At 38.7% G+C, this 144,179-nt stretch overlaps 1 protein-coding gene, 2 long non-coding RNA genes and 1 pseudogene across 3 annotated transcripts; 2 read left to right on the top strand and 2 right to left on the bottom strand.

The window, feature by feature from the left end:
- Positions 1–43,989: 43,989 nt before the first annotated feature.
- Positions 43,990–66,107, bottom strand: LOC124105430 (uncharacterized). The gene is made up of 3 exons (XR_006855719.2): positions 65,697–66,107; positions 55,957–56,095; positions 43,990–44,218 (listed from the first exon to the last, which is right to left on the bottom strand). It is a non-coding gene; the product is annotated as an uncharacterized LOC124105430 (long non-coding RNA).
- Positions 66,108–69,138: 3,031 nt separating this feature from the next.
- On the bottom strand, positions 69,139–104,225 carry Ehhadh (enoyl-CoA hydratase and 3-hydroxyacyl CoA dehydrogenase). Its single transcript, XM_046462586.2, has 7 exons — positions 104,092–104,225; positions 94,204–94,307; positions 88,618–88,790; positions 85,276–85,387; positions 81,122–81,226; positions 72,469–72,810; positions 69,139–71,856 (listed from the first exon to the last, which is right to left on the bottom strand). The coding sequence occupies exons 1-7, from the start codon at positions 104,163–104,165 to the stop codon at positions 70,595–70,597; spliced, it is 2,172 nt and encodes a 723-aa protein (XP_046318542.1). The 5' UTR covers positions 104,166–104,225; the 3' UTR covers positions 69,139–70,594.
- LOC124105429 (uncharacterized) lies at positions 104,177–110,717 on the top strand. Its single transcript, XR_006855718.2, has 2 exons — positions 104,177–105,995; positions 110,273–110,717. It is a non-coding gene; the product is annotated as an uncharacterized LOC124105429 (long non-coding RNA).
- A 12,531-nt stretch (positions 110,718–123,248) lies between these two features.
- LOC124105378 (transmembrane protein 101-like) lies at positions 123,249–126,103 on the top strand (annotated as a pseudogene).
- The last annotated feature ends 18,076 nt before the right edge of the window (positions 126,104–144,179 follow it).

The following is a 144,179-nucleotide window of genomic DNA, read 5'->3' as shown; positions in this document are numbered from 1 at the left end:
TGTAGCTCTTGGTCATGTTTGCTCCTAGCACAGTGCCTGGCTCTCAGCAGTCCTAAGAAAGGTCTGTGCCATCTGCCTCCACCTAGCCCACTGCAGGCCACTAATTTTGGTATCACTGGGTGTTCTGCCAAAACCACACAGCCATTTAGACAGTGATTCTCAGCCCTGACTTCACTTTGGCATCCCCTGAGGAGCATATAAAAATACCAGCACCTGGATCCACCCAATTCCAAGTAAGTCAGAATCTCCTGGGGTTGGCCTAAGTATCAGTATTTTTTTCAAAGCTCCCAGATTGAGAACCACTCACTTAGGACATTATTCAGAATCAGCCCTTGGTAAGTTTTAATTAAGAGTAATACTTAGAATCAGATCATCTTTGGCAAATCTCTAAACATTCTTCAGTTCCTTTTTCCTTATTTGTAAAATGGGACTCATAATGCCTATCTTGAGGATAGTTTGAGGAATAATATAGACAATGTATGGAAAGCATTTAGCCTAACAACAGGAACACAGTAGTTATTATGATGAGAATTGGGGAGGATACAACTGGAGTCTGAAAAGTTTTGGAAAGGCCAGAGCCCAGTGCTGCATCCTAAGTTTTAAGCTTTGCTAACTTCAGAGTAAATCTGTTTTTGAGAATGAGTACCCCCCTTTATTGGGTCAATATGCACCAGAGACTCTTCATATATAGCTCTACTTACAACATACAAGCAAGGGTACGATAACCTCATTTTACAAAGGAGGAGTCTCTGGCCCAGAAAGCTCATTATGGATTCCATGTCATATACATGGAACTAGAATTCAAACTCATTTCTGGGGACATGGTATTGGGAAGCTTGGAAGTCCCCTGTATTGATAATAAAGTGGAACAGCTCATGTGCCCAGAGCCTGTTGTAATTGCCTCTTTTCCCAGGACTCTACATTCTCAAATGGTTACAAGACCGTCCACTGGGGTGAAGGAAGAAAATATGAAAAATTCTACTTATACAGATTTTTACCATTACCTTTTAAAATGCCCATAGATATTTGTATCTCATAAGGTATATTAGCGTAACCTGTCTATAAGATTTACAAAGAAGTACATACTTACGGCGTAATAGCTAAGAGCATTTCTCTGCCTGGGTGAAAACCTTGGGCTTGCCTCTGTGTGTCCTTGGAATAGCATCCTTTCTGTGAATGTGCTTTTAAAAGTTTGACTATTACTGTTTTATCTATCCTAATGGAGACACAGAAAAAAAAATTACATCAGATGAAGACCCCTCTCCACATCCCCTCCCTCAAGTCAGCCTCTCTCTAGCCATGGGGTCTAAGGAAGGCTCTGGAATGTGGGAGCTATTTCTCTTTGTGCTGTCCTCTGGCCTGGCTTGCTCAGGAACAGGACACAGAGGGCCTCACAGAGGTTCCCTTGGATAAGAAGGGTACAGACAGAGAAACAAGGCTCAACTCATAGCAACTGTCCACTCCCTCCATGGAAGAAGAAAGGGGTCTGTGTGCTCAGCCACCCCACTGCCAGCAGCCCAGCAAACAGCTGCTGATGCCCTGCATGGAGCTCCACCCCATGTTCAGGCCAAGGCACTGGGAAGTAGGGACATCAGCTGCAGGGAAAGGCAGAGAGACATGCATGGAGCTTTGTTATGTTTCTGGCTTTCCTTTCCTTTGTTGCTTTTTCTAGTGACATTTTCAAAGTCTGTCCCCTCAGGCAGCCCCCAAAGCCCTCAAGTCCAGATGCCTGCTTCTCTGGCTCTTCCAACCCCTTGGATGTTGTCATCTCACATTCCTTCTCCCTTAAGGACCTTTGGGAAGTGCTGACCCCCCCTACCCCAGGATGCTTAACCACTGAGCTCAGCTCTCACTCTGGCTTGCCCTTTTCTTCTCTGAGATAGATTTATAATTTATGCAAATAAATGTACATGATTAGGCAGACGATTATGTAAATGATGCCTTCCCTTTTCTCACCCCAATTCTGGTAACACTAGGAGAAAGTAACAATAATGATTAAAAGAAGAAACACAGAATAAACATGTAAAAGATAAGAAAGCTGGATTTTTTTTTTTTAGTTGTCAATGGACCTTTATTTTTATTTATATGCCTTGCTAAGAATCCAACCCAGTGCCTCACACATGCTAGGCAAGCGCTCCACTGCTGAGCATAACCCCAGCCCCTCGGAGTTTAATCTAGATAGAAAGTGTAGTGATGATTTCATAGCAAGGTTCTGTTTCTATCATAGATAAAATAAGAGGTTACTGACCCCTCAGATTTCTACAAAAGACTCAAATCTGTAGCAAATTATAGAATCCAATATATATAACCACTATATTTTCCCATTGAAATTAATGGCTCTCGGGATCAAGCAAACTAAGTACTGTATTTTATCAAGGCTCTTATTATTTCATTGATATACTATGTGTATTATACACTGAAAAAAATTCTGAGTTTACTAACAGACAAAATGTCTCTATAGAAAGAACCGAAAAATCCAACTGTTAAATTATTATTTATAAACGTCTTGCAATACTTAAGGAATTAATAAAATTGTATTTTTATAAACCATGTAAGATTAAGCAAATGGGTTTTTTAAATTGAAATGATATTATTATGATCACTCTCATAAGTTGAACAAGAGCCACAAATAAATTACGCAAATTCACCTAACTTTTTTTTTTTGATACTAAGGATTGAACCCAGGGGTGCTTAACCACTGAGCTACATTCCCAGCCCTTTTTATTATTATTATTATTATTTAGAGTAAGGGTCTCCCTGAGTTGCTTAGGGCATCCCTAAGTTGCTGTGGATGGCTTTGAACTCACTATGCTCCTGCCTCACCTCCCAAGCAGCTGAGATTACAGGTGTGCACCACCGTGCCCGGCTTCACCTAACTTTTTAAGACTCAGAGAGATTACTGTAATTCAAATACATGATGATCACTGGAAATCTAATAAGGTCAAATGCCATTGCAGCTGAAATTCTAGTTCCAATTTCTACTTATTCATGATTCCTGTTATCTTTTTAAAGTGACCCACATCTACCCAACCACAAGCTCCAGGAACCTTCAGAACATTTTGTCTGAGGTTATTGAAACGAATGTTAGTTTAGAGAATCATTATTGAACATATGAATTATATTCTATTGCTTAACAAGTGGGCCCCCAACATGGAATGTTTAAGAAAACTTCTCAGCAGCACCACCTGGTGGGGAATACAGAAAAAAATCTCATACTATTCTTGGAAGTGATTTATTTCAATAGCTCTTCACTAGGTTTGTTCCGTTTCCCCCACACATGGTCTATATTATGCCATACACATGAGGATCTCTTTGGTAACTGAAAATTTAGTTGTATGAAAAAAATAGGTTTTCTGCAAATTTTCAGATTTTAAAGTTTTCCATATATTCTAATAACAAGTATTCTTCAGTTTTGTATTTTTATGTAATATTATTGTTTCAAAGAGAGAATGTTTGCTTATTATACAAAATTAATAGTCTTTTCATTCTTTGTGATTTCTTTTTTTTAAGAGAGAGTGAGAGAGAGAGAGAGAAGAGGAAAGAGAGAAAGAGAATTTTTAACATTTATTTTTTAGTTTCTCGGCGGACACAACATCTTTGTTTGTATGTGGTGCTGAGGATGGAACCCGGGCCAAATGCATGCCAGGCGAGCGAGCTACCGCTTGAGTCACATCCCCAGCCCTCTTTGTAATTTCTTTACATAAGCCACACATCAGGAAAAACATTATTTGGAATCTATAGTTAGGAATAGGTAGACAAGTAAAAAATTAGGATACTAATAGAAATTTAACTTCTTTATTACCATATGTTAAGCTGTGATAGGGAGTTTTGAGACAGTAGATAGGCAATATTTCTATAGCCTTCCTCTAGAGTTCCTAAGACAGCCTGGGCTAATTCCCAGTATGGGGAACATGAAGTGTGATGTTTTAGAATGGCTAGTCTTAAGATAAGGGGTAAACTAAGGTCTTTATTTTTTCAACGCATTATATTGAGCATCTCCTATGTTCAGGCACTGGTTTCCATTCCAGACACAACAGCAAGTAAAACACTCAAAATGCCTGCTTTCAAAGTCCAGAGTCCTAATGATTGCACGGTGGGGCCTCGCCAAAATTCCTGTATGCAAGTTAGGTTTTGTTGCTGTTTAACAAAATACCCGACAAGACCAACTTAGAGGAGGAAAAGTATATTTCGGGCTCAAGGTTTCAGAGGTTTAGTTCATGGCCTGCTGATTCCATGGCTGAGTCAGGTGAGGAGGAGCATCATGGCAGAAGGGTATGGAGGAAGAGGTAGAGGGCTGGGAGCATGGCTGCCAGAAAGGAGAAGGAGGACAGGGTGGGGAGGGGAGACGGGAAGAGAGGAGGAGAGGGAAAGACACCCTTCCAGGGCATACCACCACTAACCCACCTCCTTCAGCCATGCACCATCTGCCTATGTTACCACCCAGTCAGTCCATTCAAACAGATGGACTGACTATGCGACAGCTGTCATAATCTAATCATTTCACCTCTGAATACTCCTGCATTAGCACAGGAGCTTTTGAGGGACAACTTATCTCCAAGCCATTGAACAATTGTTGAACAATTCAACTTATCTTGAAAGCCTTGCTTTCAAGGAGCTTACATTTGTGGAGAGGGACATAGGGAATAAGTAAATAAACAAATGAATATATAATATGTCAGACAGTAATTGTGCTATGAAAAAAATGCAGAGCTAAGGACCTCCTCCTCTTTATCTTCCTCCTCCTCCTCCTCTTCTTCTCCTCTCTTCCTCCTCTTCTTCCTTCTTCTAATTATGCCTGTGTATCACCCATTTCTAAATAGGGTCCCCAGTAATCTCCATGCGATAAGAAAATTATTGAAGACTACTTTTGTTAAAGCTTTGTGCTGTTATTATAAATGCCTGAAATAATCAACTTAATGAGAAAATCTTCATTTTGGTTCACAGTTTTTGAGGTTTCGGTCCATGATCACAGGCAGCACATCATGGCAGGTACAGCACACAGCACAGCAAAACCACTCCTCTCATGTCTGGGAAAAAAAAGAAGAAAGGAAGACATTGGGTCTCAATATTCCCTTCAAAGGGGTGAACCTAACGACCTTCCTCTTAAAATTTCTATTACTTCCACATAGAACCAAGATAGGCACCAAATCTCTAACATATGGGTCTGTGGGGCCATTCCAGATTTATAGTGCTTCTGAACTGAGGGCTTTAGAAAAGATGGGGCTGTATGTGTGGTCCAGTGCTGTTATCATCCAGGCCTCTAGTTCTCTGGAGCAATGTTATTAAATAGATGGGGTTAACATACCTAAGATCACACCCTCCTACCTGGCTCTATTGCTAATAAAGGTAGCATTTTAGCCCTCATAGTTACTTTTTGTTTTATTTCTCAATTGATTCAGAAGCTGGTTGATGAAGCTATTCATTGGAGGCTCCTTTAAACACATTAAGAATTTTTGCCAAGATGAGGGAATGTTCAGGGAACATTTTGAAACTAGAGAATGTGTTGCTGATACAAATTGTGAATTCCAGAGTACTTGAGGGACAGAACTGGAGAGTTGAGGGAGACAAAGTGAGATGCCAGAGAGAGATGAGAGTCCAGAAGATGAGAGATATCAGGAAGTAGATAATAAAAACATACAAGAACAATGAGAGCAATGCTGGTGCCCAATACAGAACCAACTCGACTCCCCCCATCAGCATTAAGGCACTGACTCTCCTGGCTGCTAGGAGTTCCTGGAAGAAGAAAGGGCCTGAGCTCCTCTAAAGACACTGATTTTAGCTGGAGCTGTGTCCCAGGCCATTGTTCTCCTTAGGGGCAACTCATATCCAAAAGCAAATCAAAGTGGGGATCAAATGCCTAGCCTCAGCCTCAAACCTGCCAATGGGTTCAGTGGAACTTACCTTGAGTCGCATCACAGTTCAATCCTGCTTTCTTCACTTCCTTACAGATGTTGTTCTCCAGAGCATTCACCAGCAGACCATTCACCAGTGGATGTTGGACATGGATATCTCCATCTTGGAGTCTTTCCTGGAGAACTAGATCTATGATAGTTGCTAACAGAAATGGTTCTAGGAAGTAAGCTCTAAATAGAATTTGGTAACTGGTTCACTAACCAGTCAACCAGTAATCACCACTGGTAGTAAGTGGAGTATTCATAGTCCCTGGCATGCTGTAACTATAAAAGTTGAACTATAAAAGTTTTACCAGGGAGAAGTTGGGATGGGATATCAGTAGAAGGTAATGAGGGCAATATGTCAAGCATTTGAAAGGTTTATAGAAAGTTGTAATTACATGGCATCAGATGGCTATTGCTGGGGGCCATTGCTGCACCAGAGAAATATAATAAAAGGTGTGAAGGTGATTAATTACCAATGTAAGAGGAACTGTGAACATCAGATAACTTCTCCAGCAACTTATAAAAGAATCGCCTCGTATAGTCACAGAAGAGATAAAGCAGAGGAATCAGACCCAGGACTTAATTATAAGGGAAATGGAATTCCAGAGAAGGTTGAATGCTCATGGCAAGTTAACTATGTGTAGCTTAGGACCTTAATTAGGAAGACTTGGGGACACTTGGATCAATTAATTTTAAAATCTCAAATTCTGAGATTCCCTGAATGCTTTGGGCCTTTTCAGGTGGCCTGGCCCCATTGCTCAACACTGATGTGCCTCTCCTTGTTCAAAGCTAATTCAAATGGGAAGTTCTATTCCAGGTATGTATGACATATCAAAATGCATTCTACTGTCATGTATAACTAAAAAGAACAAATAATTGTGTTTTTTTAAAGCTAGTTCAGAGGCTTCTGTCTTGCAAAGCAACACATATCTAGCTCAAAAAATATCTCTACCTGCCATCCTGACTACCAGAACAATACTTACAGTTATGTCCCAAAATAATCTTTCAGAGAAGTGCCAAAACTACTAAAGGAGAAAAGGGACGATGCCCTTAAAGAGCTGTATGAAGTAGCCAACATGGATCTGCCCAAAGCCAGGAGAATAGCATGGGACCATACCCTGAAGATGCTAGGTTGAGGGCTCAGAACATAAACCTTGGTAGGTAGAGTTTACAATATGGAAACACTCATTATGATACAGGATTCCATATCTTGTCACTCTAGGAGACATTGTTAAGACACTGCTGGGTTGACTATTGGAAACTTAGAGAAAATGAAGGCACATGCACTTAGTGAAGTAGAAATGCTAGAACTTCCATGAAAGATGGTAGAAGAAAAGAGTATTTGGCTTAGAAAAGTGGCTGGAGGTAAGAATATATGGGTGATGTCAAAAACCTTGGATAGTTGGTCAGAGTGTTAAAGGAGGAAGACTTGAGGATAGAGAGCAATAAGGAGTGGGGAATTGAGAGATGGACCTATGGAAGTGGGCATGAAGGGTGAAAAGTTGTCAAATGTCAGTGACCTCCAGGGAACATCCACCACAAAATATGAATAGACAATTTTGTAGATAGAGTGGGTGGGATAGCTATTGCCAGCATTCACTATCATTTCCCACCTTAGAGCTGTCATGAATGGCCCATGCACACAGTAGGCATGATTGTAGGGAGCTGTGCCTGGAGAACTAGGTCTATGATAGCTGCTAACAGAAATGGTTCTAGGAAGTAAACTCTAAATAGAATTTGGTAACTGGTTCACTAACCAGTCAACCAGTAATCACCACTGGTAGTAATTGGAGTATTCATAGTCCCTGGCATGCTGTAACTATAAAAGTTGAACTATAAAAGTTTTACCAGGGAGAAGTTGGGATGGGATATCAGTAGAAGGTAATGAGGGCAATATGTCAGGCATTTGAAAGGTTTATAGAAAGTTGTAATTACATGCCATCAGATGGCTTGCTGGGGGCCATTACTGCACCAGAGAAATATAATAAAAGGTGTGAAGGTGATCACCAGAAGCGGGCAGGACTACAGGTAAACCATCAGCAAGGCTCTACAGGAAACTTGATTAATGTAATTTACCAGCGTGATGTAATAATAAAATCCCACATACATCAAGTAGAGAATGCACTTTTCTAGAACATAGAATATAAAAGTCAATAGTATGTGAGATTAAGTCTTTTAAACAAATTCCAAAGTTGATCCCACATGGATAGTTTCCCAACATATTTAATCATGCACCTCCAGTGTTGTGGGTTGGGTTCCCTGGAAAGGAGATCTCTTCACATCAACCTCTGTGACAGGAAAGCAGGAGCGAAGAGAGGGAGAAGTTGAGTTGCAATGCAGTACCCATGAAGACTTCAGCTCATGAACTGTCACCGGAAGCTCTAAAGCTATGCCAGCCCTTCTGAGTTGGGGCAAGGAGATCAGGTACAAATAAACCCCACTGTTGAGCAGTCCTTAAATGCCAGCTAACCCCGGAAGAAAGTGTGACTTTGAGCAAGGAAACTTCCAAAGAAGGTCATCTTCTGGCAGAACGTCTAGCAGGAGGGAGGAAAAAATAAAATCTTCCATTCCTGAGAAAGGATCTGGTGACACATTACATAATTTGTAATATGTACCTCTAATTATAGGATGATTATTAATTTACAAATTACATACTTTTACTGATAGATGGATATACATTTATATGATAAAATGTAGTCAAAGGAAGTTTAGAAATGATGAGATGATGAACTAAGCAATCTATTAAAATGTTTTGGTAATAGGTGATGGTTTCATATTGTTAGTTAATATCACAAGACAGTACACTAGGACAAACATGAATTGTAGATAGGAATCAATATTTCTAAAAGTCCAGATAATATCAAAACTTTTTGGATAATTTCTTGCCAGATTGGCTGAATCATTCTACCTTGCAACACAGCTAGCTACATGCTGAGATGAGCAGTGCCAGCTTGGCCACTGCCTCGGGGTTCCCCTTTGTTTGAAATATCTATCTTCAATTGTTCTTTATTTCAAGGAATTTGTTGTGAGGGTTAAGTTACATTAAATAATTTTGTATGGATATCCAGTCACCCCAGCACATATAATTTTTCAATATTTCTTCATATGCTGAAATCAGATGAAGGAGGAGGTGGCCACTCCCCACCTGTCTGTACTTTAGTCTTGCTGTCTTCCCTCAGAACACCTCATTCCTGATATGTGACCTTGCAAGATGCAACGCAGTGAGGGCAACACAAAATATTAGTGAAGATTGGTTTCTTATTTTTAGATGAAAACAAGTAGAAAGAGCAGTTCCAATATTTTTCTGCCTGCACTTCTATGGATCATTTTTCACATTTCCTTGGTTGGTGCCCCCAGATTTGGTATGTCCCCTTTGGTCCTGGCTGAGAGGTATTGCTTTTCCAATTGCTCTTCTTTCCCGTTGTGACATTGTTGACCATCTCTCTGATAATGCACTTTCACTGTGAGTGCTTTTCTCTCTCAGTATGTAGTGGGCAATTTGAGGTTCAAGTATGCCTCAGAGACTGTTTCCTACTAAATGTGGATGCAGTTTTACTCTCAGGTTCATAGTGGACTACTCCACCAACTGCCTACAAGAATTATATGCATAATATGATTTTTTAAAAAATGAGCAATTTAACATCAAGTTGAAAAAAAAACACATTGACAAAAAAAATTTAAAGGAAGAAATTGTTTCATAAGATTAAAGTCTCAAAATGGCCAGTGCATCAGAATTACCTACAGCACCAAGAAAATAAAAACAAAAAGAGTCCTTGCCACTAATTCCTGGATCCCACCTTTATTAGTGTAGATTCAGGTAGGCTACAGCTGAAGACCTACAGTGATATTGACACCCTCTACATCATGATAGGCACTGGATTTTTTCTCACCTAAATAACTGTAGGAAAGCTATTTGGACTCACAGCTGTGCTCCCTGAAGTCTTCAGTGTTCCAAACTTCTTGGTGCTCTCTATTCTGGGGCATAGCCTTTGTCTTCATGGGCCAGTACAACAGGTGAAACTCCAGCCATCACATCTGTGTACCAGGCATGAAGATGGATTAGGGAGCAAAAAAGAAATGGGTAAAGAATACACATCATCTTATTGTTAAGGGAGCTTCCCAAAGCTATCACAGGAGATCCCCAAATTTAGAATGTAGTGTCTAGAATGAAGTCACATGTCCACAATTTAATGTAATAGAAATTGGCACATATATTGTGTATTTTGGACAACTATATGCTCAAATAATGGGATATTTATTACTAGAGAAGAAGTAAAACCCTGGGTAGAAGCCAATGGTCTCTGCCAAAATTTACAAATCAACAGTTCTCCAGGTCTTGGCTGGCTCTGCAAATCCAAGTGCATTTATGATTTGGTTGGAGAGGTTTTGTTATGACCTTCTCCTAAAGACATCATGTTTTGGCTAGAATTAGCAACTTGCTTAGAGAAGATGGAATAACTTCAGTGTAGTGAGAACGTGCACAAGACAGATTCCATCAGCTCTGCTCAGATCATCTTACAAGATGCTCTTGGGACCTCATTCTGACAAGCTATTTAAAATGGGTAAAAGACAACAAATAAACACTATAATGAAAATGTACTGGAATCCTTTGAACAAGAATTGAAAGCTCTGTTCATTCCTTCTCAGGGTGCTAAAGAAGAAATACTAAAAAGAACAAACAAGATGTTTTCCCTTCCTAAAAATGGATCCTGTTGGAAACCCAATCTAAATGGAAATCTTCCCATCACAATGTCAAACAACTTTTGTTTAGAATGAAATCCACAACAACCAATAGGAGAGTTTTGGGCATGAAGGCTCCTCACAGAGTCCTGGACAACCCTGGGTATTGTACAGTGCTGTGGGTTAGCATTCACATTTTTCTTCTGAATGACAACCCATTGGTGTCCAGTAGGACTGGTGTCCCCCGGAGTGGTTTGATACTGCTGTCCTGCCTGGATGCCATGTAACTTGACTGTTAAACTCAAAATATGCATAAACGGACAAGATGAACAGGTGGCACTGACAGTCCCAAGAATAGTCAGAGACCGTTCTTGCAGAAACCTCTCTCTATCCAGAGGCATCAAGTAATCTCATTGATGATTACCAAAAGGGTTCAGATAATCTAGTGAGCCTGCAACATTTCTGATTTCTAGGTATCTATTTTTAAAGACTAGTATAAAACTCCAGAAATTCCAGGACTATAGGTTGCTACCCTAGAAATAACATGCTTCACTTTATCTCTCCCTACACTTGCTTCTGCTGGAAATGAATGAATTGTAGCAACTGCAGTTGCCAAATGCCTTTACTGATTTGAGATGTATCATTAGTCTCATCTTTAAAGCAGGAGTCACAAGTTCAAGGGTGTTTCCAATATACTGTTCTCTATAGAATCGACTACGATTAATTAGAACACATTTTTAAAAATGTCATTCAAGAAGATTTTTTTTTCTCCCTTAAAGATGGCTTTCTCACAGATAGTTTTAAAATGATCAGCGACAACTAAATCAGCCTTTTAAGTCAGTACATTTTCAAGGACAGGACAGGATATCCTGAAAGCCTTCATCATATTAAATACTGCTAAAGGGAGGAGCCAACAAATTAGAATTAGTTTTGCTTCCTCTGGTGTAAAGAATACAGAGGCTGGGGTTGTGGCTCAGTGGTAGAGCATTCGCCTAGCACATGTGAGGCATTGGGTTCGATCCTCAGCACCACATAAAAATAAACAAATAAAATAAAGATATTGTGTCCATTTACAACTAAAAATATATTTTTTTAAAAAAAGAATATATTTGTTCTTCCCATTTTCTATAGTATTGGTCCTTAACTTTTATTGGGTCATAGACACTTTTGAGAACATGATGTAATACATGGGAACTTTTTCAGGGAATGCAATTGGATACATATGCACAAACTATCATAAAATTTCAGGGGCTAATGACTCATAAAATCTGTTCATAGTTCCTCTAGTTTCAAAACCTCAAACTAGAGACTAAAGTAAGGAGAAAATAAGACTTAAGAACTCAAAATCTACTGAAGACTTGAAGAAGAAAATTTGATGTGTTTTTTCTACATTAACTTGAAAACAAGTCAGTTTGGAGACAAAGTTGTTATGTTTAAAAAGCTTTCTCATAAATGCTTTTAATAAAAAAAAACCCAAATTATATAAAATTTAATAGAATATGTCTCAAAATTACTCTAAAATTAAATTGCAATTAAATATAAGTCCTTTGTACTTTTTTAACAACAGAAAATTTATATTTTATTTGTTTGACATTTTTCTACCAGGACTTTTTACCAGTTTGTGTGCGATGGGGGTCTTGCCCAGGTTGCCCTTGAACTCTTGGACTCAAGCAATCCCCCTACTTCAGCCTTCCTTCTAACAGGGACTGCAGGTTGGCACCACCACACCTGGAGGATTAGGACTCCTGATAAATTTGGGTTCACAGGCAAAACTTTTGTGAAACAGTTTATTTTACAACACTCTGAAGGACATCAACTTTAGCACCATTTGTTTATTAATTACTTTATTGAGATATAATTCACATGTAAAACAATTTATCTCTTGAAATTATACAACCCAATGGTTTTATTTTAAGGTTCCTCACAGTTCTACAATCCACAGCACAATACTTTTAGAACATTGTCATCAAACCAAAAAAAAAATTCTGTAACTATTAGTCACCATTTCCTTGTCTACATTCCCCAACAATTCTAACCTTAGGTAACCACTAATCTTCTTTCTGTCTTTATAGATTTGCCTATGAAGGACATTCCATATGAATGTTCATACAATTGGTGGTCTTTTATGACTGGCTCTTTTACTTAGCATAATGTATTAAATGATCATCATTTTGTAGCAGGCATCAGGACTCCATTCTTTTTTATAGCTGCATAACAGTCTACTGTATGGATATACCACATCTTGTTTATCCAGCCATGTGGCAAAGAACTGAGGGTGACCTCAGCCCATAGTGAGGGAGGAACTGAGGCTCTTGGTCCAAAAGCACAAAAGGAATGGAATCCAACCAAGCTAGGAAGATCCTCCCCTAGTTATCCCTGGGATGAGGACAGCTACAGCCAAGGGCTAGAATCCAAATCTGGATTATAGCATTGTATGAAGTCCTACAACCAGGAAGAGATGTATATCAGTGTTAGGGCACTTGCCTAGCAAGCATGAGGCCCTGTGTTCAATCCCCAGCATCACAAAGAAGGAAAAAAAATCTATAGTCAGAGGGCCTGGCTAATCATACCTGATTCCTGACCCACAGAAATTGTTTTACAATTGTTTTATCTTAAGTCACTAAGTTTGAGGGTAAATTGTTATGCACCTACAGACCAACTAGAATGGTGATAATAAAATGACATCAATACCCAGGGTTTATAAGCATGTAAAGAAACTTGAAACCTCATACATTGCTTGTGAAGTTGTAAAACAGTATATCACATTGGAAAACTGTGATAGTTTCTTAAAATTATTGTTCAACTCAGGATTTTTACTCCTAGAAATCTGCCACCCAGAGAAATGGAAGCATCTGTCTCCATAAAATGTGTGTACAAATACTCACAGCAACATTATTCACAGTAGAAGTCGGAAACAACCCAAATGTCCACTGTCACAGTTTGGAAATAAGGTATTCCCTGAAAGCTCATGTTTGAGACAATGCAGAAATATTTAGAGATGAAATGATTAGGTTATGAGAACTGTAACTAATCAGTGGGTTAATCCACTTGATGAATTATTAATTTGAAAGGACTACTGTACTGGTGGTCACTGTAGGCAGGTGGGAAGTAGTCCCTGCGGTGTGACTGTGAGGGTTGTACTTTGTCTCTTGTGCCTCAGGCTTTGTCTGCTTCCCAGCTGTCATATGAGCAGCTTTGCTTCATCGTGCTCTCAGAACTTGATGTTCTGCTTCATCTAGACTCAAAGCAATGTAGCTGGCCCACCATGGACTAAACCTCTGAAACCAGAGCTGTAATAAACCCTTCCTCCTCTAAATGGTTCTTGTTGGCTATTTTTGTCACAGTGATGAAAAGCTGATTCAGATATTCATCAACTGTTGGATGGATTAAAAAAAAAGGTGTGGTATAGCCACACCAGAATACTATTCAGCATTAAAAAAGGAGCAAACTACTGATAAACACTACAACACACGTGAGCCTCCGAACATCATGCTCACTGAAAGAAGCCAAATGCAAGAGATTATATCGGATGGTGCCACTGATATGAAATATCCAGAAAAGGCAAATCTCTAGAGACTGAAGGAGGTTGCCTAGATTTTAGGATGGAATTTAGCTATAATGGGCATGAAAGAACTTTTTGGGAAGTGAGCAAGTTTTAAAATTGATATAAGGAGATGTTTGCAGAACTATAGATAGCAAATTATGCCTCACAGAAGTTCTAAAATTATATCTAGAAATGAAAAATCAAGAGCAGTGCAAGACCTTTCAGAAGAAATAAACTATAACATTTTATAGAAGAACATAAGACCACACCTTAAGGCTGGGGCCCAGTATGTGTGAGGCACTGAGTTCAATTCTCAGCACCACATATAAATAAATGAATAAAATAAAGGTCCATCAACATCTAAAAAAATTTTTAAAAAAGATTACACTTTAATAACTTTAATAAAGAAGGACCTCATGCTCCTGGATACACATATTTAATAGTATAAAATATAAACACTGTCCACATTTACTAAATAGAAACATCTATTCAGAACACTATGATTCTATATTTTATTAAATAATCCAATAGATGATTCAAAAGTTTGCATAAACTAATAAATGTGTAATATATTATGGTTATCAAAACTTCAGCTATTACAAAAACTATTTTCTAAAAGTGCTGCTGTCTCAAGAATAAATCATTGTATGAAAAATGTATGTCTTAGCTTCATACATAGAAAACCTCCCATTACAGAAAGACGTATGACTCTGGCACCATGTGTGAACATGTGTCCCAGGGGATGGAGCATCGTCTGGATGTCATCATGTGCACATGGGCATTATGTAATCTCATCCCTTGCTGTAAGCTATGAGGCAAGACTATTTCCTAATACTTGATTACTTACAGTGTTGAGAAGAATACTTTTCAATGAATGATGTCCCACATGGTAAGAGCAGCATTCAGAAGAGGAGCAAAGACAGTGGTTATTAGCATGAGGGCCCTGCTGACTCTGCTGCTTTGGAGACACATGAACTGTACCCAAGAGACCCACAGATTACTTGCTCAACTGTTCAGTGAGTTAGCCCAGGCCTCAGTGTTGAGGGAGAGACAAGCTCAGCAGAGAAGGATGGGACAACCTACAGTCCACTGCTGGTTCTATTCACTGGTGGCCTAGAAGGGAGGCAAGAGAGGACAGTGGGGAGAGCAGGAAGGGGAGGACACTTGTGTAGAGGGCAAGTGGATGAAGAAAGAGGCACAGCTGTCTGCATTGTGACCTGAACCTATTGCTGGCATAACCCTCTCCATGGAACAGAGCAGATGGATCTGGATGTCCCAGAGCTGGAGCTCTGTCCTGTCACACTGCTGCTGCTCCCACCATGCTTGGGGCTGCCTCTCAAAGCACAGTCACTCTTGAGTCCTTTCAGGAGTTTAAGACATTCAGATGACCTGGGGCCCGCCAAGACTCAGTTAAGATCCTTAAGGGTGGGGCTTAAGACTGAACTCAGGGGCACTCGACCACTGAGCCACATCCCCAGCCCTATTTTGTATTTTATTTAGAGACAGGGTCTCACTGAGTTGCTCAGCGCCTCGCTTTTGCTGAGGCTGGCTTTGAACTCACGATCCTCCTGCCTCAGACTCCTGAGCAGCTGGGATTACAGGTGTGTACCACCATTCCAGGCTGAGCAGGACAATTTTAAAAACAATTTTTAACAGTTGTTTTGAGCTATCCCTCCTGGAGGTCCGAGAGCAGGGGGTGTGTCAGCCACTGCCTCTGGGACAGCTGCAGGGTCTGGCAAGTCTGTCTGAGGCCAGAAATTGGAAAGAATAAAAGGGGAAAAATGAGCAAACCAACCAGAAAAGAAAAGCCTGCTTAATGGAATGAAGCAATTATTTCTGACCCACATCATCCTGTTATCCTGGGATCCTCAGAACCTCTCAGGCTGTGTGTGGGCATCCTGGGAGCTCTCCCAGGCACCTGTCCAGGACAGCCTAGAGCCAGATGAAGCACATCCATGGGACAGGTTTGGTCAGGGCGCAGACAGCCAGCTTTTCCCTGCCTCGTCTCCTGTCTCTCTCTTTCTGTGGCTGTAGTTGAAGGATGCTGTTTTCTTCCACTCTGGGTTTTTTTTTTTTTTTTTTTTGCACAGAACATAGGCAGAACTTCCCCTTTACGTCTACAGGGACCATTGTTGAGTTATTCTACACTTGGTGAACTCAGACCACTGTTGGTTGGAACGTTTCTTCTTTATCCACTTGGTGTTCTTTAACTTTGTTCTCCACTGACTACGTTCATTAACATCAATTTTAGATTTTAGTAAGTCTTCAAATAATGTTATGACACAACTGTAATCAAGAAAATACACTGTCACACACTGGAACTTATCTAATAAAAGGTAAAAGTCAGCAAGCCTACATTAGCTGTGCAGGAGAATGGGGACAATAGGAACTACATAGAGATTCAAGTGTACTAATAACTGAATTCTCTCCATAGTTCATTCACATTAACTTTTTCTAAATTCTTTTTTTTTCTCTTTATTTTGTGGTGCTGGGGATTGAACCCAGGGTGTTCTACCACTGAGTTACATCCCAGCCCTTTCTTTCTTTTTATTTTTTTTAGTTGTCGATGGACCTTTATTTTATTTATTTATGTGCGGTGCAGAGAATTGAACCCAGTGCCTCACACCTGTGAAGCAAGTGCTCTACCACTGAGCTACAACCCCAGCCCATCCTAGTCCTTTTTTATTGTTTATTTTGAGACAGAGTCTCCTTAAGTTGCTGAGGCTAGCCTCAAATTTGCCTTCCTCCTGCTTTAGCCTTCCAGTAGATGGGATTATAGGTGACACCCCTGCACCTGGCCTTAATTTTGTCTTCACTCTATAAAGTCCTCTAAGGTTGAAGTATATTCAAGTTTTGATAAAACATAAGTGAATTATACTTTTGAAGGAAGAAATTAAGGTGATAATTTTCCCTGATCCCTTGTGCTAACCTGATAGGAAAAGATTCTCCTTGCCTAGACTACTGAGACTCACATGCAATTCAGTGAAACCCTTTCCTCAGACACAAAGGGCTGTCTCCTCTCTAACCCTGGTAAGCAGCAGGCTGTGTGCATCCTTGGGGTTCTGCAAAGGACAGAACAGCTGTACGGTCACAGACTTCAGGGCGGGTCACCCACATGGGCATATGTAATACCTCAAGAGGATCCATGTGGACATGCACTGAGCCTTCTAATGAGACAGGGTCATATAAATCAAATAAATGTTCTCAGAGAGTACAAAGAGCAAAAGCAAAGAGAAAGACCAAGGAAACCACTAATTTTTTAAAATTGAACTTGCAGGTGAAATACAATGTACAAAGAACATAATCATTTGCCAGGGGTGAGGGTAGAGCAAGAGATTAAAACACTTCATCAGGGCTGGGGTAGTAGCTCAACAGTAGAGCACTCCCCTAGCATGTGCTAGGTCCTGGGTTCAATCCTCAGCACTACATAAAAGTAAATAAAATAAAATAAAAGAAAGACATTGCATCCAACTATAACTAAGAAATAAATATTTAAAAAAACACTTTATCACTTTACTTTCTATTTCTTGTGGAGCTAGGGATGGAACCCAGGGCCTCACACATGCTATGCAAACACCCTACCACTCAGCTACAACCAAGCTTCGTTGAGAGTTCTTAAAAGATACGAAATCCAAATGAACAAATAGACCAAAGTCTTTGGGCAGAATTAGAGTTGTTAAAAACGATTAACACAGCCCAGCACAGCTATAGGACTAGTGTTTGTTACAGAGACACAGAGCTCAGCTTCCCAAGTTGAGGCTCCCAGTTGCCCATTTCCTGGGCCCATCCCTGCTGGGGAAGGACAGGCTCTGGGTCTTTGAAGAACAGTACTCTCTTTCAGCTTAGACCAGAAGCCTGCACACAGAGCTCAGTTCTTAGCTCGGGAACAAGCAGGCTGCCAGATACATAGAAGTGCAAAGACAGGACATTTTATAAGGCCTTCCCCTTCCCAGGTGAGCCAATGCAATCTGATTTGGCCAAGTAATTCTGCATTCATTAAATCTAATGTGGCACAGCAGTCTGGAAGGCTTCATATAACAAGACTATTAAGATATATGAAGCTAATTAGCTTCCGTAGTCAACTCTCTAAGATTCTGCATTAGGTTTTTAGAGAAACCTACAGTTTTTAACCTCCTACACTCCTTTCCCACCATAAATGGCTTCAAAAGCACCAGAACCATGACCATTGGGAATTCCCTTTCCTATAGATTTTCCTATAGGATGCAAAAGGTAATAAATAATTCTTCTTAATCTTTTCCTTTTTTTTTAGCTCAACATTTCAGTGTGGGAATAGGGTGAATTAATGGAATACGTTTACAAATGGAAAAAGGGAAATTGAAATATGTACATATATCATTTAAACTGAGATACCTTTCACATGCCACAAAAGTCATATGGTTTTTAAACCATGCTTTTCATGACTGACCAATATTTTAAGACTATAGGTAGTACTTGCATGCCACGAGGAAAAAGTCAAAACCAGGAAAAGCCATCTCCATTCCTACCCTTGTGTTCCCTGCCTCAGTGGTTCTCAAAGTGTGGTCTCCAGAACACAACATTAATGTCACCTTGGCATTCCAGAGAGATGCAAATCCACAGGTGGAGCCCTGCAGTTTGGGTTTTAAGCCATCCAAGAGATTCTGACAACAGTCAAGTTAGAGAATGATTGTTCCACGCCAAGACAATTGCGCTAGTTTCATAGAAATATAGATTTGCACACATGTATATTTTTATTTATAATGAATCATATGTATTTAATATTAATTAACGTATTAATATTTTGTGGAAACATACCAAATTTGCCAGCCTGGCAATTTTGTTTTGCCAAATGACCCCTAATAGTCACATTTAAAAACAAAGGAAAAGGGGCTGAGGCTGTAGCTTAGCGGTAAAGTGCTTGTCTTGTATGTGTGAGGCACTGGGTTCAATCCTCAGCACCACATAAAAATACATACAGATACTATGTGTTCATCTACAACTAAATAAATATTTTTTTAAAAAAGAGGAAATCGGGGGAGCATAAAAAGATTATTCATCCATAGTAAATTACCAAGAATAGAAAATAGTAAAATAGGGAAATCATAAAGCCTCAGATGAAAATGAAAGAAAAAAAAATACCTAGGCATTTTGTGAGACAATAAGTGGCAAGTATAGATAAGATTCTCTGAGTTGGTCCTTTGTTGATCAGCCCTATTTCTCTACCTTATATCTCTAGCATTTATCTATGACAATGTAGCACCATGATATCATAGGATTTCAAACATGGCTACTCATTCAAAAATAATAGTAAAAGGCCCTAGAGTTTTCCATAAGATTCTAGTCACTAGCCTTAAAACAAAGAGGGTGAAGGTTCAGGTTGTAATAAGACCAAACCCTGGGAGCCTGACCACCGTAGGGCCTAGAAAGAGGCCTGAAACCAACTAATTTTGTGGAGCACTTTCCTTTTGTCCAAAGACTCCCAAAAGATTTGTTGTGGTCCACATGGCTCAGGCTAAGAATAGAATCCAAGTCTCCTGCAATGATCCTGAACCCATTTCCCTATGAGATAGCACCCCTGCACACTGGCCAGGCCTCCCTTTTTCCATTTGTTCAATTTAATGACTCAGATATTAGGAAAGTATTAATTTAAAAAAATCAAGGCTATTCATTATCTATCACTCCAACACAACATCTGTAAGAAATGTGTTATATCTTCTCACTGTCATTCCTTTTTGGAAGCAGGCATACAGACAGACATTTATGGAATTTTCTATATGGGTGTTTTCTTCCTAAGACTATAAATAAGTGTTTTCTCAGGTTTTTCAATTTTCCTAAAAAAATGGAAGTTTTAATACCTGAATGGAAGCGTTTCATTAAGATTGTTTTGCCCAGTGACCACACACTAATAGCCATATTTAAAAACAAAGAAAAAAAAAAGAGGAAATCAGGGGAGCATAAAAAGAAAGGAAAATAACTTTTAGGTAACTAATGCCCTAAAATTAGTTATGCGAATTGTTTCTAATACTTTACAATGATAAAGATTCAATGACCAAGATAAAGGCTCAAATCTATGTACTTCCATGATTATTCATCCATAGTAAATTACCAAAAATAGAAAATAGTAAGTCAAAAATGTGAATACCTTTGCTCTAATCATGGTAGGATATGTTATAAGCAATGTAATAAGAACTTATTTAAACTTAATCACACCCCGTATTTCCATATTTTTCTTTTCTTTTTTTTGGTTTGCTTTACAAAAAACAGTGACTTTTAAATCACGAATGTTTTTCATTAATCAGGTTTAAAAAGCATTTCAGAGTTAAGTATACACTTACCTTACACCAGCAATACAATTCTCAGTTATTTACCAAAGGGAAACAATAATATAGGTCTACGAAGAATGATGAAGATCCAGAGTGAAAACTACCTAACATCCATCAATGGATAAACAGATAAAGCAATTTGGGTTTCCCATATTATGAAATATATTTTTCATAAAAGTAACCAAATATTAACACATGTGATACAGGATGAATATTGAAAACATTACACTAAGTGACAGAGGCCATCTGCAAATACAATATTTTGTATGCAGGATTTCATCTACATGAAATTCTACAAAACATAAAAAAACCACAATGACAAGAGGCAGGTCTATGGTTGCCTGTGGCCAAGGGAAAGACAAGGGGACTTACCAGAAAGTGTCTTGAGGATATTTTCTTGGGGTGACAGAGCTCTACCTCGGTGTGGCACTGGGGCACACGATTGTGAACTGTTACCAACACTCACCACTCTACACTTGATTTGGATGAATTTATTGTGTGGAAATTACACCTCAGTGAAGCTGAGGGGGCATTCTGAGTTATATTTGAAAACAGCTTGATTCTAGAATCACAAGAGAAGCCAATTAAGATCTACAAAATATAAATAAACACATACAGCTGAAAAAGTATTAAAAAAGCAAAAATGATGTAGAAATGTTTGGGGGAAATTAACACATTGTATGCTAGAAATTGAAAAAAAAAACACAAGCAAAACTGTTTAAGAAGATTTTGGAGAAAACCATCTGTTTTTTTGTTCCTATTTCCTCTCAATTCCTGGGTGCATTCATACATGGGCTATGTAGCTAAAATTATAAAAATACATATAAATGTGTATATGCATATAGATAAAGATAGCTTTTTTGTCGAGGGGCGTTAGGCTCTACCACTGAGCTACATGCCTAGCTGTGAAAATTTATATTTTAAACATTTTTGTATCACAAGAAACTTTGCATATCTCTATATACTCTTCATGATTATAATTTTAAATTGTCAAAAGTCATGACTGTTATATGAATTTCCAAGTTTTAAAGCAGATGATACCTTGATATTTGGATGCCACCAAGTGGACAAAATATGCAGTTTCTGAGATTGAACATCATTTTACGCTTTATAAATGTATTTTGTATTAATAAAAATCAATTTAAAACTCAAATGCGTAAAAACTAAAACCCAATCATTGTGTAGGTGCTGCACTAGACCATGATCCTCATCTATTTCTTAAAGTACCTTGACTCTCAACTCAGAATCTAAGAAAATCAACTGAAGAAAAGAACTTGCTACTGAAATTGAGGTTTCTACAACAACAAAACCACAGGAGTCAATGTCGACCTGGGTATACCTTGAGCCCCAGTGCAAAGAATAATATAAGGACTCCCAATTGTATACAGCCTTTGATCTGAGTCAACCAAATGACTTCTAACAAAATAAGCAGCCCCCTCAGGAAGCTCTGTGGGCAGACCCAGTGAAGACAGCCTGGAGGCAGAGGACAGCAGGGAGTCCACTTTCACTTGGGTGAGAACTTGCCAACTCTTTAGAAGCTACCAGATTCTCCCCCCACAGTTCCTGCCCTCTCCATTGCAAGCCTTACCAGTGCATTGGAACAGTAACTGGCTGGAGCCACACTCACAAGAAAACAAGACTTCAAGAGAGTGTTGGCCTGGATCAGCAAAACAATGACGGTTCCCCAGGAAAACCCTGGAATAACCCTGAGCTTTTGCTGCCACCAAGCGGGAGACCAGCACACACTCCATCCTGCCTGTGGCCCAACACTCCTCCCAATTATTTATTCTGGGATTTTTTTTCTCCCTGGTCCTTGCTCATTTAGAGCTCACAACCTCCACAGACTAAAAAGGAACCGTTAAAAATCAAGCAAATGAGCAAGCAAACTTCAGCCATGCCACAAAAGGAACTCTAAGCACTCCAAGGAATGCAGCAGAAGTTCCAGAGACAGGAACTCCAGAGGCCCACAGCTTACTGTGGGGAGTTACAGAGTCTGGCTTCTACTGATTGCAGTGTGTGTGTGTGTGTGTGTGTGTGTGTGTGCGCTAAGGCATTCTGTCTTTCATTTGTTTCAACTTTAATTCTATTTCACACTTAGAAAAAACTCATGACCAAAAAGAAAAAAAAAAAAGAAAAAATAATCTTCTCCAGAGATTCTGGAGACTGAGGTGGTAGTATCACAAGTTTGAGGTTGGCCTGGGCAATTTAGCAAGATGCTGTCTCAAAATAAAAAAGCACCTATAGTTCAATGACCAGAAGTTACACTTATCCACTCTCCCCATAATACATTCTATCCCATCACCCCTTTTTATGAAAACAGTGGCAAACGACCACAAGTGATTTTTTTTTCACTAAATAATACAATACATATATCATGGGTTTTATACCATATTGGTACATTCATTTTTAAGTCCTGTTGTATACTATCACATGAATGTCCCATAAGATATTTTAAAATTTTTTTCATTAAAATGGACAATATCTTGTTTCCAATCTGTGAAACTATCTTCTTACCTAAAATTCTCCAGACAAACTTGATGGCTGCTTCTACTGGGCTGGAGTTCACAATTTCATCCAGAAGGCCCAGCTTGAATGTTTCACCTGCCAACATGTCTTCCTAAAACAAAACAAAACAAAACAAAACAAATCAAAGAACAACATGAGATTAAAGTGAGAGCCTTGCTCTCTATAAAGCAGGGAAGGCTATCTTTCCAGGATGTAAATATTCATTATTAAGTAAAATAAATAAGGACTTCTGATGGCTGGAATAGAAAGGCCTCTGCAGATATAGCCAGAAAACTTGGATTCAGGCTGCAGCTCTCTATTTTATTGTTTCTGTGACCAGGATCTGTACGAGGACCACAATTTCCTCACCAATCAATGGGAATAATTATATTTACCTCAGTGATTCTGAGTATCAGGTGAAGAAAATACATTTTCTTAATACTTTCTAAATATCTATGGAAGCACTCTATAACTTCTAGATCCATCTCTGTAGAAATAGAAGAGACGACCATTATTGGATAATAATAATAGATATGGTAGTATCCGGACACTTTTCTGGAAGTGCCTTTGAAAACAGGCTTCCAGGCTGGGGTTGTGGCTCAGTGGTAGAGTGCTTGCCTACCATGTATGAGGCACTACGTTCGATCCTAAGAACCACATAATAAATAAATAAATAAATGTATTTAAAAGAAAAAAACAGGCTTCCAGATCCTCTTCTGCAGTGAGGAGGTGGTGTGGAGTAGGTGAGTGGTGTCAGGAGTCAAGGGTTCCATGTGTTAAGTCAATGGGTGACAGATGAGTCAATTAGCCTCATAGTAAGGACCCCAAGGGGACACAAATGGAAGATGGAAACCTGGGTACTAAAAGGATCTCTGGGGCAACACAGAGGGGAACCTGAGCCAACCACAAATGGAATGAAAAGCTGTTTGTTTGTAATGGTTTCTTCTGGCTTGGATTTCACAAAAGAGAGTACTGTTGCTCTTCTTGCAGTGTCAGTCACATCCCAAGCACATTTATTCTGTTTTAAAGAACTAAGAACATAAGATATGGCTCTGCCCGTGCAAACCAAATCCTCAGGTTGTGCTTTAAACTTTTGTTTTCCTGGGCAGCCCTCAGTGTAGGGGACAACCCCTTTTTAACAAGAGTCCAACAAGAGTCCTATGTAGGGCAATGTCAGGAAATCCAAAGGCAACTGAGCAGAAAACAGTCTTTTTCAAGCTGGAGAATCTCATTGCCCCCCTAGTTTTCTTCATTATTCCTTTTCCAAACTTAAAAAACCAAAACAACAAACAAACAAACAAAAACTTCCTGGAATCCTTTCTAGATGTCCTTCTATATTTCCTCTAAATTATGCTGTCTACTAAAAAAGACAGGTGTATGGCTCTAATGGTAGCTTTCTGCTAATTCACTGTGATGACCTTTTCTATGTAAATCAAAAATCTGCCACCTTCCTACTGTTTTTACTTCTTTTCTTCATCATGTTGAAAATAGTGGCATTTCTTGAAGCCATGCTTTGGGAAGAGACCAAACCGGTTCTTTTCTTTTTGTCAAAGAAGCCAGTTTTCTTCCTGATTTTCCTCAACTGCTCTTGCCTTTCACATGTAACAATGAAAACAGGGTCACAGCATTCCTTGACAGTCCCCTATGTGCTGAGTTCTGTAAACCTCAGGATTTAAGACTCATTTCACACCATTAGGACTTTGAGTGTTTCATGCTTCTTTGCTTCCTGTTTTGTCTTTTGCACAATCAACTGTCTCAAGTGCTTTGAATTTCTCTAGTATTTTGGATGGTGAGCCTCGTCTTAAGAATTCTAAATCAGACGCTTAAGATAGTTCACCCTCTTTAACATGTATTTATCATATCATTGTAAATTAAAATAATTTGTCACTTGATTTTTTGGAATAAATCTAATACTTTTAGTTCTTCTACATCTCCTGTCATATTCTAAGGAGTCATAATACCCACCTCATTTAAAAGTACAAAGCCATTTTTTACTGTATATAGAATCATATTCTCAATTTGGCCCATATGCAGTTTTGTATTGTAGTTTTTCTGTTGAAACATACAGATATATTTTAACAATTCTCAAACATTTTAGTCTTTGGGCTCCTTTTTATTCTTAAAAATTATGAAGGAGTCTCAAAAGCTATTATTTAGTAGGTTACATCCACCAATATTTACTACATTAGAAATTAAAACAGAACTTTAAAAATGTTTATGTGTGAATCATTTTATAATAAAAATGATAAACTCATTACAGGTTAACATAAATTTTTATGCAAAATAACTAAATTTTGAAAATTTTAATAACTTGTTCTTTTTATCATCTAGTTGTACTCAGAAAAAAATAGATATGGGAATGATATTTATAGCTAGGAATTTTGGAGTTCTTACCATATCCAGGTGAGTTCTAAGCACACTGTATTAACCTACCTAATCTTTACCATATCACCATATGTACATTATGATAAATCTAAGCAAAAGAAAGTTAAGATGAAAGACCAAAGATCTCATAATTATACTGGTATGGAGCAAATTACACATGTTCTTTCTTCCAACTTTACCTCAACTGAAAGTCCCTTTATATATCTCACAAATCTAATATTTGGAAAATCTAAAGGGGATAAAGGGTTACTGCTACTGGATACTTCTTTTTTGTGAGGAGAGAATTTTCTGACATTGACTGTGGTAATGGCTGTACAACCCTATGAATATACTCCTACACCATGGAACCACATGCGTTCCATGGGTGAATTGTACGGTAGGTGAATTATATCTCAATAAAGCTAATACCAAAGGAAAAAAAATAAATTTAAAAAGGCCACACAACAGCAACCTCAGTCCAGACAAGGGTGAACTTGAGACCTTAAGTGCCTTCCCTGCCATTTAAAAGTAGCCAAAATTCTGCCAGTCATTTCCAGTCACAAGGAGGAATAGGAGGCACCGAAATGCAGACTTCAGGGTAACTAGTTTGTCATGTCAGTAGCTCCAAAATACCTTGGCTATTTGGTGCCTCTCTCATAGGAGGCTCTCCTAATGTCATTTCACCATCCTTTCTCCACTGCTCACCCCTACCTGCTGGCTTATGGCTACTGACCTGTATGTCCACTCATTCTGCTGAAGGTCATGCTGAAAGGGACACAGAAAAGGTACACGTAGGATTTACATGTGTCTTCATAAGTTTTTACAAGAAATTAAAACACGTAAGGAAAAACTTAAAAAATTGATACATGTTGAATACCCTTTATCTGGAATGATTCATGTCAAAAGTATTTCAGATTTCGGATTTGGGAATGCTTAAATATATACCATGAGATATCTTGGGGATGAATTCCAAGTCTAAACCCAAATTCATTTATATTCTGTACACGTCTTGTACACACAGCATGAAGATAATTCCATACAATATTTTGAGTATGCTTGCCTTTTGACTTTCACCTGTTATATGTGGTCAGGTGTGAAATTTTCCACTTGTATCATCATGTCAGCCCTTAAAAATTAAAAATGTGAAGTGTTTTGGATTTCAAGTTAGGAATTCTCAATCCATGCATCTCTATGTTATAAAAATATTCAGCCTTATAAAATGATCCTTTTAAAGAATATTTACAAAAAGAATAACATGATTTCTTACCAGAATCCATGGAGACCAGAGATAGGAATCATATATTTATATATATATATATATATATTTTTTTTTTCAAAGTTCTAAGAGAAAAAAAAAAGTCAACCAAGGATTCTGTCTCTTGTAAAACTATTTTTTGAATATAAAGGTCAAATTTACACATTTCAGGTAAACAAAAACTGAATTTGTTGCTTCAAATTCAGAAGAAATCCTTTAAACTGAAATGAAAGAACATTAGATAAATGATGATTTAATAAACATGAAGAAATGAAGAATAGTGGTAAAGGATAGTTATACAGATAAACATGAAAGATAATACCTGCATACGTTTTTGTTTGCAATTCCTCTTTTTCTTTTCTCATTTAAAAGACCACTTGAAAAAACAATAAGGATAGATCATATTGATGGTCACATTATATAGAAATACAGAATTTCTGGGCTGGGGTTGGCTCAGCAACAGAGCACTCACCTAGCACCTGTGAGGCCCCGAGTTTGATCCTCAGCACCACACATAAATAAATAAAATAAAAGTATTGTGTCCAACTACAATTAAATAAATAAATAAAAGAAATACAGAATTTGTGACAGTAACTGCATAAAGGGGCAGGTAACAGCTACAGGGGAGAAAATGTTTTGTACACTATTAAGTTAATATTAATCTGAGCTAGATTGTCATAAATGAAGATATTAAAATAAATCATCAAGACTACCACCCCTAAGAAAATAGCTAAAAAATATGTAGAAAAAGAAACAAGAAGAGAATTCAGAGGGCACACTAGAAAATATGAATTTAACACAAGTGCAAGCCCTAATGGAGGAACTGAGGAACAAAGACAGAAAACTAGTAGCAAAGTGGCAGAGTTAGTGTAAAGCAGAAAGGGGGTGCATGAGATCAGGAACCATGGAACAAGAATGAGGCACCAAATGGAGGCTTATTGGGAGGTGCTCCTGGGGGAGATTCAGGGTCCGTGAAAGGACGAAGGCTGGGGAAGTCACAGGCAGGAAAGGCAAGCACAAGGCTATAAAGGAAACTAGAGGTAGGAGGGCCTAGGCCATCTAACTTGCAGCTACAGACAGCAGGTTGGCCGAGCCCAGTTTAGGGGGACTGTGCCTACAAGGGGTTGGTCAGGGCTGATTGAGTTGACAGGGCAACTGTTTCTGCAGGTGGGAACCCGTGGTGGTTGGGGTCCCTTGCCATGTCAGCTTCTGATTGGCCATTTCAGGTTTCTACAGCCAGATGGAAAGTCCCCATCCTCAGCCATAGTGAAAGGGGAGGGGGAAGGGAAGAGCTTGCCTACCTAACAATTTTTCCTACCAGTAAATACACTAAATGTAAATGCTATTGAACTCTTCAAATAAAAGGCAGGGGTGGAGCAGGGAATGTGGCGCTTCCCTAAGATGCACGAGGCCCAGCGCTGCAAAAATGTCAAACAGTGAAACAAAATGAACAAAAAAATAAGGCCGAGTCAGGCAGAATAAATAATATTTAATATTGGGATACATATTGAAAGCACATGAAAGAGAAAGTAAAAGAAACAGAGACAGACCTCAGTAGATCAGCAATGTTTTATTAAGCAGCACAGTGGCACATTTTCAAAAGAGAAAATGGCAACTGGTCACAATAAGGGTGTGAGTTTTATGGGGTTTAGTGAGACTTACTCATAGCAGAGTGTGTCCCTGGGCAGTCAGGGAAACAGATGTAGAATGGGAAATTGTGAAAGTTCAGAGCCCTTTGTTCTTCTTCTCTCCCTGGGGGTGGTTGTTTCCAAATCCTTCAGATATGATAGTGATAACGTGGTGATGAAAATCAATCAGGGCCGAGTTCCGTTTCCCCAGATGTGAAGATTGAACACTCAAGAAATGCCAAGAGAAGCGTAGAAAGCAACTTTTACTTTAAGGATAGAACAGAGATAGACTTCTCCACAGAGAAGGGGCCCCAGAGATGGATATCCAAAGAAGTGGGGGTGTCCTGTCCCTTTTATACGTTTTAGATTTCCTTTTCTCCTGCTCTCCTTCTCCCCTTATCTGACCTCTCTCCTCTCCCATTCTGCATAGGTGACCAGTGGCCAAAAGGTGGATTCCAGAGCTGAATGAGGCTGCTTAGGGGTAGGGAAGAGACCAGCCTAAGAGGCATTAAGTAACAACTCTAACTCCCTGCTGGGAGGAACAATTCCTGGGGCAGGTTATCTTAGCATCAAGTTGGAGGAGGCAGGGAAGGGCTTTGGAGATGTCAGCATTTGATTTCTTTCCTTTCCAACCAGCCCCCATCTTCCTGATCAGACCCAATTATTTATTATCTACATTAACTGCCTTTTATCCCCCAGTTTCAATATTAGTATAAAAGTAGAGTATAAATTAAAGATGATTAAATCCTACTTTATTTTAAAAAGATGCCCAAAGAGGAAAAACTGCAAGTAAAATTACATAGTTAAAAGACCAGTAGAAAGTAACAAAGAATGGAGATCCCCTTTAATTAGTGTAACCCTGGGAGGTCCTAAGGTTAAGGGAAGTAAAGAGACAGTCAGAAGCTCAGAGGGGCCTATTTACCAAATAGAATGTAAATGTTTCAGCCCCTCCAACAATTGCTTAACCCTACAGGACAGCTCAGCACCAGTGCTGGAGATACCCAGGACTTGTTAACCAGAGAGCTAACCATTCAAAGTGCCCACCTCTGATGCTCATGACACTCGCAAAGTCCAAGGACCACACCACACACAGGAATCCTACTGGAGGGAGTTATTGTCAGAGAATGGAGCAAACTGACAAGGCTGTCCCTCCGAGGAGAGCAGCAGCCTGTCAGCACTCACAGGGCAGCTTTATAGCCCACAAGGGGAATTTCACAAGCATGCTTAGGGGTTATGTCATGGGCTGGGGTGGGGTCGACCCTTTAACAGGTACATGTTCTTATGCGAGGTTAAGCAGCAGTGCCTCAGGATATCAGATAAAATGGCTCTTAAATTGAAACCTGGGAATCCCTGAATAAAATGACTCCTAAATCGAAACTTAGGAATCCCTAGATAAAAATGGCTCCCGACTTAAAATGGCGGATCTGATGTCAATATTGATCTGATGCCAATATTCTTCCCTTTTTTGTTTTTATAGATATAAGGTCCTTGCTTAGCATCTGGACAGCCATCTTAAGTACAGCCGCCATTTTAAGGAAAAAGTTTCACTTTCCCGCCCAAGGGCATTTCTGAGAAAGGTTCACTACTCCCTCATACCAACCCAACCCCTAACTGCCTGTATTAGGACCCACCTGCTCTGATTCCTGAGCCTCCCCCATAAAAGTCCCAGAACTCAAGCCTGTTTTGCCTCTCTCTCCTATAGAGAGATGGCCTTTATTTGTCAGCTCTGACAAATAAGCTCTCGTGTGGATCTCTGCCTGGTCTCCCTCTTTCATTTCTCACTTAACCATCTCTTGTTCCTTGCTTTCCCTTCATTTCATCCCAAAACCCAGGATCAGGATCCCCAGTGTGCCCATCCCCCTCTTCAAGGGTCACTGAGCGTCCCTGGGCCCCATCTGGATTCTATCGTGGGACCAGACCCTCCATTCTGCCGAATGTCCTCTCTGCATTCATCACCGGACATTTCAGGTTCAGGACCTCTGTCTCCAGTCGACCTAAATGACCTACGGGCCCCAGGAAGTTAGGGTCCCAGGAAGTAACTGTTGATCATCCAGCACTCCCAGGGTTACCATGTGATTGGGGGGCACCCCCAGCCCCAGGTTTCACAGCTACAGCTGATTGTTGAACAAGTCTATAGGTGGTCTTTTATTTGGGTCCTGGGTTTTGGAAAAAAAACACCAAGCATGATTGGGAGTTGTTCCTGGTGAGACTACCTCTTGACCTTGGGTTAATCTCTAGGGACTTCTGCCCCTTCTATAGGCTTCTGCCCCTACTAGTAGTCCCAGCTGAGCACCCAAGTGCCTCTACCAGCTCCTGCCCCAACGCTTACCCAGAGGTGGTCATTACTTACCCTGAGTGCAACCGTCCTCTAGACTAAGTGATACTAGAGACTGGGGGACGCCCCACCTCTAAACTCACCTCCTACGTCTCACCATGGACGGCTCCTCATCCATTCCCTCCCATAGCCCCCTAGGCTGCCTCCTGGCTAACCTAGAGTCTCTCTCTCTCTAACCCCAAACCTAATCCCCCAAAACTTATCTGCTTGTGCAATCAGATCTGGCCTCAATATCCTTTGGATAACAACTCTAAATGGCTGCTTAATGGCACTCTAGATCCCAATATTATCAGGGATCTTTTCAACTATTGTGAGCGTTTGGGAAAATGGAAAGAGATCATACATATCGGCCTTCTCCTCTCTATGTTCCAAGCCCTCTCTGCAACTCTTGCTCTCCTGCACAAGTCCTCTTAGTTTTCACCTCCCCTATACCTGCTTCCAAAGGGACAGAAGATCCTACCCAGGACTCCTTCTCCTTCAACCCAGCAGATGAGCCCCGACCATACCACAATTCTCTTTCTAATGAAGCCTCCGCAGCAACTTTCCCCTTGACCACTCTGTCCTTCTCTCCTCCTGCTACATGCTCATGGGCTGTCACTGCCCAACCTGCAACTCTTGTGTCCTCTTCATGAGGTGGCTGGGGGATATGGTGTAATTCAGGTTCAAGTGCCTTTCCTTTTGTCAGATCTTTCACATATAGAAAAGTGGCTCAGGTCCTATATCAAAGAGTTTCAATATATGACTCAATCATTTAATTTGGCCTTCCACAATGTCTGTATGATCTTGTAACACTCTCCACACAAACTCTCCTACCCGAAGAGTGCAGGCAAGTTTGGGACCAAGCTAGAAATTATACTGATGAGATATATCAGACCTCCGCTGCCCATCTGATTGGCACTGAAGCAGTCCCTCATTGGGACTCCAATTGGGATTATAATTCACCTAGAGGGGCTGGGGTTGTGGCTTAGTGGTAGAGTGCTTGCCTAGCATGTGCCAGGCCCTGGGTTTGATCCTCAGCACCACATAAAAATAAATAAACAAAATAAAGGTATTGTGTACAACTAAAAAATAAATATTTTTAAAAAAATAATAATTCACCTGGAGGAGTAACTAGTAGAAACCGATTCATTACTTGCCTCATGGCAGAACTTAGAAAAGAAGCCCATAAGGCTATCAATTATGAAAGGCTCCAGAAAATCTTCCAGGATAAGAATGAAAACCCTTCAACATTTTTAGACCATCTCACAATACCTGAAATTCCAGATGGGAGACAACTACTAATGACCTACTTTTTCTCCCAGAATTTCCCCTCCAATAAGGCCAAACTAAGGCGCCTCAAGAGGGGGCCCGTTATTCCCCAAGCTGAGGCACTGGAAGTGGACTTCAAGGTCTATAATGGGAGAGAAGGCCCGGAAGCAGAAATATCAGATGCTCAGTCTAGCTGTCCATCCGGCCTTAGCTTCTGTTCCTGATTCTACTGGCCCACGGAAGTGTCCCTTGGAACTTCCCAGACTCTGTTTTAAATGTGGTCAGAGGGGTCACTGGACATGTCCTAGACCTCACAAGCCTCTGGGCCCTTGTCCCAATGCCATCAGAAGGGACACTGGGCTGTTGACTATCCCCAAGCCTATAGTGGCCCCTGGCCATCTGGCCCTTCTGGTTCCCCTTTCCAAATATTGGGACTGAGTGCAGAGGACTGACGAGGCCCAGGTCCCGAACACCCAACCACGACCATCATCACTCCTTGGGAACCCAGGATACCTCTGTGTATTTCAGGTAGGCCTGTCTTCTTCCTCCTAGACACCAGGGCTACCTATTCAGTCCTCAAGGAGTTCTGGGGGGCCTACCACTCATTCTATGACCTCTGTTGTTGGGGTAGAGGGTAAACCTTACCAACCCTTACAGACACCTAGCCTTGTTTGTGCTTTTGGCTCTCTAATTTTTACTCACTCCGTTTTGGTCATTTCACAGTGCCCTGTTCCCCTTATGGGAAGGGAAATCCTCATAAAGTTGGGGGCTACGCTTTCCTTCTCCCTTCATTTATGCTTCCATCCAGACTCATCTGCCGCTCCCCTGATCCTCACCCTTATCTTAGGACCATCCCCTATTCCGTCTGCCAGTGCCTTCCCATTACCCCTTTCCAAGGTGGACCCTGCTGTCTGGGATGTTTCAAGTCCTTCTTTTGCCTCACACCACAAGCCCATTCACTTCTGTCTCAAAAACCCCCATCCTTGATCACATTCTCCCATCAGCTTTGCTCTCCCCTCCAGGGATTTGAACTGCTTTTGGATCCTGGCCTGAGGGCCCAGGACAATCACCACACACCTTCTCCCATTCACCTAGCACTCTTCTTCTTCACCCACACACCGGCCTCATTTGGGGTTCCCTGTGGAAGATCCCAGTCTTACTTTCCACACGTGTTCACCTTTAAACCCTGCTACTCTCCTCCCTGCTCCTCAGGACACTTTCACCTCTTCTCCTCTTATCCATTCATGCATTGAAACTCTGGAGGAGCTTCTTCCACATCCCTCCCACCTACAGGAAGGCCCCGTGCTCCAGGCAACATACACATGGTTCATAGATGGCTCCTCCTTCGTTCGGGAGGGAGTTCTTCGGCAGGGTTTGATATAGTCTCTCTAAACTCGGTTTTGGAAGCAGCTCCCCTCCCCAATATCAGCAGGCTGAACTTGTCGCCCTCATCAGGGCCTTCACTTTGGCAAAGGGAGCCTCCCTCAATGTCTACTATCTCTTGAATTACATTTAAATTGAACTAAACTCCTTCCTTGGCTCTTCTTAGGTTACGAGCCCTCCCAAAGAAGCCACTCAACATCTCCCCTTTTGAGCTTCTATGTGGACGGCCTATCTCCCTGATCAGCTTACTACTCTCTGATTCTCCACTATCCCTTGCTCCTCCTCTTTTCTGGCCCCTTCTTGCATACATTAGGAACCTTCTTTGGCATACAGCGATGCTGCTCTGGAAAAGCCTAATTCTGCCTCTTCCTCTTCTCCCACTCTGTCTCCTGGCAACCTGATACTTTTTCTTTTTAATATTTTTTTAGAAGTATTTGCACACAATACCTTTATTTTATTTATTTATTTTTATGTGGTGCTGAGGATCAAACCCAGGGCCTCACATATGCTAGACAAGCGTTCTACCACTGAGCCATAACCCCAGCTTGATCTAGTACTTTTTGCCCGGCCCCCACACACACAGGCCCCCCTCCTCCTATCAATTCTCCACAAAATGAACCGAACTCTAACAGGTCATTCTTACCACTCCCTCAGCAGCCCGCCTTGAGGGCATCCCATATTAGGTTCATACCTCCCATTTAAAACAGTCTTCTTCACCCTTTTATACACTGAGACCCACAGGCCCTCTCAAGCTGTGTTTCTCCAAGGCCAGAACCCCAATCTTCCTTCAGTCTCTGAGGACCATGAGGACACTGCAGAACTGTGAGTACTATCCTTCCCTTTTAAATTTTTGCCCTCCTCTCTCATTCTGCACTTACCTCCCAGGGGTACCATTACCAGAAATTAGCATTCCAATCTCTAGAAGACTTACAGCAACTTGCTCAAACCATATTAACCATACAATCCCAGCTTGATTCTTCAGCTGCTGTGGTTCTGCAGAATCGAAGGGGCCTTGATCTTCTTATTGCTGGAAAAGGCAACTTTGTACCTACAGGAGGAATGTTATTTTTACCAAAATTGGGCTGCCAGGGACATCATTCCTCCACCACTCAACCTTCGTCATCATTCCAATGACATCCCACACCTCTAATGAGGGATTCAAATGCCACCCCTTCCCAGCAGAAAGCAGTTATAGAAGATTGACCTACATCCCTGTTCTGTAAGGAGCCCAGTAAAAACAAAAAAGGGGGGAATATAAGGTCCTTGCTTAGCATCTGGACAGCCATCTTAAGTGATAGTCACCATTTTAAGGAAAAAGTTTCATTTTCCCACCCAAGGGCCTTTCTGAGAAAGGTTCCCCACTCCCTCTACCAACCCACCCCTTCACCATCCACATTAGGACCCAGCTGGCTCTGATTCCTGAGCCTCCTCTGCAAAAGTCCCAGAACCCAAGCCTGTTTTGCCTCTCTCTCTTATAGAGAGAGATGGGCTTTATTTGTCGGCTCTGACAAAGAAACTCTTGTGTGAATCTCTGGTCTCCGTCTTTCATTTCTTGCTTACCCGTCTCTCATCCCTCACTTTCCCCTGATTTTTACTACAGCATTATCTTGTAAAGATTATTTCCTTGGGCAGCCTTTTCACTTATTTCTTTTTGCTACCTGCTTCTCAAGCAGCATCAACCCAGAGCTTATGTTTATTTTATTATTATTATTATTATTATTATTATTTTAGTTTTAGATGGACAGCATGCCTTTATTTTATTTGTTTATTTTTATGTGGTGCTGAGGATCGAACCCAGTGCCTCATGCATGCTAGGCAAGCTCTCTACCATTGAGCTACAGCCCCAGCCCAGGGCTTATGCTTTTTGCACACCAATTCATCAAATGTGACTCTCCAGTCCAGTATTTTGTTTTGTGCTGTTTTTAAGATTCTTTTTCTTTCTGCAGAAATTATATCATTTTCATCTGGAATTTTAGGCCCATCATTACTATGACTTTAGATTCAGATGGGTTTTCATGAATAATAGAAATTAACATTTATTGGACAAATACATCAGACACTGTGCTAAGTAGTTTCATATAGCCTCTCATTTAATTGTCATAACATCTAGGTTAAATAGTTTAACAATTCTCATTTTGCAGGTAAGGAAGTAAAGATTTTGAGATGTTAACTGATTAGTTAAGGCACAGGGCAAGTAACAGATGGAATAAGGATTTAAATTAATGCAGGATTTAGATTACAAACCCGGATTCTTAAATGCTCAACTATAGTCTTCCATTTATCACATAAGGGTAATGTTGTTATTGCAAGAAAGTCAGGTAGTCCATTTTCAAAATACATTATTAATTTTCCATTTTTAAAAAATTTTTTAGTTGTAGTTGGACACAAAACCTTATTTCACTTGTTTATTTTTGTATGTGGTGCTGAGGATCGAACCCAGGGACTCACACGTGTGAGGCAAATGCTCTACCGCTGAGCCACAACCCCAGCCCCAATATTACATTTTTTAAATGTAAAATTATTTGGGATGTAAAAAAAGGCAGCTGGAAGGGAGAGGAGGATGTGAAAGCAAATGGAATACAAAAAGAAAAAGAAATGGAGGCAGAACTCAACGGATCAACGGTGCTTTATTAAACAATGGAGGGAGGGGAAAATGGTCTGGGTTTTATGGGGTTTAGCAGGGCCAGGTCACTGAGGAATAGGGGTGGTGGGCTCATTTAGGGTAGGGCAGGAGGGCAGGCAGGGAAACAGTTAATAGTTAGATAAGGGAAGTTCCCTGGAGCCTATTTTCCAGATCCTTCAGGATGAAAATTTACAAGCAGTTAACAGCCTCTTGACAAAGAGGAGGTAAGAAGGAGGGGTCCTGACCTGACCAGCAGAATGCCAAAAGGCACTCAATCCAAGGGGACTTTCTCTACCACAAGAGAACAAAGAGAGGTAGAGACAACCAAAGACATATTTCTTTAAAGAACCCAATAGGAGACTGTAAAATCTAGGAGACATTACTACTCAGCCAATGAGGAACTGGTGGGGGGTGGGGGTGGGGCTTGTACTCTAGGGGATAAAATGCTGGTTGTTACTATGGAAAGCAGTATGGAGATCCCTCAGAAAGCTTAGAATGGAACCACCATTTGACCCAGTTAATCCCACTCCTTGGTTTTTAAGTCAAAGGACTTAAAATCAGCATCCTACAGTGTGGTAGCCACATTGATGTTTATAGCAGCTCACAATAGCTAAACTATGGAACCAACCTAGGTGCCCTTCAACAGGTGAATAGATAAAGAAACTGTGGTCTATATACACAATGGAATATTAGCCTTAAAGAAGAATGGAATGATGGCATTTGCAGGTAAATGGCTAGAGCTGGAGAATATCATGCTAAGTGAAATAAGCCAAATCCCAAAGAACCAAAGGTAGAATGTTTTCTCTAATATGTGGATGCTAATTCACACTAAGGGGGCAGGGGCTAGGGAAGAATACATGTAGTTTGGATTAGAAAGAGGGTAGGAAGGATAATAGAATGAATCAGACATTATTATAATATATGCATATATAACTATACAATCTGTGTAATTCGACATCATGTACAACTAGAAGAACGAGAAGTTATACTCCATTTATGTATGATGTGTTGAAAAAGCATTCTACTGTTATGTATAACTAATTATAATTTTAAAATGCTGGTTATAACTGCTCTGAGGGTGCTTGCTTCCCCCTAGACACCCATTCTTGCAAGACCATCAGCAAAAATCCTTGCTTTTGCTATACCTTGTGTCTCTTAATCCATTCTTTGGGTTTGGACAGGTGAGCATGTTTCTTACATTATTATCTCAATTTGACAGAAACCAGGGCACAGACAAAGGGATGGTGATTTTACTTTTTAATTATTTTCAGCATTAATAATTCAATTAATTTGGGGACATTCATTTTATATCCAGCAAAACTGCTAGATTCTCTAATTAATTCTAACAATTTTCAGTTATTTTGCTTTTTTTACCAAGATTATAATAATCCTCTGAATAATAAAATTTTCTTTTCCTTTCCAATCTTATACCTTTGACCTGTTTTTCTAGCTCACTGGGCTGCCTACAACCTCAAATATAATGTCAGATAGAAATGGCGAGAGCAGTCAGCCTTCTCTTTCAATTTACCATTTGATTGGCATTTGCTGTAGGTTTTTAAAAATTTGTTATTTTTGGTTATACATGACAGTAGAATATATTTTGATACATTTATAAAAGCATGAACTATATCTTATTCTAATTAGTATTTGCTGTATGTTTTTTTAAAAACTGGTATCTTTAACCTGATTGTCATTGCTTTCTATACCTAATTTACCTAGAATTTTGACCTGAAATGCATGCCAAATGTTATTGATTACATCTTTTTTTTTTTCACATTTTTTAAAATTTTTTATTGTTGGTGGTTCAAAACATTACATAATTCTTGATATATCATATTTCACACTTTGATTCAAGTGGGTTATGAGCTCCCATTTTTACCCCATATACAGATTGCAGAATCACATCAGTTACACATCCATTGATTTACATATTGCCATACTAGTATCTGTTGTGTTCTGCTGCCTTTCCTATCCTCTACTATCCCCCCTCCCCTCCCCTCCCCTCGCCTCTTCTCTCTCTGCCCCCTCTACTGACATTCATTTGTCCCCCTTGTATTATTTTTCCCTTTCCCCTCACTTCCTCTTGTATGTACTTTTGTATAACTCTGAGGGTCTCCTTCCATTTCCATGCAATTTCCCTTCTCTCTCCCTTTCCCTCCCACCTCTCATCCCTATTTAATGTTAATCTTCTTCTCATGCTCTTCGACCCTACTCTGTTCTTAGTTACTCTCCTTATATCAAAGAAGACATTTGGCATTTGTTTTTTAGGGATTGGCTAGCTTCACTTAGCATAATCTGCTCTAATGCCATCCATTTCCCTGTAAATTCTATGATTTTGTCATTTTTTAATGCAGAGTAATACTCCATTGTGTATAAATGCCACATTTTTTTTATCCATTCATATATTGAAGGGCATCTAGGTTGGTTCCACAGTCTTGCTATTGTGAATTGTGCTGCTATGAACATCGATGTAGCAGTGTCCCTGTAGCATGCTCTTTTTAGGTCTTTAGGGAATAGACCGAGAAGGGGAATAGCTGAGTCAAATGGTGGCTCCATTCCCAGCTTTCCAAGAAATCTCCATACTGCTTTCCAAATTGGCTGCACCAATTTGCAGTCCCACCAGCAATGTACAAGTGTACCCTTTTCCCCACATCTTCGCCAGCACTTGTTGTTGTTTGACTTCATAATGGCTGCCAATCTTACTGGAGTGAGATGGTATCTTAGGGTGGTTTTGATTTGCATTTCTCTGACTGCTAGAGATGGTGAGCATTTTTTCATGTACTTGTTGATTGATTGTATGTCCTCCTCTGAGAAGTGTCTGTTCAGGTCCTTGGCCCATTTGTTGATTGGGTTGTTTGTTCTCTTATTGTCTAATTTTTTGAGTTCTTTGTATACTCTGGATATTAGGGCTCTATCTGAAGTGTAAGGAGTAAAGATTTGTTCCCAGGATGTAGGCTCCCTATTTACCTCTCTTATTGTTTCTTTTGCTGAGAAAAAACTTTTTAGTTTGAGTAAGTCCCATTTGTTGATTCTAGTTATTAACTTTTGTGCTATGGGTGTCCTATTGAGGAATTTGGAGCCCGACCCCACAGTATGTAGATCGTAGCCAACTTTTTCTTCTATCAGACGGCGTGTCTCTGATTTGATATCAAGCTCCTTGATCCATTTTGAATTCACTTTTGTGCATGGCGAGAGAAAGGGATTCAGTTTCATTTTGTTGCATATGGATTTCCAGTTTTCCCAGCACCATTTGTTAAAGATGCTATCCTTCCTCCATTGCATGCTTTTAGCCCCTTTATCAAATATAAGGTAGTTGTAGTTTTGTGGATTGGTTTCTGTGTCCTCTATTCTGTACCATTGGTCCACCCGCCTGTTTTGGTACCAGTACCATGCTGTTTTTGTTACTATTGCTCTGTAGTATAGTTTGAGGTCTGGTATCGCTATACCGCCTGATTCACACTTCCTGCTTAGCATTGTTTTTGCTATTCTGGGTCGTTTATTTTTCCATATGAATTTCATGATTGCTTTCTCTATTTCTACAAGAAATGCCATTGGGATTTTGATTGGCATTTCATTAAACCTATAGAGAACTTTTGGTAATATCGCCATTTTGATGATGTTAGTTCTGCCTATCCATGAACAGGGTATATTTTTCCATCTTCTAAGATCTTCTTCTATTTCTCTCTTTAGGGTTCTGTAGTTTTCATTGTATAAGTCTTTCACCTCTTTTGTTAGCTTGATTCCCAAGTATTTTATTTTTTTTTGAAGATATTGTGAATGGAGTGGTTGTCCTCATTTCCATTTCAGAGGATTTGTCACTGATATACAGGAATGCCTTTGATTTATGCGTGTTGATTTTATATCCTGCCACTTTGCTGAATTCATTTATTAGCTCTAATAATTTCTTTGTAGACCCTTTTGGGTCTGCTAGGTATAGAATCATGTCATCTGCAAATAGTGATAATTTAAGTTCTTCTTTTCCTATTTTGATGCCTTTAATTTCTTTCGTCTGTCTAATTGCTCTGGCCAGTGTTTCGAGAACTATGTTGAACAGAAGTGGTGAGAGAGGGCATCCCTGTCTTGTTCCAGATTTTAGAGGGAATGCCTTCAGTTTTTCTCCATTCAGAATGATGCTAGCCTGAGGCTTAGCATAGATTGCTTTTACAATATTGAGGTATGTTCCTGTTATCCCTAGTTTTTCTAGAGTTTTGAACATAAAGGGATGCTGTACTTTGTCGAATGCTTTTTCCGCATCTATCAAGATGATCATATGGTTCTTATTTTTAAGTCTATTGATGTGGTGAATAACATTTATTGATTTCCGTATATTGAACCAGCCTTGCATCCCAGGGATGAATCCTACTTGATCATGGTGCACAATTTTTTTGATATGTTTTTGTATCCGATTCGCCAGAATTTTATTGAGGATTTTTGCATCTAGGTTCATTAGAGATATTGGTCTGTAGTTTTCTTTCTTTGAAGTGTCTTTGTCTGGTTTCGGTATCAGGGTGATGTTGGCCTCGTAGAATGAATTTGGAAGTTCTCCCTCTTTTTCTATTTCCTGAAGTAGCTTGAAAAGTATTGGTATTAGTTCCTCTTTAAAGGTTTTGTAAAACTCTGCTGTATACCCATCCGGTCCTGGGCTTTTCTTAGTTGGTAGTCTTTTGATGGTTTCTTCTATTTCCTCAATTGATATTGGTCTGTTTAGGTTGTCTATGTCCTCCTGACTCAATCTGGGCAGATCATATGACTTAAGAAATTTATCGATGCCTTCACTATCTTCTAATTTATTGGAGTATAAGGATTCAAAATAATTTTTGATTATCTTCTGTATTTCTGAAGTGTCTGTTGTGATATTGCCTTTTTCATCCCGTATGCTAGTAATTTGAGTTCTCTCTCTTCTTCTCTTCGCCAGCATGGCTAAGGGTCTGTCGATTTTGTTTATTTTTTCAAAGAACCAACTTTTAGTTTTGTCAATTTTTTCAATTGTTTCTTTTGTTTCGATTTCATTAATTTCAGCTCTGATTTTAATTATTTCTTGCCTTCTACTTCTTTTGCTGTTGTTTTGCTCTTCTTTTTCTAGGATTTTGAGATGAAGTATGAGATCATTTATTTGTTGGTTTTTTCTTTTTTTAAGGAATGAACGCCAAGCAATGAATTTTCCTCTTAGAACTGCTTTCAATGTGTCCCATAGATTCCGATATGTTGTGTCTGTGTTTTCATTAATCTCTAAGAATTTTTTAATTTCCTCCTTGATGTCTTCTATGACCCATTGATCATTCAGTAACCTATTGTTCATTCTCCAAGTGATGTATTCTTTTTCCTTCCTTCTTTTATCGTTGATTTTCAGTTCCATTCCATTATGATCAGATAGGATGCATGGTATTATCTCTACTCCTTTATATTGTCTAAGAGTTTCCCTGTGACATAATATATGATCTATTTTTGAGAAGGATCCATGTGCTGCTGAGAAAAAAGTGTAACTGCTTGATGTTGGGTGGTATATTCTATATATGTCAATTAAGTCTAGGTTATTAATTGTGTTATTGAGTTCTATAGTTTCCTTATTCAACTTTTGTTTGGAAGATCTGTCCAGTGGCGAGATAGGTGTGTTGAAGTCTCCCATGATTATTGTATGGTGGTCTATTAGACTCTTGAACTTGAGAAGAGTTTGTTTGATGAACATAGCTGCACCATTGTTTGGGGCATATATATTTATGATTGTTATGTCTTGTTGGTGTATGGTTCCCTTAAGCAGTATGTAGTGTCCCTCTTTATCCCTTTTGATTAACTTTGGCTTGAAATCTATTTTATTTGATATGAGTATGGACACGCCTGCTTGTTTCCGAAGTCCATATGAGTGATATGATTTTTCCCAACCTTTCACCTTCAGCCTATGTATGTCTTTTCCTATCAAATGCGTCTCCTGTAGGCAGCATATTGTTGGGTCTTGTTTTGTGATCCATTCTACTAGCCTGTGTCTCTTGATTGGTGAGTTTAAGCCATTAACATTTAGGGTTATTATTGAGATATGGGTTGTTCTTCCAGCCATATTTGTTTATTTCTGTTACTAAACATGGTTTGTTTTCCTCTTTGATTATTTCCCCCCCCCTTTACTGTCCTACCTCCCACTGTTGGTTTTCATTGTTATTTTCCATTTCCTCTTGCTGTAATGTTTTGCCAAGGATGTTTTGAAGAGATGGTTTTCTAGCTGCAAATTCTTTTAACTTTTGTTTATCGTGGAAGGTTTTAATTTCATCTTCCATCCTGAAGCTTAATTTCGCTGGAAACACAATTCTTGGTTGGAACCCATTTTCTTTCAGTGTTTGAAATATGTTATTCCAGGATCTTCTAGCTTTCAGAGTCTGTGTTGAAAGATCAACTGTTATCCTGATTGGCTTACCCCTAAATGTGATCTGCTTCCTTACTCTTGTAGCTTTTAAAATTCTCTCCTTATTCTGTATGTTGGGCATCTTCATTATAATGTGTCTAGGTGTGGGTCTCTTATGATTTTGCACATTCGGCGTCCTGTAGGATTCTAGGATTTGGGATTCTGTCTCATTCTTCAAGTCTGGGAAGTTTTCTCGTATTATTTCATTGAATAGATTGCTCATTCCTTTGGTTTGAAACTCTGTCCCTTCCTGTATCCCAATGACTCTTAAATTTGGTCTCTTGATGTTATCCCATATTTCTTGGATGTTCTGCTCATGGTTTCTTAACAGTCTTGCTGAGCTGTCTATGTTCTTTTCAAGTTGAAATACTTTATCTTCATTGTCTGATGTTCTATCTTCTAAGTGTTCTACTCTGCTGGTAGTATTCTCAATTGAGTTTTTAAGTTGGTTTATTGCTTCCTGCATTTCTAGGATTTCTGTTTGTTTTTTTTTATAACCTCTATCTCCCTGTATAGTTGGTCTTTTGCTTCTTGGATTTGTTTATGTAATTCATTGTTGAAGTGATCTTTCATTGTCTGATTTTGCTGTCTGATGTCTTCCTTGAGACTCCAGATCATCTGAAGCATGTATATCCTGAATTCTTTATCTGACATTCCATCTGCTGCAGCTATTACCTCTTCTAACGTTGAGTTGACCTGCATTGCTTGTGGTCCTTTCTTTCCTTGTCTCTTCATACTGTTCACGTTCCTTTCTACTTGGTGAAACTGTTGTGCTATTGAATTTTCCCCCTATATATTTATATTGGTCTTGTATAGTTGCAAAGTCTCCCTTGCAGGCGTGGGCGGCGGCTCTGCCCCTCCTCCAATTGGGGCAATGTGCCTACCATGCCGGCAGGCCGCTGGGCCTGCTCTGCTTGTCGGTAGCAGGTCCGCCTACCTTGCAGGCGTGGGCGGCGGCTCTGTCCCTCTGCGGGCCGCTAGGCTTGTTCTGTCAGTGGTCGCAGTTCTGCCTACTTTGCAGGCGCAGGCAGCGGCACTGCCCCTCTGCAAGCCTCTGGGGCTGTTCTGCCAGTGGGTCGCAGGTCCGCCTACCTTGCAGGCTCGAGGGGGGTGGCGGCTCTACCCTTCCTCAGGCCACTGGGCCTGTTCTGTCTGTCGGTTGCAGGTCTGGCCTGTTCTGATGGTGGTCACAGTTCCGTCTACCTTGCAGGCGCGGGGGGAGGGGGTGGCTCTGCCTCTCAGCAGGCCACTGCTCCTCTTCTGCCGGTGGGTCGCAGGCCCGCCTACCTTGCAGGAGTGATTGGAAGCTCTGCCCCTCCGCGGGCCACTGGGCCTTTTCTGTAGGTGGTCACAGTTCCGCCTACCTGGCAGGCGCGGGGGGTGGGGGGCGGCTCTGTCTCTCAGCAGGCTGCTGCTCCTCTTCTCTTGATTACATCTCTTAAAATAATACCAATTGTTCATTTGAATCACTTAATAGAATGAATACCATTGATCCAATGTTCAGCCCATCTGATATTTCTTTTTATTTAATTTTTTTTTGGTTGTAAATGGACACAATCCTCTATTTTATTTATTCATTTTTATGTCACGCTGAGGATTGAACTTAATGCCTCACACATTCGAGGCAAGCGCTCTCCCACTGAGTTACAACCCCAGCCCCCATCTGATATTTCTAGTGTCACTGGCCATGTGAGTCCTTTAGCTTATATGGGATAAAAATCCAACACAACAAAGAGAGGGTAAGTAAGAATTATTTATTTTATTGATTCACACAGCAAGGTGTGCCAGGTTTCTGTTCTCATGACTAAAAGGCTCAGGGGTCACTAAAATGTTTCTCAGTCCCTCTCTAGTCCCCTCTATCTGTTAACCACACTAAGTTATTACTAAGAGGGACAGCTAATGCAGTATTGATCTCAGTCTGTGGCTGGATACTAGAGATAAAGGGAGAGGGTCAGACAAGCGTTACCTGCACAGAACATTCCATCTGTTCTGGAAATCACAATGGCTTTGATCATATTGTCTATACAGCTCTCTGTAGTTTTATTCCATGGAGTGCAGCCAGACTAAAAGAAAAAAAATTATATGCAGCAAATGAGTTAGAATTAAATTTCTACCATCTCAGAGATTTTGCCTTTCCCGAATAATAAAAAATAAACTCATGAATAATGGATAAAAAATCATAGATAGTCCTCCCTAAAACTTTCACTCATTGGTTTAATAAACAATGTACATTTCTATTGTGAATTAAGCAGTGAGGTGATTTAATGAATCTCCTTTTAAAGCAATATTATTTTCTTGTATGTGTTTTAATTTGACCACTTAGATTCAACAGTAACTATTTCAAAAATATTATTCTTAATATTTTGTTAAGTTAAGGATAATATTAAAAATGTTAATCTTAATATAGCAAAGTACAATGAATTATCCGATAAATGTATATAACTATTATATAAGGTGCAATAAGATGAATGCTCTACTAAAGGTACAAAGAAAGTGATGCAGAAATTCAGAGGGGAACAAAATTACTTACAATTTGTCATATTGACAGAAATAGAGGGAAAATAAAGGAGAAATAGTAAAAATGGTGTTCATAATATTACAAGGAATTTAATATTATAACACTATAATACTATACTATATATAATTTGTATAATACTGTATGTAATGCTATAATACTATACTATAATAATATAATATTACATTCATCATAACAGTATAATACTAGTATAATGGTATAATAATAGCATACCAGTAATATAATGCTACAATAGTATAATACTATATTTAATACTTTTATTTATTTTTATATGGTGCTGAGAATCGAACCCAGTGCCTCACACATGCTAGGCGAGCACTCTACCACTGAGCCACAACCCCAGCTCCAGTATAATACTATTTATAATACACAATGAAAGCTACGTGTTATGTAAATATTTGTTAGACTGCATTGTGCAGGAAAAATGATAAGGAAAAAAAAAAGATTCTACATGCTTATTAGAGATCCAAACATTATGGACCCAACTACATTTTCTGTCCATAACTGGTTGAATGGTGGATATATAACCTAGTGACACAGAGGACCAGCTGCATTTCCTTCTGCATAGAGGATGGCCACAAAATGAGCCCAAATTAGGCCAATTAGTGCCACTGACAAGAGGCTAGCTTTTCCCATTTTGACCAACCTCACCTATTTTATTTAGGTTCTTATTAATTTTTTTTGATTTTTTAATTATTTTTTTTTAGTTGTCGATGGACCTTCAATTTTATTTATTTATATATGGTGCTGAGAAATGAATCCGGTGCCTCACACATGGTAGGCAAGTGCTCTACCACTCCAGCCCCTGTTCTTATTAATTTTGAAAAATTCAAAAGCGGAAAAAAAGAAAAGGAAAACCTTTATAACAGATAAAGCTTTACCAGATTCAGGTGACAGGGACCACAGCCTCCCAGCAGAGTAAAACGTCCAAGGAAGTATTTTCCCCCTTAACACTGCCAGATGTGGAGAATGGAGTGTGGAGGAAGATGACATTCATGAGGGCTAACCACAAGGCTTCCAGTTCTGGGACACAGTCCTTTGCTTTGGGACGGATGCCTTGGTGTTATGGTTTTGTTAATGAAAGTTTGTCAAATCAAGGTTTTGGCTTGTGATGGTCATTTTTCAAATGAAGAAATAAAAAAAAAAAAAGAAAATAGAATCGGCCAAACTACATAACAAGTAAGGCTAGGTTTGGTTTTAGGAAAATTTCATACCAGTTTTGCATTTGTTTTTGTCTTTGAAAAACATTAGGATTCTTACTATGTGGATTATAGTTAAAAAAAAAAAAAAGAAAGAAAAAGAAAGTCATGAAAGTCATTGTTCTGGAAAAGGCCTGGTCATCAGTCACATCCTACACTTGTAAAGAGAACTGACATTCAGGCAGGGGATATAGCATTTGCCCAGCATTCATGAGGCCCTGGGTTCAATTCCCAGCACTTTAGGGGGTTAAACAAGCAAACAAACAAACAAAAAAAACCCCAGTAAGAATCTCTCAGTGAGCCAGGAAGAGCTTCTTACATAAAATTAGAAATAGGGAACAAAAAAGGAAGGAAAGAAAGAAAAAATGAGGGTCTGTAAAAACAAATGTTAAACAATAAGAAACCTCCACACAGTTATGTGGTTAAGAACACCAGTGAGTCAGAAACCACATGGAATAGAGGAGATACTCGCCCTTGCATGATAATTATCTTTCTCCTAGTTACTTTTCACCTTCTAACCTAGACAATCAAACAAAAACCTCTTGTTTTCCATTAGCTATTTAGACACCAAATCTGGTCCTGAAAACAGATTCTGAACTGAGACGCCCACCAGGTGCGCATTTCCTCTGGGTAAAGGAGGAGACAAAATGAGCCAAGTTAGCACAATCAGGGCTGTTGAGGAGAGGACAGTGGCTTTTCCCATTCCATCTAACCCGTCCTGTTTGACTTAGGTTCTAGTTTATTTTAGTTAATTTTTAACAACTCAAAAAGGGCCCAGTCACGGTCCTTTTTTTTTTTCTCTCCCAACCAAAGGTCATCAAATATGTTGTGGCTTATGAACAAAGAAACAGAAGATAAAATGTTTGAAATTAAATTCAAAATGTTTGAAATTAGATTAGAAATTAGATTCTTCAGTCTGTGAATTGACATCTTTCATCAATTTGAGTAAGCTCTTGACCATTCATTCTTCAAATATTGTGCTTTCCATATCCACATTATTTTCTTCTTCTGGATCTGTGATTAGACATGCATCCTGTGTTTTCATGTCATCACATATACATTGCTATTAATCACTGTTTGATAGTGTGAATTCCTGTGTCACTACTATTGCATTCTGGAAAATTTCTTTAGATATGGCTTCCAGTTGGGATCTAATTCAGGATGCTTTACCACTGAATTACATCTCCACCCCTTTTTATTTTTTATTTTGAGAGAGGGTCTTACTAAGTTGCTGAGGCTGGCCTCAAAATTGAGATCTTCCTGCCTCAGCCTCCCAAGTCACTGGGGTTACAGGCATGTGCCACCATGCCCAGCTAATCGTTATTTCTTTATACTCCTGTTTTCAAGTCCTTTTATTTCTTCCAACAGGATAGACATGCTCATTTTATATTGTGTATTCTAGTTTGGATCTTGAGTGTCACCCCTTAAAGACTCCTGTGTTGAAGGCTTGGTTCCTAGACACAGGCTTTCCTGGGGGTGGTGAAAACTTCAGGAGGTAGGACCTAGATGGAGAAGAAAGGTCACTGGGGGCACACCTTTGAAGGGTGCACTTTGTTCCTGGCCCTTTCTTCTCTTTGCTTCCTGGCTACCATGACATGAATAGCTCTCCTCCTCCACGTACTTCTACCATGATGGGCTGCCTCTTGGTGGGCTCAAAGCCACAGGGTCTTGTGGTCATGTAATCATGGATTGGAGCCTCTGAACTATGAACTCAATAACTCTTTCCTCCTTTATCTCAGGTATTTTGTCACAGTGATGGATACTGAGAGTTCCAGTATTTTAGGTTTTGCAGATTTAATTCTACTGGATTCTATAATGAGCTTTGCTTGTTTGCATGTTTTGTGATTTTTTTTTTTTACTGTGAGTTCCCATTTCTTGGAACATTATCCTTTGGGATTTTCTGCAGATGGAATTTGCTTTTTTTTTTTTTAGCAAGATGCCTGAAAGCACTATTGAAACAGGATTGTTTTCAACTGAACAAACAGTTCAACATATTTGCATTACCAAGGAAATACGGAAATACAAAGTTTGGTTGAAACTATTGAAGTGATAGGATAACTTTTTCTTTATGCATTACCATTTCCTCAGTTCATTGACATATTGAGAAATGTCAGAATCTTTTCCAGCATTTCTCAGTTATTTTCAGCAGGTTAGTCAGGTTGCCTACTATATTTCATGTTCAAAAATAAGTCTATTAAAAAAGTTCCGGGCTGGGATTGTGGCTCAGTGGTAGAGTGCTCGCCTAGCATGCATGAGGCCTTGGGTTCGAACCTCAGCACCACATAAATGTAAAATAAAGATATTGTGTCCACCTAAAAACTAAAAAATAAATATTAAAAAAAGTTCCTACTATTTTGAGTCTTTTATTAGGTTGCATGAGAGCTTTTTTGAACAACATGGAATATAGATATATGTGTCTATGAATTCAGCATAATAAGACAAAGTGAGTATTAATGCTCTGTTGAACCAGATGTTATCATGTGTCTACTTTTTGTTGAGTGGTAAGCACCACCACTGGGGACACTGTGGAAATTATCAGATAAACAGAGGCTTGTTATGGTTAACTTCAGGTAAATTGCAACTTCTGTAAAGTTATTTTGATTTGGCTAATGTAGATAGTCATTAGTTTACCTTTTTATACTGTCAAACCATTTTGGAATTACTTTGGTGGGGTTTGGGGGTAGGGTAGGTAGGAGGTGCTAAGGAGGAACCCAGGGCCATATGCATGCTGGGTAAGTACTCTACCATTGAGCAATATGCCCAGTGGTAGGATAACTTTTTCAAGTAACAATGAGATACGAGTTTACACCTGCTAGGATGGCAATAATCAAAAATACAGATAAAAACAAATGTTAGTGAGAAGGTGAAGAAATTGGAGGTATCAAATATTGTTGGTAGCTAATCTAAAATGGTAGAACCACTTGGAAAACTTTGGCAGTTACTTAAATTATTGAGCAATTCTATTCCTAGATAACCCAACAGAAATGAAAATATATGTCTACATAAAAACGTGCACATATATTCATAGCAGCATTATTGAGTGGAGCAAAAAAGTGGCAACACCCTGAATGTCTATCAATTGATGAATAGGTCTATGATATGTGATATGTATGTGTATATATGTAGGTATACATATGTGTTTGTATATATGTATCTGTTCACATTCACATGTATTTATGTGTACACACAGATTACTATTTCACAATACAAATTAATGGCCTGGAGTACAGAAACATACTAAAACCTTGAAAACACATTCAGTGAAGGAAGCCAGGCACAAACCCCTACATATTGTATCATTCCATTTACATGAAATGCTCATAATAGGCAAATCCATTCAGGTAGAGGAGGTTAATGATTGCTGTGGCTGGGGGATGGAAGGAACAGAGAGACTGAGATTCAGTATGGGAATCCTCTTGGGAGCAGTGAAAATGTTCTGGAATAAGATAGTAGTGATATTTGTGGAACTTTGTGAATATACTAAAACCCACAGAATTGTATTTTTTTAAAGGATGAATTTTGAGGTATGTGAATGATACCAACTCAAACTGTTATTAAAATGCTCTTTTAATTTCATAGCTTTTTATATTGAGAATCGAATTTCCTTCAATATTTTTGTTTATCTATTTACTTATTGTGGTCCTGGAGATTGAACCCATGTATAATCATAATGAAAGTCCTGTCTACACTTTGCTCTACTCTAATGTAGACTTTATTTTCTGGATGTCATAGAACTTACTGTTTTACAACTTGCTCTTAACTCACAATGATATGAACAAGCATGTTATTATTTTCTTTGTTTTAATATAAATAGTTTGGGGAAAAGTAAGTCTAAGATTGCCTTATTAATTAGACAGTAAGTAGATTAAATAGGCGTTAATATTGTTAGCATATATTTAAATAATTTCACTTTATTATATGTTTATCAATTTATATTTTTTTTATACTTACCCTTTTTCCCTGGCAAATTGTTGATAAGTTTGTTTCTCTCTTAATTTTGTTAAGTAGTTGCGTGTAACCTTTTTTTAAAAACTGGACGCATTATTGGGCTGGGATTGTGGCTCAGTGGTAGAGTGCTTGCCTAGCACATTCGAGGCCCTGGGTTCTATCCTCAGCATCACATAAAAATAAATAAAATAAAGATACTGTGTTCAACTACAACTAAAAAATAAATATTAAAAAAATTGGACACATTATAATTACGTTCTACCTGTATTTTATGATGGCTATTTTATTTATTTATTTTTTTAGTTGTAGTTGGACATAATATCTTTATTTTATTTATTTTTATGTGGTGCTGAGGATTGAACCCAGGGCCTCACATGTACTAGGCAAGCGCTCCACCACTGGAGCCACAACCTCAGCCCTATTTTTATAAAATATTGTGAGATTTATAGTCATTCTGCTAATTCATTAATTAGTATGGCATGTGAGTGTACTATAAGTGCTTACAAAGAGAACCAATATAAAATTAGAGAAACTTGAAAATCATGTGACAAACCCCTCCTGTTTTATTTACATTCCAGTTAATTTTGAAAAACTGAAGGAGGGCTCAGTCATTGACCAAACCAACTCCATTTTTGACCTTCTCTGACTCCAAGTGCCTTTTTAAACTTTTTTCCTTCTTCTTTCTGAACCACTTATAGCTTCTTTGACGACAGTGGACCTTTCCCTTGGACAATTTCTATTTATTTATTTATCTTTAAATCAAAGGTCATCAAATTTTGGTTTGTGAACAAAGAATTAGAAGACAAAATGGTTGAAACGGGAAAAGCTCCTCTCCTCTCCTCAGTGGCCCTGATTGTGCTATAACTTTGCTCATTTTGTGCCCTCCTTTATCCCAAGGAAATGCATGCCTGTTGGACTTATCTCAGTATTATGTAATGGTTCAGAATCTGTTTTCATGACCAGATTTGGTGTCTAAATAACTAATGGAAAGCAAGAAGTTTTGTTTGATTGTCAAGGTTAGGAGGTGAAAAGTAACTAGGAGAAAGGTAATTATCATACACAAGGGCAGGTGTCTCCAGTATTCCATGTGGTTTCTGGCTTATCGTTGCTGGTTTTAACCATCGGCCTTTATAGAGGCTTCTTGTTTGTTTACATGCCAGAATATGTTAGATGCAAGGACAGGTCTGGTTGAACAAAACTTCCTTTTTGTTTATGCATTTTATGTTCGAGTCTTTTGTTATGTTAAATTGATGTTTCTTACCATTTTTCATAAAAGCATGAGAGCCATTGTTCTGGAGACAGGCAGAGTACCCAGCCATGCCCTACACCTATAAAGAGACTTGACATTGATCTGAATAGAAGGAAACAAGACTGACTAAAGTAGCATTGAAAGACTTAATGTATTTGGGTAAAAGCCATTCATTCCAATATGAATCTCTCGGCCAGCTAATATGAGATGACTTCCCAAGTAAAATTGAAAATAGAAAGGGTAAAAGGAAGGAAAGGAAAAAAATATAAAGAAGTAAAACTTGAAGAATGTGTTACGCTAGATGAAAGTTGGGATGCACTAAAATCACTATTTCTTCATAGGCAGGGGAAAAATCTTAGAGAACAACAAACTTTCTCTAAAGGCAACATAGTTAAGGTCAGCCATAAGAAGTCAAAATAAAAATAATAAATAAATAAATGTATTGTGTCCATCTACAACTAAAAAAAATATTTAAAAAATAACTACAATGAGATGCTACTGCGTACATATTGAAGTGGATAAAGTTGTTATAAAAACAGGCACACCTGATGCTGATAAGGACAAGGAGCTACAGACACTTGCTTATTGCTGGTAGGAATGCAAAATAGCATGGCCACTTTGGAAAACTGCTTGGTGGTTTCTTAGACAATTAAATGTATACTAACATGATCCAGCAATCTCATTACTAAGTACCTTCTCAGGAGAAATAAAGACATACATCCCATAAAACATGTATGCAAATCTTTATAGCAGCTTTACCACAGCAAAAACTAATTAGCAAAAACTAGAAACAATGTGAATGTCCACCTAGTGCATCCATACAATAGCATACTAAAAGCATTTTTAAAAGACCATAAATAAGTAGTATGGATCCATGAGGAAAGAAGGATCTCTAAGCCCAGAAATGATTCATAATTCAACCTGACCCTAAAAATAAAACCCTTAAGTGAATAAACAACTTGTCAATAAGTCCCCATGTTCAGTAAGCTCAAAATAAGCAAGCAGATACTACCAACAAATAAACTGCTACATTTTAAAAGCAGGCTACGAAAAGTGAGAAGAGAACCCAATCCCTACACTGTGACATCGAAGCATTGAAAATGGCTTAGGAAATATATATAGTTTGAAACAGACATGGGAGTGGCAACTATAAAAGAGAATCCAGATGTTGCCCAACTTCCTTTCTTTCCACTTGGTGTGGTCAAACGATATAATCTTAGGGAAAGATGCAAAATAGCCAGGCATGGAAAACCAGCTTTCCCTTTCCACACCTGCTGATTCATTTTTTTTGTAGTCCAGAGTAGTAATGTTTCTATTTACTTGAGTTTTAGGGGTTTTATTTTGCTTTGTTGCTTCTAGGATCTTCTCTTCAAATTTCTGCTATTGTGTTGGTAGCACAGAGTCAAGTCCAAGAGTCCACAATGTTGGAAACTCAGATCAAAAGCTGGAATCAAAAACTTTGCACCCTGTACTATGGGGCAGGGAACAGAAATGGTGGCTGCACCAAGGGTGGATCATCACAAGGCTTCTTCTGACTTTTAAAGTAAAGTTGATGTTGATCTTATCACTTTTTCTGCGCTTCAAAAGTCTCACTAGCTCCCCCAAACATCCATCCCCTCACTCAATTAAGATTCATGTTCAGAAAACTTTCAACCATGAGCCTGGAACCTGCCTTCTCATTGTCACTGTTGTTGTTGGGCAGGAGTGTGGAAAACCAAGACTATACCAGCAATGATGTTGACAGTGCTATGAGGTATTACATTGTTTCTAATATTCACAACAACTTTACAGTGTATAACCATCAATGAGCAAATAAGTAAACTAGAGGATTGGAAGTGTAGCTCAGTGGTAAAGCGCTTGCTTAGCTACACTTGAGGATGGGTTCCATCCCCAGCACTGAAAAAAAACAACAAGGAGACAGGAAACGAGAGGTTTCTGCCTATTCTATTTAGCAAACACTAATTCATTTTCTGAAAATGAATGGATTTGTATCTGATTAACCTTCAAGGACACTAAGTCCAGAAAAACATAACTCTCCTTGTTTTATGATAAAGTTTATGATTTCTTCAGCTTTTCCACTTTATGTAAACCAGATAAACAGATGCCTGAGTAAAGTGGGATGGGGTCCCAGAGCAAGGCACCCTCACTGTGAGTTTTCCAGGCATTTCAATCAAGCCGACCTTACAGCAAACTTGGAAAGCTCTGACACAGAGATCTCTATCTGCTTTCCTTCCTAACTTCTAGAGAAGATAATGGTAATTCCTATCACACTAACAACATCTGGATTTTTAAAGAATATATTCTGTCACTGCAGGTTTAAAAAAATGTGACAAGTTTATATATTTGTATATTTTTACACAAAACAGAAATAATATGCTACAACACATACTATTCATACACTGTCCTTAGTAAGTTTGGCTACTCTGAACAAGAAACAAATTCTGGGACAGATCTGAATGTATGGTATTTAATCAAGTCCTTTAAAATAATTAATGTCTAATTTTTAATCACTTAACAAATATTCAGTGTGTGCCCACCATACTGATCATACATTTTTAAATTTAATTATGTCTCTAAAAAGAAGTTTCTAAGCCTATAAATTTGACCCTTAAATTTTTATATTTTTGAAGGATGCAATGATTTAATAAGATTTGCAACAAAATAGCACTTTTATACTACTTTCAAAGTGAAGGGCTATCAAAATGATAGCTGTACATAAAATGGAAAACTTTTCATGTAGGTTCATCTGTGAATCTGTGATCCTGTTTAAAGTGAATCCAAAATTAAATACAGAAACTAGCCACACTGATTGTAGCTTTAAAATGAAATATGAAAACAAGTGTCACAGCTTTAGCCACAATGTAACAAGTTCAGTGTGACATATATATCAATACTAAAACACAGATTTGCAAGTGGCTAAAAATAGCTTGTAATAATTCTTTGTTATTCAAATGAAGTTTTAGATAACTGAGATTTATAAAACAAAAACACTTTAGAGGGAATTCATTTTAATGAATGTAAAATTCTGCAAAATTATAATAAAGGCAATAGCTTAACTTTATTATATATATTATTTTCTGAAAGCAGGGAGCAAGACCAAGACAAAACTACATTTCTGCCAACAATTCTACTATACTCATTAGTTCTTGAACAAAAAGCAATATAAATACCATCAGAGATTTCCCCTGCTGGCTACTAATGTCAAAAAGAGAGAGACAGAAACAGAGACACAGAGACAGACACTAATATCATTCAGAAAATTTTTTAATGTACTCCAAAATATGAAATTGAGGAAGAATAGTCTATGATTTGTATTGTTCTCAAACTAAAAAATGAAAAATTATAACTATGACAATTTGATGGCAATCTATATAATGCTTGCCTTTTTTTAAAAAAGCAAGTTTACTAAATTGCATATTCACTGAAATTAATATCAAGCAAACTTCAGACAAACCCAAATTGAGGGACATCTTACAAAATAACTGGCCAGTTCTTTTTAAAAGGATCAAGGTCATGAAACACAAAAAAGGCTGAGGAATTCTTCCAGATCAAAGACAACTAAAGAGACATAACAATGGAATTCAACATGACATCCTGGATTTGATTCTGAACCAGAAAAAGGACAAATGAGACAAATGGGGAAATTTCACTAAAGCCTATGGATCAGATCTGTGATCCAAAATTTTTTCATGTGAAGCGCAAAATAGTAAATATTTTAGGATTGGTGGACCACATAAGAGCTCTATGGCATATTCCTCTACACTTTATTTTTAATCACTCCTTAAAAATGTCAAATCTGTTTTTTAACTCACAGGCCTTAACCAGAGATACAATAGGCCTGATTTTTTTTATTTGTTCTAATTAGTTACATATCACAGTAGAGTGCATTTTAACACATTATACATAAATGGAATATAACTTCTTATTCTTCTGGTTGTACATGATGTAGAATTACACAGATTGTGTAATCATATATGTGCAGAGAGTAATAACGTCTGATTCATTCTATTATCCTTCCTACCCCCAAACCTCCTCCCCTCCCTTCACTCCCCTCTGTCTAATCCAAAGTATCTATATTATTCCATAGCTCCTGCCCCCTTGTTGTGTATTAGAATATGCATATCAGAGAAAACATTCTGCCTTTGATACTTTGGGACTGGCTTATTTCTCTTAGCCTGATGTTTTCCAGCTCCATTCATTTACTGGCAAATGCCATCTTTCCATTCTTCTTTAAGGCTGAGTAATAGTCCATTGGGCATATATAACCACATTTTCTTTATCCATTCATCTGTTGAAGGACACCTAGGTTGGTTCCATAGTTTAGCTATTGTGAATTGAGCTGCTGTAAACATCGATGTCGTTGTAGTACACTGATTTTAAGTCAATAGGCCTGATTTTGATAATCATAGTATTGAACTCTACCATTAATAGGGAATCCGGATGGGGGTATTTTCTAAGTATGAAATCTTCAAAATGAAGACTTTAAGGTTAAATAAGTGAACAAAATACAAATCATGATCAAACTATTCACATATCCAACAAGCTAGCTCATATAAAACAACTATAACAAAAACACACACCGGACTCTTCACTTCCTTGTACCACTGACAGATACTCTATTATCCCCAGAATCTTCAGGAATCCCCTCCCGCTGTATGTACTGCTCTCTCCTCCCTCCCATCCCAGAGTCCTTTACAGTGAGACCCTCCCTATACTTGAGCTGTCTGCAAGAACACTACCTCAGACAGGCCTTCCCTACTATTACCCTCCCCACCTCTATCTCACACTCCATGTTTCTCTTTAAAAGGAGAAATGGCAGTGGTGATTAAATATTTATTGGTGTAACCAGTTATTTCATGTGTGTCTTACCTGCCAGGAGAGCAGAAATCGTGGCTCTCTTCTTCAATGCTGTATTCCCAGCATCTAGCTCAGGGCCCTGTGTACAGGAAATGCTCCAGACAGCAGGAGATGGATGACAGGTGGGGTGAGGAAGTTCTTCAGTGTGGCACTAGAGGGAGCCAGCACAAAGAGACGGTATCAGAGATGGGCTAGAAAGTAAGCTTCTCAATAGAAGAAATAACTACTAATAACACTGTCCCACGACATAATCAGTGGCTTTCTAAGCCTCTACAGAAGCTGAAGGCTATTTTTGAAACAGATATAGAAAAGATCCAAAGTAACAGGTTAGTCTCACATTTTTTTAAGTTTTTCTAATTTTATATTCTGGCTAATACTAGTCATAAACAATTATAGGACACTCACATGGTGTACTAATTAGTGAACTGGCAGAATAATTATAAGTCTAACAATATTTTATAAAAATAGCCAGGTAGAGCAACATGACTAATGTGACTCACAAGATAAATATAGTTACTATGTATAATTGTAATGTTCCAATTAAAAAAAAAAAAGATTAAGCTCTACCATTTAACAAAATTAAGAGATGAACAAATTTATTAAGAACTCATTAGGGAAAGAGTAAGTATAGTGGAAACATAAATTGATAAAGTTATAAGAAATAAAATATAATTATTTAAGTATATATGCTAATGATATTAACACCTATTTAATCTATTTACTGTCCAATTAAGAAGAAATTTGTAGACTTATTTAATGACCAAACTATTTATATTAAAACAAAAGAAAATTATAATATGCCTGTTCATATCAAGCCTACCTTGATATGAACTGAGTTAAGAGCAGTTATGAAACAGTAAATTATATGACATCCAGAAAAAATCTACATTAAAGTAGATCAAAGTATAAACAATACTTTTATATTATATGATTATATGTGGTTTTATCCCCAGTACTGCAATAAATAGATAAACATTTTGAAGGAAATCAGTTTCTCAGCATAAAAAGCTATACAATAAAGAGTGTTTAATGCAATTTTTATTGGTATCATGCACAGAATTCAAAATTTATCTTTTAAAAAATACAATTCAGTGTGTTTTAGTATATTCACAAAGTTCCACAAATATCTTATTCTAGAACATTTTCACTGCCTCCAATACACACCCATCCCTCTGTATTCTTCCATCCCCAGCTCATGGCAAAACCTTTTTTCTGTCTCTGAATTTACCTATTCTGGACAAGTTATAGAAATGGAATAATACAATATGTAGGGGTTTGTGTCTGGCTTCCTTCACTGAACATAATGTTTTCAAGGTTCACCCATGTTTTAGTATGTTTCTTTACTCTAGGCCATTTGTTTTTATTGCCAAATAGTAGTCCATGCATGTGTACATATATGCATATGTATGTGAATATATACACATATAGATACACATACATATTATATGTACATATCCATTTATAATAGGTAGACATTCAGGGTGTTTCCACTTTTTTTCTATACTCAATAATGCTGCTATGATTTATTGTATGTGTACATGTTTTTGTTTTCATTTCTCTTGGGTTATCTAGGAGTAGAACTGCCTAATAATTTAAGTAATTGCCAAAGTTTTCCAATTGGTTCTATCATTTTAGATTAATTACCAACAATGTTTGATAGCTCCAATTTCTTCACCTTCTCACCAACATTTGTTATTATCTGTGTTTTTGATTATTGCCATCCTAGCAGATGCAAACTCATGTCTCATTGTTACTTGAAAAAGTGATCTTACTGCTGGGGATGTAGGTCAGTGGTAGAGTGCTCACCTAGCATGCATAAGGCCCTGGGTACATCCCCACTTTTTCCCCCTACACATGAAACTATCCTAAAATGGTTTGACAGTATAGAAAAGGTAACCAATTAAGTGACTATCCACATTAGGCAACGCAAATAACTTTACAAAATTTGTAATTTACCTGAAGTTAACCATAATAAGCCTCTAATTAGGTGGTAATTTTCACAGTTTTCCTAAAGGAGGTGCTTAACACTCAACAAAAAGTAGTCACGTGATAACATCTGGTGCAACAGAATGTTAATATACTCACTTTCTCTCGTTATACTGAATTCCTAAGTACATGTATCTATGTTCCATGTTGTTCCAAAAAATCTCTCAGGCAACCTAGATATGTTGAGATATTTGTTCAGTTGAAAGCAAGCCTGCTTCAATAGTGCTCTCAGGCATCTTGCAAAAGGAAAAGCAAATCCCATTTGCAGGAAATCCCAAAGGATAATGTTCCAAGAAACAGGAGCTCACAGTAAAAAAATCACAGAACAGGGCCCAGGATTGTGGCTTAGTGGTGGAGCGCTTGACTAGTATGCATGAGGCACTGAGTTTGATCCCCAGCACCACATATAGATAAAAAATAAATAAATAAAATAATAAAGGTATTGCTGGAGATTCCTTGCAAAACTGGGAATGGAACCACCATTTGACCCAGTTATCCCTCTCCTCTGTCTATACCCAAAGGACTTAAAAACAGCATACCTTAGGGACACAACACAGCCACATCAATGTTTATAGCAGCACAATTCACAGTAGCTAAATTGTGGAACCAACTTAGATGCCCTTCAGTAGATGAATGTATAAAGAAAAATGTGGCATATATACACAATGGAATATTACTCAGCAATAAGAGAATAAAATCATGGCATTTGCAGGTAAATGGATGGAATTGGAGAAGATAATGCTAAGTGAAGTTAGCCAATCCCAAAAAACCAAATGCAGAATGTTTTCTCTGATATAAGGTGACTGACTCATAGTAAGGTAGGGGTGGGGCACGGGAGGCATAAATGAACTCTAGATAGGGTAAAGGGTGGAAAGAAGAGGGAGGGGGCAGGGGGTAAGCATGGAATGTGATGGACATCATTATCCAAAGTACATGTATGAAGACACAAATTGGTGTGAATATACTTTGTATACAACCAGAGATATGAAAAATTGTGCTCTATATGTGTAATATGAACTGTAATACATTCAGCTGTCATTTTTAAAAAAAATCAATAAAAAGGTATTGTGTCCATCTACAACTAAAATATATTTTTTTAAAAAAAATCACAAAACATGCAAATGAGCAAAGCCCATAGTAGAATCCAGTAGAATTAAATCTGCAAAACCTAAAATACTGGAACTCTCAGTAGGACAACATGTTAATCAACTGTCCATCACAAAGGAGGAAAGAGTTATTGAGTTCATGGTTTCAGAGGCTCCAATCCATGGTCACATGACTCTGTGGCTTTGAGCCTACCAAGAGGCAGCCCATCATGGCAGACGTACATGCAGGAGGAGAGCTATTCATGTCGTGGCAGCCAGGAAGCAAAAAGAAGAAAGGGCCAGGGACAAAGTGCACCCTTCAAAGGTGTGCCCCCAGTGACCTTCCTTCTCCATCTAGGTCCTACCTCCTGAAGTTTTCACCACCTCAGGAAAGCCTGTGTCTAGGAACCAAGCCTTCAAGGGATGTCAAGGGGAGCCTTTGAGGGGTGACACTCAAGATCCAAACTAGAACACACAATATAAAATGAGCATGTCTACCCTGTTGGAAGAAATAAAAGGACTTGAAAACGGGAGTATAGAGAAATAACTGCAAAAAATGAGAAAGTCGGTTTTTCAAAATGGCTACCTGAAAAAGAATCACTCAGAAGAGCTATAATGTACTACAAAAAGTAAGATGAAAAACTCAATGAAGTAGTTTAACAGTAGATTAAACCAGCTGAACAGTTAATAAACTGAAAGCCATATCCAAAGAAAATTTCCAGAATGCAGTGGTAGTGACACAGGGACTCACACTATAAACAGTGGTTAAAAGCGATGAAGTAAAAATGTAAACTACACAACTAATCACAGATCCAGAAGAAGAAAATAATGTGAATGTGGAAAGTGCAGTATTTGAAAAGTGAGTGTCAAGGGCTTACTCAAATTGATGGAAGACATCAATTCACAGACTAAATTAATACAAAATAGAATATAAAAAGAATTCCACATTTGGACAGTATAAAGCACTAAAAACAAAGAGACTACCTTACAGGCAGCTAGAGAGAAAAGAGGTAGGTAACCTCCAAAGGACCATCAGCGGACATGTCAAAAGGACACAGAACACAAGGGCCAGCTTGAAGGGGCTCTTCCTGGACAAACTTAAGACAATGAAAGCACTGAAAAGAATCATGATGCTTTATTATAACACACTGAATAAAAAGAATCAATTGATCTTTAGTAACACATAAAATAAAAAAGTGCAGGCAGAGAGGAGAAAATCCTCTTTACAGAGAAGATGCCATCGAAGGGCTGGAGGAACGTCGGTTAGAGAAGATCACTCTTTTGCACCCATCAATGTAATATGAAATCATTCAAGGATCGTCAGCAGATGCTGAAATGATGACATGCAAGTTGGTTGAGTAACAGGGTATTCACTCAGTGTTAAAGTTTCTCTATGCAAATTTCACATTGAAAAAAAATTACACTGTAATTTATAATAAATAAATAAATAAATAAATAAAAATCCCAAAGGGAAAAGGTATGTTTACAACAGGGCAACTTGGCAATAACCATGTCAGCAGCAGCAATAGTGGAGCCCCTGACATCTTGTGCCTTCTCTTGTGATGCTATAAGGATACAAGGTCACCTGACAAAAATTTTAACCGAAATCTAATCATGAGGAAATAATTAGGCAAGTTTGTAAAATGGGACACTCAGAAATACTTAACCCGGACTCTTCAAAAATTCAATGTTATAAAAAAACGTCTAATTGCTTTAAAATGGTTAAGGGAGACTAAAGTGATACAACAAACAGATGTAGCTCTGGTTTGGACCCTGGGGTTGAAAATAAAGTTAGCCATAGCAGTCATTTGTGTGTGTGTGTGTGTATGCTTTTGTGTCCTTCAAGCTCTTCTGTTTTCTTGCTTCTACACAACTCCAGGGATAATCACAACACTATGAGGCTGCTATTATTATTATCCCCATATTGAAAATGAGGAGGTTACCTAACTTCTCAAAGCCCCATAACTAGAAAATGGGCAGAGCCATTCTGAAACACAGAGTCCAAGTCAAGAGCCTGCCATGAGGTCATTATATTATGAAGTATTTTCACCGTTTTCTTTGGTGGTGGTGGTGGGGGGGAGTTGATGCCACTCTTACTGAATTCTGCATTTGTTTAAGCTTCACAACCCTGTGAAGTAGGGTTTTTATTCCTATTTTGCAAAAGAGAAGACAATCTGAGAGAGTTTCCTGTCCACAGTCACACTGCTATAGTGTAAAGGACCATGATTAAGCACAGGTGTATCTGATTCCAGTGCTCCCTCTTTCTAGATCAACATTCTGCCTTCTACATTCTGTGTAGAAAACATTCCTTTTTTTTTTTTTTAAGAAAGCTAATCTACTGGACAACGTTTGGTTCTCAAACATGTATTCCTATATTTGTTCAGAATAAAAAAACCAATTTCTCCAGAAATATTTTTTTCAGTAATCAATGAGATTCTATGACATAAGAGAATGAATTCAGATAGTTGCCAGCATTCCAGACCAGCAGCCCAAGTGGCTCTCAACACAGTTGGGGTTCCCATAGACGGGATTCAGTCACCTCCATAAGAAATAAGCAAACAATGGAAAAAGGAATTTAATTCAGTTTGGCCGAAACTGGAAAGATAGCTAATCTACCTCTGCCAGTCTTGAAGCAACATTACAATCTGTGGGAACACAATCCAGGAAACATACCTATGTTGATTTATCCAGCCTGTGCTAGCCAGAGATACGTCACTATTCCCCTTCCACCAGGCCAAGGGGGCAGTTTTTCATTTTCCATTCTTGGCATGAAATGATGTGAGAGTCTGGTAAATTACCATGGAAGGGCCCTCCAAAGTATCTGGTTTAAATCCCCATGTTCAACAGGTTTGTAAGCCAGTAATGAAATAGTATTTATGAAAAAAATCAACCAAAAAAAAAAAAAAAGGCTTGTACCAGTTAGGAATTAGTTGAGGATATGACATGACTGAGCCTTCATTTCATACAAATAATAACTTTTGTCCTTTTTAAAAACAACAGGCGTGGTGTTATATACCCATAGTCTCAGCTATTAGAGAGGCTGAGGCAGAAGAATGTCAAGTTTGAGGCCAGCCTGGGTCACTTAGCAACACCCCATATAAAAAAAAAAAAATTTAAAAGGCTGGGGATGGGAATGGGCTATAGCTCAATGGTAAAGCTCCTGCCTCACCTGTGTAAGCACCACACAAAAATAAATAAATATTTATTGTCCATATACAACAACAAAAAATTTTTTTTTAAATAAAAAGGGCTGGGGATGTTGCTAAGTGGTTGAACACTTGTCTAACATGTCCAAGGCCCTGGTTCAATCTTCAACACCACAAATAAACAACAACAACAACAAAAAATAGAATCTTTTATTCAAATAATTTATTATTTACTAAAATCTATTTATAGAAATCAAAACCACACCAAAAACATCCATGCTGCAGATCATTGCCCTTAAAATCAGAAGTCATTCTCATTTTACTTATTTCTGCTTGTTAATTTCTGCTTGTTTCAAAAATCATTTAAAACAGCTGACCTCATCCTCACAGTTCCTTCTGTGGAACCAAGTAACCAGTGGCCCTGGTGCCAGGTGGTCTGTCACATTCTGATGAGCAGCTACCACTGGCCACTACACATGGCATTTGTGAACATGGGCAAGCTTCTTAGTTGAAAAAATGAAGATAGCAAGAGCATCTACTTCACAAGACTGTTGTGAGGATTAAATGAATAAATTCATGCAAAAAAAATCCCCTGCATTCTAATTGCTGAAGCTGATGAAACTGGAGCATCCATTGTATGGAAAGACCCCTATCAACTTTCTCATGTATGGAGGAGCTTTGAAGAAACTTACCAAGACCCTGATTCCACACCTCTGTTGAATAATGGGCTAACTCTAATGAAACAAAATTTAATAGGGCAAAATACCTAAGGGATCTGTCACCTGTGTCCAAACAGATACCCATAAGATTAAAATGAATAAGCTGTGACTTATTTGCCACAAATGTTTATTTAAAAGTCTATTTAATGGCATTAGATGAAAGCAAGCTTAATTCAATGTGACAGTAGTAGGTTTAATATGATGAGATGTAGATATCAGAATAGCTAATGGGACTCTAGCAGCAGCAGATGTACTTCAAGATAAGAGAGATCAGTTTTGCTCCACTTTGGATTGATCACATGACAACTGAGATACTGCCTACCTTTCTGGTGGTTGCGGTTTTCCCAGGATCAAAAATACATTAGCAAATGTTCAGAAAAAAAAAAAAAGAATGCTTAGGATCCCAGATACTATCCCATAAAAGGAAGGGCAGAAGGAGATGGGACAAAACAATGATTTGGGAGGAAAATGCTAACTAACTTCATTTAGTGAATATGCATTCTACAATTTCAGGAAAACCCATGGGAACTTATTTCATTTTGTAAATGGCCAGGGATACAAAGGATAGGTTATGACTGCAAGAAATTCCTATGTATGTGTTTATCGGAAGAGTTGAAACAGTCATGATGAGAAAAAGAATTAGATTGTTTCTATACAAGAAAGTACAGATAGGAACAGTGGAAAACAAGTTAGAAAGTGTACGTTCACCCATAGAAGGAAGAATATTTTAAGAGTCAAGACTAATGAAAGAGCATGCTATCTGATTAGAGGGTAAGGTTCCCATCAGTAACTGTGTACTCACAAGGGACACAGCTGAAATAAAAACGGGCACTAATCTGAACCATATTTAACCATAATCACCTCGCACTATGATTGATGCTTCCCCTGGAAATGATTAAAGAGATTTTGTGTAGATGTTAGCATTGTGGGTCTTCTACAGTTGCTACTCCCAACTCTGTAAACTACTCCCAAAAGGAATGGGAATATATCTGACCACAATAACAACAAGGAGGGAAAAAATACACACCAGCTTGAGCAACTTATTGAAATCTTGTCTCAAAATAGAAAATATGCATTAAATTAAGATCCTTTAAGCGTACCTACAAGTCAGTTTATTTTCTAATTCTTAAAATAGAAAATAAGAAGGGCTGGGGATGTGGTTCAGAGGTAAAGCACTTGCCTAGTATGGTGGCGACCAGAGTTCAAATGCCATTACTGACCCCTCAGTCCCGCCCCCCCCCCCACACACACATAAAATAGATAGGTAGAACTTGACCCATCAGCAGAGGGAACACAAAAAATCAGAACAGCTCCATGTATGTTGAATTTATAAAGAAAATGCAAGCATTATATATCCTTTAATTCATAAATTCAATCAAAATATTCAATCATGTTCAAGTAATGTAAATAAGGATTTTATTAAATAGGGCTTCTCCCGTTGTGAACTATTTTTCTTCTAACCGACAACAAAAACAATGTTCAACTTAAGTTCACTTGAAAATTTTGCGTTCTAAATAAGCACCTCCAAAGCCTCTATTCTAAGTTATGTGAAAACTAACTTCAAAATGTATTTCTAAAAATAAATGATTCATCAGATAGAACAGGCCAAAAATCATGAACTTATCAAATTGTGGAATTCTGATTAAATGGTTACTTATATAAAAATCAAAGGCAGGATACAGAGAAAGGTCCGAGACAATGTAGTTTTGGCTTTCATGAATTAAATTAAGATCCTTTAAGCGTACCTGCAAGTCAGTTTATTTTCTAATTCTTAAACACACTCATATACTTGGCTCTAAATGCTGCAACTGGGTATCTAAAGAGTGTGCCCTCCAAAATCGTTCCTTTAAACTTCCTGGAAGCAATTCTTCCCACTTCAGCGCTTTCTCAGTTGGAATATGATCAATGGGACAAGTTTGACTTCCAAGACTCTTTTTTAATTTTTTTAAAAATTTGTTTTAGTTATACATGACAGCAGAATGCATTTATGCACTTTGATACATTATACATAGATGGGCTATAATCTGTCATTTTTCTGAGTGTACATGTTGCAGAATCATATTGGTCATGTAGTCACATATACACATACAGTAATAATGTCTGTTTCATTCTACTATCTTTCCTATCTCCACATCCCCTCCCCTTCCCTCCTTCTCTCTACCGAATCTAAGGTAATGCTATTCTTCCCTAGTGCCCCCACCCCCGCGCCTTATTGTGAATTGGCATCTGCATATTAGAGAAGACATTTGGCCTTTGGTTTTGTGGGATTGGCTTATTTCGCTTAGCATGATGTTCTCCAACTCCAACCATTTACTGGAAAATGCCATAATTTTACTCTTCTTTAAAGCTGGGTAACATTCCACCGAGTATATATACCACATTTTCTTTATCCATTCACCTATTGAGGGACACTTTTAATCAGCATTCGGAAAGGCATGTAAGGAAGAAAGTGAGGCGCTTCTTGCACTATCTAACCCGGAAAAGAAGCTTTCCCTCCGCTGGCCATCAACTCCACCGACTTCTCAACATGTGGCCTGGACGTTTCGGGTCCCTAAGAAAAAGAAAAAGGGAGTCCTGTCTGGCCAGGACGAGGACGCCTTGCCAGTGACCAGAGCTAGTCCCCCTCCCAGGAATTCCTCCCGTTACCAAGGCAGCGCCAGGCGTTGCGCTCCAGGGCAATTCTAGCGACCCGGAGCCCAGCGCGGCTCCAGCCTGCGGCGCTACAGCCCCAGGAGAGCAAGGAGTCACGGACCGCAACGCGCGGGCCGCAATCCGAACAGCCCCGCGGGCGCCCCCAGGACCGCGGTTCCACTTACAGTGTCATCATCCTAGGTGACAGCACCAGTGCAGCTTGAAGCACTTGCCATGGCTGTGAGTGGCACAGATCGAGAGCCCGTCACATTGCTGGAAGTCCAGTCTGCGGGCGGCGCAGCTCCGCGCCAGGGCGGGCGCGGTGTCTGTCGGTCCGGCAGCCCTGAGCCGAGCCCAGGTAGGAATCCTAGGGAAGCAGCGTTTGGATGAACTGAATGCGGAGCTGGCTGCAGACGCAGGAGGGCGCTGCGGCGTCAGCGGCTGTCTCGGGCTAGAAGGCGCTGCGACCGGATTGGGTCTGGCTCCTCTTCTGGAGTCCCACACTCACGTGCACCCACATATGGACAGGAGTGGTCTGCCGTGGCTGCTTCTGTCATTCTCCCCTCGGTGAGCCCGGCCTCCGCGTGCACGCCGGGCCCTGGTATGTGGGCGTTGGTGTCGCCTCCTACCAAGGGCAAATACATCCCGCACACTCCTGTGTTCCTCCCACAGTCCCTGATCAAAAGCCGTCAGGGCCACCACACCTCGGTTTCTTGGTCTAACCAGGTTATATTAATATACGTGTACATTACAGAACACAATAACGAGGAATTAAGAAATGACGAGGTGGTGAAATACGTTAAAATGGTTTGGTAATAGGTAATGGTTTCAGATTACTGTTAGCTAATATCATAAGCAAATATACACCTAGGGCAAACTTCATAAATGTTAGATAACAAAAAAATCTATATTTCTGATACTTTTCCGGATCAAAAATTTTTGGCTAAGTTCTTCTCAGACATAACCATTCTACCTTGCAATGTAGAATGTGCTCTCACACACGCTTCCCTGTAATGCTTCCCTCCGAATTTGGAGAATCACACACACACACACACACACACACACACACACACACGCCCTCCACGGAAGGCTATGCACACCGCATATACCACTCCCGACCCCCTCAGTGGATGGCTCTGGGCCATTTCTGAGCGAGGTTTTTGTCTCCCTTTCTCCCCAACACACAGCCTCCTGGAATGTCTGGCAAGCCTCCCTGCGCGCAGAGCGGGCAGGGATGCGCCCCATACTCCCAAACCTGTCTTTCCTAGTCTCTAGTGGTGCACCGCGGCTTGGGGCCCGGTTCCCACAGCTCCAGCGCTCCCCGGTTCCTTTCCACAGTAACACGGAGTTTGTCTAGGGCTGCAGCCTTCCCAGCTTAGCTGGAAAGCAATTAGCTGTGTGCAGACTATGTTTATGATAAAGTAACTCAGAGATGGAGGTTGCAGAGTTGAAACAGTGATCTTGGCATCAGTTCCTCTGGAAAGGGTAGGGGGGATTAAAAGAGGAGGAGGGCTGAGGATGTAGGTCGGTGGTCGAGTCTGCTTACCATGCAGGAGGCATGGTTTGAATTCCCAACACAAAAATAAAAAATATAAGAAATCAAGCTCCCAATAGAGTACCCACAAAGGCCTCAACCCACTCAGTGAAAATGGGAGCTCCAGACTACCTCAGACCTTCAGCTTTGTGTCAAGGGGACCAGGTATAAATTAACCATGTTATTGAACAGTCATAGGATGCCAATGACTTGGGAGAAGATGGATGAGCAAAAGCTGTCTTCTGGCAGCCTTGTAGCAGCCAGGAGGAAAAAAAAAAAACCTTTCATTCTTGAAAGAGGAGCTGGGAAACACATTATCTAAATTTTTAGGATACATCTCTAAAAAGGATGATTATTGACTTACAAATTACATATTTTAGTGTTATATTGATATACGTGTACATTATAGAACACAATAATAAGGAATTTAGAAATGACAAGTTGGTGCAATATGTTAAAATGGTTTGGTAATAGGTAATGGGTTCAGATTACTGTTAGTTACCCAGGGCAAACTTCATAAATGTTAGATAACAAAAATCTATACTTCTGGTACTTTTCTGGATCAAAAATTTTTGGCCAAGTTCTTCTCAGATATAACTATTCTACCTTGCAATATATTTAACATTATAGTACTTCCAGTTCTGCTACTGAGAACCCAAATTAGAATTAGTTTTGCTTCCTTTGATATAAAATACACGAACTTACATTTGTTCTCATTTTCTATATGAAGTATTGGTCCTTCACCTTTATGGGTTCATAGACCCCCTTTTGGAATATGATGTGACATATGGAACCTCTTCTAAGAAGTGTGCTAATATACTTTTACACAAACTTTATCATAAAATTTCAGGGGTTATTGCCTCATGAAATATCTTCATGGTTTCAAAACCTCAAACTAGAAGATACTGTGGGAGTAAAATCAGTTTTAAGAACAATAAAATTCCTTCAAGGTTGTAGAAGAAAAAGTTAATGTGGTTTTTGCCTACATTAATTTGAAAATAAAACAAATTGGAGACAGTTACCACTTTCAAGAATCTTTCCCTTTGATGCCTTTAATTTCAAAGACCAAGTTATATAAAACCTAGTAGTATACATCTTAAAAATTACTCTGAAGGGAAGGAATTTAGCCAGGGACAATGCCACAGTCCTGTAATCCCAGTGACTCTGGATGTTAGAGTCTGTAAACAAGTCAAAATAACACCTGGCATTTTGCCAGGGGAGTGTTAGAGTTCATAAACAAGTCTGGATGGTGCCTGGCAAAATGCCAGAGGGAGTGGTTTGAGAAGTAACAAAAGCGAGCTATTAAGTGTGGAGATTCCTTATTGGTTGACTGATGTATCTAGTTTATGCTAATTAGATAAGCTGTGTGGAATGTATAAATACTGCTCCTGTCCTTCAATAAACGGCTTCTACTCCTGCTGTATCAATCTACACAAGTTATTCGTCACCCCCCGGTTATTTTGCTGCAGCCGGACTGCGGCATCTGGAGACTGAGAAAGGAGGATGGTAAAGTCCAGACCAGTCTTAGCAACTTAACAAGATGCAGTCTCAAAATAATGAAAGGGATGTAGCTCAGAGGTATGGCATCTGTGGGTTCCATTCCAAGTATTGCCAAACAATAAGAAGAAAACACAAACACTTGATTTTTATATTTAGTTTTTTTTTTTTTTTTAAATATTTATTTATTTATTTTAGTTCTCGGCAGACACAACATCTTTGTTTGTATGTGGTGCTGAGGATCGAACCCGGGCCGCACGCATGCCAGGCGAGCGTGCTACCGCTTGAGCCACATCCCCAGCCCTATATTTAGTTTTGATTCTTTTTTTTTCCCAATGGAAAACTCATATTCCATGCATTCAAGATTTCTTAGAGTCTTGCTAAGTTGCCCAGGATGGCCTAAAATTCCTGGGTTCAAGCAATATTCCCACTTCAGTCTCCTTCCTCGCAGGGGCTACAGGCTGGCACCACCATGCCCAGTTCTATTAGGACTTCTAATAACTTGATTCCTGGCTTTTCAAATTTCTCTCACAGGTGAAACTATTGCAAAAGCAGCTCATCTGCTTCATACTGAAGGAAAACAATATTAGCAACGATTTATCTGTTGAGTAATAATTTTATTGAGACAGAATTTACATACCAGGCAAGTCACTATTTTAAATTACAAAACTTAACAGCTTTTTAGTATAACACCACAATCATTTTAGAACATTTCCTTAAAAACCATTAGTAGTCACTCCCCATTCCAGTGTTCCAGACTCAGGAAAATTCTTATCTACTTTGTTTCTATTTGCCTACCCTGGACATGTTCTTAAATGTCTATACAATGTAAGGTGTTTTGTGATTAGCTTCTTTCACTTAGTAAAATGTATTGGAAGTTTATAATGCTGTACCAGATATCAGAACTTCATCTTTTTTCATGGATGAGTAAGAGTCTACTCTAAGGACATACCACATGGTTATCAGTTAATGGACATTTGGGCTGTTTACAGTTTTGGATACTATGAGTAATTCAGCTCTCAAAATTTGTATGGATTTTTATATTGACTAGCCCCTGAACTTTGAACCACATAAGGCAAAAAGTTACACAGAGAAGGGCACTTATAGTGAAACAAAACTATACAAAACTTGCTTTGCAATCAATTCAGGTATTTCAGATTCAACCATATCCACATGTGAATTCACAAAAGTTTATTTTGACAGGGAAACTGGCATAGTTATACTATTGAAGAATTAAGAAATCCTTAAAGGCTAGATGATCACTAAGATCCTTCCATAAGCTAACAACTTAGTCTTTCTGTTACTCCTCCTTGAATAGGAAAGACCAGGTTGCAGATGTTCTATGTCCCAGGGAATAAACTACAAACATTGCTGAGCCCCTTGCAAGCAGCAGGCACAGCTGTGCACGGGAGTCGGGCCTTGGACAGAAGTGATCCCAGGAACATGACTTGCCAAGTTGCCCTGGTGTGCCCTATTTGGGTCTCAAATACTTGGTGCCCTCACCAATTTCCAACTATGTTGGGCCTCTTTCTGGCTACTAATCTGCTTATCCTTGGGCAGTGTTTCATGCCCCCTCCCATAGAGATCCTCACGGCTGACTCTACCCTACAAACCATCTCCACCCCACCTCTGAGGGTACAAACCCAACTTCAACACAGGATTCCATGTTGGATTAATGCCCTTTGGATGCCAGGTCCGATATGTGCTCAGGAGGTGAGTGACCATGAGAGCATATATGATCCACAGGATTTTCCATTAATAATATGTATGTGAGATTAAAAAGACAAAAGAAGTTTATGACTTAGCTGCATATATTATCATGGAATTTATCTGAAAGGAACACATTCAGAGGCATAGAAAGCACATTCATAAAGATTTCCTTCATTAGAATCAAGAAGAAAAAACACCAAAAAAAAAAAAAAAAAAAGGTTAAGTAACCAATTACGTCCTTTGCTTTGCATTTCAGAGTACTCATACTGTGGATTCTTGGAATTAACTTTATTGAAATCCAGTGAGTTTTACCTGATGCCAGCATGGGAGGCACAGCCTGAATCACAATTTACTGCTGGGGGGCGCTGCCAAGCTTTGCCATTCTTTCAGAGGAGGGTTTCCCTGGGAAGCCAGCTTTTTTAGGTAGTCGCTGGGCTCCAGTTGGGGAATATCAGGATTCTGCCTGTAGTACTTCTGCAACTTCTCCAGAACTGTGGGCAACCCAACTGTGGAAGCATAGAACATGGGCCCACCCCTGTGCCTTGGCCAGCCATACCCATTCAAGTAGATGGCATCAATGTGCTCTGGGCCAGCAGCCATCCCTTCTCCCAAGATACGGAACCCTTCATTGATGAGTGCATACAAGCAGCGCTCAAGGATCTCATCCTTGCTAATGACACGGGGTTCAATATGATGGGTTTCTCTGTACTGTGACAGAAATTTGGAAAGCCAGGGATCAGGTTTGTGAACCTTTCCCAATGGCTTGTCATACTGATACCACCCTCGCCCTGTCTTCTGCCCATAGCGTCCTGATTCACAGAGCATATCAGGAATCGGGCAGTATCTTCTAGTACCCCGCTTTCGGACAGGAGTACCAGGAGGCAATGTGGGTCCAGTAAGACCTTGTTCCTGGCGAATTTTCCAACCCACATCCAACCCAGCAAGGTCAGACACTCGAAAGGGTCCCATTTTAAAACCAAACTCCTCCAGCACCTGATCTACCTCTTCTGGCTTGCTACCTTCTTCTAACAAGAAATATGTCTGGTTATAATAAGGGACTAGCATTCGATTACCAACAAAGCCATGGCAGTTGCCTACGACTACGCCAATCTTCTTAATCTTTTTGGCTAAGTTCATAACAGTGGCAATGGTAGTGGGAGAAGAGTGTTGGCTAGGAATAACTTCTAACAACTTCATTACATGAGCTGGTGAGAAGAAGTGTGTGCCAATGACCAAGTGTGGTCGATTGGTGGCAGAAGCCATCTCATCCACGTCCAGGGATGAAGTATTGGTGCACAAAAATGCTTCTGGCTTGCACACAGCTGACAGTTCAGCAAAGACTCGTTTCTTCAGCTTCATATTCTCAAATACTGCTTCAACAACTAAGTCTACACTAGAAAACTCCTTCATAGATGAACTGAACCTGATTTTTGGTCCTGACCAAGGCTGGCCATTCTGCTGCATTTTGGATGCTTCCTTTTCCAAGGTGGAAGTTATTATCTTCTTTGCAGCTTCAAGCTGCTTTTGGTCTACTTCTACAGCAACCACAGGAATCTTGGCCCTTGCAAAAGAAATGGCAATGCCTCGGCCCATTGTTCCCAAGCCTGCAGAGAGAGTGCAGGAGAAAATGAATGATTCAGTGGATGGGGAATTAGAAACTAACTTATTGGACCACAGTTTCTATGGCAATGTGGCATTTAAAAAGACTGATTCAAGGACACAAATGGATGTCAGAGCATTTTAGTGAGCACAAGGGAGCAGTGGAAGACTACATCACAAAGTGATGGTGTTTTTGAGGTAGGAGGTGTGATGCATCCAGGGACCAGATAGATAAGAAAATTGATCAAATACTTAGCTGCAAGAGTGAAAGGCCATGCTTGAAATGTGCTACAAATATCAATCACAGTTTGGAAATCCTGGAGTGAGAGATTCATACAGAGAAGGGTTAGAGAGGAGTAAATAGTGCCCACAGTCTGGAGACAGACAGCCAAGGTCAGGCCCTCACACCACTAGAGTTTAGCTCACTCTGGAAAAGGTTAGCATCTCTAGGCCTCACACATAAGACGAAGGCAGTTTGAGGACTTGGGAGAGAATTACTGGAGCTAACAGGAGTAGTGATTTCAGCATAGAACCTGGGACCTGGTGTCCTGAAGTAAATGTTAGCTCTTGACATGCACACATTTGGAGAAGCCCATGAACCGCCCCCACGTGCTTACCAAGGACACCAACGGAGGAGATGGGTCGTGCTGATGCTGTTTTCCATGAGGCCCCAGAGGGAGTGGACCATTTACTTGCATTCTTTTCAGCAAAGAAAGCATATTGCAGGGCTCTAGCCTGCCCTGATCCCTGAAGGTACATAAACAGCTCCGCTTCCTCCTTGATGCCCACTTCATAGGGATACTTCACAGAGGCCTGGACTGCACGGACACAAGTCTCCGGAGCCAGGCACCCAGGGTACTGCTTCTGCATCTTTGCAAAGGCTTCCCTGAAAATGGTGTCCATGTTGGGCAAGCTTGGCACTGGCTTGTTCAAGATTCTGCGGGATTCTAAAGGTTGATCTGAAAGGAATAAGAATGATCAGAGATTTGGGAATGTTACTTAAACAAAGGGACTAGATTATACAATAACAATGATAATCAATTCCAAAGCAAATAATATTTATTAATATATTTAATGGGACACGAATACCAAAATCTTAGTCATTGTTGTAACTAGTCATTCAAGATAGAATTTAACAGATTCAAGACAATTTTAAGTTACTTTATTCGAATGTGAAAGTAACATTCTATTTTTATTCCAAGGACAATGTTATAATAGATTAAATATTATTGTGTCAAAGAGTCTAACACAACAACAGTTCTGAGATAATATCTGATATACAAAATAAAGTTAACTCAATTCTTATGACTAAAAAACCTTTAAAACACATATAAAAGGGGCTGGAGCTGTGGCTCAGTGGTAGAGAGCTTGCCTAGCATGTGTGAGGCACTGGGTTTGATTCTCAGCACCACATATAAATAAATAAAGGTCCATTGACAACAATATTTTTTTAAAAAACACATATAAAAGAATACAGTGTGATATTGATGCAAGGGTAGGCATATATATTAATGGAAGAGAAATGAGAGTTCATCAATAAATCAAATTATGGCTAATTGATGTTTAACACAGGTGGAAAGCAATTCAATGGAGGAAAGGAGAGTCTTTTGAACAAATGTTGAATACCCATATGCAAAAAAGATTAATTAATTAAACTCAGATTGTTACCTAGCAACTTCTGTAAAACCTCAAAATTAATCATAAATCAATTGAATGACTAAAACCATAAGAATTTCTAGAAGAAAACAGAGGGATATATATGTGATGTTGGTTAGATGGTGTCTTCTTATATACAGCACCAAAAGCATGATCCATAAAAGAAAAATAATCAATAAGTTGAATGAAATAAAAATTAAGGACTTGTATTCTACAAGGGACCCCATTAATAAAATGACATGAAGATCCACAGTGTGGGTGAAAAATTGAAGTGGTGGGCAGGATAGTACCATCCCACAAATGTCTATGTCCCAATCCCTAGAACCTGTGAACAGGTAAACTTAACTGGCAAATGGAATTTATAGGTAGGATTAAGATTAAAGGTTTTGAGAAGGGGAGATTACCCTCTGATATCTGGGTAGGCCAATCTAATCACAACTGTGATGGGAGAAATTCAACAACTAAGAAGGGCTTCTACCATTATGATCACTGAAAGAAGCCCAAAGCAAGAGATTACATATCATAGGATGCCATTTATAATATGCCCAGAAAAGGAAAATGTATCATAAGAAAAAAAAATGAAACAATGGTTGTCTAGGTGTTGGAGCAGGAGTCAGCAATAAAGAGCATAAAATAACTTTTTGTGAAAGTGAAAAAGTTTTAAAATTGATTAACAGGGACAGTTGCAGAACACTGCATAGCAAATTAGGACTCATTGAAGCCGTAAAAGTAACCTGGAAATGAAAGAATTGAGTCAGGTACAGGATCTTTCAGAAGATAACTGTAACATCTTATAGAAGAACACAAAATCAAACCTTAATAAAGAAAGACCCCATGTTCCTGGATGTAAATATTTAATAATATAAAAATATAAACATTTTCCACATATACTATATAGGAACATCTATTCAGAACACTTATGGTTCTATATTTTACTAAATAATTCAACAGGATGAATCTAATGTTTACATAAAAGAATAAATGTGTAAACTCTAGGTATTAGAGAAATTATTTTTTCAACGTGCCACTGTCTCCAGAATAAATCATTATATGAAAAATGTACAGAAAATCTACAAGCACTTATAAGGCAGCTCCATTACAGAAAAACCTATGACTCTGACACCATGTGTGAACATATATCCCCAGGGATGGAGCCTGGTCTGGATGTCTTCATGTGCACACGGGCATTATGTAATCTCATCCCTTGCTGTAAGCTACAAGGCAAGACTATTTCCTAATACTTGATTACTTGCAGAGTCGAGAAGAATACTTTTCAATGAATGATGTCCCACATGGTAAGAGCAGCATTCAGAAGAGGAGCAAAGACAGTGGTTATTAGCATGAGGGCCCTGCTTACTCTGCTGCTTTGGAGACACATGAACTGTACCCAAGAGACCCACAGATTACTTGCTCAACTGTTCAGTGAGTTAGCCCAGTCCTCAGTGTTGAGGGGGAGACAAGCTCAGCAGAGAAGGCTGGGATGGTCTACAGTCTACTGCTGGTTCCATTCACTGGTGGCCTAGAAGGGAGGCAAGAGAGGACAGTGGGGAGAGCAGGAAGGGGAGGACACGTGTGTAGAGGGCAAGTGGATGAGGAAAGAGGCCCAGCTGTCTGCATTGTGACCTGAACCTGTTGCTGGCTTAACCTGTCCAGAGCTGGAGCTCTGTCCTGCCACACTGCTGCAGCTCCCACCATGCCTGGGGCTGCCTCTCAAAGCACAGTCACTCTTGATTCCTTTCAAGAGTTTAAGACATTCAGATGGCCTGGGGCCCACCAAGACTCAGTTAAGATCCTTAAGGGTGGGGCCAGAGCAGGATGATTTTTAAAAGAGTTTTTAACAGTCGCTTTGAGCTATCCCTCCTGGAGATCCAAGAGCAGGGGGGGTCAGCCACTATATCAGGACAGCTGCAGGGTCTGGCAAGTTTTCTGAGGCCAGAAATTGGAAAGAATAAAAGGGGAAAAATGAGCAAACCAACCAGAAAAGAAAAGCCTGCTTAATGGAATGAAGCAATTATTTCTGACCCACATCATCCTGTTATCCTGGGATCCTCAGAACCTCTCAGGCTGTGTGTGGGCATCCTGGGAGCTCTCCCAGGCACCTGTCCAGGACAGCCTAGAGCCAGATGAAGCACATCCATGGGACAGGTTTGGTCAGGGCGCAGACAGCCAGCTTTTCCCTGCCTCGTCTCCTGTCTCTCTCTTTCTGTGGCTGTAGTTGAAGGATGCTGTTTTCTTCCACTCTGGGTTGTTTCACACAGAACACAGGCAAAACTTCCCCCTTACGTCTACAGAGAGAGTTGTTGAGAAAGTATTTATTCTACACTCAGACCGGTTAGTTTTAAAGTCACTCAGACTAGCACTGAGTGGAATGCTTTTTCTTTAGTCACTGTGTATTCTTTCACTTTGAACCATGGTGAGAACTATCAATTTTGACTTTTACTAACCTGTTAAATAGCTATACACAAGAAATTATGATGTCTCTCTCTCACCTGTGTCCCGTGCAGGTGATGGGAATGAGGTTCCCCTGGATGGAATGGGTTGGTTGAGACATAAAAGCTAGGAAAACATGGAACAGGGAAAGAATCACAGGACACAGAAAATAATTTCAAAAAGTGAGGGCAGGACAGTCTAACTAATCAAACAGAGGATGGAGCTTCTATACTGAAAAGGCAAAATGGACCCCGCTTGCTTGATTTATATTGGGGAACATCAAAGGCATTCCCTAGAATGTTCTTTACCAAAAAATGTTATAGGCGGGCTCTCCAGTTCCTATAGGGTTATGCTCATCTCCGGAGATACCATGAGGGATCTTCCTAATAGAGCAGAAATAAAGGTTATGTGCCTTGGGCAATCTATTGCATGGGAGAGCCACAGATATTTCCCAAGGTTAAACCTAAATTCTCCCTGGATGCCATACCAAAAGAAGACTCTCAAGTAATTCACGGGTGGCTTCCCACATCACTCTGCAGTACCTACAGAATAAGAGAGTCGAGTGGGCAGGTCAGCAGTCCTACCCAGGGAAAGGGGAAGAGAGGCACTGCCTAGTGATTCAGGTGTACTCATAACTGAACTCTTTCATGGACCCATTCACATGAATTTTGACTTCATTCTATTTGGGATCATAAAGATGAAGATGAAGTGTATTCTAATTTTTATTAAAACGTAGTGTAAAATTGTACTTAAGGAGAAAAAAAAAAAGATTATTTCTCCTTCACCCTTCTACTAACCCGACAGGAACAGATTCTCTCTGCCTAAGCTAAAGAGCGGACTCAGCATGCAGTTCACAGAATTCCTTTCCTCAGACACACAGGACCGTCTGTCTCCTTCCTAGCTGTGATAAGCAGTAGCCTCTGTGCATCCTTGAGGCTCTGCAAAGGATGAAACAACTGTACAGGCTTCAGGGAGGTCACCCACAGTAAGTGTGTAGCACGTTAAGGGGAAGCTCAATGTGGACATGTGCTGAGCCTCCAACATGAGACAGAGTCACTCTTCTGTCTTTAAACTTGTTTATATAAAATGTTCATAGAGAATAAAATTAAACTACAAGAGCAAAAGATAAAAGGAGGCGGGAGGCCCAGGAAACCACTAAGGTTTTTTTAAAAGCCACAAATCCAAATGAACAAATACACCAAGTTCTTTGGGCAGAATTGGAGTTCTTCAAAAGGCCAACAGCCCAGCACAGCCTCTACCACATAGACACAGAGAGAGCACCGACTTGAGGCTGCCAGGTAGATGTGCCCTGGGCCCATCCCTGCTGGATAGGGGGGCACAGAGCCACAGGGTGTTGGTCTTTGCTCTTACTTGCAGCTTCACGCCGGAAATGCACACATGGGGACTAGGAATTCTCACTCAGTTCTGGGACAAGCCAGCTGCTGGCCACATGCAAGTGCAAACCGATGGCCTCTCACAGGACCCTCCCCTTTCCAGGTGAGCCAAAGCAAGCAGGTCTGACCCAGGAATCCTGCATTCCTCCACTAAATCTATTGCACTGCTATAGACTAAGGGGCTTCGTATAACAAGAAAATTAAGCTGTGTAAAGCTAATTAGCTAAAACAGCCAATTTGCCAGGATATGTTAAGTTTGTAGAGAAATCTGCAGTACATTAGTAGACCCATTCGTAGATATGTAACCTCTTACACTCCCGTCCCACCTATATCTGGTTCCAAAATTGATGAGTGGAATAGTAACCATAGGATATAAAGAAGGAAATTCCCTATCTCATGAGATATAGAAACTAAGTATGTCTTCTTAACCTTTACTTTTGTTTGTTTGTTTTGATTCAATATTTGAGTAGTGACTAGGGAAAAAAGGCCGAAATCAAAATTTTTCAAATGAATTTTTTTTTTCAAATTTTTCAAGTGGAAAAAGTGAATTAAAAATATTTGTACTTATTGTTTCAATTAAGATATCATTCACATACCACAGAAGTCATGTGGCTTTTTAACCATGTTTTTCATAACTGACTTGCTGATGTCTTTAAGACCGCACTCAGGGGCTGGGGATGTGGCTCAAGCGGTAGTGCGCTCGCCTGGCATGTGCATGGCGCTGAGTTTGATCTCAGCACCACATAAAAATAAAATAAAGATGTTGTGTCCACCGAAAACTAAAAAATAAATATTTTTAAAAAATCCTCTCTCTATATTTTTTTTTAATTTTTATTTTTTTTAAAGAGAGAGAGAGAGAACTATTTATTATTTATTTTTTGGCTGACACAACATTTTTGTTTATTATGTGGTGCTGAGGATCGAACCCGGGCCACACGCATGCCAGGCGAGCGCGCTACCGCTTGAGCCACATCCCCAGCCCCTCCTCTCTCTCTTTAAAAAAAAAAAAAAAAAAAAAAGACCGCGGTCAGTGCTTGCACATCACGTGGAAAAAGTAGACCCCAGAAAATGTAATCTCCTTCTTACCCCTATGATCCCTACTCAATGGTTCTCAAATGGTGGTCTCCAGAACACAGCACTAACATCACCTATGCACTTGATAGAGACAAATTCTTTGCCCCCACTCTCCATATATTGAATCAGAAAGCAATGAGTGGAGCCTGCAATCTGTGTTTGAAGTCGTCCAAGAGTTTCTGCTGCATAGGAAAGTTAAGGAACCATTGTTCCATATCAAGACAATTGCACCAGCATTACAGAAGCATAAATCTCCTTGTATTCATATGTTTATTTATGATAAATGCATATATATTTAATAACTAGTGCATTAGTTTTTTGTGGTACCTCTCCATCAAGTCAATACATCAATTTTGTTTTGCCAAAAGATCTCATAGAGCTATATTTAAAAGCAAACAACAACAAAAAAGGGAAACATAAAAAGAAAGAATAAGCACACAATCTCCAGTGAACATGAAAGGAACAAAATAAATAGGCACAGCTAAATTATGCATTTTGTGAGAACCTAAGTGGCAAATAGAGATAAAATTCTGAGTCAGTCCTGTTTTGATCAGTCTGATTTCTCTACCATATCTCTAGCATTTATTATCTATGAGAAAACAGCACCAAGCCATCACAGGATTTCAAACACTGGTACTCATTAAAAAAATAAACAGTAAATGTCCTGGAAATTTTCTTGGGACTCTAGTCACTGAACTCCAAATCTGACAGGGTGAGGCTGCTCAGAGGAGAGCAAGGACTACACAAAAGAGAACCCAACCACTAGAGCCTTTGTGGTATCAGAATATGATTTGAAAACAATTTTGTGGATACTTTTCCTTTTACGGATGAAAAAAACATAAAACCCCACAAGGAAATTTGTTGTGGTCCACATTTCTTCTGATGTCTAAGCCCATTTCTCTATTACACTGCACCCCTTGCATGCTGGCCCAGCCCCCCCTTTCTCCTTTCGGTCAATTAATGGCTTGGGTAATAGGGAGAGATAAATATTAAAAAAAAAATTAAGGATTTTCATTATTTATTATCCCAGTACAACTTCTGATAAAAATCTACTATAGTGAGGGCTGGGGTGTGGCTCAGCAGTAGAGCACTTGCTTCCCACATGTGAGGTACTAGGTTCGATCCTCAGCACCACATAAAAATAAGGTTTAAAAAAATCAATTATAGTTCATTATACTGGTTCCTTATACAGATAGGTACGTGAACACCCAGACATTTGTGAAATTTCACACCAGGCCGTTTTCTTCTTAATACTACGTGTAAACATTTTCTCAAGTTCTTCAGTTTTCTTCAAAGACACAAGTTTTAGTGGCTGAATAGAATTGTCTCATTGAGATTGATCATCTTTTAGGTAATTAATTCCCTAAAATTAGATTTTTGAGATGTTTCCATTTGTTTTAAAGGTTTTTTTTGTTTGTTTGTTTGTTTTTTAGTTACACATGGACACAATGTCTTTGTTTATTTATTTTTATGTGGTGCTGAGGATCAAACCTAGTGCCTCACATTTGGGAGCCAAGCGCTCTGCCACAGAGCTACAACCCTAGCCCGTTTCCATTGTTTTTCAATGATAAAGATTCAGTAATCATTACTATGCTTGAATCTTTTTATATTCTGTGATGATTTCTCTAAGTAAATTACCAGGAATATAAACGCTAAGTAAAAAAAAATATGAATACTTTTATGCCTTAGTATACCAATGGCCTATTGACCTGTAGATAGGATGTATTACAAATAGTTCAAGGAAATCTTATTAAATATTCAGCCTCATTCCATTAGTTTTCTGTTTTTTTCTAATTTTCTTGGCAAAAATTAGTGACTTTTGAATTTTTTCTTTCCATTTATGATGTTTAAAAAGCATGTGAGAGTTAACTACACATTTACTTTACAATCTAGTTACCCAATTCTCTGGTATTTACCTAACAGACAAAATAATATCTATTTATAAGCTGGTGGAGGTCTAGAGTAGAATCAACTCAATGTCCATCAACTCATAAACACATACAGAAATTGGGGTTTTCCCATTTTATGGAATATAGTTTAGTAATCAAATCTAACCCAATATATGCAACAATACTATGACTCTATAAACATTACACTAAGTGAAAGAAGCCAGACACAGAAGACACCATACTGTATGCAGGATTCCATCTACATGAAATTCTAAAAAAAAATAACACTACAGTGACAGGAGACAGGTCAGTGGCCAAGGGAAAGACAAAGGGACTACCAGAAAGTGGCTTGAAGATACTTTCTTAGTGTGGCACTGAGCACACGATTGTGCACCGTTACCAACACTTACCACCCTACAGTCAACTTGGATAAATTTATTGTGTAAACTGTAAAAAAAAAAAAAAAAAATCTCCTTTAAACTGCTTTGGCTGACTGACAGCAGCACCATTCCCAGAGGCAACCATGCCATTTCTGGTGAATCCTAACATACATTTTGCACATAGACCAACAGTTTTATATATCCATTCTCCCCAAAATACATTCTATCCCCTCACCTCTTTTTATAACAACAGTGGCAAACTATCACAAATGTTGCTTTTTTCACTAAATAATATATCATGGGTTCATGCCACATCAGTACATTCATTTTTAAGTTCAATCATCCTCTATCACATGGATGTCCCATAAGATATTTAAGGAGTGTCTTGTTAAAATGGACATTTAGCTTATTTCCAATCTTGTGAAATTATCATCATTATCTTCTTACCTAAAATTCTCTGGGCAAATTTGACTGCTGCTTCTACTGGGTCTGAGTTCACAACTTCATCCAGAATGCCCAGTTTGAGTGCATCACGGGCCAAAATGTGTCTTCCTAAAATAAAACAAGTCAAAGAATATGAGGTTAAAGTGAGAATCTTGTTCTCTCTAGTAGAGAAGGCTGTCTTTCTAGGATATAAACATCTACTATGAATTGCCAGTCTCCTGTGTTCAGGGTGGCCCCAGCAGCCTTAGTATTGGAAGGAAGGTCACCTCTAGGGAGTTACAGAAATTGATCAGGGTTTGCATCACTATAGAACTGGGCAGTTCTTCACCACTTATAAGATGTGATCTGATGTGCATATTCTGAAGTACAGGTGTGGCCTTAAGCACAGGGCCAGAAGGAAGGAGAAAATGACAGGCACTATCTTTCTTGCAATGCACAATCCTGACATCAGAAAAGCAATCATCAAATCAGTCTTGGTGGCAATAATTCCTGGGTCTTCCCTGCCCTTACAATATTGGCAGATGCCACCTCTGCAACAAAAACCTCCATTCCTGGGTCCTATGAGTGCTTCAAAGAGCTACAAATGGGTTTTCATGACCAGGTGAACAGTTCAGTGATTTCCAGGGGTCCTGCTGGAAAAGCAGTATTGGGGCACTTTTCTGGAAGTGCCTTGAAAGCAGGCTTCCAGATCCTCTCCTGTAGTGCAGAAGGGGGTATGGAGTAGGTGAGTAGTGTCAGGGGTCAAATGTCCCATGTACACAGTCACTTTGGGTGAAGGTTAAGTAAATCAGCCTAACCAGGTTAGGGGCACTGAGGGGACATAAATGGAAGACAGAAAACTAAAAGGATCTCTGGGACAACAAAGCAGGGGAATAGGAGCCACCCACAGATGGAATGAAAAGCTCTTCATCTGTAATGATTTCTTTCTGGCTTGGATTTCACAAAAAATGAAGGAATACCACTACTGTTGTCCCAGTGTCAGTCACATTCCAAGCAAACTTATTCTCTTTCAAAGAACTAAGATGGGCAAACCAAATCCTCAGGCTGTGCTTTAAACTTGTTTTCCCTTGGGCCGCCCTCAGTGTATATGACAACTCCTGCCAACAGGCTCTAAGAAGAGCACTGTGTAGGTCAATGTCAAGAGATCCCAAGGCAAGAATTCTAAATCAGACACTTTAAATAGTTCACATTCTGTAAAAGGAACTTATAGCATTATAAATTAAAACAATTTGTAAGTTGATTTTTAAAATAAATTTAATGCTTTCAATTTTTCTAACTGTTCCTTCATATTTTATAGGATTTATAAGTCCCATCTCATTTTATTTTAATTAATTAATGTACTTATTTGGGGGGAGTCAAATCATTTTATTGAGGGAATTGGAGGTAAATAGTAAGTACTAAAGAAGCTCTAAAAAGGACAGTGAAGGTGGATGTCCTTGGCAGGGCCAGATCTTGCTGTCTCCAGGGAAAATAAGCTACCCACATCATTTTAAAGAATAAAGTCAGGGCTGTGGATGTAGCTCAGTGGTAGAGTGTTTGCCTAGCTAGCATCCCTGAGGTCCTGAGTTCAATCCTCAGTATTACAAAAGAACAAAAAAGTAATTTTTAATGCATATACAATATTATTTTCTAATGTATACACAGTTTTCATAGTTCTTTTGTCAAAACATGTAGATTTTGCTGGGCATAGTGACACATGCCTGTAATCTCAGCTACTCATGAAGCTGAAGCAGGAAAATTTACAAGTTCACAGTCAGCCTGGGCATCCTAGGGAGATCCTGTTGAGACAGTGAGCCCCCCCCCCCATGACAAAGGACAAATGCAGTCCTGGGACTTAATTCATAGCCTGTCAGCTATTACATGTGTGCTATATGCTTTTTCCTGCCTTCCAACCTTGAACTCATAGCCTGTTCCCCATAGAAAAGTGTGGTATGTTTCTTCTCTATCCCTCACTCCATAATCTTACTGACCTCAAAGACCAGGTACATCCCTAAAGTTAGGATGCCTTTGCCTTAATATCTGCAAGGATCAACTAGATAACAGAGTGAAACTATTTGGGGATTGCTGCAAATGGCTAATGACAAATTCCCTGGCCCCTCAACCTGTTACCCCCATGATTTTGCTTTCATCTACCCCTCCCTCCCTGTGTCCTCCTAACAGCCAGCAACTCATCTCATTACAGGACAAGGATGACAGGATGAAGCATCAGTAGGACAGACTGTAACATCTGGCTCCAGACTGAGAAACTGATTGCCCCTCCCTGGAGGCTGAAGTGCTCACACAGAAAAAGAAACACTTTTGTAATGTACCCAAAGTCAATTAAAGTTTCTAAACTGTAGCCCACTCCTCCACACAAATAAAACTATTTCTTTCATTTATTCAGAGAGGGGATGTTATCTCTACCAGAGTTGACTCCCCCTCCTTGAGGAAAAGTTCCCCAACTAAAGCTTTGTCTGTATATTCTATCCCTTGGACCAATTTTCCCTTGTATTTTTCTGGTATCACCGTTTCAAAATAAAATTTACAAAAAGGGCTGAGGTTGTAACAAAGGGGTAGAGTGCTTGCCTAGTGTGGAAAAGGCCCTGAGTAGAATCCCCAGTTTTGCAGAAACAAAACAAAACAAAACAAACAACATATTTCTAGTAGCAATTCTCATATGTCTAAGTCGTATGGCCCTTCACATTCTTAAAACTTATGAAGGACTACAAAACGTTCTTGTTTGTATAGGTTATATCCATCAATATTTACTGTATTAGAAATTAGAACTGAGAATTTTTTAAATTTAAAAAAAATTTTTTTAGTTGTTGGTAGACATTTATTTTATTTATTTTTGTATGTGGGGCTGAGAATCGGACCCAGTGCCTCACACATGCCAGGCAAGTGTGCTACCGCTGAGCCACAGCCCCAGCCCTAATTAATTTTTTAACATGGTCCTTTTTTTTTTCAGTTGTAGATACACACAATACTTTTATTTTTATTTATTTTATATGGCTCTGAGGATCGAACCCAGTATCTCACACGTGCTAGGCGAGTGCTCTGCCACTGAGCTACAACTCCAACCCTATATGAAATGATTTTAAAATAATAATGATAAATCATTATATGTAAAAAATTTTTATACAAAATAACTAAATTTACAAAATTTTTAAAATTTGCTTCTTTTACTATATATATAGTCTAACACCAAGATCCTTATCCTAGTTTTACTCAGTAAGGGTCAGACTTGAGAATAATAATATATAGCTAAGACTTACAGAGTCCTTATACATGTCTAGGCAGGTTCTAAGCACTTTCTATGTATTGACCTATCTGATCTTCACCACATCATCATAGGGCCAGTACTATTATTATACACACATGTGAGAAATCTAAGGAAGAGAAAGGTAAAGTCACTGATCCAAGATGGCAGAATTAATTATACTTGTTTGGAGTAAATAGATGTATTTGTTCTTTTCTCCAATGCTTCCTCAACTGAAAGCCTCCATAATCTTACAAACATTACCATTTGACAAATCTAGGGTTTAGTGTTACATTGTTCATCTTCTCCACTGAAAAGAAAAACTTCTATTTGTAGCTAATATCTTAAAACTTGGGAAATGAATAATTCAGTCATTTGTAAATTTAAACTGGAAAATTCATCCTGAAAATCTTGGCTTTAACTCTAGTTGATATTAAAATTTCTAAGCCATATCTGAATACAATGTTCCCTATATGAACACAGGATCTATGAACAGTCACTTAAACTGTAATACAACCCTAAATTTGATGCACACACACATACGCTTTCCTTATGGAGTTTTTATCATGTCTAAGAGGGTTCTAAGCACATGATGTGTATTAACCTACCCAATCTTCACCACATTACTATATGGCAGGTACTATTATTATCCACATATGTGAGAAATCTAAAGAAGAGAGAGGTAAAGTGACTGACCCAAGATCTCATAATTAATGAGATTGCACATGAGATCTTTGTGGTAACATCTGAGAAAGTCTCAAGGAAGACACTGTTTCTATTTTACAGATAAGATAATTTATAGACAAAAATTTAAAATATCCCCTTAAGGTTATGTGGTAGCAAAAGTGGTCAAGCCATAATTTTTTGCTGGTTCCACCTCACATTGGTCTATATAGTCACGGGCAAGATTTACACTGACCTGATGTAATTAAGTCAAGTGCAGCAGGAATTCCAATGAGTCTGGGGAGAAGCTGGGTTCCTCTTGCACCAGGAAGAATTCCTAGTGTGACTTCTGGGAAGCCAACATGAGCCTATCACATTGAAGGTATAAAGGCCAACAATGAGATAATACATTCAGATTTAAGACAAACTGGATTAATATCCCTGGATTTTCTATACCCTCAAAAACATTATTTCATTGGATTCAGCAAGAATTTCCACAGGGAAAATTAATGTATACCCCCTCCTTTAATTAACAGCACAAGCAGAACTGTGCTGGGTTTCACATGTCCAAGACTTCATGCTTCCTAGATATCTCACACATTTCTTCTCTGAGTCAATTATGACCTGTCTCAAACAACAAAACAATAGCCTCCAAGAACAGTTTTCTAGGAACCTGCAAAAGCCAGGAAGCATAAAAAACCGAAAAGAGAACCAACAGAATGGGTTGATAATATTGGTAAATTATAGACAGTGATAAAGGACTTGTATCTAAAATATACCAAGAACTTTAACAACTCAATAATGAAAAAGTTAAAAAAAAAACCCAACCAATTAAAAATGAACAAAGGATCTGAACAGACATGTCTTCAAAGAAGGAATAAGGACAAGGAGAGGTATTTAATATCATTAGCCATCAGGGGAATGCAAATCTAAACCACAATGAAATACAACTTCACACCCACTAGAATGAGTACAAGAAAAAAAGCAGACAATAACAAGTGTTGGAGAAGATGTAGAGAAGACAGAGCACTTATACATTAATGGTGGAAATGAAAAGGGGTAAGTCACTATGGAAAACAATTTGACAATTCCTCAAAGGTTAAACAGAGTTATCGTAAACCCAAGAGCAATGGAAACACATGGCCACAAAAATCTCTTATGCCGAAAAAGTAGGAAAAACCCAAATGTCCACCAGTTGATGAATGGATAAACAAAATGTGGTACAGCCATACAATATATTCAGCATCAAAGAGGAATAATGAAGACATTCATCCCACAATGTGGGTGAACATGAAAGCATTAAGTGAAAGAAGCCAGTCACAAAAGACCACATGTTGGATGAATCCATTTATATCAAATATCCAGAATGGACAATTCAACTGATACAGAAAGCAAATTAGTGGCTGCTTAGCATTAAAAAAAGAAGAGGATACAAGGTTACCAGTAACTGATCCAGTTTCTTTTGGGTGTGATGAAATGTTCTAAATGTGGGAATGATTGTACAACTCTGTGAATATATTCCTATACTGCTGAGCTGTACGCTTTACAGGGGTGAATTGTATGGTAGGTGAATTACATCTCAACAAAGGGCACGTATATGCACACATACAGGCCCGACAGTAACCTCAGTTTACACAAGAGGGTGAGCTTGAGTCCTTACCACCCTGCCTTTCCCAGCCATTTAAAAGTGGTCAAAGCTCTGTTATTCCTTTACAGTCACAAGGGTGGAAGGAAGCTGCCACATACCCAGATGGTTATGCCAACAGCTCCAAAATACCTTGTCTATTTGAGCCTCTCTCCCAAGAGGTTTACCTGTCAGTGGGTCACCACACACATTCCCACTGTTCATCCCAACCTCCTGACTTACTAGTCACTGAGATCTCCCCTCACTCTACAGAAGGCTGGGGAGAGAGGAACAAATTAAAGGAGCACTTGCAATATGCATGTGTCTTAAAAATCTTATTTGAACACTCTATGGAATATAGTACAGGTTGAGCATCCTGAAATGCCTGGGATTAGAAGTGTTTTCAGATTTCAGATTTTGCAATATCTGAATATACACAATGATATCTGTGGATGGGACCCAAGGCTAAACATCGTTATGTTTCATACACACCTGATGCATATGCTGGAAGGTAATTTTATACAATATTTGAGTGTGCCTGCCTTTTAATGTTCACCTACCACAGGAGATGGATCAGGTATGGAATTTTCCACTTGTGGCATCATGTCTGCACTTAAAAATTGTTGGATTTTAGAGGCTTTGGTTTTGGGATTAGAGATGCTCAACCTATGTATTTATATGATGGAAAATTATGTAACCTTTTAAAATGACATTTTAAAAGAATGTTATAACAAAAATAACATGATTTCTCATCAGAAACCATTGAAGACCAAGACAGGAATGACATTCAAAGTACTGAAAGAAAAAACTGCCAAACTAAGAATTGAATAGCCAGCAAAATACCTTTTGAAAATGAGGACAAAATTAACACATTCCAGATAAACAAAAATGGAACTTATTGCTAGATCTGTCCCACAAGAAATTCTTCAAGCTAAAATGAAAAGATACTAGAGAGTAAGCTGAATTCACAGAAAGAAATGAAAAATACTCATAAAGGATAACTATGTAAGTAAGCATAAAAGACAGTACTAATATATTTTTAAATTTATAATTCCTCCTTTCTCATATCATGGAAAAGACCACCACAAAAGCAATAAGGATAAATCTGCATTGATGGGTCTATGATATGTAAAAAGATGATTTGTGATAATAACCACATAAAGGGAAGCATTTTTTGTATTCTATCAAAATTAAAGAGGTCTGAATCTGAGCTAGATTGTTAAATATTAAGATGTTAATTGCAATCACCAGTACCACCATCTCTCTCTCTCTCTCTCTCTCTCTCTCTCTCTCACACACACACACACACACACACACACTCAATTCAAAAATATATAGGAAAAAAACCCAGAAGGGACTTAACAGGGCACACTATAAAATACCTATTTTTCACAAAAGAAAGCCCTAGTGGAGGAACTGAGGAACAAAGACAAAAACACAAAACAAATAGTAGAGAGGCAGAAGTCAGTGCTTCCTTATCAATAAAGATGTTAAATGTAAATGTATGTTAAACTGTCCAATTGAATGATGGGATAAATGGGATATAAGCATAAAAATACAGTATACTAAGTACAATAAAATCCCAAATGTTGGTTTAAAAAAAAATAAAAAGATACCAAAGCAGGGAATACTTGCAAAGAACAAAATTACATAAGAAAAAAGACTAATAGAAAGTATAACAGAATGAAGTTCCCCTTAGCTTCCTTGGGAAGCCCTACGGTGAAGGTTAAGGGAAGCAAAGAGACAGAAGGCTCAGAGGAGTGGCTATTTACCAACCAGAATGCAAGTGTTTCAGCCCCCAAACAATAGCTGAACCCCTACAGGACAGCTCAGCACCAGTGCTGGAGATACCCAGGACTTTTAACCAGAGAGCTAACCATTCAAAATGCCCACCTCTGATGCTCATGGCTACGGTTAGAACTTGCCCTGAAGAAAAGCCCCACACCAACCTCCACAAGGAGACTCAGCTGTTACCTCTGCATGAGCAATCCTATAGTGACACCCCAAGGCCAGCTCCAGTCCCCCTCCTAAGGCCACGCCTTGGATAGCGGCTACCACGGGCTTCTGGTATCTCTGTATTTCATCTACTATACTTCCCAATCGAACGCCAGAGGATCTAGGAGCACTGAAACTGTGGATATCTGCACCTACAGGACACAAAGACAAAGAAAAAAGAGGGTTGAGAAAGACAAGTGCTTTGTTATTAACACAAGGGACCCGATCACTCTTAGGAAAGCTTAGACCTCACTGAATCCAGGAGACACTTTGTCCTTATACTGGAGATACACAAAACAACTAGTCCAGGAAACACAGAATTAAATGAGAGAAGGAATCTCTACTAGGAATCCTGTAACCATCTCTGTCTTTCCATGGTAGGTAGCAACTCTAGCTTTAAGCAAATTTAAAATTAAAGCTTAGAGAAGGGGTTCAAGGAGTCTCCACCCAAGACTATCCTTCTGAGATTGAATTGGCCTCTCATTGTTTGCATGATCTGTTTTCAACCCTGTTCATGGCAATTTAGTCTCTTATCTTTGCTAAGAGCGTGAGTCATTATAATACAAAATGCCAGGGTAAAATATATACATACTTGTGAACTATATGTCAATCAACGGGCTTAGAATTATATCTTGATAGATTTTTTTTATGATTAGGGAAACTAACAATATTTCTTGCTTTTCCTGAGTATCAAAATTAACACATGCATTATAGAAAAGTAGAAAAATGCAAAAAATTATAAAGAACATATGGATCACCCTAAATATTACCACACGAAGATAATAATTTAAGATGTGGTGAATTCATAGATTTTCCCCATGCTTATATAAATAGTTTTGTAACCTTGAATAAGTTATTTCATCCTTGTCTCAATACCTTTCTTAAACAACTGATTTGAGAATTGAATTAAAGTTTAATGGTATTTTGAATATTACAGCATACTGTAAAGTCTTATTTTACATTTTATATTTTCATGTCATCATACATAGTGAGCTTTTTTCCTATAGCATTCTCTATTCTTTGAAAGCAATAAGTATGGCACCAGTATAAAAATTAATTATTTCATGCTTAGCCTATTCACCTATTCTTTTTCTTTTTCTTCTTACTACCTATTCAGGGCATCAATTCAGGGCTTTTGCTTTTTTCTCACCAATCCTTTGTATTTGACTTTCCAGCCCAGTGTTTTGTGTGTTTTTAAGATTCCTTTTGGTTCTAGAGAAATGCGATCAATTCTAATTTGAGCCTCAGGCCCATCATTCCTGCAGCTTCAAAATGAGATGGAGTCTCATGGCTAATAGAAATTAACATTTATTAGTAAATATATCAGGCTCTATGCTAAGGGTTATGGTTTGGATGTAAGGTGTCCCCTGAAAGCTCAAGTGTGAGACAATGCAAGGTTCAGAGGAGAAATGATTGGGTTATAAGAGCTTTAACCCAATCAGCAAATTAATCACCTGATGGGATTAATTGAGTGATAACTGAAAGCAGGTGGAGTGTGGCTGAGGAGGTAGGCATTGGTGGTGTGGCTTTGGGTATATATTTTGTATCTGGCCAGTGCAGTCTCTCTCTGCTTCCCTCCACTACACTCTTCTGCCATGGCGTTCTACCTCACCTCAATCCCCGAGCAATGGAACTGGCCTTCTATGGACAGAGACTTCTGAAACTGTGAGCCCCTAAATAAACTTTTCCTTGTCTAAAATTGCTCTTGTGGGGTCCTTTAGTCACAGCAGTGGAAAAGCTGACTAAAACACTAAACAATTTCATATAGTATGTCACTTAATTTTCAAAACACTTAGTTTAACAATCTCCCTTTAATGAGTAAAGAAGTTAGGTTTTGAGATGTTAACTGATGAATTGAGACATACAACTAGGCTAAGATTTATACTCAGGCAGTCTGGTTACAAATCCTGATGCTTAAATGCTGTATTAGAGTCTTCTACTTAACATATAAGGGTGGAGTGGAGTTATTATTGCTCCAATTTGACAGAAACCAAGGTACAGCATAGAAATCTGTTTTAAATTATTTCCAGCACAGAGAAATCCAATGATTTTTGAATACTGATTTTATATCTAGCAAAATTGCTAGATTCTTTTCTTAATCCTAATAAATTTCTGATAGATTTTTTTCCCTTACTCTACAAACGTTACTATATCTTCCTTTCTTTTTTTTTTAAAGAGAGAGAGAGATAGAGAGAGAGAGAGAATTTTTTAATATTTATTTTTTAGTTTTCGGCAGACACAACATCTTTGTTTGTATGTGGTGCTGAGGATCGAACCCGGGCCACACGCATGCCAGGCGAGCACGCTACCGCTTGAGCCACATCCCCAGCCCCTTATATCTTCCTTTCTAACATTATTTTTCTAGCTCACTGAGCCACACAGGACCTCAAATACACTGTCAAGTAGAAATAGTAAGATTAGTCAGCTTTCAATTCTTTCTTATAAAGACAGTCTTCAATTGATCATTTTCTTGATATATGCTGATTTTTTTAAAAAAGGTGTTTTAACTGGTAGTAAACTAGGTAAAGAAAGGAAATGTTTCAAACAGTTTTTATCTCAAATACGTGTCAAATGGTATTGAATATTTGTCCTGCATTTCTTGAAATAATCGTGATTGTTCTGGTCAATCTTTTAACAGGATGAATAACATTAAACTATTGTTCAACCAATTGGTATTTCTAGGACATAAGTGATATATTATACCATTTATATACTGTTAGGTTCAGTTTCAGAATGCACTAAGATTTTTATATTTACATTTATGAATGAAATTGGCCTGTGATTTTTGCTTCCTTATACTGACAAAGTAAAGTATCAGGGTCAAGCTTATGTTAGTTTCTCAAAAGGAGTTGAGACGTGGACTGGGTTGAATAGTGCCCACCCAGAACCTGGGAAGTGACTTTATTTGGAAATACGGTCTTTGCAGATGTAATCAAGTTAAGAAGATGGTGGCCCTGTGTAAGTTCAGGAAATTTGATATGGACCTATAGGGAAGAAAGCAATGTGAAGACAGAAGTAGCAGACTGGAGTAAAGTATCTACCAGCCAAGGACTGATAGCACCACAAAAAGCTAGAAGACGCCTGTTATCCAGCCACTCCGGAGGCTGAGACAGGAGGACTGCAAGTGCAAAGCCAGCCTCAGCAACTTAGCAAGGCCCTAAGCAACCTAGCAAGACTCTGTTTCAAAATAAATAAAAAAAGGGCTGGGGATGTGGCTCATTGGTTAAGCATCCCTGGGTTCAATCCCCAGTACAAAAGAGGAAGAGGAAGAGGAAGAGAATGGAGGAGGAGGAGAAAAAGAAGGAGCAACAGCAGCACCTAGAAGAGACAGGAAGGATTCTTCCCTAAAGCCTTAGGAGGAAGAGTGGCCCGGCTGATATCCTGATTACAAATATCTAGCTTTCAGAGCTGAGAAACAATCAGCTTCTGTTGTTTTAAGCCACTTGGTGTGTGAAAATGTCTTAAAGTGGCCCTAGGAAACTGAAAAAGGCAGGGTTCCCTTCCCTTGGATTCTCTAAAACATTTGTGTGACATTGGAATAATATTCTCCTTGACTTTATAGCAGTTTGCCAAGGAAGTCATCTGGACATGAAATTCATTTTGCAAGATTTTTTATTACTGATGGCATTTCTCTAATGGTTATAGAACTTCTGGGGTTTTCTATTTTTCCTTGAGTCCATTTGGCAAGCTATATGTGTCTCCTGCTTCATAATATTGTCATTCTCTTTTTTAGTGATGACACAATCTGCAGGGATAACTTTATGATCTCTCCTCAAATGCATTGCTCCACCTTCTCTTTTTCCTTGATCATTCTCCCCAGAGACTTCTCAGTTTTATTAGTTTTTTTCAAAGAACTAACTTTGACAGTGTTGCTCCCCTTGATTCACTCTTGTTTTTCTATTTTGTTAATTTTTTCTCTTCATTATGTCCTTCCTTCTATGTTATTTGGGTCTGTTTTACTGTTTGCTTGTTTTACCAGTTTCATCATAAAGATGTTTAGCTCGTTATGTTTCAACCTTTTTTTTCTTTTCTAATATAGACTTTAAAAGCATTTTTTTCCTTTGGTCTTTTATATGGCTTCATCCCTCAAGTTTCAAATGTTTTCACTGTCCTTCAGTTTAAAATATTATTTGAATTCCATTAAGATTTCTGTTTTGACTAAGAGGTTAAAAAATTAATTTCCAAACATAAGAGATTTTTAAGTTTTATCCCTGTTATTCATTTCTAGCCTAACCCCATTTTTGTCAGAGAATATATTCTAAATGAAATTTATTGAGACAGGCTTTATTTTTTTTTTTCTTTTCATTTTGGTGCTAGAGAGTGAACTCAAGGCCTGGAGAAAACAAAGCACAAGCCCCATCACTGAGTTAACCCCAAACCCAAGACAAAGACAAACCTTGATGATCCAGGCCTCACTTGATTTTTGTAAATGTTCCATATGTAATTGACAACTGTGTATATTTTCCAATATTTGGGGTGCACCATACTACATATATCCATTAAGTCAAGTCTGATCATTCCTTTTTTAGAATAATATTCTTTTCTGTCCAGGAACTCTGATTACATTCTATTTTCACTTTCTTACAAGAAAAATCAAGTTCTCTATAATTCTGATCTCTCTTTCTGTGCTCCAAAGTCAGAAGTGTAAGTTTCTAATGAGTAAATGATTTTATAGCTAGTTAATGGTTGGCACATTATTTTAACTTCTCAGACTGGGTATCTTCATTTGTAAATGGGGATTATAGAATTTACACAGCATAAAAATATGATGTGTGTAAGAATGTTATTATTTTCATTATAATCAATATATAACCCGCACAGTACTAATATCTATTGTCATGATTCCACTCATCTCTGTCTTTTCAGGCTACCATTAATATACATTAAATACCACTGGTAGGTGAAATTCACTAAACCCTAATATCCATGTGCCTTCTGTCAAAGAGCTTCATACATTCATTGATGGAAAAAAGGAAGAGGTGCTATATCATTGAATAAATTACGACTTCAGATATTGTGGCCACATCTGAGCATCTTCAGACAATGACCCAATAAAGCAGTACCACAGGCACTAAGGTGGATGCCCACCAGAAGGAAAAAGAACTTCATTTTAAGACTCTGTGTGAACAGTAACCCTTGCTGATCATCTTCTGTGTGTAGATGCTGCATGAAGAGAGTTTAGCGAAGGCATCTCACTGAACCTCTCAAACACCCCTAACATAGACATTACTGTCCCTACTTCATAGATAGAGAAGTTGATGTTCAGGAGATTATGGAGATAGGGTGGAGATGTGCAAAGCCAGTATATGCACCAGCATGTGTATAGCAGCAGGTGTCAGGACCTAAATGTCCACCAAAGTCGCAACTCAATAAAAAAGAGACAAAGCCAGAGTCTTCTCTGCGTCTCACCTGGGACCTGTTTCTTTCTCTGCAGTGTTTCTCAGTCCCACTCTACTCTCCCGTATCTACCACACACATTAAGTTATTACCCAGAGGGACAGCTATTGCAGTATGGATCTTGGTCTGTGACATAGAGATAATGGGAGAGGGTCAGACAAGTGTTACCTGCACAGAATATTCCATTTTCTCCAGATATCACTATGGCTTTTACTGTATGGTCGGATATGGCCTTCTTTAGTCCCTCTTTTATTCCATTGAGTACAGTCAAACTAAAAGAAAAAAAATCACATGTAGCAAAAATTCATAATTAAAGTTCTACCATCTCAGAGTTTTTCCTTTCCTAATACTGAAACTTTAAACAAATGCACATTGTATAAAAACCATAGAAAGTTACCATTAAAGCTCACTAATTTGTTCATCATACAATATTGTCTATTGTGAATTAAGCAGTGAGCTAATTATATGAGTCCCCCTGAAAAGTAATATTATTTTCTTGTACTCTGCTCTAATGTTAACCACTTAGAATCAGCACTAACCAATTTTAAAATATTATTACACTTACTATAGAAAAGTGCAAACCTACAAACTGACAAACATACACAACGATCACGTAAGATGCAGTAAGGTAAGTGCTACACTAAAGATACAAAGAAAGTGATGAGGAAGTTCAGAGGGGAGCAAACGACTTTCAATTTATCATACTGACAGAAAGAGAAGAAAAGTAACAAGAGAAGTAGTCCAGTGCCGCAGCCCGGCTGGCTGGGCAAAATAACCGGGGGGGTGACGAACAACTTGTGTACGTTGATACAGCAGGAGAGGGAGCTGTTTATTGTAGGCCAGGAGCAGTATTTATACATTCCACACAGCTTATCTAATTAGCATAAACTAGATACATCAGTCAACCAATAAGGAATCTCCACACTTAATGGCTCGCTGGTGTTACTTCACAAACCACTCCCTCTGGCATTTTGCCAGGAGCCATCCTGACTTGTTTACAGACTCTAACAGTCCAGGAGATGTGGCAGGGGCTGCTGGTTACCTCAGATATCCATCCCTCCTTGCCTTCTTCAAATAATGAAAATGCCTACATTTTAGTTGAATACATTGTAGCCCCACAAAGACTACATTTTCCATCTTGCTTTAAAGTAAGTTTGACTCAAGGCCTTAAGTTCTCGTCAATGAACCATATTTATGCAATTTTTGTGAAGAGTCCCTAAAGGACTGAATATACTTTTCTCTTTTTTTTTTTTCCCTCTCTCTCTATACCTGACTGAAATGCAGATGTGATAGATAGATGGGGAGCATCCATATTGGACCAACAGGTAAAAGCCATATAATAAGACAACAGAGCAAAAGATAGATAGAATTGGGGTCATTAATGTTTGTGAAGCACCAATATCATTCCAGGACACCAGTGTGAGAGAAATTAATTTCTTCTTATTTAATTCATTTTTGAGTTTTCTGTTACTGATATTTAGTTTAATCCCAAATAATTAAGGAGGTAAAGGACAGAGAAAGAAAGGCCATGTACAACAATAGATTTTTTTCAGTTTTCAGTATCTGAGGGAGTCATCCACAGAAGAGACAGTTAAAGCCAAGACTGTAAGAGTCCAGAAAATAAAAAGAAATTTGACCATGGGCAGATTCTCTGGATTCATCCTTGTTCAAGGAGGAGGAGAGGTTCAGTACAGTAATCCTGCACCAAGGACACCAAGTCATAAAGACCAATGGCGGGTAGATTTTCCATGAACCAGGAGATTAACATGGAAAAGGAATAGTGACGAAAAACAGTGAGTACTGTGCAATGGTTATGTCTGAAATGTCCCCCCAAAGGCTCATGTATTGAAGGTTTGGTCCCCAACACAGCCATGTTCAGAGGTGGGGATTTGGGGAAGTGTTTGGATCATGCAAGCTCTAACCTCATTAATGGATGAATCTAGTAAGCAAACCATAATCAGTTCTGCCTTGAAATTCTCAGAATTGTGTACAGTTTTCTTATGTAGAAGGTGAAAACAACCTGAAATAAGAAAAAAGAAACGAGGAGGGGGGGAACCTCTATAAAAGCCCTATTGTTAAGATCAGCAATTATGAGTGAAAACCCATGTGGAATACAGTAGACACTTGCCCTTGTGTATGATAATTTATTTTACCTACTTGTTTTTCACCTCTTAACCTAGAGGAAATCAAACAAAACCTCTTGCTTTTAACTGGTTAATTAGATGTCAAATATGATCATAAAACCAGATTCTGGACAATTATATAATATTGAAAAGTCCATGGCCTATGTAGGCAGCCCTCTAATCTGTGGAAAGCTGGTTACAGGAACCACCCCTCTCCAACATGCCCAAATCACTGCTCAAGTCCCTTATGAAAAACAGTGTAGTATTACCTACCCACATACCATCTCTAGACAGCTTGTAATACTCAGTGAAAGGTAGATTCATGTAAACAGTTGTTAAATAGCATTGCTTAAGGAATTACAGGGGAAAAAAATGATGCTACATGTTCATTAGGGAACCAACCACCATAGTCCTAACCACATTTTCTATTCAAAGTTGGCAAAATGGCAGATGTGGAACCCAGGGATACAGAGGGCTGGCTGTATTTCCTTCTGGGTAAAGGATGGCTATAAAATGAGCCAAAATTAGTTCAGTCAGTGCCACTGAGGACAACAGTTTGCTTTTTCCTATTTCAAACAATCTTTCCAATTTATTTATATTCTTGTTAATTGTAAATACCTCAAAAGTAGGGAAAAAAAAGAAAAAGGAGCCAATTGTAACAGATAACTGCTTTACTAGATTCTGCAGACTGACAGGGACCACAGCCTCCCAGCAAGGGAAAGGCCGCAGGGTCTAAGGAGGTATTTTCCCCCTTAACACTGCCAGGTATTCCCCCATGGAGTGTGGGGGAAGATGCTGACTGCAAGGCTTCAGCTTCTGTGACCACAGCAGGCCTCTGCTTTGGGGCAACTGGGGTTTTATTTAGTTAATGAAAGTTCATCATCAAGTCTGTGGCTGTAACTAATGTTTTTTTCATATAAAGAAACAGAAAACAGAATGTGTCAAACTATTTAACAAGTTTTCATATTTTTCATTTATCCATATGTATATCTGTATCTTCAGTTGTTATATAAAACATACAGTTTCTTTCTCTTTGTTTTAGGTTTTCAATTATTTTTACTTATCATTTATTTAAAAAATTTTTATTTATTCTTATTAATTATACATGATAGTAGAATTATTCTGACATGTTATACATATATAGAGTATAACTTCTCATTCTTCCGGTTTACATGATGTAGAATGACATTGGTCATGTAATCATATATGCACAGGAGGATAATACTGTCCAATTTGTTCTATCTTTCCTATTCCCATTCCCTTTCCCTTCCCTTCATTCCCCTTTGTCTAATCCAAAGTACTTCTATTCTTCCCAACCTCCCCACCCCCGCATTGTGAATTAGCACCCACATATCAGAGAAAACATTTGGCCTTTGGTTCTTTGGGATTGGCTTATTTTGCTTAGCATAATATTCTCCAGTTCCATTCATTTACCGCCAAATGCCATAATTTTATTCTTCTTTATGGCTAAGTAATATTCTATTGTGTATATATGCCACATTTTTGTTATCTATTCATCTATTGAAGGGCACCTAGGTTGGCTCCATAGCTTAGTTATTGTGAATTAAGCTGCTATAAACATCCATGTGGCTGAGTTACTGTAGTATGCTGATGTTAAGTCCTTTGGATTTAAACAGGAGAGTGAGATAACTGAGACAAATGGTAGTTCCATTCTAAGTTTTCTGAGGAATCTCCATACTGTTTTCCAGAGTGGTTGCACCAATTTGCAGTCCCACCAACAATGTACGAGTGTACCTTTTTCCCCACCTCCTTGCCAACATTTATTGTTGCTTGTATTCTTGATAATTGCTGTTTTGACTAGAGTGAGATGAAATCTCAATGTAGTTTTGATTTGCATTTCTCTAATTGCTAGAGATGGTGAACATTTTTTCATATATTTGTTGACTGATCATATTTTCTCTTCTAAAACATACAGTTTCTTACATATGCACACAGTAAAAAAAAAAAAAAAAGGTGTGAAAGCCCTTATTGTGGAGAGAGGCCTAGTCATGAGTTATGTCCTACATTTATAAGGAAGGTTGATGTTTTTCTGAATGGAAGGACACATGGCTGGCTAAACTAGCAGTGAAGTATTTAAACTATTTTCTTGGGGGGAAAAATAAATTTTTCAAATGAGAATTTCTTGAGCTAAACATGTAGCTCAGTGGTAGAGTTCTTGCTTAGTATGCATGAGACCTCATATTCAATCCCCAGCACCCCAAAATTAAATAACAAATAAGAAGCTCTCAGTGAGCTAAGATAACAGAACTTCCTCCATAAAATGAGAAATAGAAAGAGGAAAAGGAAGGAAGGGAGGGGAAAAAACTGTTATAAAGCCAAAACAAAACAAAACAAAAAACATGAAATCTCTTAAACAACAAATCTCTCTAAAGGACATATGGTTAAGGCAGGCAACAATGAGTCAAAAATTACTAGGATTGTCCTTTCACCTAGTGGCTTTTCACCTCCTAGGAAATCAAACAAGACCTCTTGCTTTCAGCTGGTTAATTAGAAATCAAATCTAATCATATAAACAGTTTCTGCACCATTAACATAATACAGAGAAGTCCAAAAGGCGTATGTAGCCATCTCTCAGTATCTTTGGGAAACTGGATCCAAGACCACTCCACCCTCGGGAAACCCAAATCCTCATATTCTCGGGTACTTTATGAAAAATAGTGTAGTATATGCATATAAACTACCTGCATCATTTCTAGATTACTTTTAATAGCCAATAAAACATAATTGCTATGTAAACAGTTGTTATATCATGTTGATTTGAGAATGGTGACAGGTAAAAATATTCTAAACGTTTACTAGAGATCCAATCATCCTGGACCTCTAACCACCTGTTTTATCCAGGGTTGGCTCAATGGCAGATGTGGAATCCAGGAATACAGAGTATTTCCTTCTGAGTAAGGGAGGGCTACCAAATGAGCCAAAATTAGCTCAGTCAGTGCCACTGTGGACAAGTGTCTGGTTTTTCCCATTTCAAACAACCTCTCCTTGTTTTATTTATTTGTTAATAGTGACAAACTCAGAAGTAGGAAAAAAAAAAGAAAAACATGAGGTACAAAAATCTTAAAGAACAAATCTCTCTAAAGACCATATGGATGAAACAGATATGGCAAGGTAAAGGCCTCAGGGACTAAAGAAGTAAACAGAAAGCAAGAGTTTCTGCACCAAGGAATGTGCCAAGCAAGGAAGGGCGGCTTTGGTTTTAGGAAACTTGTTTCTGGGTGTACATTTGTATGTGTTTTTTTAGTTGCTATGTAAAATATAAGGTTTCTTACTATGTGGATTAGTTTTCTTAAATGTGTAAAGTCATTGCTCCAGGAAACAGGCCTAGTTGAGAGTCATGTCCTACATGTATTAAGAGGGTGTTGTTCATCTGAATAGAAGGGAAACATGGCTGGCTAAAGTAGTGCTAAGAGCCACAGCCAAGTAATATGATGCATGGCATTTTTGGTTGAAAGGTGACGCCAGCAAGCCATTGAGATGATATGATTATGTTAAGATCTGCATTCATATGGATATTGGACTCCTGCTGTCCACCTCGGCCTGCTACGGGACTCCTGGAGAGTTCCCATTGGTTGGGGAAGTATGGTAGGAGGGAATTCCGGAGGAGGGACTTCCTGTTGGGGTCCGGGAGAACACCATGTGGGTCGATCGTCGATCTTCCCGGGAGCATACGGGCATTGGCGGCAGTTTCAAAAATAAAGTTTGTTCCTGCTTGAGTGGCTTGTGATTTTGTGCCCAGCCAGACTGCGGCAAAGTAGCAATGAAGGATTTAAATGATTTGGGGAAAAAAAAAAATATTAAAATAAGAATCTCTCACTTACTGAGCTAGGATGTGGTAACTTCCCAAATATGATAATAGGAAGGGTAAATAAGGAAGGAAGGAATGAAAGAAAAGTATAAAGAAAAAAAAAAATCAAGACACTGTTAGACCTGCTGAACAACCTGGGATCTAAAATTTCTGTGCTTTAGTATATGGGTAAAAACAATTTAAAACCAACAGCAGCAAACATCTGTGTAAGCGCTATTGTTAAGATACAGGAGACACCTGCCCTCCTGTATGATAATTACCTTTTACCTAGTTACTTTTCACCTCTTAGCCTAGAGGAAAACAAACACTAATCTGTTGCTTTTGCCTGGTTAATTAGAAACCAAATCTCATCCTGAGCAACAGATTTGGGGCCATTACATAATAGTGAGCAGAACAAAGCCACATGCATCTGTCTGTCCCTCAGTGTCTGTGGAGAATTGGTCCAGCAACCCCCACTGCCCCCTTAACATATCAAACTCCTCATATATGCTCAAGTCCCTTATATAAAATAGCAGAGTATCTGTATATAACCTAGGCTACATCACCATCTCTAGATTACTTATATGACCCCATAAAACAGAAATGTTATGTAAATAGTTGTTATAATTCATTGTTTAGGAAATGAATAATCTCTCTCGTTCTCTTTTTCATACACACACTCTATGTAGTCACTGGAGACCCAACCATCATGGAACTGAGTATATTTTCTTTTTTTAATATTTATTTTTTAGTTGTAGTTGATTGGACACAATACCTTTATTTTTTTATGTGATGCTGAGGATCGAAGCCAGGGCCTCGCACGTGCTAGGCGAGCTCTCTACCACTGAGCCACAACCCTAGCCCCCTGAGTACATTTCCAATCTATGGTTAGCTGAATGGCAGATGTGGAACCCAGGGATACAGAGGGTTAACAGTATTTCCTTTGGGGCAAAGGAAGGCTACAAAATGAGCCCAAATTAGCTTAGTCAGTGCCACCTGAGGAGAAGAGACACCCTTTTCCCCATTCAACCAACCTCTCCTGTTTCATTACGCTCTTATTAATCAGGAAAAATTCAAAACCAGAAAAAAAGGAAAACAGCTACCTCTTTGTCAGCTTTACTAGATTCTGCTTACAGGAACCACAGCCTCCCAGCCAGATTAGGGGAAAACACTTCGTGGTGGCCTTTACCACTGCCAGGTGTAGAGGATGAAATCGGGGATGATGACATTCATGAGTATCTAGCACAAGGCTTCAGTTTGTCATCATAGCAGGTCTTTGCTTTTTGTCAGTTTTATTTTTAATCAAAATTCATCAAATCAAGTTTGTGGCTTGTCCTCAGCATTTTTTTCCAAAGAAATAAAAAGTAGAAGAAAAAATATATGATCCCAAACTCTGGAAAATGTTAAGAATAGGTTTGGGTTCAGGAAATTTTATTTTCAGTCATTCATGTGTATGTATCTTATTTTTTGTGTTTTTGTGTTTTGGCACCAGGATTGAACCCAAGGTTGCTTAACCACGGAGCCACATCCCCAGTCCTTTTTTCCACTTATTTATTTTCATTGTAGATGGACACAACATGTTTATTTTATTTTTGTTTATTTATTTATTCATTTATTTATTATGTAGTGCTAGGCAAGCATTCTACCACTGAGCTACAACCCAGCCCCTCCACCAGCCCTTTTTTATATTTAATTTAGAGACAGGGTCTCACTGAGTTGCTGAGGGCCTTGCTAAGTTGTTGAGGCTGGCTTTGAATTCACTATCCTCCTGTCTCAGCCTCCCGAGCTGCTGGGATTATAAGTATCTTGAGCTGTTCTGTACATGAGGTTCTTACTATACGGGTGGCAATAAAATGACAATAACAAAAATGTATGAAAGCCATTCTGGAGGACAAGCCTAGTATTCAGGAATGTCCTGCACTGATGAAGAGGATTGACACTCATGAGAATGGAATGAAACATGGCTGGCTAAAGTAGCAAGGCAGGATTTAAACTGACATAAAAGAAAAAGAATTATTCCAATAAGGATCTCTCAGTGAGCTTGAAAGAGAAAACTTCCTACATGAAATGAGAAATGGGAATGGGAAAGGAAGTAAAGGTATAAAGTTTAAAACAAACAGAACTGTTAAAGTTGGTGAACATAGGCATGTATAGCCTAACTAAAATAAAAGAGAAAGACAAATGTAAAGAAAGGGCAGAGAAGGATTTAGTCCCAAGTGGAGTTAATCTTGATAAAGCAGAAGTGAATCCTAAGCATCAGGCCTGCTGATAAGGGCTTGCAACAGGCCTTCTCACTATCAGGAATTAAATCAGTTAACATGTGTTAAGTGCCAGTTTAAAACCTACATCTCATTTAATCCTCACAATGTTGATTGATTGGTTGATTGATCCTGGGGATTGAACCCAGGTGTGCTCTACCACTGAGCTGAATCCCCACCATTTTTTTATTTTGAGACAGGGTCTCACTAAGCTGCCCAAGCTGGCCTCAAACTTTAGATCCTAGAATTATAGATGTGCACACTACTCCTGGCTCCATACAACATTATGAATTAAGTACATTATTCCTGTATTGGGGGTGAGGCTAGCAGGCTAAATACCAAAATACATCAAGCAATTTCCAGAAAATATTATACTTGGAGGTATTAGACTATGAAACCTTTTTTCCTAAGTTCTGGATGGGAATAGTTGCCCAATATGAGCAGAAGCTCCAGTAGCAGCAGAATCTCAATATCTAATAATCCAATCAGTATACAGTCCAAAGGGATATGGAATCATATTACTTACATGTTTCTTTGTCAAAACAAATACAATGGGTATTTTGCATTTTTTTTTCTGGGAATGGCAAGCAGACATTTTTGTGATTTAATATCTCTTTTTTTGTATTATTAAATCCTATTATTCACATTATAATAAGTGCAATATTAAAACTAAGGCTAAGAATCAAATACAGTGACAGTAGGATAAAAAAGAAAAAAAACTCAGTTAAAATTAACAGCCGTCTTTCCATCTCTATTTGCTCCAGCAGTGTGTGATGAGAATTTTCACTCAAGACCTATCTATGCTTTATATATTCTCTGTAAGTTATAATTTCTGCTTATCTGATTCTGAGGATGGGTGGCTCTTTCCAGCCTAAATGTTGAATTATATCATAGATATGAATGAAGTTCACTTGGTGTAGTTCTTCCATTTTCATAAAGGCAGCGCTGATTTCACTTCTCAAACTAATACCCCAGGGGACTGGGGATAAGACTCGGTTGGTAGAGTGCTTGCCTCTATTCACAAGGCCCTGGGTTCAAACCCCAGCACCACCAAAAACAAAAAATAAAAGTAATGCTCAAAGTGCATTTGGCTTTCTCAGAAAGAACCTCAGGATAAAATAAAAGATTAGCTTTCTCAGTTTTTCAAAACATGCTACTTGGGCCTTACTGTGACATCAACACTCCATGGAAGCTCTCCAGCCCTGAGGTTTAAAACAGATCAGGAGAAATAATTTAGGCTTTCTGGGCCAGAGACAAATCCCTTTTACTCACCGTGTTGGCATTCACTGGGACCTGCTTTATTTTATTTATCTTTTAATTTTTTAGTGTTGCTGGGGATGAAACGAGGGTCTCACGCATGCTAGGCAAGGCTGTACCACGGAACAACGCCCTCGGCCCCTTACTCTCTCTTTCAGAAATGGACAGCCACTTTCTGTAGGACACCTGCAGCTTTTACCACTCCTTGTAAGGGCAGCCAGCCTGCGCTCCCAACAGGGGGAGTGCAGCTGGATCAAGGTCCTGCTCTGCACTAACTCAAGTCCTTTGGAACTGAAAGTTTGAGAAGAAGCCGCAAGCAAGCAGCAGGGTTCAGCCCGCAGTGGGCAAGGACAGATTCAGCCCACGCCCAGCTCCACCGCTCAGTAACCTCACTCAGCCTCAGTTTCCTGACCAGTCAAGAGGGGTCGAGAGTTTTCATGAAGATTAACCCAGCTAATCTGGACGAAAAGACTCTGGCATATACTCTGGCTCCAGATGTCAGTGTCCTTCTCAGTTTCAACCAACAGGGAGAGTCAAAGGTTGCAGAGCCCAAAGATCAGCAATGCCCTGCTGTCCCGGCGCTGCTTGCAGAGCGGACGAAGCCTGTTACCTGATCGCGTTGACCGGCGGGTTTCGGAGGCGGATCAGAGCCAGGGAGTGAGGCAGCCGCAAGTACTCAGCCATTTTCCTCTGTCGCCAAAGTTGCCTGTAGTTCCGGCCACTGAACACAGCCGCTTTTCCCTGCGCGCTGGGCCAGCCTTAAGAGGAGGGTCGCGTGCGCTGGGCCAATGCGAGCCTGGCGCCGCCTCCCGCTGCCAGACCGCTGTCTGTGGCACGCGACCCACCTCCCTTCTGGGCTCCTTCTGCTCAGGACCCGCCCCCATGCTCAGGCGATGTTGGCAGCCTAGTCCTTTTCATTGCCTCCTATCCTGTTCTCACCCCAGAGCTGTGCACAGATGACCAATGTAGCTAGTGGAATTGCCTTTTTGCTTTGCAACTTCCTGGCCCAGAAGCGTTAGCTTCTTAGTCAGGTTCTAGGTTATTGGAGTCAGGCAAGCTGTTCGCATCCCTGTATTCATTGACCTCATGATCTTTAGGTACAGAAGCAAGTACCTGGCGCCTTGACAATTATGTGAAATGATACACGCCTGGAATAGAAGTACTACATATATCATTCATGCCACTCAAATGAGGATGGTACTAATGTCAACCAATTATTTACAAAAGTCATCTCTAACTTACAGAGCAATCCTGCAACTCTAAGAGTTCCTCGCCTGCCCAATCCTTCGTTTTCTGCTGCTTTTCGAAGGGCTGGGGTTTCTAATACTTCATCTGTTCGTCTGGGAACTGAGCACCTCTCACTCATGTTCTGGACCTAGGTTTAAGACTAAAGATAACAATACCCACCCCTTCCCTCCAAAAGTCCCAGGTGGAACAAGGTTCTTCTAAATGTGCTTTCCTCTCCTGATCACCATAATCCATCAAGTAGTCAGGAGGCAGTCTGGAAGTTTCAAGGAAAAAAATATATGTGAAAATTTTCTTCACTTGATGTTTTACAAATTTTAACAACGACTAAGGATTATTTTTATTCATATTCTTTTATAGCTGAAAATAAAAGCAGTTTCCCACAACTAGAGAATTACTGACTTCCCTAAAGTCCTGGTCACAAATAGCAGTCACAACCCATTCAGCCCAGCAAGGACAACTATCTCGACCATCAAAGCCAACATACAAAATCACTAAAAGCACAGTGCATGTGCCTCTGAATGCAAACAACCAACCACAGCTTCTTGGGAAACAATCAGCTTTTACAGTTGATATCAATCTTGATCTAATGCCTCTGAAAATGACTAATCCCTAATTCTACCTTGCCAAAAACAAAACAAAACAAGATCAAAGGTCTGTTCTGCTTGCAAAAACACTGCATGACCAGCCTAGTTCTCCCTGAAGTATGAAGCAATAAATTGAGCTTTGTCTTCATGGAGCCGCCAGTCTGTAGGGGGAACAATTCTGCCATGGCATCTTACCAACTGAAACATCTCCATAAGGGCCAAATAGGCAAAGCTTAACAGCTCTGACTGGCCTGAAATTCCTCTGCAGCAGGAGGAGAGAATCAGCATGGTGTGGAGCCATCTTGAGGCAATTACTCATCTCTGCCTTGTAGGAGTCAATGATGGGCCATTCCTCCTCTATCTCTCTTGGTTCATTTGAAGGCAGACCTTTTTGTCTTGCACCCCCATGTTAGCATACATCTGCAAACTTCCATGCAAATCCATAAAACTGCCCATGGTTGTTTTGAGTTGCCTCCTTAACAGGCAGGGGCTTGGGTGAGACCAAGGAGACCCCTGAGGGACAACGTGTAAAGGGGACACTTGCTCTAAGTTGTCTCAGTGCTGATCTTGTCCTGATCCTCAACAACAAAGCAACTCATCCACCACTCTATTTGCTGCCACACTGTGGAAATGGATATACAGGGAGCTGAGACCATGATGATGATAATATTTGTCTGCCTGTGTAAGTAATGAAGTGTCTCTCTCTCTCTATCTGTGGGTTCCTTACTTGCAGTGTCCAAGGAAGTGTGACAAGCTAATTCAGTAGGAGCCCCATGCTGTTGTTTTTTTAGACTGCCTGACCATTCAAAGGTCTCTTGATTGTTGGCATGAACTGTTATATTCTTAAATTTCTTCTCATTTAATTTGTATCAATGAACACTTCTCAACGTCATTGTCATTCCTTCTGACTAAGCACCTGCATGCCATGTTATGTTGCTGCTTTTGCTTGTTAAGCACGTTGTTTTCACGGTTGTCATTCAGTGTTTCATGAAAGCTTGAGACAAAGATAAAAGAATGTAAAACTATAACTAAGCACAAAGTCCAAAGGGTAAATTGTGAACTGGATTCCAATGCAAATACAGAACCTCTGCAAGTTAGAATGTGCAAATCTGTACTAGTAGTAAGAACAGAAATGTCTGTGTAAAGCTGCATTGGTGATCTGTTAGTCCTGGAACTCAGAGTGTTGTGTGTGAAACTTCATTCAATTGTGACCTGAAGTCCTTGAAGCTGACTTCTCTAGTAAGCCACTCAGGTTTTTGTTTTGTTTTGTTTTTGTTTTTTTGAAACAAAGTAATGCTTTCTTGCTATGGTGATAAAATCTCTCACACACTGTCTCCCATGATCTTTCCTATTTCACTATGGGATAGAGAGAGACACTAGGCCCAGGGGAGGGCAGCCACAGATAAAAGAAGCCCAATTGGTTTGTGAAAGAGGGATATCCATTAATTGGAACTAGTATAGACTGTTACAGAAGCAAGACATAAATTTGCATCTGTGTGTAAAAGATGTTTACTCTGTACTAACTACAACAATGAAGAAAAAGGCCATGCATACAATTTTCCACAGTGAAGCTGGCTGACATTTGAACAGAAAAAGTTTTCAGAGAAGTGTTTGAAATGAGAGATGGGGTTAAAAAAGAAATTCTTCTCTATACCAATAATATCAGAAATGTCTATTTATTATAATTTTCAGTGACTTGTTCAAATGTCAAGTGTTGAACCTTGTGGGAGAAGAGGGTGAGTTTGTGTGTTCCGTGTTCAATGATAAAGATATGCTACCAGGATACCCAAAGACCAACTGTGGCAAAAATGACTCAGTAACATGTTGATTACCTTCACCAGCTGAAATGCATCAACAATGTTTTACTAAGCATGTTTTCAAGGATCATACCCATGTGCTACACATCAGAGCTAAACACAGCCAAAAATTGAGATGAGAATGCATTGAGATTTGCTATTGAGTGAGCTTTTCTTGTCACCTCAAGTTTGTAGGTAGTTGTCCTTGATGTTATCTCTCTGAGATTCTGAACTAAAAGTCATGCAAGAACAAGAAACTTCTTCATTGAACAAGCAACTTTCCTGGCATCTTGGCGTTCTCATGATTCCAATTTCATTTTGTTTAGAAAATGCCATTAAGTTGTTAGTCACAGTGACACACACCCATGTTCCTGTGACTTGGGAGGCAGGATTGCAAGTTGGAGTCCCTGTTTCAAAATAAAAGTAGCTCAATGGCATAACACCCCTGAGTTCAATCCCCAGTACTGGAAAGGAAGGAAGGGTGCCACATTAGGCTCTCTCTACCAATGTTCCACCATGTATTTTACTAGAAATAATATTTCATTTTAATGATAATCCCTTTCATCTTTTCCAAAAATTGACACTATTTGGAAAGACATTATAGATAGACATAAGTTTGAGAGATACCCAGGTAATTTATCCTAACATACATCCTTCCTTTCTTCCTTCCTTCCTGTCTTGTTTGTACCAGGGATTGAACCCAGAGTGTTTAACCACTGAGCCACATCCCAGTTCAGTTTTTATATTTTATTTAGTGACAGGGCCTCACTAAGTTGCCAAGTCTGGCTTTGAATTTGTAATCTTCCTGCCTCAGGCTGCCAAGCTGCTGGGATTATGGGCATTATGGGCACCAAACCCAATTAGCTGGTATGCCTTCTAAAATAAGAAGTCCTCAACAACATTTCTAGACCAAGATTGTTTGCCCACCCCTCTATGAGTGATTTTAGTGATGAAGACCCCAAAACTCTACATAGTAGTTATTTCTGCTCAATAAAATAAATGGTCTTGAGACTGGAAGTGTAGATCAACACCTATTTAGCAAGTACAAGTCCCTGACTTCAATCCTCAGCAGAGGGGGGAAAAAGTTCTGTCCCCCAGAATGTTCCACTCACCAATTCTACTTATATGTCAGAAATTATATACTAACTCTTCTTTTATTAGAATGGTCTTTCGTCAAATATTTAAGGATGCTACCAAGTCCATCCTAAGCGGCCCTTTTAAGGCTCTTTCTCATGTACTAATATATCACATATGATTCTCTACAGCACAATGACCATAGTTAATAATAATATATTCTTGAAATCTGCTAAGAGTGGAGATCTTACTATCCCATGCATACACACAAAAAGTAACAATGTGAGGTGATGGATGTGTTAACATCTTGCTTGGGAGAAGTATTTCTCGATGTGTGTGTATATCAAAACATCACATTGTACACCTTGAATATGTACAATTTTTATCAATTATACTCAAGAAACCTGAACAAAGTTAATGATCAAGAGACTGCCCATTTTTGTACATTACAACTTTGAAGTACAATAAAATGAAAACTCAAAGGGAAAGAGTGGGTGACAGAGGGTAGAGACCAAAAGCGGAACATGGATTTAGAGAGGCTGCTTTTCCTAAAAGCAGAGATTCTTTTTTTTTAGGTCTGCCAATAGCTCCTGGGTAATCAAAAGCAGAATAAAGCCTGGCATCCCTGTCTTTATTTTATGTCTGTCTAATTTATTATTTTAAACTCTGACATGCTCAGCTCTTCATGGAGCCATGTTAACAATTTAAGGTATATTTATCTGAAAATTAGCAATGTAAGGTTTGTTAGCCCTAATTTTATCCAACTTGTCTCATCCCCTTTTAAGACTGATAAAAGATGTGCAGGGGCATTCTACTATCAGCCTTTACAGCATCAGATCCCTGAAGCAGTGCCTAGAAGTCTTTTTTTTTGGGTCAGGAAATTTTATTTGAACATTCTAAAGCAGTAATGCTTTAGATGTTACTTAAGTGTCCCAGACAGGATTAACAAAATTAAATGTTTCTAAATTACAAATTTAGTTCCTGTAGGAGTCTCAGAAAAGAAACAGAAGAAAACAACCCCCCTCCCAAAAGAAGTATGACACACACATTTTGAAGAAACCCCAATGTTTCATGCAATGGTAGGCAAGATGTAAAAAGCCAACCAAATTCACACATTTCTACACCAATCATCATCAGAAAAAAGTACTCCATAGTCCATCTGTACATCCAAACGCATCTGGGAATCTACACCTACATTACATTATTTAATGTTATGTACATTTATTACCTACCCCCTTGCTTTTAATAATTTCTTATGTAAAGCCTTCATTCAAACTCAAAAAAAAGATTTTAAGACTAACCTTGGGGGAAAAAGATAATCACTTTAGACAGTCAGTTAAAATGTAGTTTATCTAAATCTCAAAATGTTTAATAAAAACAACATCTTCTCCATTTAACACTTGGCTTTCTAACTGTACAGTAAATTGCATTGAAGAGAGTACACCTCTATCTTCAGACTGTATCTTCTTTGGATGGAATTAAGATATAACTGGATAATTTTAAGACAAATAAATGGGAAGCTGGTCCAACTAAGATGACAGCAGATATATTACATGCAGAATTTAATATTTTTTAATTCTCTTTTTTTTTTTTAAAAAAAAGGATGCAGTTGAACTGGAGGAGAAAAAAACCTATAACAGGTCAAAAAAGAACCCAGATTCAATATATAAAAATGTCCCAAAATAGGTTGACGATGGCAGTAAAAATAAGAGAAAAAAAGTAATCTTTCTGGAACATCATTTTTCAATAATGTAGAAACACTAAGTGCCAGGAAGATTTCTACTCATGTAATTTTAGCATCCAAGTTTCCCTCTACTTATTTTATTGGAACAAATGCTTTAAATAGACTATTTGTCCTCTTCACTGAAGAGAGCTGGTCTATTTCATCTTTAATGAGCTAGTTTTGGGGAATATTAGCCATGTACTGTAGTAATGCCTACTGCATAAAATCCAAGGATCAATTTCTCTTTCATAGGGGTGGAACTTGCACAGCAAAAAAGCACAAGAAGAGATTTGGGCTTAACACTGGGTACTTTGTGGGTCTCTTTCGTGGATGGCTTAAAGTAACATCTATTTCCATTGATCCTAGGTTCATACTGACTGCTTTCTCCTAGAAGTCTTCAGTCATTGTCTGACTCCTTCCAGGAACAGCAGAAGGCAGGCACAGCACCCCGTGATGACAGCACCCCTAAATAGGAGCAATCATCTCATGGCAACTGATCCCCATCTAGGATCACAGGTCTGATAGATAAAACATCCTGAGCAACAAGTGGAGATCACCCCTCAAGGGATAAAGATTTTTCTGGAGTTATCTTGAAGAACCAGAACTGAAGTAATAGGCAAACAAGACCATCATTTGACCAAGACTGCTTAATTATTTATGCACATCTCTTGCCTCCTGTCCCAGTTCTTCCTCTACTTAAACCTAGGCTCATGTCAACAGTTTGAAGACAGGGCTGAGATGCTAGATCTCACTTTCCCTTCCCCAAAATGAATCTATTGATTAAAGTTTCCTTCTCTGTTTTTCACCATTACCTTCTCTGCTTGGTTTTTGGAGTGATGGCTGGACTCCATTTGTTGGGACTCCCAGAGTCAGGCCTCCAGTAGTAAAAGATGAGTACTAACACATTGACCTTTGATCAAATCTAAATAGATAACTAATGGGCAGATCATTTGTTTTATTTTATAACAAAAATTGGATTATTTTTCCCCCCCCCAGAAGCCATCTATGAGCCGGGTGTGAACTGAGCCAGCCATAGGCAGGGAAGCCCAGTTTGGGGAACTCCCAGGCAGAACCCCTGATGTGAGAATGCCCATTTCACCTTGACACCCTGTTCTAGCTCCCACTCAAGTTCAAGCACAGCCTCCCAGAGATGGGTGTAGCCTGCCAAATGCCAATCAAGCTGTTTAGCACAAGACCACCACCACACCAAGAAGCAAGCACCCCAAACAAGACTCCTTCCACTGAAACCTTATCCCTGCCTTTGATGTGCTCCCCCTTAAATAAAGAATTGGGTCTTTTTCAATTGTTCAGTTCCAGTTCCTACCAGGACTGGAAGACCCATCAGGTATTCCGCTTTTAAATCTAATATTTGGCTTTGTCTTATTTCTTACGGATTTAATTTCAGACTTTTTCCCAGGCAGCTCATACCTCCTGAGCAGGAACTACTCTGTCAGGGTGCTGGTCACCCCATCATAATTTTTATCTAGCAATTCTTTTTCCTGCATATGACCTGATTGCTGAAGTGAAAGTACTCCAGAAACCTGTCTTTTTTCAGGATTTATGTGTGCTGCCATGATCTCAATTCTCAGCCCTGGTCAATAGTTCATCCAGTTCCTATCTCATGGATCCCCAGACTTTAACTTCCTATCTCTCATTTCCCTTTGGCACCCAGAGATTGGCCTTTTCTGCCTTCAAAAGTGCTACATGTGAGGGCTGGAGTTGTGGCTTAGTGATAGAAGATTCACATAGCACATGTGAAGCACTGGGTTCAATTCTCAGCACCACATAAAAAACAAATAAATAAAATGATATTGTGTCCATATATAACTTAAAAAAAAAGTTCTACACATGAAAAGTAATTCTAGTTGAATTGAACCCAAGGGTGTTTTACCACTGTGCTACATCCACCAAAATTTAGCTGGGTTTGCAGGAGGAGGAAGATATTACTTTATCTTATGGAAAAATTCCTTATTCACCTGGAAATTCCTTATTCTCATAAATTACTCTTTAAAATGTTATTTTAAGCATACATTCTTCACAAATTTTCTTTGAAAATAAAAGTATTAATTACTTTCCAAATAGACTTATTCTTCCTACCATCAAAGTTTGTTGATCCTAATGATTAACTGAAGATAAACAGATTCTGAGTTCTCATTACTGATTTATTACCATTTTATAGAGCTTCACATTACTTGTCAAATGTCACATCTAAACATAGTATACCACATCTCATTGCATATGCAAACATGAAAAGGAACTAAAAAGGCATTTGTAAGTGTTTATAAAGTTTTGAGTTAGACTTTCAGCTGTACTAATTCTAAATTTGTCAGAAAAGCACACCACTAATCTATTTTCAGTGTAGGGTCTGCTGGGGTTATCTGTGTATTGAGAATTTTGATTGCTTTTAGAAAAATGAAGATAAGCTTTATAAAATGTCTTACGAAGATCCTTTATTAGTTATGTAATAATACTAATATGTATTATTTGGGTCATGTAAGTGATTCCAAATGGCTACAGGATAATTTAGCAAATATAAATACATTTTTGCCTAATGGTCAATACATATAAGTTTGTGAGGTTCTGTAACTCCTAGTAAGAAACAACTTTTGAAAATTATTGATTTATACACTAATAAATACATACTATATACCATACATTGTACTACTGAATATTACCATTCAAGGAAAACAAGATGGGTAAGTTCCTTTTATCTGTAAAACCTTGTCATTCTAGAAAGGTAGATATATAGTAAACATGCAGACATAAAAGCAGATAAACAATACCAGACTGTGGTTATGGTTAGGAGGAAAGATTCTATTACAAAGAATAGGTTGGACCTACTCTAGAGAGGGTGGTCAGGAAAGGCACCTGTGAACAGGTCATATTGTGGCTAAGTGCGGATTTGAAGGATAAGAAGGAGGTTTATTAGAAGCTTACAGCATGAGAGCCCAGAAGGCGTTCAATGATAGGATGCTCTGGGGTATGAGAATGTCATGGCAGAAACACCAGCAAGAACAAGACTCTTTTGCAAGAAAGAATTTTTCAAGTTCTACAAGCTGAATTAAGGCTATTATTAGGGTAGATTAGTGCAGAGGAGGGAGTGTGAAATAAGATCCTAGAGGTTGGGGGAGAAGGCCAGGTCATGCAGGACATTCAAAGAAAGCCATGTTAAATGTATTAAAAAGCAGTATGCTATCTACAAGAAATCCTCTTTAAACACAAAGATATAAATTGCTTAAAAATAAAAGTATAAAGGAGATATACTTCAAAAGAAAACTGCAGTCATTATAATTGTATCAAAGTAGATTTCAGAATAAGAACTGTTCCCAAGGATAAGTAGGAATATTACCTAACAAGAAGAGGGTTTGTTGACCAGAAAATAAACAATCTTAAATACTAAAAACATAAACACAGAGCTTCAAAATATACAACAGAAAGTCAAATCTCCCTAAATTGATATACAGATTCAGTGCCAATCCAATTTAAATCCTGTATTTGTTTTGTCTTACAAATCCAAAAGTTGACTCTAAAATATACATGGAAAGGCAAAGAAACTATAATAGTTAAAACAACTTTGGAAAAGAATAGTAAAGTTTGAGGGCTCATACTGACTAATTTCAAGACTGCTAATAAGGCTCTAAATTAAGTGTGGGACTGGTGAAAGGGTAAACATACAGATCAATGCAGCATAATAAAGGACCTCTGCACATTTATAGTCAATAACTTTTAAATAAGAGCCAAGGGAGGGGCTGGGTTTTGTGGCTCAGCGGTAGAGCCCCTGCCTAGCACGTGTGGGACACTGGGTTTGATCCTTAGCACCATATAAGGATAAATAAATAAAATAAAGATATTGTGTCCCAACTACAACTAAAAAAAATATTTTAAAAAAAGAGCCAATGTAATTCCATAGAGCAAGTCTTTTAAACCAAGGGTGCTCTCACAATTGAATATCCATATGCAACAAAAGAAATTCCAACTAATATCTAACTGTATACAAAAGTAACTAAATTCAACAGGCTGACTGTAGCTCCTAAATATTTTGTATTTTGCAAAATATTATCTCAAAATGCAAGAGTTACATAATTAAATGTGAAACATAAAATTTCTAGAACACAAAGGAAGAAATCTTAGTGACTGTGGATCAAAGAATTCTTAAACAGAACACAGATAGCACAAATCAAAATAGGAAAAAAATGTTTAATTGGGCCTCATTGACATTGAAACACATCTCTGGATATATTTAGAAAAAAAAAAAAAGAATCCTGTCACAAACACATGTCTCTAAGAACTAATATCCAGAATTTACAAAGAACTCTCTCTACCATATAGTTTACAAAACAAACAAATTAAGCCAGGTGTGATGGTGCATGCCTGTAATCCCAGTAGCAAGGGAGGCTGAGGCAGGAGGATCATGAGTTCAAAGTCAGCCTCAGCAAGTTATCGAGGCCCTAAGCAATTCAGTGAGAGCCCATTTCTAATAAAATATGAAAAAGGGCCGAGGATGTGGCTCAATGGATAAGTGCCCCTGAATTCAGACCCCAGTACAAAAAAAATAAACAAATAAGCGAGTCTATAATTTGAACAGATATTCCACCCAAAATTATACAAATGACAAGTAAGCACATGAAACCAACATCATTAGTTATCAAAGAAATCACATTAAAACTACAATGAGATACCACTACACATACATATTTAAATAGATAATATAGGAGGGAACAAAACTGACACTAGGGGGGCTGGAGTTGTGGCTCAGTGGCAAAGCACTTGCCTACCATGTGTAAGGCACTTGGTTCGATCCTCAGCACCACATAAAGATGAATAAATAAATAAAGATATTGTGTCTAGTTACAACCAAAAAATAAATGTATATAAAAAAAAACTGACAAGAATGTGGAGCAACAGTCATTCATTCCTTTTCTGATAAGAATGCAAAATAGCACAGCTGCTTTGGAAAGCAGTTTGGCGGTCTCTTAAAAATAAAATACACATTAATATGAACCAGCAATCTCATTAGGAGGTATTTCCCCAAAAGAAATGAAGACATATGTCTCCACAAAAACATGCATGCAAATGTTTATAACTGTTTTACTCTTAATTGGCAAAAACTAGAAACAACACAAAGTCCAACAACAGTGACTGGATAAATAAACTGCAATGCGTTCACACATTGACATAGTAAACCACAAAAGAAAGGAATGACCAGTGATACACTCAACTGTAGGGATGAATCCAAGGGTACCCACAGTGAGTAGATGAAGCTACATCTGCCATGATTCCATTTATATAACATTCTGAAATACTACAAGAAGTATAAAAAAGGGTTGCATATTGCATGATTCTACTAGAAAACATTCTGGAAAGGACAAAACTACAGAGCACAAAAACAGATCAGTAGTTGCCAAAGCTAAGGAGGTTGTCCATGGGACATCAATATAAGGCCCAATCCACCAATGTTCTATACCATTTTCCTGTCTTCTTAGGCAAATATTGCCAAAATCCTGTCAGATCTGATTAACCTTGAAGGATAGTAAGTCTAGAAAAAACAAAACGTTCTCTCTTTTATGAAACAGTGATGATTTTTTTAAGTGTTTTGTTTCTTTTTTTTAATATTTAATTTATTTATTTTTATGTGGTGCTGAGGATCAAACAAACCCAGGGCCTCGCACGTGCTAAGGGAGCGCTCTACCGCTGAGCCACAACCCCAGCCCAACATTGATGATTTATCCAGTATTTCCATATATATAGACACCTGGTAGAAGTATGAATTTCCTAGGCACTTCCATCGAGTTCTACCTTACGGCATAACCTGAAAAACTCTGAAACACAGCTTTGATCTCTAGCTACTTTCTTTTCTAATGCCTAGAGATCTTGGTGTGATTTCTATCACTCTAAGAATGTATGAGTCAGTTGCATTTAGTATTAAAAATATGGTAAGTTTAGATTTTTTAAAGTTTTACTCTAGGCAGAAATATTTTACTTATGTCATAAAACAGAATGCCATTATTCATACACTGTCTTTATTAAGGATGGCTACATTGAACAAGAAGAATCAAATGCTGGGACAGATCTGAATGTATGGTATTTAATCGAGTACTTAAAAGTAATGTCTGAGTTTAATTATTTAACAAATATTCATTGTGTGCCCACCATATGGATCACAATTTTTAAATTCAATTATATACTTCTCATTAATAGAAAGTCTCCAAGTATATAAACATGACACTTGAGTTATTTTATTTTAAAGGGATGCAATGATTGAATAAGATTAGCAATAAAATATCACTTTTACACTCTCTTCAAGGTGAAGAGCTATCGAAATAACTGTGTATAAAAATGGAAAACTTTTCACATAAGCTCATCTGTGAATCCGTGATCCTATTTAAAGTGAATATAAAGTTAAATACATAAATTCAACAGGCTGACTGTAGCTCCTAAATAAAATACTTTAAAAAGCATCACAACTTTGGTCACATTTTAATAAGCTCGGCATAAAACGTATATCACTATAATGCACAGCTTCACAAACTGCTAAAAATTATTAGCAATAATTCTTTATTATTCAAATGACATATTACTAGATGAAGTTTATAAAACAGTAAAACCACTTTACTGATAGATTCATTTTAGTGAAAATAAAATTTTGCAAATTTGTAATAAAGGAAATAGCTCCTAAATTTAAATTTTATGCATAATATTTTTTGAAAGCAAGTGGCAAGACTAAGACAAAACTACATTTATGCTAACAGTTCTAATACACTCATTAGTTTTTGAACAAAAAACAATATAAACAACATCAGGGAATTCCCCTGCTGGCTACTAGTGTCAGAGACAGAGAATCACTAACATCATTCATAATTTTTTTTAAAGTTACTCTAACACTTTGAATAGAAGAATAGTCTACAATTTCTGTTGTTCTCAGACTGAAAATTGAGAGATTATAATTCTATAATCATTTGACAACAATCTGCATAATGTTTGACTTTCTCAAAAAATAAGTTACCAAATTGTATATTCCCTGAGTTTAATATCAGACAAGGCCAAATTGAGGGGCATCATATAAAATAACTGGTCAGTTCTCTTTTAAAGGATCAAGGTCACGAAATGAACAATCAAAAAAGGCTGAGGATTCTTCAGCCTTACAGATCACAGAAGATTATAGAAGACTGAAGAAACATAATAACTAATTGCAACATGACATATGGATCTGATTCTGAACAACAAGAAACACAGAGACAGATCTGAATGCACCGTATTTAATCAAGTAATTAAAAATAATGGTATGTAAGTTTAATCATTTAACAAATATTCAGAAAGCACATAAGTGGAACAAATGGGGAAATTTCAATAAAGTGTATGGGTTAGATCACTGATGTACAAACTTTTTTGTATAAAGTGCATACCAGTAAATATTTAAGATTTATTGACCACATGAGGTTTCTATAGTATGTTCTTCTATCCTATTTTTAAAGACCCTTAAAAAATGAAAAATTAAGTCAGCAAAATGGTGCACACTTGTAATCCCAGGTATTCAGGAGGCTGAAGCAGGAGGATTACAAGTTCAAGACCAGCCTGGGCAATTTAGAGAAACCCTAACTCAAAATGAAAACAAAATAGGACTGAGGATGTAAGTCAATGATGCCTAAGATGAGTGAGACCCTAAATTCAATCCCCAGCATGGTACAGGAAAAAATAGTGAAACATCTGTTTTTAACTCGAAGGTCTTACCAAAGATGCAATAGGCCTGATTTTGATATTTATAGTATTGAACTGGAATAATAATAGGGAATTTGAATGAAGAGTGTATACGAAGTTGTAAAAATATTGTACTATCTTATAATTTTTAAAGGATGTAATTATTTCAAAATGAAGAGCTTCAAGTTAAATAAATAAATAAAATGAAAATTATGATCAAACTACTCACATGTCCAACTAACTAGCTCATACATAACAAATACAACAATAAAAATACACACAATACTCTTTTTACTTCCTTGAACCACTGCCTAATGCTCTTCCTCTGTATGGACTGCTCTCACCTCCTCACTCATCCCAGAGGCCTTCACAGGCAGATCCTCCCTACACTTCGAGCTGTCAATCCAAGGTCACTTCCTCAAACAAACCTTCCCCACTGTCACCTTCCCCACCTTATTCCACACTCCAAGTTTCTATACCTTCTTTCTTAACAGAAATGGCAGTGGTAATCAAATGCTTATTGGTGTAACCAGTTATTTCATGTCTGTCTAAGTTTCAAGGTATAGAAACTTGGAGTGTGGGATAAGGTGGGGAAGGTGACAGTGGGGAAGGTTTGTTTGAGGAAGTGACCTTAGATTGACAGCTCGAAGTGTAGGAGAGCAGAAATCATGGCTCTTCTCTTCAATGCTGTATTCCCAGCACCTAGCTCAGGGCTCTGTGTACAGCAAATGCTCCAGACAGCAGATGGATGACAGGTGGGGTGAGGAAGTTCTTCAATGTGTCACTAGAGGAAGCTAGAACAAAGAGACAGTATCAGAGATGGACTAGAAAGTAAGTTTCTCATTAGAAGAAATAACTTACTAAAAACACTGTCCAGTGATGGAATCAGTGGCTTTCTAAGCCTTTACAGAAGCTGAAGGCCGTCTTTGATATAGAAAAGATCCAAAGTAACAGGTTAGTCTTACATCATTTTCAAGTTTCTCTAATTTTATATTCTGATCAATAGTATTCATAAACAGTTACAGGACACTCACATAATATACTAATTAATTAATTAGCAGAATGACTATGAATTTAACAATGTTTTATAAAAAATACTATCATAAAATACAGGTAGAGCAATGTGACTAACAAGATCAACACCGCCATTTAACAAAATTAATAATAAAAGAGAAACAAACTTATCAACAGGGGAAAGGGTAAGTATGGTGAAACCATAAATTGATAAAATTATATGCAATAAAAGGTAATTACTTAAACAGATGTGCTAACAATATTAACTATATAATGTAATCTACATACTGCCTAATTAAATATATTTTATATTATACAAAACTATTTTTATTAAAATAAAAGAAGTGATCATATGCTTGTTCATATAATTCTGAGAACAAACTTAAAAGCAATAAGTGATATGACATCCAGAACATAAAGTCCATGTTGGAAGAAATAGATCAAAATATAAATAACATTTTTATAATGATTATACAACAAAAGTCAAACACCCACTGATATCTTGGCTTACAGAGATCCTCAAAGTGAGTAACTAAAATATTGCCAGCTCTTCTTCCAGTGTGCCTTCTGAGATATAATCCTTTAATTAAAATAAATTTAAAACTTTCTTTATTTAAAAAAAATCTTTTTAAAACTTTTTAAAGTATCTTTATTTAAGATAAATTTAAAACTTTCTTTTCCCCTGGGAAGTCATTTTATGATATGTAGATTACATTATAAAGTGATCCTGTAAAAATATTTCACTAGGGCTGGGATTGTGGCTCAGTGGTAGAGCGCTCGCCTAGCATGAGCGGGACCCGGGTTCGATCCTCAGCACCACATAAAAATAAAGGCATTGTGTTGTGTCCATCTACACCTAAAAAATAAATATAAAAAAAATTCACTAAAGTTTTAACTAAAAATAAACGCATTGAGGTGGGTGTGATGGTGCAGACTCTTAATCCCAGCAATTTGGGAGTCTGAGGCAAGAGGATTGTAAATTCCAGTCCACCCTGGAAAATTTGGTGAGATCCTGTCTCCAAAAATAGGCATGGTGGTGCACACCTTTAATCCCAGCGATTCAGGAGGCTGAGGCAGGAGGATTGCAAGTTGAAAGCTGGCCTCAGCAACTTAGTGAAGCCCTAAGCAATTTGGTGAGATCCTGTCTCAATAAGAAATTAAAAATGGGCTGGGGATGTGGCTCAGTGGTTAAGTGTCCCTGGGTTCAATCTCCAGTGCCAATAAATAAACATATTGAAAGAAATTTGTTTTTCGATACAAAAAGCAATGAAATAAACAAGTATTTCAATTCAATTTGTATTTGTAACATGTGACTATCACATCATCATTTAAATCCAAATTCATCCTTTTAAGTACTATAAGAAGTCTGTGGTTTTAGAATATTCACAAAATTCTACGAACATCAGTGCTATCTGGTTCCAAAACATTTTCACTGCCCTGTAAAGAAACCCAACCTATATTTATTAGCAGCACTTCTTTTTTTTTTTATTTTTCTGGTATGAGGAATTGAACTCAGAGGCACTTAACCACTGAGCCACTTCCCCAGCTCTTTTTACTTTTTATTTTGAGACAGGGTCTCACTACGTTCCTTAGAGCCTCACTAAGTTGCTGAGGCTGGCTTTGAACTTGGGATCCTTCTGCTTCAGCTTCTGGAGCTACTGGGATTACAGGCATGTGCCATCACACCTGGAAACTCTTGAGTTTTAACTCATCAAATTATACATTAATTATGTGCATGTTATATCAGTAAAGATAGGAGGGAACTATGTTAGAAGATGAGAGGACAAGCTATAAACCAAAAGTATTTCCAAAACACAGAGAAAATATTTTCAAATCACTAGGCAAAGACTAGTACCTAGAAAACAAAGGATTGTAAAAATTCAACAGTAGAAAGAAAAACTAAAAAAGGATAAAAGACATGAACCCACAATCACCATCACCAAACAGGATACACAAATAGCAAACAAGAATATATGAACATTAGTCATTAGATAAATGCAAATTAAAACCAAAATAAATCATTAGTACACACCCGTCATTGTTTCCGGAATGTTTGGGTCCTCACGAAATTCATATCTTGAAATCCTAATCCTCAATAGGATATTGGGAAATGGGGCCTTTAGAGGTCATTTGGTCATGAGAGTGGCACCCTCATGAATGGAATTAGTGCGGTAGGAAAGAGATGGCAGTGAGCTCCCTATCCCCTTTTCTCAATTTCCACATGAAGAACAGAGGTGGAAATCCAGCTCAGGGAGTTTATGCTGAATCTTTTTCCTATGGGAACCAGAGGGTCCTTAACAATTACTTCTACTCTGTCTCAGCCAGTGTTTACCCTGTGAACTCAGGCACATCTGGAAGTCACTTTCCCAAAACAGTTAAAGAGAAGTGTGGATCCAGGGGTGATTCAAGACAGAGATTCAGAAAGTACAATCTGTTTTTACTTGGAGTTTGAAATAACCAGTAGAAGAAGATGGGGAAAATTTTCCAGACAGGTGTCACTTGACTGGGGATAAGGGGGTGCAACCAATTTCCTTCTGAGCTCTTTGACTGAAGGACCAGCTGAAAGAAATTGGGAAGATGGAGACAAAAACTCACATTTGGATGGTGGGCATGCTACAGGACACCTGCTATGCACCATCCTCCCAAGAGTGGTCTGTCACCCCATCCTAAAAGTAGAACTCTGGGGAGACACTAGAAACCCAGATGGCAATCCCCAATCAACATCTACACCACCCTAGAGGTATAAGGATTTAAGCATTTCTGAGTAAATACCCCAAACAAGGTCCAAAGTTCAGCTTTGAACTCATCCCCAGAAGCCAGAAATTCTGAAATAGACCTCTGCACCACTTCCAACCAAGAAAAGCAATGATCTAAGACATCTAGACAAAATCGCAATAGACGGTACTTTGAGTTCCATACTCCTAGACTGGCAAACAGAGGAGCTGAGATCCATTTCAACCATCTATATACTTGCGATCTATTCCAGCAGGCAGAATAGGAAAATAATCACAAAAGGAGACAGGGTTTAATATCACCCAGCCTCGGCCCCTTCTAAGAGGCTCATAGCCCAAGAAGCAAATGATAGAAGGGAAGTCTAGAGTAGGGTGCAAATACTTAACTTCAGTTACCTCAGTTGGAAAATTTAAGTATTTTTTAATTAAGAATTTCTTCTTTTCTTCTTTAGTATTGTCAATTTTTTATTTGTTGTGCTGAATATATTTGTTGATTAATGTGTGTATATATACATATATATATGTGTGTGTGTGTGTGTGTGTACACACATATATTTCTAGTTTTTTCTCCTATGTTTTACTTTTTCTTTTATTAACCCTTTACTAATCTGTTTTTCTAAGAGGTAGTGACCTTTTTTATTTCTTTGTTTTTTTTTCTTTTAATTTATTGGGGTTTTTTTTTTTTTTTGAGAGAGAGAGAGAGAATTTTTTTTTAAATTTAATTTTTTTTTTAATATTTATTTTTTTTTAGGTGTAGATGGACACAACACAATGTCTTTGTTTTTATGTGGTGCTGAGGATCGAACTCGGATCCTGCCCGTACTAGGCGAGCGCTCTACCGCTGAGCCACAATCCCAGCCCCAGAGAGAATTTTTTAATATTTATTTTTTAGTTTTCGGTGGACACAACATCTTTTATTTTATTTTATTTTTTTTAATGTGGTGCTGAGGATCAAACCCAGCGCCTTGAGCATGCCAGGCGAGCGGACTACCCCTTGAGCCACATCCCCAGCCCCAGTTTTGTTTTTTGTAATTACAGGATTAGTATCTCCTCTCAATGTAGTGTTAGAGACTGGACATAGTAGCAAGTTCAAATTAAGTGAAAATATTGACACCAAGATATGTGCCAACTCAGGGCACATAGTAAAGAGAAAGCAGCTCACTAAAAATTTCTGGATGTAAAAGTAGAAGAGAGAATTATTCCAGAATCTGGGTAGAAATACTAACAATATGAAAAGTCAAGGGAATAAACCATCACAAATAACTCACAACTGACCCCGTGTACACTATCGTAGAGGAAATACTAAACAAATAACTTAGTAGGTTGATAATTAAACTGTTCAGGGAACTAAAAGAAGATCTAAGGGATAAATTAACAGAAAAATAGGAAGTGAAAGAACATTTGAATAAAAGATTCTGAAAAAGAACTAAACAAGTCTTGGAAATAAAAAACTCAATGAATCAAATTAAAAATTCAGTTGAAAGCATCACCAATTGATTAGACCATTTGGAAGACATATTCTCAGACCTTGAAGACAAGTATATAATCTTGAAAATAAAGTTGACAATAAAGAAAAAAATGTTAAGAGATCATGACCAGAATATTCAAGAAATCTGGGATAACTAAAAATCTAAGAATCGCTGTGTGTGGTGGTGCATGCCTGTAATCCCAGTTGCTCTGGAGGCTAAGGCAGGAGGATCAAAAGTTCAAAGCCAGCCTCAGCAGCAGCAAGACACTAAGTAACTCAGTGAGATCGTGTCTCTCTGTAAAATACAAAATGGGGCTGGGGATGTGGCTCAGTGGTCCAGTGCCCCTGAGTTCAATCCCTAGTACCAAAAAAAAAAAAAAAAAATTAAAAAAAATCTAAGAATCGAGGCTGCCGCGGACTGCCCTTTCCTAAGATGGCATCGAAGATAGGTTCGAGATGATGGATGCTGCAGCTGATCATGCAGTTGGGTTCGGTGCTGCTGACATGCTGCCCATTTTGTGGCTGCTTTAGTCAGCTCATGCAGAACACCGAAAGGGCCTGAGAAGTGGGTTGCAGTGATGTGGGAAAGAAGTTGGGGCCCAGAAGTTGGAACTCTTGGACTGGGAGGAATTGGTGCCTTGAACTTGGGAGGGGTGCTATGGTCTGGGCATCTGGCCAGATCTGATGCTGTGGTTCTAGCCATGAGAGGGGTCTTCAATTGAGGGAGCAGTGGAGCTTGGGGGGAACTCAAGGGGTCTCAAGGCTCTTCCCGGTTTTATTCTGCCCTCATTGCTTCTCGGCTCGCAGGAAGCCCGACATCCCAGTGCCCTACCCCTACTTCGACATGGGGGCAGCCGTGCTGTATGCTAGCTTCATGTCCTTCTGAGTGAAGCAGCGCTGGTTCGCGCTAGAGGCAGCACTCCACCTGGCTATTAGCACCTACGCCGCCTACCGCCTACGTCGGAGGCTACATCCACAGATGAAGGGAACTGGCTGAAGGTGAGCGTATTGGCCCCAGAAGGGGGAGCTTCAGACCAACTCCCAGGGCACTTAGTAGGCTTGCGTGGTGTGTTCGTCAGATGTGTATCCTGGGAGGACAAAGTCCTTAGACTTGTGTAAAAGGGCAGAAATGGAAGATCCTTAAGCGAGCACACAAACCTCCCCTTCAGTGTGTGGAAACTGAGGTCCAGAGATGGGAAAGACTTTTTACTGAGATCATATTACATCATTCTTTGGTAGGATCAGAACCCAGGTCACGTATTCTAAGAATCCTCTAAACTATTAGTTTAGTAATCCCAGATTAATACATCAACAAGGACCTTGGTGAGTATCTGGTCCAACCATCTAATTTTATGAAATGTAATTAATCTTAGTGCAGCATTTAAACCCGTAAATGTCAGAACCTATGCCGAGCACTACAGGCTTAAAGGTAAGGTTGGAAAAGGACTGATTTCGCAGAAGGGACTGTCAGTCCAATAGGGGAGGCAGATATGTGTACAGTTACAGGAGGGTGAGTTCAGCCCTTCTTCCCTCCCTCTCGCCCTCTCTTCCTTTTTCTGACTCTGTTCTATACACTGTATAGAGGAAAGAACACCGGCTGAGTCTCCAGACCTACCGGATGGGGAAAGGGGCAATGTGTGGTGTCTGAGTTCTGTCACTTACTTTCAGTAGGACTGTGGACAATTTTCTGAACCCCTTTGGGCCTCAGTTTCCACTTCTGTAAAAAAGAAATATCTATCTCTGCTGTATCTGTCAACCACACTTAGAAATAAGAGGGATTATCAGTTGGAATCAGATGTGTAGAGATGGGCAGTTCTATCTCTGGGAAGCCAGGAAAAATGTGGTGGTTGCAGTTTCTGACTGGAGTCTCCTTGTCCTGGCCTTAGGTTGCCATTATCGGTGGCTTTCTGGTGCTAGCCAGGGGTGCTGGGGAGCTATACCTTCGGAAACCCTGCAGCTGCTTTCTTCAGTCTACCGGCCAGGTGTTCCTGGGCATCTACCTCATCTGTGTGGTAGGTTGGGTTTCTAATGTTTGGAGGTGCCTGACTGGGAATGAAATGTGAGCTCAGGCCTGACAGAACCCAGGAAGAAAGTCAGAACAAGGGCTTGCTGATGGCCTGGCTGGCAGTGGTTTCCCTGGACAGCTTCTGGGCCTCACCAGCCCTCCAGGCACCTTAGAACTAGCTGAGAGCCCTTCTTCCAACATTAAACCCACCAGGTAGAGAAGTTGGATTGACCATTCAGTTCCAACCCTGAAAGACAGGAGAACAAGATGGGGTGGTTTCTCTTATGGGTTCAGCCTCTAGAGGACTGGGAAAGTGGACAGAGGAGACGTTTGATGGGATTGAGCTAGGACTCTGCCACCTAGAGCTGATGGGGAGTACCTTGGGTAGTCGGTCATGATTCTCCTTGGTGCTAGGGGAGGCCAGTGTGGAAGAGTACATGAATAGGCCCCAGGTACTTGGCCTCATCTTAGTTGCCAGGTATCAAAACCCTTGTGCAGGACTCCATGTGGGATTCCATAGTATATTCGGAGGTGGGACCCCCCAGTGTGACTGTGGATATATACTTCCTTCCTTCAGAAGCCCCAGGGGGCCAGGCACAGTGCTGCACACTTGTAGTCACAGTTTCTCAGGAGACTAAGACAGGAGAATCACAAGTTTGAGGCCAGCCTTAGCAACTTAGGGAGGCACTGTCTCAAAAAATTTAAAAGGGCTAGGGGTATAGCTCAGTGGCAGACTGTTTGCCTAGCATATTCCATTCCCAGCACTGCAAAAAAAAAGGGGGGGGGGTGAGGAAATACAGCTTAACCTGCTGGGGCCCTGTAGTCAGAGAGGGAAACAGATCCTACTTTCAAGAGTCCCCATTCTGAGAGAGGACTTAGTGGCCCATTTTGCAGTGCTGATTTGCAGGTGCCATCCCATGGGTGGCCTTCCCCAGGTGGGCATCCCAGCCTGTTGGAGAGTCTTAGAGGATGGTATGTCTCCAGGCCTACTCACTGCAGCACAGCAAGGAAGACGGACTGGCATATCTGAACCATCTCCCAGGAGAAGAGCTGATGATCCAGCTCTTCTTCCTACTGTATGGCATCCTGGCCCTGGCCTTCTTGTCAGGTTACTATGTGACTCTGGCTGCTCAGATCTTGGCTGTCCTGCTGCCCACGGTCATGCTGCTCATTGATGGCAACAATGCCTACTGGCACAACATGTGACGTGTAGAATGCTGGAACCAGATGAAACTGGTGTGGGCATCTTCGGGGCTGCTGTCATTCTGGCCACTGATGGCTGAGTTTTACAGCAAGAGGCTGATATGGGCACAGGGAGCTAGTGCTTCGATGGCCCTGTTGCTGTTTATTTATGCTTCTTGGTCTGTTTGATTCTTTGGCTCCCCCCCGCTTTTTTTGGCATAGTTAAGAGACAGGTCTCTTTTTCAGTTCCTGGCTTGTCCTTGGGAAGGTGGGATCCCTGAACTCAATGCCTCATGTTGTTTTTTGTTGTTGTTGTTGTTGTTGTTGTTGTTTTTCCTGTTTGTTGAGAGGAGAGCTGAGGCCAGCTGCTTCCTGGGTCCCTAGGAAGGGGAGAATTCTTGAGAAGGGAGTGAGGCAGGGTGTGGGAGGCCAACCTTACCGGTGACTGAGTTACACTCCCCAGCTGGGTGCTGAGGCGCTCAGTCACAGAAATGGGTGTGTCTTGCTACAGCCCCATGGGTGAAGCTATGCTCACCTGTTCCTTTGTAATATAACCCCTTGCCCTGTTTAGGATACAATCTTCCATGGAAGTGCCTTGTGTGTGTCCCCTCCTCTTACTGTGCCCTTGGGTGTGGCCTACCCAGGTGTCAGTCAACCTGCTGACAGTGGACATCATGAAGATAGACTCAGCCCCCTGAAACCTGACCCCTTGCCTCATTTGAATAGCTTCTCCTCAATAAAAGGGGTCAGCACGTGCTCTCTCTCTCTCTCTTTCTGCGGACCCTCTCTCTTTCTGTGGACCCTTAAGGTCAGAGGAGCCATCACAGCAACCCCAAAGAAAAAGGTATTTGTGTCTCTTGTGTGGTTATTTCGTGCAGCCCAGTTAGCCCAGTTTAACTAGAGTGACCCCTGAGCCTTTTAGTCGCGAGAACAGAAACCCGGCAATTGACGCCCAACGTGGGGTGAAAGGTCTTTAAGCCGCCGGGACAAAAGCAACAAATGCTGGCTCCTAAGGGGACTCCAATTTAAATATTAAAGAAAGTTAGTGAAGTTGAAAGTTCTCTCCAGAAGTTAAGCATGCTTAGGATTGCAGAGTATTGTGGGCAGAATTGTAGAAAGTAAGTGAATTAGACAAAAGGAAAATCTGTGACATTAAAATTTTTAATATTGGGTATAATTGTAGAGACTCTAAATAAATATAGTTATTAAGATGATTGATGGGCTATGTTGTTGAGTTGAGTCCTCTCCATGGAAAGCATGCTTTTGTGGATTTTTTTATACTTGTTTTTATAAATCTTTATAAAAGATTTTTTGGGGGCTAGGATTGTTGCTCAGCGATAGAGTGCTTGCCTAGCATGGGCAGAACCTGAGTTCGATCCTCAGGATCACATAAAAAAAAAAAAGCTTAAAAAAAAAAAGAAAGATTTTTTGGCCTTTATGTTCTAGAAGTTTGCGCTAGGAGAGTGAGAAAAAGGGAGAAAAAATGTGATGTTTACCTGGAGAGAAATAAGTTTCAATTTTCTATTGTTTTTGTCAATACTCAGAAAGTATGTATGGACCTTTTTACTACATGATTGTCCTATGAATCAGAATGGCTGTAACTCAGCCGCTGGGGACAAGAGACTTTAGCCATAGCTGCTGCTTGCTGCTCGCTATGGGGTCCTAGCCCCTGCAGCCAGCAGTGCTTTTAACCCTTGAATTACTTGACCTAAATGCCAAACACAGACTAACTTAAGATCTGATGGTAATGCTAGCGTTTGCTGCTAAAAAAAACCTTTGGAGCACCCACGTGCCACAGAAAAAAATGCAGGATGTACACGAGCTGCAACCGCAGGTCGCAGAGACAGAACAAGCTGCTACTGCAGTAGGATCTTGGCCAGGCGGGGGAAAATGCAGACAAAATCAAACAAAATACAATCGGCTAGGAAAACTTGGGGAACTTTTGCCCCGACAACGGGCAGCGGACTCCATGTTGTTTGCATCACCATGGTAACCATGGGGGTGCCTGGCCAGAAGAGCAGGCTTCCTGGTCCCACCTCCCACACTTTCGCGGGCTTCCGATTGGTTCTTCCACAGTCACTCAGACAGGACTTCTAGTCCCGCCTTCCAGCCACTAACCTGTACTACTGTGTTTCAGATTTCTACTGGAGCTGTTCAGAGCCTGTATTTTTAAGAATGCCTACCTGTAAATGCTAACGAAAGATATCTTTTTCAGACAAAATTTAACACAGGTTTCTATGTTGCAGTCCTAAATTTAAGTTAGTTCTGAGTTAAATAACCTGACTTTTCTCTATAGTTTTGTTACTAAATAATGTTCTATTGATGAGAGATATCAAACATGCTTCTTTATATTTTACTTTTAATTTTGGAGGTTATGAGGATGCATTTGCTCGCCACAGGAACAAAGCCGGCAATGCTCCTGTGATGACCAAAAAATCCTTATTCTCATTCCTAACTATAAAAAAATAAATATGTATACTCAAGGATCTTGTTTCAGTTACATCAAATGACGTCACATAGAAGAGTGCACTCCTAGTTAAAAATAAATTAAAAGGGATCCAAATATTTTAAGACCACGTGGTTACATAAAGTTAATACAGGGGGGACCCAACATGGCGGCCGGTGAGGAAGCAGCACTTTCAATACCTCCACAGTAATGGGATCAGAGAGACCCATTAATACACCTACATGCTACCTGCTGAGAAACCTCTAGCAAAATTCCGCTGAAAGGAGACGTGCCGGGAATTAGTAAGTCTATTGGAAGTATCAGTTTGTCTCAGCCACGAGGTGCAGGGGCCCAGTCCCACCGGCAGCCGCCTAAAGGCCGCTGCCAGCCTGGTGGCGAACGTTCAAACAGCCGCTGCCTGCCCGGGCCTCTGCCGGCCGGCTCTGTAAACCGCCCCCCGCGGTTCGGCGCTGCAAACGACACTCCCTCCCCCCCCCTCGGGTGAACAGCTCCCGACCCCCAGCTCTGCGAACAGCCCCGTGAACACCACGGCGAATGGGATACCACCTTGGCAGAGAGCTGACGTCACGGGCGGAGGAGATAACTTCATTGAAACCAGCGCGACAGGTGTGTAATCTCCTAGCCATCTCTCTCCACACAGCGGGGAAACCTTAAGAGCCCCTCCCAGCTCTCCTGTGAGCTCCATAGCCAGACCGAGGGAATCAGGAGTGGCGCGGGACTCGCGGCGCGGAACTCCCGGCTACCGCTCCCACCAGTGCTGACAACTGAGGCCTCTTGCACCAGCTACCAGGGGCGTGGCTACTGGAGGGCAAGCAAATTCGCTGGGGGTTCTCACCCCCAAGCTCTACAAACTTAGGGTCTGAGGGAGGCAAACAGGGAGAGTGTGCCCAGGCTTTCATGAAAACAGGGCTCCCAGGAGCAGCAGACCTGGCGTGTAACCAGTATTGTGGTAAGCGTCACAGGTGAGCGGGGCCTGGCTTGAGGAAACACAAGAGAAGGCCCTAGGCACTCAGGATTGGAGACCCGCCCAGTCTGGGACTAAGAACTGCTGCACAGTGAATGGTTCCCACCTATTGAGAGGAGAAGCTTGGCCCAGTGGGCACAGCTCCACCTACTGGAAGAGAAGTTAATCGAACTCTATGACTGCATTTATTATTATTTTTTTTCTTTTTCTTTCATTTTCATTTTTTTGGTGGTGTTGTTGTTCTTTAACTTTTTTAAATGTTTTTTAAAAATTTTTCTATTTTATTATTATTAGTATTATTTCTTTAAATTTTAATTTTCATTTTTTTATTATCTTTATTATTTTTTTTAAAAAAAATTTTCTTTCTTTCTTTATTTTCTATTTTTTTCTTTTGTCTTTTCATTTCTTTTCAATTTTCTTATTCCCCCTTCCTTGAATTATACCTGCCTACTCTCATTCTCTTTAGTGACTTCTTCCCTTCCCTTCTATTATACTTCCTCCCAAGCATCAAATAAATTTATAAGAATAAACAGTAACTCAGCAGTCAAATAGAACAAGAAGTAACATGAGCAGCATAAAAAAGCAAGGAAGAAAAGGAGTACAAACAATGAAGGACAGCCTAAATATTCAGGAGGATCTAGAGTCATTAGAAAAATGGTCATATAAAGATCTCAAGGAATACCTTAGACAGATGGAATGGAACCTTAAAGAGGATACGAGACAGCAAATCCAAACAGTGAAAGAACACATTGAAAGTGAATTACATAAACAGATAAAAGAAGAAGTTAAGCATCTTTATCAAGAGATAGAGATTATAAAAAAAAATCAAACAATAATTCTAGAAATGAAGGAAACGATAAACCAAATTAAAAACTCAATTGAGAGTATCACTAACAGAATGGAGCAAGTAGAAGCCAGAACGTCAGATAATGAAGACAAAATATATCATCTTGAAAAGAGTCTAGCCAACTCAGAAAGGCTGGTAAAAAAATCTCGAGAAAAACATCCAAGAGATATGGGATAATATAAAAAAACCAAACTTACGAGTCATCGGGATAGAGGAAGGTACAGAGATTCAAACCAAGGGAATGAATAGCCTGCTGAATGAAATAATTACAGAAAACTTTCCAGAAATAAAAAAGGAAATGGATATACAAATTTTAGATGCATACAGGACACCGAGCACACAAAATCACAGTAGACCAACGCCAAGACACATTGTTATGAAGATATCCAATATACAGAACAAAGAGAAAATATTAAAAGCTACAAGAGAAAGGAGGCAGATTACATTCAGGGGTAAACCAATAAGGTTAACAACGGATTTTTCATCACAGACGCTGAAAGCGAGAAGATCCTGGAACAACGTATTTCAAACACTGAAAGACAATGGTTGCCAACCAAGAATTCTGTATCCAGCAAAATTAAGCTTCAGGTACGACAATGAAATAAAAATCTTTCATGATAAACAAAAGCTAAAAGAATTTGCAGCCAGAAAACCAGCATTGCAAAGCATCTTGAGCAAAACACTACACGAGGAAGAAATGAAAAACAATAACCAAAACCATCAGTGGGAAGTGCCTCTGTAAAGACAGAGGGCGGGGGAAAGCTAATCATGGAGAAACAAACTAATTAAAAAAAAAAGGGGGGGCTGGGGATGTGGCTCATGCGGTAGCGCGCTCGCCTGGCATGCTGTGCGGCCCGGGTTCAATCCTCAGCACCACATACAAAGATGTTGTGTCTGCCGAGAACTAAAAAATAAATATTAAAAAAAAAATTCTCTCTCTCTCTCTCTCTCCCACTCTCTCTTTAAAAAAAAAAAAAAAAAGAAGAAGAAGAAGATAAATAATCAAACATGGCTGGAAGTACAAACCATATATCAATAGTAACTCTAAACGTTAATGGCTTAAACTCGCCAATAAAGCGACATAGGCTGGTAACATGGATTGAAAAAACAAATCCAACAATATGCTGCCTCCAGGAGACACATCTGATTGGAAAAGACATACACAGGCTGAAGGTGAAAGGTTGGAAAAAAATATACCACACACACGGTCCTCATAAGCAAGCAGGGGTGGCCATCCTCATATCGAATAAAATCGACTTCAAGACTAAGTTAATCAAAAGGGATAAGGAAGGACATTATATACTGTTAAAAGGAACCATTCACCAGCAAGACATAACAATTATCAATATTTATGCACCAAATAATGGTGCTGCGACGTTCATAAAACAAATTCTCCTCAAGTTCAAGAATCAAATAGACCACAACACAATAATCATGGGTGACTTCAACACACCTCTCTCACCATTGGACAGATCCTCCAAACAAAAGTTGAATAAAGAAACTATAGAACTCAATATCACAATCAATAACCTTGACTTAACTGACATATATAGAATATATCAACCATCATCAAGTGGATATACTTTTTTCTCAGCAGTACATGGATCCTTCTCTAAAATAGACCATGTATTATGCCATAGGGCAACCCTCAGTAAATATAAAGGGGTGGAGATAATACCATGCATTTTATCTGATCATAATGGAATGAAACTGGAAATCAATGATAAAAGAAGGAAGGAAAAATCCTACATCACATGGAAAATGAACAATATGTTACTGAATGATCAATGGGTTACAGAAGACATAAAGGAGGAAATCAAAAAATTCTTAGAGATAAATGAAAATACAGACACAACATATTGGAATCTATGGGACACAATGAAAGCAGTTTTAAGAGGGAAATTCATCGCCTGGAGGTCATTCCTCAAAAAAAGGAAAAACCAACAAATAAATGAGCTCACACTTCATCTCAAAGCCCTAGAAAAGGAAGAGCAAAACAACAGCAAATGTAGCAGAAGGCAAGAAATAATTAAAATCAGAGCAGAAATCAACGAAATTGAAACAAAAGAAACTATTGAAAAAATTAACAAAACTAAAAGTTGGTTCTTCGAAAAAATAAATAAGATCGACAGACCCTTAGCCATGCTAACGAAGAGAAGAAGAGAGAGAATTCAAATTACTAACATACGGGATGAAAAAGGCAATATCACAACAGATGCTACAGAAATACAGAAGACAATTAGAAATTATTTTGAAAAACTATATTCCAATAAAATAGAAGATAGTGAAGACATCGATAAATTTCTTACGTCATATGATTTGCCCAGACTGAGTAAGGAGGATACTCACAACTTAAACAGACCTATAACAATGGATGAAATAGAAGAAGCAATCAAAAGACTACCAACCAAGAAAAGCCCAGGACCAGATGGGTATACAGCAGAGTTTTACAAAACCTTTAAAGAAGAATTATTACCAATACTTTTCAAGTTATTTCAGGAAATAGAAAAAGATGGAGCTCTGCCAAATTCATTCTATGAGGCCAATATCACCCTGATTCCGAAACCAGACAAAGACACCTCAAAGAAAGAAAACTACAGACCAATATCTCTGATGAACCTAGATGCAAAAATCCTCAATAAAATTCTGGCAAATCCGATACAAAAACATATCAAAAAAATTGTGCATCATGATCAAGTAGGATTCATACCTGGGATGCAAGGATGGTTCAATACACGGAAATCAATAAATGTTATACACCACATCAATAGACTTAAAGATAAGAACCATATGATCATCTCGATAGACGCAGAAAAAGCATTCAACAAAGTACAGAATCCCTTTATGTTCAAAACATTAGAAAAACTAAGGATAACAGGAACTTACCTCGACATAGTAAAAGCTATATATGCTAAGCCTCAGGCTAGCATCATTCTGAATGGAGAAAAATTGAAGGCATTCCCTCTAAAATCTGGAACAAGACAGGGATGCCCTCTATCACCACTTCTATTCAATATAGTTCTTGAAACACTGGCCAGAGCAATTAGACAGACGAAAGAAATTAAAGGCATAAAAATAGGAAAAGAAGAACTTAAATTATCACTATTTGCAGGTGACATGATTCTATACCTAGAAGACCCAAAAGGGTCTACAAAAAAACTACTAGAACTAATAAATGAATTCAGCAAAGTGGCAGGATATAAAATCAACATGCATAAATCAAAGGCATTTCTGTATATCAGCGACAAAACTTCTGAAACGGAAATGAGGAAAAAAACTCCATTCACAATATCCTCAAAAAAATAAAATACTTGGGAATCAACCTAACAAAAGAGGTGAAAGATCTATACAATGAAAACTACAGAACCCTAAAAAGAGAAGTAGAAGAAGATCTTAGAAGATGGAAAAATATACCCTGTTCATGGATAGGCAGAACTAACATCATCAAAATGGCGATATTACCAAAAGTTCTCTATAGGTTTAATGCAATGCCAATCAAAATCCCAACGGCATTTCTTGTAGAAATAGAGAAAGCAATCATGAAATTCATATGGAAAAATAAAAGACCCAGAATAGCAAAAGCAATTCTAAGCAGGAAGTGTGAATCAGGAGGTATAGCGATACCAGATTTCAAACTATATTACAGAGCAGTAGTAACAAAAACAGCATGGTACTGGTACCAAAACAGGCGGGTGGACCAATGGTACAGAATAGAGGACACAGAGACTAATCCACAAAACTACAACTATCTTATATTTGATAAAGGGGCTAAAAGCATGCAATGGAGGAAGGATAGCATCTTCAACAAATGGTGCTGGGAAAACTGGAAATCCATATGCAACAAAATGAAACTGAATCCCCTCCTCTCGCCATGCACAAAAGTTAACTCAAAATGGATCAAGGAGCTAGATATCAAATCAGAGACTCTGCGTCTGATAGAAGAAAAAGTTGGCTCCGATCTACATATTGTGGGGTCGGGCTCCAAATTCCTCAATAGGACACCCATAGCACAAGAGTTAATAACTAGAATCAACAAATGGGACTTACTCAAACTGAAAAGTTTTTTCTCAGCAAGAGAAACAATAAGAGAGGTAAATAGGGAGCCTACATCATGGGAACAAATTTTTACTCCTCACACTTCAGATAGAGCCCTAATATCCAGAGTATACAAAGAACTCAAAAAATTAGACAATAAGAGAACAAACAACCCAATCAACAAATGGGCCAAGGACCTGAACAGACACTTCTCAGAGGAGGACATACAATCAATCAATAAGTACATGAAAAAATGCTCACCATCTCTAGCAGTCAGAGAAATGCAAATCAAAACCACCCTAAGATACCATCTCACTCCAGTAAGATTGGCAGCCATTATGAAGTCAAACAACAACAAGTGCTGGCGAGGATGTGGGGAAAAGGGTACACTTGTACATTGCTGGTGGGACTGCAAATTGGTGCAGCCAATTTGGAAAGCAGTATGGAGATTTCTTGGAAAGCTGGGAATGGAACCACCATTTGACCCAGCTATTGCCCTTCTTGGACTATTCCCTGAAGACCTTAAAAGAGCGTACTACAGGGATACTGCCACATCGATGTTCATAGCAGCACAATTCACAATTGCTAGACTGTGGAACCAACCCAGATGCCCTTCAATAGATGAATGGATAAAAAAAATGTGGCATTTATACACCATGGAGCATTACACAGCACTAAAAAATGACAAAATCATGGAATTTGCAGGGAAATGGATGGCACTAGAGCAGATTATGCTTAGTGAAGATAGCCAATCCCTAAAAAACAAATACCAAATGTCTTCTTTGATATAATGACAGCAACTAAGAACAGAGCAGGGAGGAAGAGCAGGAAGAAAAGATTAACATTAAACAGAGACATGAGGTGGGAGGCAAAGGGAGAGAAAAGGGAAATTGCGTGGTAATGGAGGGAGACCCTCATTGTTATACAAAATTACATATAAGAGGTTGTGAGGGGAATGGAAAAATAAACAAGGAGAGAAATGAATTACAGTAGATGGGGTAGAGAGAGAAGATGGGAGGGGAGGGGAGGGGGGATAGTTGAGGATAAGAAAGGTAGCAGAATACAACAGTTACTAATAGGGCATTATGTAAAAATGTGGATGTGTAACCGATGTGATTCTGCAATCTGTATTTGGGGTAAAATTGGGAGTTCATAACCAACTTGAATCTAATGCATGAAATATGATATGTCAAGAGCTTTGTAATGTTTTGAACAACCAACAAAAAATAAATAAAAATAAATAAATAAAATAAAATAAAAAAGTTAATACAATTATAAGTTATGTTCTTATTCTTAATATATATTTTTGATATTTAGATAACCTATATTTGTTGATCTATAAAATAATTAGCACATGCCTCATTGTTTTTCTTCAACAGAAAACCCATAATTTATGTTTTATATTTACATTTATCAGATACTCTGCCTTTTCAGTTACAGATAGTTGAGATAAATGTGTTTACTATAAATTTGCTTTTAAGTGAAATTTCTATCTTCAAGTAGTTTCTAATTCTCAAAGTTACTGTTCAAACTCATAAGATGATAAATAATTATAATTATGTCTACAAAATATCTAGGGATTTTAACTATATTTTCATTGACATTTCTTATCAAAGTATAATAATTTGTTTATGGATTCTAAGGTTTTCAGAAATTGTTCCAAAGTATAACCAAAAAAAAATTTTCTAAAAGAAACAAAGAAAAAGCACACATGGATCCTAAAAAGAAGAAAGAAATCATCTTTGGGTAAAACAAGGTCTTTATATTCATATTTCAATGATAAAAGTATTTTCCTAAGTAAAAAAGATTTTTATATTGTTATCTAAACAGATGATGTAAAAAGTTAGAAAGATTAAAAAAGAGATTTACATATACTAAACTGACTATAATTAATTTAAGGGTATTTCAGGTTATTTCCTAATTTAACTATACTAATGTGAGCTAAGATTTTGTCCATATTTTGACATGATAAGCAACCTATTAAAATGTAAGTTTATTTCCTTAAAGTAAGATCCTTATTGCCTAATAATTCTTACTGTTTAAGACAAAGATTAGTTTTGGTAAATAAATTCACATTGTTGATTAAACATTAAGTATATTGAACTACTAACTTAAATCTCGATTTTAACAATTGTCCTTAGAGACTAAAATTGATTAATTCTAAGACACTGAGACTAATTTTTACATATTTTGTTTGTTAGATAATTATAAAATTAAAAAAAAACATTTTATTAAGACTAATTTTCTCCAAATTAAAGTTATATATTAATTTTAAACAATAAAGGTTACAAACTTTAAAAAAATTCATTGATATTATATAAGTTCTCTGGCTAGATCTATTGTCCATAAAAAAATACAGTAAGATTTATACACTGCTCCCTACACAAAAAATAACCTTAATCATATTTTTTAAAGGCAATTAAGAGATACCTATTTAAAGGATAATCTCTCAAAAAGATTGAGGATTCTTTCTAAATTGTTAGGATGGATCGACTAGTCTATATTAAAAAATTTTAATAATCAGTAAAAGGTAAATCTATTCTTAGTCATTTAAATACTTGTACTATTATCTATAACTTAAACTAATAATACTATGACTTATGCCAAGCCTTTACTCAATTTTATTAAATAAGGAAAAGGGGGAATATAGGATCCCAGAGAGACACTAGATTTTACAAAATACTTTAAAAGTTTTTTCTTAAATTGTAATATTGAGAGTCTTAATGTTACTGAACATGATTCAGTAAATTTAATCTGATATCAAAGGAGAGTTTAAACCAGTCATCATGATAATGACTGATAAACCTGGCCCAGGAAGGTCAATTTCCAGCTACAGAGTTTATAGCCATGCAGCTCCACGAGCTTGTCAGGTAAATAAAAATTATGAAAAGACTTGTATGGACCCATTCCCAGGTCCACCTTTAATGTGTCTTGCAGTGTGGACTGGAAAGTCCACCCATGAAACTAGATTAATTGTCCTGACTGTAATGGTCAGTTATACCTATATATTGATTCTATGGTAAACAGACTGTCTGGAAGTATCTTTTGAGAAAAAGACAGTGTTGAAATAACGGATTGTTCTGCATCTGTATGGATGGCGGCTATGGACCAGATGTGAGTAACACCAATTAAGGGCCAGTTCTGTATGAGGGATCTCCTCTTCATCTGTCTCTTTCAGCTTTGTCACTATATTACTGTCTGTCTATGGCCTGTCTCCTTCCTTCCTGAACGCATCCCCACCAGCCCAGTGCTGTGAGCTGGGCCCTCCATGGAGAAGAAACCTGAGTTTGCTGATCCTAGGGTAAATGCTGGCGTGGAGGCCACTGGGGCATTATCTATCAAGGAGACAGAGAGCCCTCTTGGGGACAATGCCATGCACACTCCACATCACCCTGTTTGGCCCCGGAGAATGGCTGGTTAGCCAGTGACGGGTAAGATTCCTCAAGGGAGGGACAACCTAAGACAGGCACAGTCGCAGAGGGGCCATCAGGAGAAAATTTGGGGGCCAACAGAGGTGAGGCAAAGAACCTCACCCCCCCACACTGGTGCAAAGGCCTAATTCTTCTCCCCTTCTGAGAGAGGTCTCCTGCCCCATGGCTGCTTTGCTCCCCACATCCAGCTCAGATCAAAACCCTAGTGACAGAGACCTAGTCAACAGTGACTGCCTGCTCACCACAGCAGGAGACAAATGCAGCTAGAGGAATGGGCCATGTCTGGATGCTTTTCTCTTTCTTGGTTCTCATTTTTTTTTCTATGCTTTTTCTTTTCCTTTCTTTTCTCATCAGGGTTCTCCTTTGACAATAAAATTAATAGAAGAGGAGAAAATGTTAGAAAAGCCTTCAGTTGCAACTAACAGCTACGAGCATATAGAGTTTCCTCACAGTATGGTTACACTGGGCAGAAGATGATTGGCTTATGGATATTATCTTGCTTATGTAGATTGACAGGCACGCCCCACTCAAACCCTATAATAGTTGTGTACATTCCAAAAAGAAACTGAGCTACTGGACATTGACTTGAGATTTGTCACCAGCCAGTTATCACCATCTCCCGGGACTGAGGTAGCCAAATAGCGGAGCAACAAATTGACCACACCAGTGACAGAAACTTATGCTAGACAGCAGATAAAAAACCCAAGCCAGCCAATTATGCTGGACTTTAGTGACTAAGACTACATTTACCTTTATGAACAATTGTTGGAAAGATTATTAAAATAGATTTTTCCAAGGGTATTTGTATTACTGACAGACCTAATTAACTCCTTAAATATGAGAGTAAAGAGAAAAAATGATAAATATCCTGTAGCCTATAAAAATACAACTTATTGCCTCATTAATTATTGCCAGCTAATATTTCAGAACTATAATATGCTGAAGTTAATATTCAGGCTTTGAAACAGGTGTATGTCTATTAACCAGACCTAGACAAACTGCTGATCCCATAATCCCTAAAGTGACTACTTTAAATATTATTCCTTGCTTGTTCAATTTTGGCCTTTGTAGCTATGTCTTAAAACTTACAATGTATGGATTTTCTTAATGTTTGACTTAAATTACATCCAACTTCCTTCATGGTCAGATAAGTGCTGATGGAAGGATGAGAACTAAGTAATGATGTTCTAGAAGACAATGTAATGAATAATGTGCGTGAGCCCTTTGCTCTATGGTTTATGGAGAGGCCTAAATGCCATGGCAATGAAAATGTCTGTTACTATGGCCAAAAACAATGCATCCCAATAAAATTGGGAAAAGATTAAAAATCTTCTGATGAGTGTTTGGCAAGGTAATAATAATCCAGATTATTGTGTTGACTGTTATGAAGATAATATGTTTTCTACTAATTCTTTTTGTGTTTCAATAGCAGATTGTGATGACCTTGGACCAAGAGCCAAGTGACTGAAAGAAAATTTCCCACGTTCTTTTTTTTTTATATTAAGAAAGGGGGAATATGTGGGAGGCCAACCTTACCGGTGACTGAGTTACACTCCCCAGCTGGGTGCTGAGGCGCTCAGTCACAGAAATGGGTGTGTCTTGCTACAGCCCCATGGGTGAAGCTATGCTCACCTGTTCCTTTGTAATATAACCCCTTGCCCTGTTTAGGATACAATCTTCCATGGAAGTGCCTTGTGTGTGTCCCCTCCTCTTACTGTGCCCTTGGGTGTGGCCTACCCAGGTGTCAGTCAACCTGCTGACAGTGGACATCATGAAGATAGACTCAGCCCCCTGAAACCTGACCCCTTGCCTCATTTGAATAGCTTCTCCTCAATAAAAGGGGTCAGCGCGTGCTCTCTCTCTCTCTCTCTCTTTCTGAGGACCCTCTCTCTTTCTGCGGACCCTTAAGGTCAGAGGAGCCATCACAGCAACCCCAAAGAAAAAGGTATTTGTGTCTCTTGTGTGGTTATTTTGTGCAGCCCAGTTAGCCCAGTTTAACTAGAGTGACCCCTGAGCCTTTTAGTCTCGAGAACAGAAACCTGGCAGCAGGGTACAGCTGCTGAGAGTGAGTGACAGAGGAAGGAAGATGGAGACTGAGAAGTGCATGAATGGGAAAATTTTCCTTTTGAACCTGGCACATGCAGCTAAGCTCTGTGGTGCTTTTCAGACTGTGTTGACACATATGGCTCAGGCCCTGGAGGAGCAGAAGAGTTGGCAGTACAGAAGTCACACAGTTCTTAGGGCGTGCTGGGGGCAGAAACAGTACCAGCTCTCTGTCATGTACCTTGAGAACCTCCGGGATATGGGTGGAGCAGGCAGCAGCCAGCTTCCCATCCCTGCTGTCTGTTTCCAGCTGTATGATTGGCCTGGTGGGAGTAGAGTGCCCTCCCAAACACCAGACCACACAGTCCTCCAAAAATAAACACTTTACATAGACAAAAAAAAAATCTAAGAATCATTGGCATACATAAAGGAATGCACAACCTTTTCAACGAAATGATACTAGAAAAGTTTCCAAACCTTAGAAATAAGATGAAAATTCAAATATAGGATGGATTTAGAGCCCCCCCAAAAAACAATATCAAAACAGCTTCTCTTCAAGGCACATTATAATTAAAATCCCTAATGTACAGAACAAAGACAGAATTCTAAAAGTCACAAAATAAAAACAAAAAGTCACATTTAGATATAAGTCAGTTAGAACTTGTACTGATTTCTTAGCCCAACCCTAAAAGCCAGGAGAGCATGAAATAATACATACCAAGCCCTGAAAGATAACTGGTTTTAATCAAGACTGCCATATCCAGCAAAACTATTATTAAGAATTGAAGATGAGGGCTGGAGTTGTGGCTCAGTGGTAGAGCACTTATCTAATGTGTGCAAGGCACTGGGTTCGGTTCTCAGCACCACATAAAAAAATAAAATACATATATTGTGTCCATCTATAGCTAAAAATACTTTTAAAAAATAATTAAAGATGAAATAAAAACTTTGCGTGATAAGCAGAAAATAAAAGAATTCATGACTACTAAGCCAGCACTACAAAACATACCCCATAAGATATTTCATGAAGAATAAATGAAAAATAAATATCAGAGCTTGTAAATGAATAAATCTCACTAGAAAAAAGTCAGTTAAAGAAGAATCAAATCTGGTTTAAACATCAGAAATAAATCAAAATAGCAGAAAATAAAAATAATCTCTCTATAACAACCTTGAATGTTAATGTTCTAAATTCTCCAATCAAAAGACATTGATTGGCAGAATAAGGATAAGACATCCAGAGGCTAAAGGTAAAATTATGGGAAAAGATATACTAGGCAAATAGAGAACAAAAATAAGCAAGAGTAGCTACTCTCATTAATTAGCATCCCTAAAAAGATGTTTATTTTGCTAATCTTTAACAGCAAAATACTTACCCCTCAAATAAGAACTTCACTGGGAATAGCAAATCTCGTAGCATAGGTATATCTTGATTTTTAAGGCAAAGTTTTCATGGGACTTTAATTTTCACTTGATTCCATTTGCCTATTTTGTTGTCAGTCTTCCATTTTGTTATGTTATTTCTTTCAGAAAATTTTGCTACTAGGGAGCCAGTATCAACTAATATGTTCTGGTAAGAAACAGATTTGTTACTCAGATAAGCTGATTGTAAATTAGATTCAGTTTTCAATCTCCATGTAGATATGTTAAAGGTCATTTACATTATTTGTTTGTTTGGGGGTGATATCAGGACATCATTTCCTCTTCTCTTTGCTAAAACCATTTTTATAAAAATAAGTGTATGATATTTTATCACTTATAATCTGTAATTTGTGTGTTATCACTTAATGTTTATTCCAGAATAGATGTCATGGGTTATCAGTCATAAATTATCATGCTTTAGTTTTGTAGAGTACTTTAGTTATCTTATGCATAATTAAAACATTATTTTAAGAAATCATATTCTTTTTATTTTTTTGCATTACAATGCTTAATACACCTTTATACCACAATTTGTCATATCTCTGATTGTATATAAGGTATGTTGACACCAAATTCACATCTTCATACATGTATTTTGTATAATGATGAAGTCTCCTTTCACCATCAATGCTATTCCCCTTCTCCCTTCCTTTCCCTCCCACACCTATTCCCTATCTGAGGTAATCTTCCCCCCTTGCTCTTCCTCCCAACCCCATTTTGAGTCATTTTGAGTCAGAGAAGACATTCGGCAAGAAATCATATTCTTATTTCCTAATTGTAGTTTATCATTAGTAATAAAAGTTGATTGTTTTGACTAACTAGCCATAGTTTTTAAGGCAATCATTTAATGCATAATTACCACCAACACTTGAATAAGGCTATTTTCAAACAGTGATATTTGAAAGCTTACAATGCTTTCCTCTGAAAAATACAATACTTACTCTTCTGTCCTTTTTATTAACATTTTATTTTGAGGTAACTGTATATTCACATGCAGTGATAAGAAATAATGCAGAGAAGATATCATTCAATCAGATTTTCCTAGAGGTAACTTATTGTGTAACTACAATGCAATAATAGTAGGAATTTGATATTGATACAATCTACCAATCTTATTCGGTTTTCATCAGTTTTATATACATGTAAATGTGTGTTTGTGTTCAGTTCTGTGCAGTTTTATAACACCTATATGCTTCTAACCATCACCACAATAAAAATAACACAGTTACATCACAAGGATCTCCTGTGCTATCCTTCTACAGAAAATCCACTTCCCACCCTCCAATCTCCCTAAACCCTGGCATCCATTAAACTATTCCCCATTTCTATAGTTTTTGTCATTTTAATAATGTTGTATAAATGGAATAATATTGTATGGAAATTTTTGAGATTTTTCTTCTTCACTCAACATAAGTCTATTAAATTGCTTTTACATCTTTCTCAAATTTGGGATATGCATGTGGGTCTATTTCTGAGTTTTCTATTCTATTCCATTGATCTATGTACCTTCACCAATACCACATTGCTTTTATAAATATGGCTATATAAAAAGCCTTATCAGGTAGAATCATTCCTTTTACTCCATTCCTCACATTCAAAGTTGTTTTCAAAATTGTATTTGTGCTTTTTCATGTAAAATTTAGGTTAAACTTGCCTATGCCACCAAAAAAAGAAAAAGAAGAGTAACTACTCTCCTATCTGATAAAGTAGACTTCAAGCCAAAATTAATCAGAAGAGACAAAGAAGCTCACTTCATACTGGATAAGGGAATCATCCAACAACAAAATATAATGATTGTAAACATTTAAGCCACTAATGTTGGTGCACATATGTACATAAAACAATTCTACTCAATATAGAGAATCAAATAGCTCCCAGTACAATAATACTGAGTGATTTCAACATACCTCTCTCACTAATAGATCATCCAGAAATAAACTAAGACTATTCAGAACTAAAAAAATATTATTAATCAAATGAACATAACAGGCATCTATAGAATATTTTATCCACCAAAAACTTGGTGGAATATTTTATCCACCAAAATTCACTCTTTTCAACTGTCCCTGAAATATTCTCTAAAATAGACCATATTTTAGGAAACAAAGCAAATCTTAGCAAATTTAAAAAATAGAGATAATTCCTTGAATCCTGACAGATCATAATAGAATAAAATTAGAAATCAATCAACAAGACTAAAAACAAATCATGTTAACACCTGGAGATTAAATAATACACTTTTGAATGAGGAATAATAGGTCATAAAAGAAATCATGGAGCCAGATGCAGGGGCACACACCTGAGAAAGACTCTGCAATGAAAACTATAGAACACTGAAAAAAGAAATTGAATAAGACCTTCCATGTTCTTGGATAGGCAGAATTAATATTGTCAAAATGGCCAAACTACCAAAAGCAATATACATATTCAATGCAATCTCCATCAAAATACCAATGACATTCTTTACAAAACTAGCAAAAAACTGTCCTAAAATTTATTTAGAAGAATAAAAAACTCTGAATAGCTAAAGCAATCCTGAGCAAGAGTCATGCAGAGGCTTCACAATATTTGATCTCAACTGACACTACAGAGCTATAGTAACAAAAACAGCATGGTATTAGCATCAAAACAGACATGAAGACAAATGGAAGAGATTTGAGATTTCATTTCATTAAGTTAGAATGACAATCATCAATAACAGGAATAATAAATACTGGTGAGGATGTGGGAAAGGTACATGCATACATTGTCAGTGAGACTGTAAATGAATACAACCACTTTGGAAAAGCAGTAGGGAGATTCCTCAAAAGACTAGGAATGAAACCACCAAACAACCCAGTTATCCTACTCCTTGGTATTTATCTGAAAGAACTAAAATCAGCATACTATAGTGACATAAGTACATCAATATTTGTAGCAGCACAATTCATAATATCCAAGATATGGAACCAGCCCAAACGCCCATCAA

This window comes from Marmota monax, unplaced genomic scaffold (genome assembly GCF_021218885.2).
Source record: "Marmota monax isolate L192 unplaced genomic scaffold, Marmota_monax_Labrador192_F-V1.1 WCK01_AAM20220418_F8-fsc00100, whole genome shotgun sequence".
Classification (NCBI taxonomy): Eukaryota; Metazoa; Chordata; class Mammalia; order Rodentia; family Sciuridae; genus Marmota; species Marmota monax.
Note: the sequence above shows the minus strand (reverse complement) of the source record. Positions and strands in the feature narration are given on the sequence as shown.

Coding starts and splice junctions, on each gene's coding strand:
- Ehhadh (XM_046462586.2), bottom strand. CDS start 104,165: ATGGCTGAGTACTTGCGGCTGCCTCACTCCCTGGCTCTGATCCGCCTC. Junction 88,791..94,203: donor AAATGGAATATTCTGTGCAG/GTAACACTTGTC, acceptor TGTGTCCTGTAG/GTGCAGATATCCACAGTTTC. Junction 81,227..85,275: donor ACTTGACTTAATTACATCAG/GTCAGTGTAAAT, acceptor GTTTTATTTTAG/GAAGACACATTTTGGCCCGT.